This window comes from Andrographis paniculata, unplaced genomic scaffold (genome assembly GCF_009805555.1).
Source record: "Andrographis paniculata isolate CXL003 unplaced genomic scaffold, ASM980555v1 Contig59END, whole genome shotgun sequence".
Classification (NCBI taxonomy): Eukaryota; Viridiplantae; Streptophyta; class Magnoliopsida; order Lamiales; family Acanthaceae; genus Andrographis; species Andrographis paniculata.
Window position 1 is genome coordinate 4025339 of NW_026137594.1, and position 143511 is coordinate 4168849.

The following is a 143511-nucleotide window of genomic DNA, read 5'->3' on the forward strand; positions in this document are numbered from 1 at the left end:
CATCCCGCGCCTCACGCAATGGAGGGAGTATTATTTATTTATTGCTTAAAATGATTAATAGTCTAAATATTTTGGGTATTAATTATACGAGAAAATTTTGACCAAATTTATTTTTGAAATAAATATATTCTTAGGATTGACACGTGTATAGAGGTTGGGGCTGCTGCTAACTTAAAATCAGCAAGATACGGAGAAGATACGATTTTATAAAATAGACATTTGAAAAAAACACAAAATAATGGTTGTTTTTTTTTTTTTTTTTTTTTTTTTTTTTTTTTTTTTTTTTATGACATGGGACCACAGTCGCTATCCAAAAGTGCATACGGGGTAAATTTTCGGCCGAACCTAATATCCTTTAAACCAGGTCAGATTAAAAAGTCACACTAAGCGAATCATGTTTGGCAAGTGAAATAATGTTATGTTGTCGAACAACTGTGCTCTTAACTTTTTATTATATTATCGTTGAAAATATTTAGGTGATTGAATTGGACAGAAAAATATATTATTGAATATAAATATTTTCATTTTTTTTTTATTGACTCAACTAATTTATTAGAATATTATAAGTTTGAGAAGCAACACATAACGTATTCAATTAATTTATTTAATTAATTCATTTGATTGCTATATATATATATATATTTAATGTAATGAATGTTTGATTTTGACATTTGAATTTGAATGTTATACAAATAAAGTTATAATGGGATGGTTAATGACTTTTGTTTGTTTATGAAATTGAATAATTAAAGCGTGCCAACACGTATGAAAATTAAAAGAATTTGAACTATTAAATTTAAATAACACAATATTTATCACCTTTATGGATATTGGATATCTTCGACATTTATTTTTTATTATTATTTTTTATGACGTGAAATCGCGAGCCGCTTATCTTCAACATTTATTGATTATACAAAACTTTTGGGGTAAATTATATAACACTTCCTTGTGTTTTAGTAAAAATGTATAAACATGTGTTTTATTTATTTCGTGAAACCCCACTGTGTTAATGTAAAGTTTGCACGAAACACCCCAATTATTCAAAACTGATGTTCGGTTCTAAATAAAGACTTAAATTATGCAATTTTTATAAAAATAAAAAATGTAAAATATTTTAAATATTTTTTTTGAATAAAATAAATAAATAAATAATTGATCAATAATTTATTTTTATAATTTTTGTAAAAATCAGATAACAATTTGTCTTCAAAAAGTATAAAATAAAGAATTAATTATTTGTTTATTTTATTCAAAAAAATTATTTAACATATTTATATTTTTTATTTATAAAAAAATTTATGTAATTTAAGTCTTTATTTATAACAGAACATCAATTTTGGACAAAGAGAGTGTTTCCTGTGAACTTTGCATTAACACAAGGGAGTTTTATGCAATAAATAAAATATAGAGTGTTTTGTGCATTTTTACTAAAATTAAAGGGGCTGTTATATAATTTATCCAAACTTTTAAATTGAATTATTTGTTAACTATCATATTGTTACTCTCACACATTTTTTTGGCCTTAGGATATATTAGTAGTCTAACCCAAGAATTGGATGGGCCAAATCGAATAGCCCAAACTCAGACTATGAATGTATATTCTAATTTGATTAAGGTAGCCCAAGTTGATCCGGCCCAAGAGCCTAAGAGCCCATAAAAAATAAGATCCAGGGATCGAACAAACCAAGCCCAATACGGTGCGAATCCGACACGAAAATAGATTCGAAAATTTCCACAGCCCGGCACATGGAAATGAACTGGACCGTGCCTGAGCTCATCAGGTCAGGTCATGCCTTGCCCGGCCCAAAATTTTAAATTAATATGTAATATTTAAAATTGTTATATATATATATATATATTAATTAATGAAAAAAAAAAAACAAACAAACAAACAAAATCAAGGCATAGCTTGATGGTAAATTAAGGGATAAACAAATCCTACAATTTTTTTACTTTCTTGTTTGTTTGGAGGATTGGATTTAAAATCTACTATTCATCTCATTTTTTCTCAAAAAAAAAAAAAAAAAAAAAACAAATCAAACACATATTTTTTATTTTTTATATTATACTGAAAATTAATTTTACATTCAAAACATCGCATCATCAAAGCCTATTTATATCACATAATGCAATTATTCAAATTCAAAATTTTACTATTCAAATCCCATCTTAAAATTCAAACCCCAAACAAACATTCTTTCTTGTCCCAAACAAACATTCTTTCTTGTATTTTCTTTTATTGACTACCTTTAGTTTTAATCCATCCAGAAGATCTGTCTCACTAAATTTGATTGCTTCATATTATTTTATTTTTCTACAATTTAAAACTTTTATCTTTTTAAAATAATACAAGTTCATTTACAGTCTTAGTGTTTGCTTTTTGTTAATCGATTTGTAGTCGATTTCATTACATCAAATCAAGTCTGAACTTGTTAATCGCATTTGGCATCATCCGAATCCGACTGCACATTGATTTTTGTTGTGGGATTAGTCAAGATATTTTATCAAATAAGTCAGAGAATCCATTCACGTCAATTCTGACAAGTCCAAATTTAGTAGGTTGTCATCAACGAAATTTTCATCAACAAAATATATAAATATATACATATGCTCCTTCTGTTCGGCGGTAAGCTTCTCATTTGATTTTTGCAAGATAAATTAGTATTTTATAGATATATAATATAATAAAGTAGTTTAATATCTATTTTGTCATTGATATTAAAGTAAAAATAACGTAAAAAAGTAAAAAACATAGGTATTTTGGTATTTAATTAATAATTACATTTTAAAAAAATAAAATACAAAATTTTGACTTGGACATACTAAAATAACAAAATGAGAAGTTTATCCTTGAGAGAGGAAGTATGATTTATTTTATACTTCATTCATAATGTAAAAATATGCACATACTTTTCATCCAAACTCAGTGTTTTTTTTTTATTATTTTCGTCTGTCGCACTCAAAATACTTCTAATTTTTTTCAAAATTATTCATTTTTATTTTTTGTCCTTATAATGACAAAAATGTCAAAATTATTTTATACACATCTATTAATTAATAAAATACTTCATCAATAACCTCCTTGGTTGGAACACGGTGTTTTAGGCGATGTAGATTAGTATGTTATTAATAATAAGTTATGATATTATTTTTTTATTTTTTATATTAATAGTGTTGTTGGTATTTTGAATAATTTTTAGGATTATATCTCAATAAAATAAAATATATGCAATATGAATATTATTTTTTAGATAATAAAATTTTATGTAATACAAATAAATAAAAATATATTTATTTATTTATAATTAACTTAGAACTAATTTTTATAAAAAATAAAAAGTTTTAAATATAGATGAAAATATTTGTTTAAGAGATAAAAATAAAAAAAAAAATTGAATGAGCCCTAGTGTAAGAAGTTAAAAATTTAATTCATGTTTTTATTTATATTTATTAAATATATTTAGAATGAATAAATTTATTTAAAAATAGAAAATAGTCATCTTTTATGGAATTTAAAAAAAATTAAATTGTATATGTGGGACAAGAGAGGTACTATTATTCTTTAATCTATTAAAAAAAAAATTATTTTGACTTGAGATAGAAAGAATATACTTACAAAATATATAGTACTTTTTATATTTTTTAATTAAAAAGAAAAAAATTATTAAAGAAAAAAACAATTTTTAATGACAGCCCAACATATAAAAATTTGCATAAACTTTCGTAACAGAAAAGATATAAAAATATACCGTACAATATATAAAAGACAAAATAATACCAATATATATACATTATTTTGCACCGTGTGACACATTTATGATTTTTGCATGTATGTATATATATAACGTGAGAATCTGCAATCGCTACTTGACGTACGAGAAGGTGGGTAAACTTTCAACCAAATTTAATAGCCTACAAATAGGTTGCACAAGAGAAATGCACTAAGGGTGTCTTTGTTTGGGGGATTGGATTAGATTTTCACTATTTATCCCATTTTTTCTTTCTAAAGATATCAAATCAAACACCTATTTTTTATTTTTTATATTATACTAAAAATCAATTTTACATTCAAAACATCACATTAACACCTATTTATATCACGTCATACAACTATTCAAATTCAAAATTTTTACTATTCAAATTCCAACTCAAAATCCAAACCCCCAAACAAACACACCCTAAGTGACAGACAAGACCTGTCAACGTCGAGGTTCGCATGATTGCATATTGGAGATGCATAGAATGGTTATTGTGCTTAATGGAGTAAATTAGTGTGGTGCTATTTTTTTATTTTATTTTTCAATAAACACATTTATTTTTAATTTTTTAATATTACACGATCGAAAATTTACTCAGAACGCATTCGAAAAATAACGGCGAGAAATTATCATATTATAAAAAGAATTCGATTGATAAGTGTAAATGTAATGAATAAATCAATAGTAATATGACCAGTTTGAATTAATTTAAAAAATAAGCATAAATCAAAAGTAGAAGCATATTGATTTTATATTTGGATTAATCATTATAAAATAATTTTTTATAAATAACTGTTTTAATGTAATACAACTTTTAAGCTACTGAAATTACTGGTTAATATAATTGTATTTTTTATAAAATATTTATAATTTATTTTTAAATATATTAATTATATTTATTAGTTATTTATATTTTAAAATTTTAATTTAAGAATAATATATAAATTAAAAATAAAATTACAATCTAAAATATTTTTCAGCTTAAAAAACTCCTACTACTTCTGCACATAAGCTAATGCAAATAGGTACAAAATATTTTTATTAGAAGTAGAAGCTAAAAGCTCAAGTCAAAAGTCATTTCAAACGGAGCCTTAGTATTAAAACGGGATTATATATTATTATGATTGTTATTCAAATTTATTTTCACTTTTCTTTCTTTTTAGTTGTCATTAAAAAAAAAAAATTTAATAAAAAAATGACTTTTCTATTTTTTTTAACCTTTTAAAGTAAATTTTTTTATTTTTATCTATTTTTTTTAAAACTCGTATCCGATCAAATGAATACACAATTAAATGACGAAAAAAAATATTCCGTCCGTCCCAACTAATTTGTCTCATTTAGCTTAGGTACAGAGTTTTGAGTATTGTGTAATTAGTAAATAATTAAAGAATGTATTAGTGAAAATAATAATAATTTAATAGAAATAATTATATATTAAGATTAAAATAACTAAATAATTTAATTAAAATTATAAATTATAAATTTTAAAATATTATTAAAATGTATAATTATATTTTAAAAAAATAATAAATTATATAGAATAGACAAAAATAGAAAAAATAAAAAAATAAAATAAAACGAATAAAGTATTAATTTATTAATATTACCTTTATATTATATAAATATATAGTGTGTGATATGTGGATATAGTTATATTATGTCCTACTCAATATGTAACGAAGAGCTACGGTAAGCAACAAATGATCAATTCACGTAAAATATAGAAATAATGTCTTTATCATTATTCAATATTTGTAATAAAAAAAGATATATATATATATATACTATTTTTTAGTTCGTAAGAAATGACTTGATGGTGTATGAGTTGGATTTGTGACCGTAAAAGTATGGATTCAAACCCCGACCCTCAGGTCCACCTGCCACACGGCTGCATATTCCCACCCACGTCATCAATATTGTGTACTATTTGTCGCTCATATGTTGTTAGTAAATAGCAGCAATATACTCCCAGTTAATTATGTTGATACGAACACACCGACTAAAAAATAATAATATAATAGATGAAAAATAAAGTGAAATATTATAAAAATTTATATATTAATAAAATTAATTATGATATAATAATAATAATTATTATTATTATGTATTAAAATTAAAATAATTAATTAGTTCATTTACATAACGAATAAAAATAGAAAGTGTCACGAGATAGTAAGTCGGATAGACAGAATATCCTACAATTCTAATGAACTCAAGGTTTAATGAGAGGCGCGACGATATCATCCGAGCCGTCGGATGAGAGTACTGTTGTATGATGATCCGACGGTGGGGACGGCTCCTCAGTCATCTCCTCTTTAAACTTCCCCCAGAGGAGCGTGTAAAATCCAACTGTAATAATTATGGATCCTACCACACTACACAACACACACACACACCAAATTCCAATTATTCACCATTCTCTTGTCTTGTGTTGCAAAGACAAACAATAGATGCATTAATGAATTAATCACTAACCAGCCAAGATAGAGCTGATCTCCGAGGAAAATGACGCCGGCAACTGCGGCGATGGCGATCGACAGCGGCTTAAACAGGGATACGTACACAGGGCCCTTCACGTGCAAACCCCACATGTTAACCATGATCCCAACTCCAGTTCCAACTATACCCTACAAACATTTTAACCATATCCTTCAACTACTCATTAAATGAATCAGATTCACACAAGATATGATATGGTATGGTGTAATGTAAGTAATGTACCGAGAATAACACAGACACCAGGCGAATATCCGCAGGGATGATCCACGAGCTGAGATGGGGTTCGAAGACAATGCCAACAGGTAAGGCCAGACAGAAGGCCAATAAACTGAAGAAGAACACTACTATGAACTCTGCTGGATACTCCTTCACAACAATGGTCTGCACACAAACACAAACAAATCAGTAGTTATTTATGTCCACCATTTCTTGTCCAAAACAGAAAAAGAACTTATATGAAACAGAGTCCATGACTCAATTCAACGAGCTTTCTTGCATACGAATTGTCACAAGCCTAAGATAGATTATCTATAAATAATGGCAGCATCCCTTAAGGTGTCTTTCTTAGCATCAAGAATCATCTTACTAAACTACTTGAATTCGGCTAATGTTAATCTACAGATCAAGAAATTGTTAACTCTTCACAAAACATGTACAATGAAATCATCTACATATATATATGTGTGTGTGTGTCTGAGATGATAATTCACAACTAAACTAAACAAAAAGATAATTAACCTGGACTACGTACCAAAGGGTCGAGACTAAATTTGCAGCAGCAAGCAAGGCACCACCGAGGACCCAATCATACTGAGCACCAGATGTTGGATTAAAAATTCAATTGTGGGTTAAATGTAACTATTTGGGCTATCAGTAATTGTGGGTTAAATGTAACTATTTGGGCTATCAGTCTGATAGCCCAAATAGTTACATTTAACCCACAATTGAATTTTTAATCCAACAATCTCCCACTTGGTAAATGTACACTGAGCTCATGAATGTTTTGCTATCAGATCCTTAATGTATATTACCAACCTTATCTATAAGTCACGTCAATGCGGATCAAAGCGGTCGTCACTGACCGATCTCACATGAATTAAAATACACATAAACACTTACGTTATCAAGAAAAGATCTCATATAAGAGATATTACTTTGGCAACGTCAAATACTTGATCTTCACCGTCAAAACGCAGCATGCATTATTAATGAATTTATAATTTTCTTAGTTGCATGAATCATGACTTGGCATGAATAATAGACCAACTCACTCATACGGCGAAAAACACTGCTCATGAAGGACAGTTGTTTGAGAAGTGGGATAGGTCCAACGCCTAAGTCTAATTATCATTAAGAAAAGCACGCCGTAAAAGAGATCTGATTCTCCCTGCAGTTTCTGCTCCTCACCCGTCAAGGACAGAAAAGAAGCCGGCTCTCTGATCTTTGAAGACCAAACCTTTAATCACTCAATATTTGTATATGGCTTCATCAGGTATGCTTCCGCTTTAAGAATCGGGCATCTAAAATTCAACACCAGACATAATTGATGTTCTTAAGTCGGCCCTATCATGTGTAGATATAAGCACCGGGCCATTATACAGCACGATGACTAGAGCACCTGCAATGGACACTGAAGCTCCGATGATCTTTGCCTGACTACTTAAACTTCTCAGCTTCAACTTTTCCAGCCTAATCAGATTACCAGCATCAAACCAATTTTCAGATTCACAGTGTGTATATTATATACATAAGAGAGTGCTTAAATTGAGAATCAGGAAATTCAATAGAGGTGAAGCACTGCCTGAAGAGAATAGCAAGACAGAAGGAACAGACAGGAGTGAGATTGCTCATGGCAGATCCAAGAGTTGGACTGCTATACGCTATGCCCAAAAACATTAGGGATTGTCCTGTAAACCTGTAAATATATATGTGATTTTACTTCAATTTGCAGTATCCAGAGAAACAATCAACCGGAAATTACTACGCAGGGAAGCGAACATACCCTAGAAAGCCGATGGCAAAAAATTTGCCGAACAGAACGACGGTAAATCGAGGCAGCGGCGTATTCCTGCAGTAAGAACAGATTCGATTACTCGAATTTTGAGCGATAAAATTAACGGTGAAGGAAATCGATTGACACCTGCAATTTAGACAAGCGAGAGGGAGGAGGACGGCAGCTGCAATGGCGTAGGAATAGGCCATGTAAACGTGGTAGTTCAAACCCTTGGTGACGGCGGCTTTGTAGATGGTGGTGACGCCGACGTTGGTGCACTCCACCGCCGCCATAGCGGCGAACACCAGCAGCTCCCATAGCCAGTAGCGCCCTCCCTGCATCGGCATCCTTCAATCGCGAAACGGACGGATCACCGGAGCAAGTATATATATATTGGCGCTTCCCTCTGGCCCTGACATTGACATCGACATCTCAAAGACGATTGAATATGAAGACTAGCTACCGACAACAAATACTCGTTTTTCTCCCTCAATGAAATCACTAGTACTAAAACAAATACATCGTCTTCCCCCTCGTTAAACCATGTAGTTTACGTTTCAGCTCAAGGTACAACCGTAAGCTCAAGGTACAACAGTAAATATCATATCACGAATTTATATCGCATTATACAATTATTTCAATTCAAAATTGTTATTATTCAAGTCCAACTCAAAATAAAAATCCAAACAAACAAACCCTATTATAATAATATTATTTGTATTATTTGATGATAAAAATTATAATACTAAATAATTCAGCACATGATTCACTCTTTTCGATTTTATTATTTCTAATATTTTTTTTACTTTCAAAATATCAAATTAAACACATATTTTTTTATTTATTATATTACATTAAAATTAAAATTTACATTCAAAATATGACATTAATACATATTTATATCCCATCAAACAATTATTTCAATTTAAAATTTTACTATTCAAAACTAAAAATCAAAACCAAAATCTTACATATAAACACACTCTTGTGACATGAAATTTATAAATTCTCAAAACTTAAACACACTCTTGTGACATGAAATTTATAAATTCTCAAAACTTAAATAATAATAATAATAATAATAATAATAATAATATATTAATAAGTATATATTCTCTATGTCTCGTATAATTTGCGTCTATACCAGAATTTAGATAAATTATAATTAATAAATAATTAAAAAATATATTATAATAAAAATAATTATATATTTAATAAAAACAAATTATGTGACACAGATGAAATATTATTTAATATATATTTAAAATTTTATTATAATAATATCAGTAAAAATAAGAAAATTCAAATATAAATATAAAAATTATAAATATTTTAAAATTTTATATATTAAAAATAATACTGATAATTATATATATTTTTAAAATAAAAAAATAGACTTCCTCAAATAGTACGAAACAAAATTATCAATTTTAATTTTTTAAAGATCAAATAAAAATTAAATTTTCTATAATTTTAATTTATATTTATTTATTTCGATTTCAGTTTAATTAAAAAGGTTATTAATTTATATTTATTTTTTTTAGTTCTTTTTTTTTTATTTCAATTTTAAAAGAACATCAATTTTGATGTTATTTTATTTAAAAATGTGTTTTTTTTACAATAACTAAGTAAATTGTAACAAGATAAAAATAATTAATAAGTAATTAAACTAAATATTAAATTATTATTAAAAATTATTGATATGTTGAATTATAATATAATAAAAATTATAAATTTTAAAATATTATTATTATTAAAAAAATCAAAGAAGGAAATAATAATAACAATAATAATAATAATAATAATAATAATAATAATATAATATAGAATGTGTTCTTTTAACATTTTGTACACACGAATTTTTTTAAAAATATTAATATATTATACACATTTATTATTTTACGATTTATTACATAATTTTTCATATCTTATATAAAAATTTATCAATTTATATTATTTTACAAAACAAACACATTCATATTTATTTAGAACTAATAATAATCTAATGAAATTTATCAAAATTCATATAAATTAACAAGCAAAATTTACAAAAATCTTTATAAATTCTATATTTTTTCTAAATCCATTTAAATCTAAATTTTTTAAAATTCAAATAAATCCAATTAAAATTATAGTTGAATACATCCCGTAATTTATATCACATCAATTTTTTATATGTTTAAATAAAAGATAAATTTATCATATTTTATTTTTCTTTCTTTTTAAAAATATCAAATTAAACAATTATTTATTTATTTATTATTATTTTTTTTAATGCAGGATTGACTGAAAATGGGTGGGTTAGAGGGTGGGGTTGGAGCTCCTAACACCCCATTTTTATGGGATAACTACAGTGTTAGCAAGTATTTTGTGTATTTTTATTAGTTTTGAGGTGTTTGGTGTAATTTTATTTTTTAAAAAGTGATATATAATTTTATTTTTTGGAAATTGATACAAAATTTTATTTTTTTAAAATAATATATAATTTTATTTTTTAAAAGTGATATATATTGTTTTATTTGGAAAGTAATACTCCCTCCGTCCATCTTAAAGGTTTACATTTACTTTTTGTGTGTTATTTTTTAATATTAATTATTATATCAAAACATAATATAAATTAAGTAAACAAAGACAAAAATGCTTCTATTAATGTCTTATAATATAAATATAATGATATTTGTATACAAATTTATACAAATACAATGATATTTTTAATGTTAAGTACAATGATGCAAAAAGTAAACGTAAACTTTTAAAGCGGACGGAGGGAGTATATAATTTTATTTTTGTAAAAAATAATATATAATTTATTTTTTAGAAAGTGATATATAATTTTATAAATAAAATATGAATTATATATTTTTAGTGATAATGTAAAAATAAATTAAAATTATGGTGTAATTTATAAATATAAAAAGTAATATAAAAGTAAAATATATAGAAAATATATTTTTTTTAGAGTAAAAATTGAAGTTTGTGGTCAGAGTAAAATGATATAGACCAACTAAATGAAATAATGAATTGGAGATGACCTTATACTATAAATTTATTTTATATTTAAACCATCACATCAACGTCTATTTATATATCTTCAAATAACTATTCAAATTCACTTTTCACCATTAATAAATCCAAACACAAAATCCCAAAACCACAAACAAACACACCCTAATGTTTTTTTAACATGAATTTCAATATGTATTGGTAAAAATTTATAGTTTTTTATTTTTTATAAGGGCAAAAAGTAAATATAATTATTCTATAAAGAAACAACTAAAAAAATTACAATTAAGTAAGTATAAAAATAGATGGTAAATAAATTATTTTAATACAACATATTAATCAATTAATGTCCGATTTTGATCTTAAAAGTCAAAAGTATAAAAAAAATAATTTATAATGTAAAAATTCGTAATCTCGGCTGAGCCGGTGGCTACAATGTTGAATGCTGAATAGTTACCGTAAACAACACATAATATATTTTAATATAATACAAATAAAACACATTATATTGTTTCACACAACACTAACAATACTTGATTTCAATTCAGCCCATACTCTCATACAACACATGCTATAATTATGAACTAACAACACATGTCTTTATTACAAACAATACATGTCGTATATAATAAAGACGTCTGTTGTTTCTATATTTTACATATGATAATTTGAAAAATCAGCATGGTACTGATTTTCCAAATTCAACACCCTAACCTTTCCCTTCGACGGAACTTAATAACCTGCAAAACGAATCCATCCATAAGCCACCAAGAGTACAATCTATGTTATATTTGCATATACAATGATGAGATGATAGAAAATTACTTATGAACTATTATCATTTGAAAAGTTGTACCATTATTCTTTATAATTCAAAAATTACATAAAACGTTAAAAAAAGTATATATAATATTTTTAAATCGCTAAATGGATGATGCCGAATTTTCAAACTACGATTAATTTTGCCCCAAAATAATACCAATATGCATGCATTATTTTGCACGGCGTAACATACTAATGTATGCATATACGTACATATTCTAATGAACTCAACGTTTTATGAGAGGCGCGACGATATCATCCAAGCCGTCCGATGAGTCTGCCGCCGAATGATGATCCGACGGCGGGGACAGCTCCTCGACCATCTCCTCTTTCAGCTTCCCCCACATGAGTGTGTAAAATCCGACTGCAATAATTATGGATCCCATCACGCTACATAAACAAAAACACACCAATTTCCAATTATTCATCACTCTAATGGGTAAATAATCAGACTATTGTTACATTACTGAATTATTTCATCCAACAGCATATACATTATTGACACCATCAGATCAGTACTAAATAACAGATGCATGAATTAATCAATCAATTAAATAATTACCAGCCAAGATAGAGCTGATCTCCGAGGAAAATGACCCCGGCGACGGTGGCAATGGGGATCGCCAGAGGCTTAAACAGGGAGACGTAAACAGGGCCCTTAACGTGCAAACCCCACGCGTTAATCACGTACCCGATTCCAGTTCCAACTATACCCTACACACATTTCAACTTCCTTCAACTATCCATTGAATCAGATCAACACAATATGATATGATATGATATGATAGGATATGGTATATACTTAGGTGTGGCTGATATGTAATGTACCGAGTAGAGCACAGACACCAGGCGAATATCCGGAGGGATGATCCATGAGCTGAGATGGGGTTCGAAGGCAATGCCGACAGGCAAGGCTAGAGAGAAGCCAAAGAAACTGAAGAAGAACACTAATATGAACTCTGCCGGATACTCCTTCACAAAAATTGTCTGCACACAAATAAATCAGTAATTGTGTTTGAATCAGATCAACACAATATGATATGATATGATATGATAGGATATGGTATATACTTAGGTGTGGCTGATATGTAATGTACCGAGTAGAGCACAGACACCAGGCGAATATCCGGAGGGATGATCCATGAGCTGAGATGGGGTTCGAAGGCAATGCCGACAGGCAAGGCTAGAGAGAAGCCAAAGAAACTGAAGAAGAACACTAATATGAACTCTGCCGGATACTCCTTCACAAAAATTGTCTGCACACAAATAAATCAGTAATTGTGTTAACTATGATACGGAGTCCACGGCTCAACTCAATGTGCTTTCATGTATACAAATTGTCACTAGCCAAAGTAACTAACTGCTGGCCTGTAAGATAGATTATCTGTAAATAATGGTAGCATTCCTTAAGGTGTCTTTCCTAGCATCAAGAATTTGCTCAAATTCATATTTTTAAACCACTTGAATTCAGCTAATTATAATCTACGGATCAAGATATTAACATATCAGAAATCAAAATATATCATATATATATATATATGTCTGAGATGATAATTACAACTAAACCGAAGTAGATATGACCTGGAAAATGTACCAAATGGATGAGACTACATTTCCAGCAGCAAGCAAGGTACCACCGAGTATCCAATCATACTGAGCACCAGACATTACACGATCGGTAATTGATATTCTTAAGTCCTTATCATGTGCAGGTATAAGCATCGGGCCATTGTACAGCACGATGACTAGAGCACCTGCAATGGACATTGAAGCTCCAATGATCTTTGCCTGACTACTTAAACTTCTCAGCTTTAACTTCTCCATCCTAACCAGATTACCAGCATCAAACCAATTTTCAGATTCACAGATACAAGATACATGTGTATACATAATATGAGTTAAAATTAATCATTCAGCAGCCCATGAAAGCAAGAGAGTGCTTAAATTTAAATTGAGTAAGGAAATTGAATAGAAGTGAAGCACTGCCTGAAGAGAATAGCAAGACAGAAGGTACAGGCAAGATTGATATTGCCCATGGCGGATCCAAGAGTTGGACTGCTATACGCCATGCCCAAATACTTCAGGTATTGTTCTGTAAACCTGTACCGTGTAATTTACTTCAATTCATAGTCTCCAGCAAAACAATCAACCGGAAATTACTACGCAGGGAAGGGAACATGCCCTAGAAAACCGAGAATGAAGAATTTGCCGAGCAGGACGACGGTTAATGGAGGCAGCGGCGTATTCCTGCAGTAGAACAGAACACATTCGATTATTCAAATGCTCAGCGAAGAAATTAACGGGGAAGGAAATTGATTGATACCTGTGGCTGAGACAAGCGAGAGGTAGGAGGAAGGCAGCGGCGATGGCGTAGGTATACGCCATGTAAACGTGGTAGTTCAAACCCTTGGTGATGGCGGCTTTGTAGATAGTGGTGAGGCCGACAACGGCGCACTCCAGCGCTACCATAGCGGTGAAGATCAACAGTTCCCATAGCCAGTAACGTCTTCCCTGCATCGGCATCCTTTAATCCCGCTCCGACGTACGGACGATCGGAGCAAGTATATAATGGCGCATCCCTCTGGCCCCCCTGACATTAACATCTCAAGAGCAGTGAATATGGAAAAAAGCTACCGACAACAACTACAGTTTATTATCGTTTTCCCCTTCATTGATGGGAAATGTTTCAAGGCGTGGAGTAATCTGTGGAACAGGTTTGCCCACGTTTCCATCAAAATTCGTCCAGAGCGCCCACACACTGGACCAAATTAAATTTTGATGGAAAATATAGGGTGTTCTTCTTTAGCCATTAGTTTCCCAAACCTACTGTGGTCTGTGCATTAAGATTTTGACGCGAGATCAACCATAGCCAACATCTTCTGAGCATCTATATGTATAGGCACTGATCACTTTTTAACTTTTCCTCTTTTCATTTTAATAAACTCCCAATACCACAAAAGAAATCGAAACCTATCTTCCAAAGCCACTGTTCAAGGAAGGATAACGGCGAGGATCACCGGCGGCAGAGGCGGACTGCAAGAAAAGATTTAAGGGAAGAAGACGAGTAAAAACAAAATAACAAGGCGAAGAATAGGAAGAAGAAGAAAAAGAGAAGAGAACGAAGGCAAGGCTAGGGATTGTAGAAGATGTTTTTCAATTTTTTTATAATATTATTATAATTAAAAAATATATATTCTAAATTAAAATAATTATTATTAATAGTTTATCCGGAACAGATTTTTAAGTAACGGTTTCTCACGTTATAAAAAATATATATATAATAAATAAATAAATAAATAATTTTTAAATTCAAATCAAATCTATTAATCTAAAAAAATATATTTTTTAAAAGTTATAAAATAAAATAAAAGTCAAATTCAAATTAAAATTTTTTAAATTTATTCTAACAAAACACACTCATATATATATATGTCAAAATTAAACCCCACTCGAAAAATAAAATCTGAAATGAAAAAAATTTATATGAATTGATCTGATGATTCTAAATATAAAAATTAGGTTAAATTTCGAATTACGTGCATAAAATTATTATTATTTGTTCGGATCTCAAATGAGTTGAAACTAATTTAAGTCAACTTGAATCCGAATTGAAAAAATTCATATCATATTTTGATCTAGAATTTAAGTCAAATCTGGAGTTCGGATCAAGTTGCGAGTCAACCGTTTTTTTTGTTATCCCCGTGAGTTAACCAGCCACGAATGTACACCCTTATAGATATACACGTGTTTCGGTCCGGGAGTGCCCGAATTTTGATGGAAACATATGCATGTGCGTGGGCACTCCGGGACCAAGGTTCCCACAAGCTAGGAGTATATAAATACCACGTGTATTTTAAGTTAGGAAATATCCAGAAAGGCAAAAAGTGCGTATACACATGATGATGACAATTTCAGTCACTGAATCTCAAGTTTTCCTCTTCCTCCTCAGATTAGGCATTGCTCGAAGCAAATTTTGGTTGCAGTTTCCAGAATCTCTCTCAGGATCATCTCCATCAGCATCACCATCACCAAGCATTGAAGGGTTCAAATTTGAATCAGACAAATTATTCTTCCCTCTGGAAGGACTTGAGGCAGCAGCTGATGGATCAATCTCACGAGTTTGTTTTGCCTCATGATCACCAGCAGCACTTTCAGGAACATGATCAGATTCTTCTACGACCGCAATCTCAGTCTCCATTTGTTCATCGTCATCTTCTGTGCAAAATCCACCCCCGAACTGAAGATAATCCTTGGATGATTGCTTCTGATCAAGAGGATCCTCAATTTGGCATTCAATCTCATGATTGTCCGGGTAAAGTTTATTCCCATCATCCTTTTCAATGATGTCACTTTCAGTAGTTTCAGCCATTGCTTGTTCCACATATGGTTCATCAGCTGTTGTTGGACCTTCCTTCCGGCAAGTTTCAGTCTCCTTGCTGTCATTACTGTCAGATTCATCAGAAACAACGGTGTAATTTACACTGTTCCGAAGCCTCCCTGACTGTCGGTTAAATAAGAAATGAACAAAACAAAATAAGCCAGTGATTCCAAAACCAGTAACACAACTTCATAACACCCCAATAAGATCATAAACCATTAAGATAATATATATATGTATATATTGTGCATCAAAGGCAAACAAAATCAACTTACCCTTCTAACTTCATTAGCTTCTTCTGTTCTGTCAAGTTGTAATTCTTCATCTCTTTCACTGTTGCTTCCCTCATTGTAGCTGCTCTCGGAGCCGGAAGCAGGAGAATTCCTTTTCTTGCGCCATGTCCCACTTCTCTTTCCTCTGCCATGACCTCCCAGTCGTCTTCCTTCTACGCCTGATTCATTCACAGCTTTGTCAAGATGGCCATCTAAGTTTCTCGGCAAAGCCCTTCCTCCTCTTGATTTCTTAGCAGTTGGTTTCTTCACAGCATTCTTTTGCTCACTGGTTCCGGAAGTACCAAGAGCTGATGGACCTACTCCTGGTCGAACTGCTTCTTCCTCTTCGCTGTGCTTCACTTTTCTTTTCTTTCCGCCTCTAGATTTTGGCTGTCCCGTCCCCTCCATAAGCTCAGAAGATTTCACCCCCGTCATTCCTTTGACAGCCTTTTCTATTCTCTTGCTTCGAATCTTTGCAAATCTTTCGTTAAACGAGTAGAATGCTTCCATTCTCAATTGTGTCTATCATACCAGAACATCAAAAAGACATTGGGTCAGGAGTCTTCATGATATATATAATTGATACAAAAGCTGCACCCGAGTAAAAATTTGTAGGAGAGACAGGGAGAGTGAAGAGAAGAGAGATCAACCTCATGTTTGTTGTACTCTTTCAGAACAGGCAACAACAATTCATCAGCTTTCGCCGCACCCCACCCCAACTTCTCCCAGCACAATCTACAAGTTAGTTAACATTTGATCATGTCTTATGTTGTTTGTAATGCATGTGATAAACAGGGAAGTTATGCATTTCAAGAGAAATGTCCTCAAATTCATGCATTACTCTCTATATTCAATGCATTTTGTACACATAAACAAATATCAGTATCAAAGCTAATGCTTCAACACATTTTGGTGAGCAATCAAATTTTGACCATTTCACACCTAACTTACGCTTACAGAAACCAACAACATCAATTAAGCTGACTTCTATCGGATGGCTCAGTACTTCAGCTTCCTAGAACTCAAAAGGTCAACAGCCAAATCGTTATATACCTTCTCAACATGTTTCTCACTCTTTTTACCAGCACTTCATTTCATTCTAACTCCTACTCAAAGTTGCTTCCATTACTCGGTACATAAGCCATACCAGACAGTTTGACTATGCAATCCACTATACTCTACAGAACCACATGGAATCAATATTAAGATGGAAAAATGATAGAGCATTTGACTCACTTGCGAAGGACATGCAGATCTGGCTTTCCCCATGCAAATGGTTCTGTAGACTTGTCCACTTGAGGTGAAGCATATGCAGAAATCACAGCATCACTTGGAAACGTTGAGGGAATATGCCAATTTTTGCTCACGTTTCTCTGGACAACAGAAAATGTTCCAACATGCAGAGAAATTCAGACTCATTATTCATAACCTAATAAGAGGGAAACTGAAAGAACGTTTGATTACATGATTATCCATGAAATTTTGCTTTAGTCTTAAATTGTCGGCTCTCTCAGGAACATTCTGATTCAACGAACTCCCTTCTATCTCACTACTTGAGTTATTTATGTTATTCTCACTGCTTTTTGATCCTTTCCTCCTCGAGTTGCGTCCTGGTTCTGCATCTAATGTTCCAAGAATAGCAGGATCTGGTGATTCTATCCACTCCCGAAAATCACGAAGACCATCCTTCTCAGGAAATGCATTTACAACCTCAATTGCATTAACAATGCCAATGCCACTGTAACATGGACACTAAGTTAATAGATACCATATAAATTTGATCACTCAATCAAAACTACAAGAGCTCTCATTATGAAAAATAATGAAACCTACTTTATGTAGGATGAAGGGGAAGATAAGAAACTTCCGATAGGATTAGCAAATGAACTGAATGGAAGCATTACCTAACTCCTTCCGTGTAATCACTCCCAAGAAGCAGTGCCATGCGGATTAATTTCTCTCGATCTAACCCAAGCTCATTTTCAATATCCTAGAAACAAGATAAGTGTCAAAAACCAACATGACATCAAAACAGTGAATATTACAGAACAAAACAGTAGGCAGTCCTAGCTCAAGAGAGCTTTAACATTCCCGGAAATTATTAAATGATGTCAGTGTTGAAAGAGAAATCACAACCCATTAACCTTTAATTGAAAATAAGCAGAACTTCTATTATGAATTCTGAAATATTAGCTTATAAAAGTTGATATACAAAATCACCTTCATTAGATATGTTTCCACATATTTGCGATCATCAAAAATATTTTTGTACACACTTTGCGCCCCAAACAAGAATGCATCAGAGTCATCAGTGACCACACCATCAACAAGGTTTGACATCTCCATGAAAGCACATTGAGCTTCAGCTTCCATAGGTGCAATAATATATGGCAAGCCAAACATTTGAAGCAGCTCCTAAATAATATGAAAATGATCCATTAATCAAACGAGAAAATTGACAAGTAAACTGAAGTTTAATACTCAGGAAAGTATTATTTTAGGAAAATCATCCTGAAACTGCAGGTAAAATGAGCAGCCAAGGGTTAAAACAACCAGGATCTTAAATATCCATAATCATAGTGAAGATTGGCATCACAAGTTTAGCAATGAAACTACCAACTGATACAAAAACCTGCAACGCATCATCTCAACCAAAACCCTATAAATCCTTCGCACTTATTAAATTTTTTATTTAGGGAATTACACACTTTAGGAACGATCATATTTGGGAGATCGATTTTTGGGGGGCTAACAAAAATGCCAAATGAGGTGCCAATTATAGAATCGCAAGGCAGACAGAATACCTTATAAATTGACAGGAGTATCAAATGACAACACTAACTTTCAATAAATTGGAACCACTAATGATAATGGAAAGCCAAAAACCCCTCATTAAAAAACCAGAACAAGATATCTTCCCTTTGGTCTTAAAGAATTATGCTATGGTCTATAAAATGAACAGGGCTATATGACTTGTTTCTCTAATAAGTGAAACCGTAGATTTTTACACGCAGCTCAACAGGGTAGGTTCAGTGCTGTATGCATATTCAACAAGTGACAAAATTCATTTCAGTCAACATAATCTCTAACCGTAACACAATAAATAAGTTTCTTCAGCAAGTTATCATGGTATATGTTGGAGAACTTAACTAAAACCCATCCCACAGTGGAGAAACATACCTGGCACTCCGCAAACATTTCACCACTAACTGATTCTGCATTTCTCTCAAGTTTCCGTTGCTCAATTCCCAGATCTTCCCGCTCTTTACCAAGAAACAACATTTCTTCCTCCAGACGGTCCTTCATAATTTCATGCTCCTGAATATCATCAACGAGTGAATAGCTCCCAACTGGTTCATCCTTATCCGTTGAAACATAGCCATGCATTTCTTCCTTGGCCATTTCAGTTGCATGATCTGCATTAGTTACTAAGTCATCACAAGAAGCAACTCCAAACATTTTGGAATCGAAAGCACTGGAAAAATGTTCCTGAAAACATGCTTCAAGCAGTATCGAGCCAGAATCGATCACTTTCCCAAACAGTAAATTAAATTAGGAAGAACTCAACTGAGATCCAAATTTACCATGTGCCTTCTCACCTCTAGAAATATCCACTTGCTTAGCCAATGCTTTCCCGCTGTCATCTTCACTACCAAGGTCTTTTGCTTTCTTTCCTGTTATAGAAAGTAACGTCACTTCAGGCCGAGAATCTGATGTTGTAAGTATTTCTTCAGCCAAAGCTCCACTTCCACCAGCATCTTGATTCAAATTCTTCATATCTAAATTTCTTTTGTCAGGGCTTAAGCCCACAATTGGAGCAGAGTCTGCTTTTGAAAAGTTGGGTTTTAGGATGTTCGTTAAACCAAATGGTTGGCCTAGACCAGCTGCTGGGGCATTAACCACAGGCCCTTCTTTTCCTTCATAACCCGAACCCCAATCAGTATGCTCACTAACCATGTCTTGACCTCTGTCAGATAAGAAATTATCACAAACATCAGTCACAGAGCTGCACCCTTTCACATCCTCAAGACTCCTCCTAATTGCCTCCTGCAAATCAGCTTCCTCCTCCCGAGCACCCTTCGTTACTGTTTTATTGCTTTTGTCTGGCAATGCCAAAGACGCCTGAATATCTTGAAATCCTGCACCATGGTCAACATCAGCCGTATCATTCATGCCCCTTTCAAGTATACTTGATGTCCCTTTATTCATACCCTCTCCTTCCCACTCAAGATCTGAATCTCGATTTAAAGATTGTTTCACTGAAACTTCTTGCAGAGAAACCTCTGATACAGTTTGTCTGCTTCCATTCAAACAAGATGGAACTTCTATATTATCTAGAAATCCTTCCTTGCACTGAAATTCTTCCTCATCATTCATGTGCCCCTCTAATATATTTTCTGTAACATCTCCTTCTTCCCACTCAACATCTGAATCACTATGTGAAGATTGCTTCCCTGGGGCAGATTTATCAGCAGTGAAATCAATTACAGGGTCTCCAGAAACTAGACAAGCAAATAACTCATCGTCATCATCATTTGTTTGTTCACACTCCATCATATCGTCAAAAGAAATCTCAATGGAATTTCCATTCAGGATTGTAGGCTCCTTGGTCTTGACAACTCTATTATCATTTACATCAGCATTGTTATTGTTATCAGTAATTTCTCGAAGTTGAGTTGTGTCACATGAGTCATCTTCACCATTATCTACAGTTGCAACAGTGTTACTTTCACTCCTTTTCTCCAGATCTACTTCCTTCTCTTGATCATACTCTTTCATCAAATCTAAATTTCTCTGCAAATCCCGTGTCATGCGAATTCCCAATGCTCTTACCCTGCTGACCCGAAGTTGACCTCTATCATCTAGATATGTCTCCACATCATCAGGAAATGCCTTTCCAGTTCCAACATCAGCTGATCCAGCATTATTGCCAGAATTTTTGGATTGAATCACTTGGGTACTAGCTTCAGTAGACATATTCACTGCTGGTGGCCGATTTTCATCAGCTCCAACTTTCCCTTGTTCAATGGCTGTAAGGGTTCTGAAACCCAGAACAAATTAAATCACTTAACTTAGCAAGATTGTTTTATAATAATATATATATATGTATCAAACAGATGCTATACACAGCACAAAACCTCTACATTTAAGAAAATAATTATGACTTCATGACCAATTGAAACATAGATATGTTGTTACGCACTGCTTGTTTCCATTAAATGATGAGGAAAAAATGAACTCCCTATTGGCTTCAGAGGCAATTCGAGAAGTTTGCATGCCACCTATTCCCCTGCCTGCAGCAGTTTTTTGAACCACATCAATTTCACGGCGGAAGGCCACTGTTTTGAGATAAGCCTGTATTTGTAGCTCTGAAAACCTTTCTGGGGCCTGAATCAGTAAGTCAAAACTTAATCAAAATGCTGAGTTGTTAGCATAAAAATAGGCAATAATAAGAACAAGTGACAAATATGAGCTTCATTACAAAAGACAAGTGATTACATAGATGTGTGCATGTGTGTGTCCTAGTGGAATGATATATTAGACATATATAAATGAGTTACTTTCCGAAGATAATGAAAATAAACATAGTCACAAGCTCCCATATGCAATATGAAGCAATTTGTACCTTTTTCACCTTCTGATACTTTTGCCTGTTCTCGGCCATCAGTCTCTCTCTCATCTGCAAATAGGAGATTAGAAGGTAACATATGTAATGAACAGATTTAGGGAATACATTCGTCTCATCACATTCAGATGCAGAGTTTACATATTCATGTAACGAGATGTCATAACTATATAACAATGCTAATTGATTGCTTCCTAATAAATAAATAAATATCTAAATACAGGGACTAACACATAAACATATATACATTCCTATTCATAATTTTGACCATCAAGCTAGATCTTAGTAGCCAGTCATCCCCAGCTTCCCACAAATGTAATCAACTTGATCTTCATTTAATGGTTTGCTAAAATATCTCCCAAATGCTGCACTGCCTGCACATACTCTACAGAAATCAACCATCATTTAACCCTTCTTTTGAAATCAATCTCCATACTATTCATTTATATCTCAAACCCTACTTCACAGTAGGGTTCTGATGCCATGTAATATGAAAAAGGTTGGGAAATTAACTTCTCATCGCTATGCAAGAGGTTGCATGTCATATATACATAAGGTTTTTTAACTGTTAATCACGATAATTGAATATTTCCTAATAAATAAAAGCCAACTCCTGTATGCAAGCTAACTCCTAAATACAGGCTAACTTATATTGAAATTATTTACAATCTTATTTCATGAGTCATGACACAATGAATTTTGGAAAGTAACCGATAGTAAAAGAGCTAAAGACACCTGAACAAGGAGGTCAAGTTGCAACGATGGGGGTAGAGCAGCCAGGACAGCAGGATCAATTTTTCCTTGCATTTCTGGCTGTCACAAGAAATAAAACTTTAGAGACTGAAGGTAAGATGCTGATACTTATTTACAGTTTCTGATATATATAAGTTCGCATGTGTTACTAGTATAATTTCTTCATCTTCTTCATCATCCTCCTGTCCATCAGGAACAGCACCACCAGATGCTGACGCATCAAAAGCAGAAGCTTCACTCTCCTCTGCAGCAAGTGAGGCTGCCAACCTTAATCAATTCGTGTTGGAATCAATGAAGATTATAATCATTCCAACAATCGTATAAAAGAATAAATCATAGCACTCACATCTCATCTAGCTGTTCCTGACTGTAATTCACACCAGCATCATTTCCTTCCTCTGTGTTGTGCGCATTAGTTGATTCATCTATGATGGGCCTTTTCCCTTTAGCATCATTCTCCTGCCTCTGCTTCTCAAGGTTGGCTGCCAATTCTTTTGCCCTCATTGTCCTAAGCTATCATCAATAAGGTGAACATTACCCCACAAGGTGGCTAACATCGTAATTTTATTCTAGGCCGTCAAAGAAATTAACTACATAATCAAAAAGAAAGAAAGCGCTCAAAACAATCCTTCAGTTACATTACCACCAAAAAATTCGACTTCATGAACTATTAGAAAAACATAATCTTTTACCGCTAAGATATTCTTTAAGACAAGTGAACATAACAAGAAGCTACAAACAACTCACATGGTTTAGCAATAACTTCTCAGCGGTCTTTCGAATCTTAGCCTGGGCATTCTCGCGCTGCCGGCGGCGAGCAATGACTGTCCGCCGTTTAAGAGCCGGTGTGCCTCCATCAAACACGAAAACAGGCTTTGTCCTGAGATAGAGGAGCTTGCAAATTCTACGGAAGAATCCCAAAATGTGCGCGTTCCGGACCATCTCTCCCTTCTCATCTCGCATCGCCTTCATAAATTGTATCATCCATATACTTGCATCTACAATCAGTACAGACACAGAACAAATAGCTATAAATATAAATTAAGGAGAAGTGTACTATCGAATTAAGGTTTTGGCGGGTACCGATGGCGAGCTTTTTCCCGGCGAGGGTTTCGACGGAGACGCGGCGGCCGACGGGGGCCAGAAGCTCCCATAAACCATGGACTCCCATCCGAGATTACGCTTTGTACTTACTCGGCTCTCGCCTCAATTACGAAAGAAAACCGTGGTTGGGAGGATTGCCGCCATTAGGGTTTTAATAGCAGTGCAAGTGGTTGCCGGGCGATCTATTGGCGGTTTGGCTGCCTCTAAACGACGTCGTAGTCCTATTTAGCGTCACCTGTGCTCGCTGTAAGCGTCAACCCTCGTCGCATCGTCTCATTGGGTATTGCAGTTTACTTTACGTCGTTAGAGCAGTCGTTATAGTCTTTACATTTAAGCTATTATTTTTTATTTTTTTTTTCATTCACATTATATTTATTTTAATATTTAAATTATATTTTTTATCACCCATTATAATTAATTATTTTCACGTCATTATTTTTACTATTTTATAATATCTCCAATAATTTATTTATTTAAATATAATTTTATATTTTTATTATTTAATAATATTTTTTATGATATTATATTTTAATCTTATAATATTAATTTATATAAATTTTAATAATTTGAACTATATAATTTATTATTTTAAAATCTGAATAGAAAAAACTAAAGACAAAAAAAATTATAAAATATAATAGATAAAACGTTATAATTGGTTAATGAGTTTTAAATATATCTATAGATAATTTTTATTGAAATTGAAATTTAAAATTTTACGATATCAAAACAAAATAATACTTATTAATTTTTATTATTTTTGTTGAAGGTAACCAATTTTTAAAAAAGATAATAAATTTAGAATAATTGTATTTCTTATTAAATATAACGAGTATTATTATAGTAAAAATCAAGAAAATAATCACAAAGACAATGATGATGGTGACTGTAAGGGATGCTCTTATGGTCATTGCTATATTTATATAATGTAAATTAATAACTTTGTAAATTATAAAATTACTTTATTATTTTTTATATAAACAAAGTTGATATAGAAAATATGAATATTATTTTTGTAAATAATAAGAAGAGCAAAAATCTCATTCAATATCATAATTATCAATTTTAGTCTCACTCAAATAAAAATTTATCAATTTTAATTCTAAGATGGTTGACTGAGACTGAATACGGCTCGTGTTGGATTACTCAAAAGGTAGTTGGGCATCCCAGGCAGCCAACACGGCCGTATTGGGCTAAATACGGTTGTGTTGATTACCCTGCACTTCTGAACACGGCTGTGTTATTGCCCGTGGTGTGTTCCGAACACATTCATATTCTAAGTCATGTTCACGACTCTGCAGCCATGTTTTAAGTCATGTTCACGACCATATTTTCAATATAATCATATTATAAGTCATATTTATTATTATTTTCACTTTTTGGTTAAAATTATTTGATATATATTTATAATTCAGTAAAAATATTTTTTACAATGATTTTATAATATAAAAATAATCAATTTATAATATTTTAAAAAAATAATTAAAATATATATATATAATAATATATTAATATGTATTTTTAAAAGTTTTTTAGTAAAAATTTTAAAATATTTACAAAAATATTTTTTACAATTATCTCATAATATAAAAGATAATTCATTTTTAATATTTTTAAAAAATAATTAAAAATATATAAAAATAATATATTAATATATTTTTTTAATAATTATCCTTATATATATTTTTAAAAATTTATATTAAATAAAATATTTTAATGGCGACAACGTTCGGCTATCCATGTATTGATTGTGGGGGTCGTATGGTGGGTATATGGAAGTGACTGGACAACCGTTATATTATTATGGGTTTATCATGTCCTTCCTTAAGTCGAGGATTTTCCAGCTATTTATTGATGATGGTCCAGTGAACTTGTTATTATGGGGCCGTGATTATTCCGGCTGCTCACTTAGACGGATACAATGAGCCTATTATTATGGAGTCGAGGTTATTACGGCTGCTCACTTCAGCGGATATATATATGGATGTTCATTGTTGTCGAAGTTGATATCTTTGTTGCATCATTTCACTATTGGCATGACATGACAGGTATTTTATAATTGACGGGAATTAGACTTTATTTTAAAAAGGTATGAAATGACATATTTCACGTTAGTTCTTAAAATAGATTTAATTCTAGACTGCTTTTAAAAAAAATATTTGTTTTAGGTATGCATGGCACATCCGAGACAGAGGACTTCTCGGGAAGACTGGCTGAGTGAAGGAACTTACATCTATTGTATTATATGTAAATTTTTAACCGTAAAAACCTCCTGTGTTAAGAGCGTGTTTGTAAATATTCATAAATCAGATTTTATTATATAATAATGCGCTTTTATGGTTAATTTTAGCTTTAACACTGTATTGTGGGTCCCGAAGTAGGAGGTTACAACCTCACGATGCAGTGTGACGGTAGCATTTTCATTATGAGCCAATTGGGAGTGGTGTAACAATACATAATATATTTATATGTATGTGAAATAAATATTGTAGTTTTTAATGACGAATAAAGAATAAAACAATAGAATTGAAAAAAATCTTATGAAACACTGAATTATATAGTTTTTCAAAACTTCATTTCGAATCTAATAAGTTATTTCAAAAAATTAATTTATCAAACTTTTAAATTGGTTTTTTTTTACTTGTCAATCAGATATAAAATAAGCTAAAATGTTTTTTTTTTATTTATTAAGTATGTGGAATTATATTATAATTTAAAAATAATATTTTGTATTTAATTGTTGATTTTTTTATATAAAATATATAAAAATTATCTTAATGTGTGTATATTATATTTTTCTTATACTCTCTCAGTGTCATATTTATGTATCTGTTTATTTTTTATATGGAATTTTAAAAATATTAGTATTACATTGGAGTATGGTAAAAATAAAATATAAATGACTAAAATAATTTTATATCGTTTGATATAAAAGTAATGACATTCGTTGTAATATATTATAAGTTGTAAGAGTATTTGTAATGTTACGTAGATAATACAATTACTAAAAAAAATAAATACTTTGTTATGAAATAGATCAAAATAAAAAAATAATAATAATGTATTAAAGACGGATGAAGTAATATTTATGAATTATGAGGAACCGTTCTACTTAAAAATGTTAAATAAACATATGATATATGTGTAAAATTTCAATAGCTATTGTTTCAATTTATAAATAATGTAAAAAAAATTAAATAATAAATTAAATATATATTGTATTAGAATGTTTATTTATAAGATTTTTACTTATTTTACTATTTTAATTTTTTTTAAAAAAATAATAAATCAAATAATTATTTTTTATTTATTATAATATATTTTTACACAAATATTTAATTTTATATACAAATATCATATAAATATATCTATATATATATATATTAATTTCATATACAATACTTAATTTAATTCTAAATTTTACTGATAGGCAAAATTAAAATTTAAAATCAAAATATTGGATAAACACACATAAACAACTTACCCCATGTATATAGGAATTGTTGTTAGTCCGTTCGTCCCATCTCTATATATTAATTTTTTTTACACGGAATTTTAAAAATATTAATATTATATTAGAATAAAATAGAAATAAAAGTAAAAAGACTAAATTAATTATTATATAATATAAAGGTAACGATATTGGTGTAATATATTGTAAATTAGAAGGGTATTTGTAATATTACAATTACTAAAAAAGAAAATAAATATTTTGTTATAAGAAGAATCAAATGAAAAAATTGATAGATTGTTAAGTGACGATCGAAATATATAATTTTGAACTGAAACTATTTTATTATGCCTATAATATTCAATAATATCAAAATACTACTCCCTCAGTTCTAACACCGTACATTTTCTTTTTAATATGTACCAAACACAAACGCGCTGTAACATTTTCAAAATAGAAAATAATTAATTATTATATTTAATATTACCTACCTAAAAATCCCGTGCATTGCATCTTGTTTGGGATGAAGAAAGTATTTTTTTTTAAAAAAATAAAATTATTTAAATTAATTTGAAAGTATAATAAAGCAAACCCTTAATAAATAATAGGAAGGCAAGAAGTGGACACCTTCGATTCATTCATTCTGATTTCTATCTGTATCTGGTGGGCCCTTCTTTCTCCTCTTCTTCTTCTTCCTCTTACCCTTTCTCTTTTTCCTTTCCCCCATTACTATTATGTCTATATGCATCCATCTTAAATTTTTATATTTATTATTTGCATTTCATCCTCTTCGTTCCATTGCATCCTTGATCTAATCGACGCCCTATTCCTTTGTTTTGTTAATTTTTCAATTCTCATCTAGGTAAAGGTGTTTCTTATGTCGATTTGATGTCGATCCTTGCTCTGTGTTGAAGAGAGGGTTAATATTTATGGTCGAGGGTTTGTTTCGTTTTCAGGGATTCGAATTCTGTGGATATGTTTTATGCCTTTACCAATTCTAGATTCCTGGATGTTCATCGCTCTTTCTATTTGATAGGATTTTTCAAAAAAAATAAAAAAAAATAAATAAATTGATTTGTTGGATGTTGAATTTCTTCTTCTGTGTAATGTTAGGATCGATTCGATCGGGACTAAATTATGCTCGTTAAATGTGTAAGAAATTTGAACAAGAGAAGAATGTTGGATAAGAAAAGGTTAACACACACACACAGCACTGATGTTGGGAGTTTCAAAATTGGAAGTCAAAACAAGACTGCCATTGTTGAGTATAATCTTAATCTAATCTAATCGAAGAAATGTGTTTTGATTGAGAGTGTTTTGTTTTTGGACATAGTTTTCAACTTATTGTTCATTCGTGTTTGTAATTCTGTATGATTTCCAGATTCTTGTCACTGCATTACAACTTACAACATTAGCATTTGCTTGTGTCCCTACTCTTCTTCCTGGCATTTTAGGTCTGCATCATTCTAACACAACAATGTCTTCTCCGAGCAAGCGGCGAGATATGGATGTCATGAAACTGTGAGGATTACAAATGTTTGATTATTCAATCTTAATTATTCGATCAATGAGAATGAATTGTGTTCCATCTTGTGTTTGAATGAATTGTGTTAATCTGTAATGTTGTAGGATGATGAGTGACTATGCTGTGGAGACTATAAACGATGGAATCAACGAGCTAAATGTGGAATTTCACGGTCCAAAAGAAAGTAATGTCTACTCAATTTTAATTTCCTATTTGCGCCGTGTATATATATATATTTTTTCTCTGTTTACATGTTTCTTGGGTCGATTGATTGCAGGTCCTTATGAAGGTGGTGTTTGGAAAGTTCGTGTAGAGCTTCCGGATGCTTATCCTTACAAGTCTCCTTCCATCGGCTTTGTCAACAAAATCTTTCATCCCAATGTCGACGAGCTGTAAGTTATTTAGGACTTCTGTCCATTCTTTGTACAATTATTACATAATTATTGTCGCGGGGCGTTGAGGTTAGATTCGAATGTTGTAGGTCGGGTTCTGTGTGCTTGGATGTCATCAACCAGTCGTGGAGTCCGATGTTCGGTAATTACAACACATGATAATGCAATAAATATTATTATTGATCTCAATACAAGAAATATGTTCATACAACGTACCGTATAAGTTGCAAACATATAGTTTCAATTAACTCAGTATATGTTTTATGCTTATTGTCTGTCGTTTAAATACGAAATTTGCGCGCAGATCTTCTGAACGTATTCGAGGTATTCCTCCCGCAACTTCTGCTATATCCAAACCCGTCGGACCCGCTGAACGGGGACGCGGCGTCGTTAATGATGAAAGACAAGGCACAATACGACCAAAAAGTAAGAGGTGAGTCAAGAGACACACTTAACTTAAGACAACATAGAATCGACAAAAACCCGAAATCATGTTTGTTTCTTTTTTCTTTTTTTTTTTTAATTATATATTTTTCTTTTGTAAACAGAGTATTGCGAGCGGTATGCGAAGAAGAAAGTCGACAGTGCAGCGAACGAAAGCGACGAAGAAGAGAGCAATGACGAAGATTTCAGCGATGGTCGGAGCGATAGCGACGACGATGACGAAGTTGCAGGGCGTGCCGATCCGTAGGTGATCTTAGCTGTGTACCATGAATGGCTGGTCCTTTATTGTCTGTAAATTAGAAACTAGATTTTATCGAAACCTATGGTTTTTAATGTAAACATTTGAACAATCTGGATCAGTATTCCAAATCCTTCTTAATTATCAGTCACAGCCTTAACTATTATATCCCAAATTATCACAACTTCAGAGCTCAATGTGAGAATCTATACAGAATTCTCTCAATAGATAAATAAATTGATCTGATCTGATCTTTATTACAGAATTTCATGAATGCTTTTTCTTCACACACCTGCAAATTGCCTTTACATTATAAAGAAGAGATCCAATTATGTAAAGAAGCAATCTTTTTGGTCCCACAGATGTTGATGTATTGATAAAATAATCAATCTTGGAGGTTAAAGATTCCATCTTTTTCAGTAATTGTAGAAGAAAAGAGACGAGGCTACCAAGAATTCTTCCATAACTGATCAAGATCAAGCCGAAATTGATAATGTGGATAAACTTCAAATTTCATGGTCGGGAGATCAAATGAACGCAAATCTTCATCAAGAATCTAAATACTCAAAACAAAAACTGATTTTGAACTCAGAAATCGATTATATGAGAAAATAGGAAAGTACCTCAGGGTTTCGAATTCATCTGAATTTTCTTTCCCTTCCATAGCCGAAGCTTTAAATCAAGTGAGAGAATTTGGGGCTTCTTCCAAGATGAAGATGAAAAGTGGAATGAACAAATCTTACAACCACAAAATCAATAAAATACTCGTGAGTAGAGTCGACTCTTGTAAAAAATCAGCAACCATATCATTCAGATTTCTATAATTCATGGAAGAACGAAAGAAAAGATGTAAAGAATGGTATGCTAAAAATGAGAATCGTAAACTACAATACACTGCACATGAAGCAAGAAAGGATTTATCGACAACTTCCCTCACAACCACAAGTCTTGAAGAAACAAGGATTATTCACTGATTTGTGAACAGAATCGAACTCGAATCGACGCTGCTGCAATGTTAAACCGATGATTTCTCACGTAGCAGCGTCCTTCGATTGGGCGGCGGAATTGCTCGCCGGAAACGCAGCATACCGGGATGAGAAATCTCTCAAAACGACGTCGCCCTCGAGCTGTTCGTCTTCCCGAATACCTTCGTCAAAATTCAGAGAATAACTGAACGCATCGTACTGGAATTTCGACGGTTTGGACTTGCAAGCAGATTTGTTGAAGCGACGGATGAACGTCTTCCACTTCGGTCCGGCGGCGAGCTCCGACAGTTCCCTAATTTTCTTCAGCGCGTCGATACCTTTCACCCACCAGCTCGATCGAGCACTAAACTCTTGCTGTTCTTGTTGTTCTCCGCCTGTCGTTGAAATTCGCTCCCAATTATCGGATTCAAAACACGGAAAATTGAAGGAGAAGCAGCAACAATGGCTGGGGAATGCGATTTCTTGTAAATCGTCGCAGATTGCTGCGTCCTTCGGGCGCATTTCCGCGGCCATCGATCGAATTATGGATAACAGAATAAATGCAGCAAAACCGAAAAGAAAAGAAGATCAAGCGCGATTCCCGCCCCCCAAATCCGAATTTAGGGTTTGCGTCCTGATCATCAATCAAATACGCGAAAATTGCAAACCCTAATTCCCTCCGTCTCTCCCTCGCCAGTTCCTTGTCTGTATATATACATACACATACAATACAACACAATGGCGGACCGGATACCGGAAAAAGGCGGTCACCGGCGGTCTTCCGAACTGTAAACAACTGGATTGCACAGCTGGCGTTGTGGGGCCCTTTAGATGCAGTTTGCCAGGTGGCCTTGGTTAATGCAACGTTTAACGGTCAAAATCACTTCAGACCGCAGTAATTAAGGCTGTGTTTGTCTGTGGGTTACGGGTTTAGATTTATGAACATAAAAACGTTTGAATTTGAACTTATACGGAATAAACATATATTAATGTGATATTTTTTAATGTAAAATAAATTTGTAATATAATATAAAAATATAATTATTTAATTTAATTTTTTTTTAAAAAATAAAAATTTAAATAATAAAATTCTATATTAAAATTTATAAAAGAATACAACTTAAATTTCGAAAAATAATAATAATAATAATAATAATAATAATAATAATAATAATAATAATCGGCAACTAGATCCGCAACAAAGTCTAAGTATATTTATTTTGTGAAATAGTTTTAAAAAATATTTTTTAATCCATAAATTATAAAAAAAAAGTGTATAGATAATATATATATATATAATAGTATATTATTTTTTTTAAAAAAAACTTTGTGTGAATAAAACACAAAAAAAAACATCTAAGTGTTTTAGGGATTGTAAAAACAATTAAAATTATATGGAAATATTTTTTTATATAATATAAAAATACTAAAAAATGTAATTATATAAAAATTTAAAATTTAAAAATAACTACTCTTTCCGTTTCAAATAAGGTGCAATATTTGTTTTGGGCACGGATTTTTAGGTGGAAAATATTAGATATGATAATTTATGAATTAGGTGATGCAACGGAGAGAGAAATATATATTTTATTTTTTTTTTATTTGAGTGATGTGATGAGATAAAATGTGGAATATAGATTAAGTATAATTAATTATTTTCTATTTTAAAAATATTGTAGGGTGATTGAGACATAAAACAAAAAAAAAAAAATGTTGCTTTGGGACAGATAGAGTATTTTTTAATATTTGTATAGAGAGATTAAAATTAAATTATTATTTATTTATTTATTTTTATATGTCTATGTTGCCGGCCAGAGGGAGATTTCCACATTAGAAATCTAGCCATATGCCTAATACCGCTTTGTTTGGTTGTGTTTTTCTAATACTCGTTTCATCACTTTAATTAATTAATTTATTTATTTTTGTAATAAAAAAAATATTTTCATTTTTTCAAGTAAAAAAATATATTATATTTTTGTATTTATTATTATAAATAATAAAAAGTAATAATCGTTACATTCTTTTATTAAAATTCATACTCAAATATTTGAATAATTTATTATATTAAATAATTATTATAATTAAAATTATGAATCATTTAAGGATATAAAAAAACAAAACTAATCAAATATACTTGAGGGTATGTAGAAATAATTTTCATTATGAATTTTTGAAATGTATAACATTCAATTGAAAAATGCAGTTTTTTTTTTTTTTTCCGAGTATTGATATTTTATAAATGATAAAAAGTTAGATAATTAGTGTGATATTTTATATATAAAAAAATGTTATTAATAAAAAATATTAATTTTTTTTTTATAAATATGTGTACATAAAAAAAACATAGATTATTAGCATGTACATTTCATTCCAATAGCAACAATAGCTTATAATTGGTGAGTATTTACAGTATTTCTGCTTTGTTTAAATAAGAGTTTTGCGCAGGTTTTTGAAATTTTGAAAAATTTGAAAATAGTACAAAATTAGTATATAACATTTGATTTGATATTTTGTAAACAAAAAAAATATATTTGATCTAATATTTTTTAAACAATAAATAGGGTAAACTGTTTTTTAGTTTCGTAACTAAATCCCTTTATATTTTAATCCCGTAAGTGGAGCTTGTCGCAAACTAGTCCCATAAATGAAAAAATTTCGTTGTTTTAGTCCTCCGGCGCCGGAGACGCCCGCATGCCTCGCCGGATGTGACGTGTCCACCAGGTGTCCCGCCAGGTCAGCGACACCTGGCGGATACATGGATTTTTTTTTTTTTTTTTTAAATTGGACTAAATAAAAAAAATAAAAGAATACAAATAAAATTAAAAATAAGTTTTAAATTTTTTTTTAAAAAATGAAAAAATATTTAAAAAAATCCACGTGTCCGCCCGGTCAGCGACACCTAGCGGACACGTCACTTCCGGCGAACCACGCGGGTGTCTCCGGCGCCGGAGGACTAAAACAACGAAAATTTTTCACTTATGGGACTAGTTTGCGACAGGCTTTACTTACGAGACTAAAATGATAAGGGAGTCCAGTTACGGGACTAAAAAAACAGTTTAGCCAAATAAATAGTATCGAAAATTTGTAAGGTAAACAAAACATTTATTTTTGTTTCTTCAATAATTAGAGATAATTGATTGCACCAACTTTTATATTATCATATATTCATATAAATAAAAAGAATGATTAGATTCCATCAATAACACAAAGGTATGCAACTCATTCACTAATCACTATTTGAAGGCATCTTTATTTATTTATTGCTATTTTTTAATACAAGAATATCAATAATTGGTAGTTGGTAATTCAAATTATTTACTAAATTGCTGTTCAACACCTCCATTACTAATATATATATATATATATATATATATTATATCCTTTTTTAATAATTTTAATTTGTATTAATTGGTTACCATTAATACGTTATAATTACTTATTTTGTACTTGCTCCGTCCAATTTCTATTGTCCTAAAGTATATTTGCACGATTTTCTAGATGATTGTCTTTTTGTTATGAATGGACAAATTTGACCTTAATTGTATGGTAGAGATTAAAAGTAATAAATGAATAGAGGGTAAAAATGTAAAATTTGTGTTTAAAAAAGAAAATAGAACAATAGTTATTGGACGACCCAAATAAGAAAGTAGGACATTAGTTTGTGGACGGATGAAATATTAATTATAAATAAAATTGATTATTGTACTACATTATATTAATATATTCTACAAAATATAGTATAAAAAACTATAGAAACAATAATACATACATTTTAAAATAAATTTATAATAAGATATTTATAGAATAAATAAATTGAGCATGTATTACTATATTAAACCATTTTTGATTTTTTACATAATCCATCTATATATCACATTGGAGGAATTCATATTACAATATTTTATTTATTTATTTTTAATAAAATATTTCATATTTATCATTCATAATTAATGTATCATATTTGATTAAATTATAACTAATACAATTAATAGATTTTAAACAATGGATAGAATTATTATGATTATACTATAATATATATTTTTTTTATTTTAATATTTTTAGATGAAAATAATTGTTTGATTAAATATTTTATATCAAATATGGATATGAATAAAAAAAAGAAAAAAAAATGTATACAACATATTAAATATTTTATTGAGTAAAGTGTATATATTATAAATTGTGTTAATGTGTATATTATTTATATTTGTTATAATATTTGTGAAAAATATTGTCATTTAAAAATACTACGAACAAACCCTAAACTAATATTTAAATCAAAATCCAAATATAAAAAATAGAAAAACAAAATAATAATAATAATAAATAAACATGTCGAAATACATTTCTAAATATTTATAGTATAATATATTTATCTTTTAATTTTAGAAAGCATTTCGGTTTATTATTTTATATTATTTTTATCTTATATATATTGAAGTAAAAATAATTATTGAGTATTCTCTCTGTTTTTTTAAAGCACAAATTTAAGAGAAGGGTATAATATTTTATAAAATATATAAATTTTTGCAAGTGAAAAATAATTATAACAAAATAATTTAAAGGTAAAATATATATTTGGTCTTTTTTATTTATTAATATGTCAATTTTAGTTCTTTTATTTTTAAAATGACAATTTCAATCTCTTATTTATTAAGTTAGTTCAATTTTATATAATCACTACCACATGTTTAGCATAAAAAAAATTGAAGATTTTTATTTTTAATAAAAAGTTATAAGTAAAACATATATTACATTAAAATTCATCCTCAAAAGTTAAAAGTTTTTTTTTTTTCTTTTTTTTTTAATGTTGAAAGTAATGTATAATTTTCATAGGAAAATATCATTCTCATTTATTATTTATATTACTTTGTATTATTATTATTATTTTTTTAAAATAATTTCACACAAATATTTTTTTCATAAAAGTTCAAAACAAATTTAAACACCCAATTTAAAAACTATCCGTCTAAAACAATATAATTGTTAGTTAGTTGTTTATCTTAATTAAATTGTTAGAATAAGACAACAAAATACTTTCAAGATACTCCCTCCGTCCATCTTATTGAAAGGTGGCCATTTTTCATTTTCGTTTGTCCCAAAACAAGGTTACCATTTCCTAATTTAATAATTGTACTACCTACTTAACATAATAAATACCCTTCCAACTTACACTATATCACAGAAATGTCATTGCTTTTATATTACACAATATCAATAGGGGTATTTTCGTCTTTTTCACCACAATCCATTATAATACTAATATTAAAAAATCTACGTGTAGAAAGTAAACGACAATCTTGCACCAGGACGGAGGGAATATAAAATATAGTGATATATACATATTTTGTTAATAAATATTATAAAAAGAATAATTTTTGTAAAATTATTTTATAAGGACAATTTATTTGCATGACAAAGCATATAACTAATATATTTATTATTATTTTTTTTGAAAAAATGATAATTAAATACTAAATTTGAACTGTATTAATTCATAATAGATCGAAATGATTATTTTAAAGATTAAGAGACTAAAATTGATCCAAGTATAAATGAAAAAGATCAAAATCACCATTTTAATAATGTAAGAACTAAAATTGACATTGACGTAAATAAATACGACCAAAAAATATTTTACCATAATTTAAATTATCCAATTGATAATAAATTATTATAAATAAATTATACATGTTTATTTATATTATTATATATAGATATTAAAATTAAAATTAAAATTACATGCACGTAAATGATTAAAATTTTCACTAAACAACTATTAAAACATTAATAAGTAAAAATTAATAAAATAAATATAAAACTAAACTTTTAAATATTTTGAATAGAAATTAATCATTGAATTTTATATTTTAAAAGTATATATATTAGATACAAAAATAAATAAAAAAAATAAAATATAAGTATTAATAATATTTATAAAAATAATTATATTTAATTTAATTTATTTTTTATTTTTAATCTGAATTCCATAGACAATTGTGATTATTGTGTAGTAAAAAAAACTAAAAAAATATACTCAAAATATTTAAAACCAGCATTGCATGAATATGACACTATATTTTATTAGGCTATCTCCGACTCATAAATTTCATTAATACAGTTTTAATTTAAAATATGCAATTGCTGCATATTTTTATTTTAATTATAATTCTATTTTTTAAAAATATTATATTTTATATATTGTTTCAGACAATTTTTAATACTTATAATTCACATTAATTTTTTTAAAAAGTTAAAAATAAAAAACCAATATCCAAAAAATAAAATAATGCAATGCCAAAAATTAGTGTGATACTTGGTGACGCTGGTTGAAAATGACCTTGTTACGGATGTGCAGAACCATTTGGATGGCGAAAGCCCGATCATCTACATGTCCTAGAGTCAAATGCTTTTCATTTTGCTATCTTGATAGTGAATCCGTATGGCTTTCTATAAATAGTACAGATGCATATATATATAGTCAAACCCTAGGTATCCATTTTCAACCCAGCGCCGTTAATGGCGCAGGGTTAGCTTTTTTTGGCATGGGCGGAACGCCAATTTTCGTGTTACACTGTAGTATTTGGCGTTGTTTTATTTTTTTCTTTTAAAATTTTTGAAATTATAAATTTGATTTTTAAATTTAATTTTTATTTTTTAAAATTTTATTTTAAATTATAAAAATAAAAAATTAATTAAAAAATAATAGAAAAAATTGAATATTTGAAGAATAATAAAATGAAAATTAGAGTTATGGTTAGAGTTAAAAGTGGATAAATGGAATGGATGAGTTGGAGATGACTTTATGAAGCAACTTTGAGGACAACTCGAACCCACTGCATTTAATTGGGGAGAGGGGCTCCAACCCACCCCCAAATTCCCTCCATTTTTGCAGCACACTACAGTGTTACTCTATTTTTAGAGTGACGCTGTACACTCCATTTAATTTTTGGAGTGAAGTTTGTGTATTTTTGTTATTTTTTTGGGATATATTGTGTAATTTTATTATTATAGAAAATGATATGTAATTTTATTTTTTTGAAGAATTATGTATAATTTTATTTTTTTAAAAATAATATATAATTTTATTTTTTTTAAAAGTGATATAATTTTACCTTTCGATGATATATAATTATATAGTTTTTTAAAAATAATGTTTAATTATTTTGGTGTAATTTATAAATATAAAAGTTATATAAAATAATATAAAAGACGAATACATAGGGGATATACTTTTTAGAGTGAAAAATTAAAGTTTACGGTTGGAGTAAAATTACCTTAAGATCAACTGCCGTAGCTACTGCAAAAAATAAAAGAATGAGTTGGAGATGGTCTAAATTGTAATGCATACTTTTTTTAAAAAAAAAAAAATACTCTTTTTAGTCTGTTATGAGCTAAGGTCGCATCAAAAAAATAACAAAAATAATTATATTTAATATTAAGATAAATAAAAATTAAAAGTTTTATAATAAATTAAAATGTACAATTCTTAAGAAAAATAGCATAAATATAAAATATACAGAAATAACAATAGAGAGAGAGTAATTACGAGAATTGAAGTACATCATGTTGTTTGATCATTGACCTTTTGAATTGGATTGATGTTGTTGGTTTGCTTCCATTATTCCAAGCAGATATTTTCATGGCCAACACGCTCCCTCCACAGACAACGCCATCACAATATCTCCCATCAAATTCCGACTCTTGTTTGCCACATGTGATTCACCTAGTGTGACTCGTCGGATCTTTTTTACAAGCTATTAAATTCGGCCGAAGTTTTGTTGGATTATACTGTAAAGCAAACTTTTAGTACGCTTTTGTATCATTCAATTTCCTTATTAACTGGAATAAATAAATTGTTATTTCACATTGTGTTGCTTTTATTTATGTTTTATATATATTAGCATGTCCACTTATTTAATATTGTAGACAACATGGTGTGTGGAGATCACACAGAAGATCTTGTTGTCAGTTCTTTATTAAATATAAATGGGTTTCACAACTGAGATGGTTATGGACAAAACCATCGGTTTAAGTTGTAGTGTAAACTTGGAATTAGTTTGTCTTGACTATTAGTTTACACTAATGTGCTGCGTCACATTGAAAGGATCACAGTTGAGATATGTTCTTCTATTCTGACATTGAAGAACCAAGATCTCGGTAACTCTGTTAATTCTTAACCTTAGATGAAATAAATTAAATATATGGAATAAATGTTCGTTGCTTTAATTTACCATAAGTGAGAATCCTTAGTGATTCAATATGCTTCGTATTTTGGGCAACTACATTATTCGCATAGTAATTAATTTATTATCATTAAGGCACCATGTCCTGGACATCCAGGTTGATGACATCCCCTTAAGGAACTCAATAAGGATTATTGTATAAACCCTGCAGGTGGATTTAATCCGTACAATAATAAGTTTTGAGTGGTATTACTTAAGGAATTAAAAGATATTAATTAATTAAATTGTCAGAAGATTTAATTAATTAATGGATGTGGAACATCTTAAACATGGGGAATTAATTAAGTTTAATAGAAGCCCAGATTCAATTTGGGTTGGGCTGGGAGTGCAATATTAATTCTTTAATGGAATGAATTAATATTTTATGATTCGAATTATATTCAGGGCTGAATATAGAGATTTGGATCTATAAGGGAGCCCGAGCCCAACACCTTCTAAAGATCCCCGGTCTGGCCCAATTACCTGTTGGGAGACTTATTAATATGCGGTCTTTGTCAAACCCTAGGGATGTTTTTTAAAAAGGAGGCGAAAACCACAGGTGCAGGCCGTAAGCTCTAGGGTTTCACGAAGAGCAAAATTCGTCTCCCTCCGTTTGATAGATCGCCGCCCATCCGGTGTTCGAGCGGGGTTCGGGAACAGTCTGGAAGGTATCTAGCGGAATCAACCTGTTCGTGATTGCTGTTGGTGGTTCCAAAAAGGGTACATCTCTAGTTCATTCTTATAGGAGCATGCTTAGGATCGTTTTATACCATGTATGTACGCGTTGGCATCCAACAACGATCCGTGGGAATGAACAGCCCTCACCGGCGTGTTCCTACAATTGGTATCAAAGCAAGGTTTCGTGGATTGTTGGCTCTGCCAGAAAACGTGTAGTTGGTATTGTCTTTATCGTTTTCGCATGTAATGTATGGAATGAATATTTTTTTTGTGCGTGTATGTTGTTTCCCTTCGCAGCCCTTTTGGTTTTGTTGTAATCGTTTTTCCCACCAGATAATAAGTGTGGGTAGATAGGCGGTTTTGTATATAGATCCATGTATGTAGGGCTTTTCATGTTGTTTTGAGTTATACTGCGTAATTCTGAAAAAGACATGAAAAAGGAGGCGATTTGGAAGCAGTTCGCATAAGCAGAACAGCCACGAACGCAGTGGGGCAGCGAAGCAGAGGTGGCGCTGGAGGTAAGGGCGGACATGAGGCTTGTAGTGACGGCCAAGAAACAATTTTTGGTGATGGAAATTAGGTTTTCGGCTTTTGGGCCGAAAATCTAGGGTTTCCGTCGGCTGAACTGTTTTGGCCATAACTTTTGCCTCGGTTGTCCGTTTTCAGCCCATGATACCTTTTCGGAAACGGGAGGACGAGATCTACACGAATTACAGCTACGCTGTAACGGCGAATGCCGCAGCCAAATTCGATCGTCTTCACGAAGTTTTCGCGACTTCTTCCCGAGGCGGCCCGGTTCCAGTTTTTTCATCGCGTGAGAGGCCGATGTTTAGCATCTGTCCGCGCCCCTTTTAATCCTGTAATAGTTGTCTTAGGCTATTGGTTAGGGTTTTAAGGGCTGCGTGGGTGTGCTTTTAATTTTCTGCCTTTTATTGCTTTGTGGATGTATTTAAATTAATGCTTGCCAAAGTATTATGTGATATGCATGATTATGTGACAGGCATGATTTAAATTTACAAGCATGTTAGGAATCATGTACTAGATTTGCGGAATTAATTTTCTAGAAGCATGCTAGGGCTTACGTGATTTGCATGTTAGGAGCATGCTAGGAATTTAATTATTCTATGCATGCTGTCAAAACCTTAAAGTTTAAATGACTAAGTATTTAAGTTGAATTATTATTAATTTATGGGCCTCCATAATTGATCTTTAAGTAAAGTGTTTGTTATACGCGGGATCCATGGGGTCTCCTCCCTAACGGATATTAACATGCACAAGTTTACTAGATAAGATTTCAATTAAAGTGATTTAATTTTAAGTAAAGTGTGTGGCATACGTGGGATCCATGGGGTCTCCTCCCTAACGGATATGTCACTCATAAGTTTACTAGATAAATTAATTCGTGATAACTGTAGGAGATTATTTGCATTAAATATGACTGCCCTTCGGTTGCATATTAACTGTAAATAGTTGTCCTTGGCGTTAAATTATGGTCATTACTTAGATGTGGATTTTAAATATAACCCCCCAACGGGGTCCCTGTTTTAATTCACATGGCCAGTTCTAAAGTATCGGCAATTAATTTCATTCGTCATAAGGATAAGTTGATGAGATAATGAAATTATAGGCTAGCTGCCTGTTTGGTGAATGCATGTGTAAACGTCCGTCATAACATGGCTTGCATGTGCGATTTACTGAGCTGTCGTGATATGTATAACCTCGTGTTTTTTTTTGAGGTTTTCCCATGATTTTATGCTTATGTGTTAATGTGAATTACTGCTTACGTGTTTGCATGTTTCTGTTTGTTTATTTCAGTTATCAAAATGTCGTTCAATCCACTTATGACTGTTCTCAATCAAAACAAACTCGTTGGTCCGAATTATTTGGACTGGAAACGAAATCTGGACATTGTCCTTGCTGCGGATGACTATAAATTCGTCCTAAGCACCCCTGCTCCAGCAGACTTAACTGAGGAATCCACTGAAGAGGAAAGGGAGGCTCATCGGAAGTGGCATAGGGCTGATCAAATGAGCCGTTGCTACATATTGGCGTCAATAACCAATATGTTGCAATTGCAGGTTGAAAAGTTGCCTACTGCTGCTGACATGATGTTGAGCCTCAAGGAGCTCTTTGGTGAGACAGATAGGGCTGCTAGATTTGAGGCAATGAGGAAGATTATGACTTCCTCCATGCCAGAGGGAACTTCTGTGCGTGAGCATGTTCTCAAGATGATGGAAAATCTGAATGAGATAGAGCTGCTCGGGGGTCAAATCGATGCTGACACCAAGATCGATATGATCCTGCACTCACTCCCTAAGTCCTACGAGAATTTCCGTCTCAACACAATCCTGACCAAGAAGGACTATACTTTAGCCGAGCTTCTTGTGGATTTGGTTGCAGCGGAGGGACTCATGGGTAGGACTCCACAGGCGCTGTTTTCTGCGCAGTCTGGACCTTCTTCGTCGAAAGGCGGGAAGAAGAAAAAGCCTGCCAAGAAAAAGGGTGCTGCAAATAGTGGGAGCAAGTCGGTCGCGCCTTCTGGTGGCGTGAAGAAGCCAAAGGGGAAGTGCTTTAAATGCAGCAAGACAGGACATTGGAAAGCTGATTGTCCCCTTCTGAAGGGCAAAGATGGTACGTCTTCTACTTTGCTTGTTGAAACATGTTTCGCGGCTAGTTCTACCAGTATTTGGGTAGTAGATACAGGAGCCATTGATCATGTTTGTTGTACAATGCAGGGGTTCCTGCCACTAAGGCAGCTGAGTGAGGGCGAGATTATCATAAGCTTGGGAGATGCAACCAGAGTGGCAGCGGTTGCAGTGGGAGATGTGCATTTATCTTTTTCTGATTCAGTTTTAGTTTTAAAGAACGTTTTGTATGTGCCAAGTTTTAGAAAGAATTTAATTTCAGTTTCGAAACTTTTTGTGGATGGATATTCAGTTGTTTTTAATAAAAGCGTTTTTATTATGAGAAACAAAGTTGTTATCTGTTCTGGCACATTGGAAAACAATCTTTATACTATTACTAGTGCGCATCAAACTGAAACCAATACTCAAGTTCATGCATCTTCATCATTAAAAAGAAAACAATCTTCTAAATCGAATCAAACATATCTTTGGCACCTTAGATTGGGTCATGTCAACCTTAGGAGGATCCAAAGACTAGTGAGCAGTGGTTTCTTGGACTCTCTACAAGTGGAACCATTCTCAGTCTGCGAGTCCTGCTTGGAAGGCAAGATGACCTCCAGGTCTTTTAAGGCCAAGGGAAATAGGGCTAATGAAGTGTTAGAATTGATTCACTCTGATGTATGTGGGCCTATGTCAATTCAAGCTAGGGGTGGTTTTGAGTATTTTGTGACTTTCACAGATGACTACTCAAAATATGGATACATTTACTTGATGCGCCGCAAGTCTGAATGCTTTGACAAGTTCAGAGAATTCAAGGCAGAAGCGGAGAACCGTCAAGGTAAAAGTATCAAGTCATTACGGTCTGATCGTGGTGGCGAATACCTTAGCGCTGAATTTAGGCAATATTTGTTAGTGAATGGGATTACATCCCAGTTGACTGCGCCTGGTACTCCGCAACAGAATGGCGTGGCAGAGAGGAGGAATAGGACTCTTTTAGAAATGGTGAGGTCAATGATGAGTTATGCTTCTCTACCCATCTCGTTTTGGGGATATGCCTTGGAAACAGCAGCGTACATCCTGAATTATGTGCCTTCCAAATCAGTTCCTAAAACCCCAATAGAATTGTGGTCCGGGCGAAAGCCCAGCATGAACCACATTCGGATTTGGGGCTGTCCAGCACACGTGTTGGACAAGGAAGCTGATAAGTTGGCATCTAGGACGGAAGTACGGCTATTTGTAGGATACCCTAAAGGAACACGAGGGGGTTGTTTTTATAGTCCTAAAGACCAGAAGGTAGTGGTGAGCACCAATGCCAGGTTTTTAGAAGAAGACTATATGCATAAGCATAAGACCCCAAGTGAAATTATTCTTTACGAATTAAGGGGAGACAATCAAGTACCAAGTGTACAAGAAGATATACCACAACAAACTGCACAGCGTGTTGACCCTTATGTCACCACACATGAATTGCCTCGGCGTAGTGGGAGGGTAACTCGATTACCCAGTCGTTTCTTGTTAGTGGGAGAGTCCTCGGATTCAGTCCCCAGTGATGAACAAGAACCTGATCCCTGTACCTATAAAGAGGCAATCCAAGATGTTGATGCAGATTCTTGGCATAAGGCCATGGATTCAGAAATAGAATCCATGCATGCTATGGAGGTCTATGACCTCAAAGACCTTCCCAAAGGCAAGAAAGCCATTGGGAGCAAATGGGTCTTTAGGCGTAAGAGAGGACCTGACGGGAAGGTTACTACCTTCAAGGCACGGTTGGTTGCAAAAGGTTTTACCCAGAAAGAGGGCATCGATTATGATGAAACCTTTTCACCAGTAGCCATGCTAAAGTCAATCCGGATACTCTTATCCATAGCAAGTCACATGGACTATGAGGTTTGGCAAATGGATGTCAAGACAGCATTCCTTAACGGGAATCTGGATGAGGACATCTATATGCAGCAACCTGAGGGTTATGTGAAGAAAGGCCAAGAGCATCAAGTCTGGAAGCTAAAGAAGTCTCTTTATGGACTTAAACAAGCTTCCAGATCTTGGAATATTCGCTTTGATGAGGTGATCAAATCCTTTGGATTTGAGCAATGTCCAAGTGAAAGTTGTGTGTACAAGAGGTGCAACGGAAACGTAGTGGTATTCTTGATACTATACGTAGATGATATTCTTCTCATTGGAAACAATGTCAAGATATTATTAGACGTAAAGGTATGGCTTTCTGAACAGTTTCAAATGAAGGACATGGGAGATGCATCGTACATTCTTGGTATGAAGGTCACTCGTGATCGGAAGAAAAGAATGTTGTGCTTATCTCAAGCCGCCTACATTGATACTGTGCTTGCCCGTTTCAGCATGCAGAACTCTAAGAAAGGATTCTTACCTTTCAGACATGGAGTTGCTCTATCTCAGGATATGTGTCCTAAAACACAAAAGGAGATAGATGAGATGGCTAACATTCCTTATGCTTCGGCTGTAGGAAGTCTCATGTATGCCATGCTGTGCACGAGGCCTGATATCTGCTATGCTGTTGGCATGGCAGCTAGGTATCAGTCCAAACCTGGTCAAGGACACTGGATTGCGGTAAAACATATTCTCAAGTATCTGAAAAGAACTCGAGATTATAGTTTGGTTTACCAGTCTGACAATCTAGTTCCTTTGGGTTACACTGATTCAGATTTTCAAGGTGATCGAGATGAGAGAAAGTCAACCTCGGGTTATGCGTTTACCTTGGGAGGCGGAGCTATTTCATGGAGAAGCGTAAAGCAGAAATGCATCGCAGATTCTACCATGGAAGCCGAGTATGTTGCTGCTTCTGAAGCAGCAAAAGAGGCTGTATGGCTCAGGAGCTTCTTGTATGACTTAGGGGTGTCTGAGAGTATGCCTGAGCGTGTAATCATTTATTGTGATAACGCTGGTGCAGTGGCAAACTCAAAAGAACCTAGAGCTCATAAAGCAAGTAAACACATAGAAAGGAAGTACCACATCATACGAGACATCGTAAAGCGAGGAGACATAGCTGTCACTAAGATTGCATCGTTGGACAACTTGGCAGATCCCTTCACGAAGACTTTACCCATTAAGGTTTTCGAGAAACACGTAGAGGGCCTTGGTTTACGATACATTGCAGCTAGACTTTAGTATAAGTGGGAGAGCTTGTTTTTGCATTGTATACTAAAAGTTTAGCTTTAGTATAAGTGGGAGATTGTTGGATTATACTGTAAAGCAAACTTTTAGTACGCTTTTGTATCATTCAATTTCCTTATTAACTGGAATAAATAAATTGTTATTTCACATTGTGTTGCTTTTATTTATGTTTTATATATATTAGCATGTCCACTTATTTAATATTGTAGACAACATGGTGTGTGGAGATCACACAGAAGATCTTGTTGTCAGTTCTTTATTAAATATAAATGGGTTTCACAACTGAGATGGTTATGGACAAAACCATCGGTTTAAGTTGTAGTGTAAACTTGGAATTAGTTTGTCTTGACTATTAGTTTACACTAATGTGCTGCGTCACATTGAAAGGATCACAGTTGAGATATGTTCTTCTATTCTGACATTGAAGAACCAAGATCTCGGTAACTCTGTTAATTCTTAACCTTAGATGAAATAAATTAAATATATGGAATAAATGTTCGTTGCTTTAATTTACCATAAGTGAGAATCCTTAGTGATTCAATATGCTTCGTATTTTGGGCAACTACATTATTCGCATAGTAATTAATTTATTATCATTAAGGCACCATGTCCTGGACATCCAGGTTGATGACATCCCCTTAAGGAACTCAATAAGGATTATTGTATAAACCCTGCAGGTGGATTTAATCCGTACAATAATAAGTTTTGAGTGGTATTACTTAAGGAATTAAAAGATATTAATTAATTAAATTGTCAGAAGATTTAATTAATTAATGGATGTGGAACATCTTAAACATGGGGAATTAATTAAGTTTAATAGAAGCCCAGATTCAATTTGGGTTGGGCTGGGAGTGCAATATTAATTCTTTAATGAAATGAATTAATATTTTATGATTCGAATTATATTCAGGGCTGAATATAGAGATTTGGATCTATAAGGGAGCCCGAGCCCAACACCTTCTAAAGATCCCCGGTCTGGCCCAATTACCTGTTGGGAGACTTATTAATATGCGGTCTTTGTCAAACCCTAGGGATGTTTTTTAAAAAGGAGGCGAAAACCACAGGTGCAGGCCGTAAGCTCTAGGGTTTCACGAAGAGCAAAATTCGTCTCCCTCCGTTTGATAGATCGCCGCCCATCCGGTGTTCGAGCGGGGTTCGGGAACAGTCTGGAAGGTATCTAGCGGAATCAACCTGTTCGTGATTGCTGTTGGTGGTTCCAAAAAAGGGTACATCTCTAGTTCATTCTTATAGGAGCATGCTTAGGATCGTTTTATACCATGTATGTACGCGTTGGCATCCAACAACGATCCGTGGGAATGAACAGCCCTCACCGGCGTGTTCCTACAAGTTTACCAGTGTATACTTTCGGATAGCGATTGCAAATTCTCATTCATAATAAATAAATAAATAAATATCTCCCGTCAATGCTGGTGCATATATACATATATATAGTACTGCTGGGAATGGTCAGCACCATACTGATTTTTCATATCAATAAGCTTTATATATATAAACAGCACAACAAGTATATCATATCATGTGCTAAAATCAAGTGTTTATATATTGCATGAGACTATAACATGTGTTGTATTTCTACATATATAATATGCTCAATACTGTGTGCTATATGTAGTAATAATGTATGCTCACTGTATTTGTATTATATTAAAGATATACATTATACTCTTTGTATTTACAGTAAAATTATGCGCTGTGTAACAACACAATACACGATGATACAATGCTGAATTTCAAATTCAACCCTCACGGCATACATTACTAGTAGACTGTACACACTCTATTTGTTTGTTGCCTCCATACTGAATTCAATTGCTCTCTATTCTTCAGATGTTATTGTCTAGGGCAGAGGGAGGGACGCGCCATTTATATTTATACACTTTCTCTGCTCTGCTCGTCCATTAAAGGATGCCTTTGCCGACGCAGCTGCGAAGGCGCTACTGTCTATGGGAGCTGCTGGTGTTCACCGCTATGGTGACCGTGGAGTGCGCCAACGTCGGCGTCACCACCATCTACAAAGCCGCAGTCACCATGGGTTTGAACTACCACGTTTACATGGCCTATTCATACGCCATCGCCGCTGCCTTCCTCCTCCCTCTCGCTTCTCTCATCCACAGGTATATATTTATATATCAATCAATTTCCGAACCTGTTCATTTCCTCGCCGAACACGTGAATAATCGAATCTGTTAACACTGTTCTGCTCTACTGAAGGAATACGCCGCTGCCTCCATTAACCGTCGTCCTGCTCGGCAAATTTTTCATCCTCGGCTTTCTAGGGTTCGTATGTTCCCTTCCCTGCGTAGTAATTTCCGGTTGATTATTATTTGTTTCGAATTTCGATGGATACCGTAAATCGAAGTAAATTACACTGCACAGGTTTACAGGACAATACCTGATGTATTTAGGCATAGCGTATAGCAGTCCAACTCTCGGATCCGCCATGAGCAATCTCACTCCTGCCTGCACCTTCTGCCTTGCTATTCTCTTCAGGCAGTACTGCTTCACTTCTATTCAATTTTCTTATTCTCAATTTAAATTTAAGCACTCTCTTGCTTTCATGCGCTGCTGAATCCCTATCTCATATCTGTGAATCTGAAAACTGGTTTGATGCTGGTAATCTAATTAGGCTGGAAAAGCTAAAGCTGAGAAGTTTAAGTAGTCAGGCAAAGATCATCGGAGCTTCAGTATCCATTGCAGGTGCTCTAGTCGTCGTGCTCTACGATGGCCCAATGCTTATACCTGCGCCTGATAGGGACGACTTAAGAATTTCAATTATCGATCGTGTAATGTCTGGTGCTCAATACGATTGGGTGCTCGGCGGCAGCTTGCTTGCTGCTGGATACATAGTCGCATCCGTTTGGTACATTTTCCAGGTTACATATAATTGTATACTCTAAAGTTTCCTTGAGTTGAGTTGAGCCATGGACTCTGTATCATAGCTAACATAGTTACTGATTTATTTGTGTGCAGACCATTTTTGTGAAGGAGTACCCGGCATAGTTCATATTAGTGTTCTTCTACAGTTTCTTTGCCTTCTGTCTAGCCTTGCCTGTCGGCATTGCCTCCGAACCCCATCTCAGCTCGTGGATCATTCCTACAAATCTTCGCCTGGTGTCTGTGTTCCTATCGGTGCATATCAGCCACACTCATGCCAAAGTGTAGCTAAATAAAATATCTAATTAACTATAATATTTTTAACTATTAAATATTTTTGTAGTTAAAAACATATAATTCATAAACAAAAATTAATTTTGTTACTAAAGTTCTTTTGCTAGAAAATTCTATTTTCACCGCAAAAGAATTTTAGGTACAAAATCATATTTCATAGCTAAAATGATTGGGCTGAACAAATCATGCTTTGTTACTAAAATTCTTTTGTTATGAATTTTATTTTTATAGACAAAGAATTTTAAGTATATCTTTTTTCTTAAATTTTATTGCAAAAAATTTATCTTTCATTACGAAAGTTTAAATTTGTTGTCTAAAGATCTTTACTAACGTGGTATAGACAACAAAACTCATTTCACTCCAAAAATCTTTTTGTTACGAATTCATTATCTTTTGCTATGAAATATTTTGTAGCTAAGTTTCAACTTTTTCTTATTGTGCATATCATATCATATTATGTGGATTTGATTTATTCAATGGGTAGTTGAAGGAAGGTTTAATGTGTGTAGGGTATAGTTGGAACTGGATTTGGGATCATGGTTCACACATGGGGTTTGCACGTAAAGGGCCCTGTTTACGTAGCCCTGTTTAAGCCGCTGTCGATCGCCATTGCCGCCGCCGCAGGCGTCATTTTCCTCGGAGATCAGCTCTCTCTTGGCTGGTTATTAATTAATTCATCATTGACAGATAGATTAATTTATGCATCTGTTATTTTGGCTATTGAAACGCAAGAGAATGGTGAATAATTGGAACTTGGTGTGCTTGTGTAGTGTGATAGGATCCATAATTATTACAGTTGGATTTTACACACTCATGTGGGGGAAGATGAAAGAGGGGATGATCGAGGAGCTGTCTCCACCGTCGGATCATCGTTCAGCGGCAGACTCATCGGACGGCTCGGATGATATCGTCGCGCCTCTCATAAAACCTTGAATTCATTAGAATATGTACGTGCATAAGTTTGTTACATCGTGCAAAATAATACATGCATGGTATGGTGGTATTATTATTTTTTTTAATTTTTTGGATGACAAGGAAACCCGCAATCCCTATCCGAAAGTGCGCACTGAGTAAACCCCCGGCCGAACCTAATATCCTGCAAACCAGACCCGACGGAAAAGTCACACTAGGCGATCCATGTGTAACAGGTGATCTGAGGCGTCGGAGGTTTGAACCCATGACTTCACGGTCACAAGACCTGAGGTGTCCGATATAATTGTTTTCTTTATATAGCATCTATTATGCTAATTTTTATTTGTTGGCTGTCCTTAAAATATATTGTTGTTTTTCTAGTAAAAAAATTGGGAAGGATTACCGAGCCAATCAGTATAGATATAATACATATTTTTATTTCACATAACATGGTGTAAAATAAAGATATATCTTTTTATTTATATTTATAACTTATGCCGTATGATATTAAAATTAACTTATTTTATACTATATGCATTGTTAATCTATGTTTAAAATTCAGCACTATTATATTATATATTATCAATTTTTCAATTATAAAAGAGAATAATATCAATTACTATTATTAATAGATGTTAATATGGGCGTGTTTGATCGTGAGTTTTAGGGTGTGTTTCTTTTGGGTGTTTTGAGAGAATTTTTAATTCGAGGATGGATTTGATTTGAATTTTAGGATGGGTTCGAGTTTTTGTGTTTCAATTATGTGTAAGTTTTGTTTGAGTTTGAAGAGTTTTTGATGTGTATTGATTTAATGAGTAATAAATATAATAATATAAATATGTATTAAATTTAAAATTTTAAAATTATCAAATCATTATTTGAGTATGAATTTATATTGTATATATATATTTAAATTTTTATTTATTTTTATTATAAAAAATTTTATTTTCTACAAAATAATATATATATTGTATATATTTTATTAAATAGTAATTATTATAATTATCAAATAATTATTTTATATTAGTATTTGCGTGAAAGTGATTCCATAATTTTTAATCTATATATATTAAAAAGAAGTCAAAAGGTGTGACTGTGTGTATGCACAGTAAATGTACAGTAAATTTGGCTAAAATGGCCTCGGAGAAACATACTCTTAATTTTAAATAATAACATTAATAATTAAAATAACTTTTTATATCATATAAATAAATACTAATGTAATTCTTAATATAAAAATAATTTTAACAGCTAAGTTAACATTTTGGAGAGTGAACAAAGAAATTTTAGAAATAGTAAATTATATTCAAAATCCTCCAATCAAACAAAAGGCTTTCCTCGTTTACCCAAAATTTTTCAATACATTTTTTTTTTTTTTAAAAAAAAATAATATACTCTTAAGAATTTATACTCCCTAGAATCGACAGACTCGGGTTCGTGGAACGAAATAATCCCGTTAGTGCTAATAATCAGAATAATAATATATCTAAGAGGAATATAAAATAGTGCTAAAATATACTCTTTCTTTCCGTCCATTAAAATTAGCACATTTAGGTTTGGCATAGAGTTTGAAAAAAATTAATATTTTATTGAAAAAGTGATAAGTAGTTGAGGATATTTTTTAAAATTTAGTTAGAAATTAAAGTAAATAAAGAGAAAGAATGTAATAAAGTTAGCGGTATTCGTTGTAAATAAGTATTGAATGAAATATAATAATTAAATGTTGATTTGTTGACTTTACCAAAATTAGTAATGAGATAAATTTAACAGACGGACTAAAAAGGAAAGTGAATATAAATTTGGCATACGAAAGAAGTAATAAAACATCTAGCTGCTTATATCACAGTCTACTCCGCTCCAACTTCAAGCCTTCCGATGTTGCTGACGCCACAAATAGGAGTAATCTAAGGTTTCGTTAGCAATGTAATTTCACAAAGGGGCAAAAGAAACACAAAATTTAAAGGGAAAGAGAACCGGAAATACTCCAACAATCACAAAATAAAAAAGAACACAAATGATCGACACCATGCGATAGCTTCTCACTCCCATAGCCCTTGTACCCTCTCCCTCTCAGTTTTCCCAAAAAAAACTCATAACTCTAACACACACAGACACAGATACACATATGTATATATACATATGTATAGGCAACCCAGAAAGCAAATAAAGCCCCAAAAGTAGAAACTAACTTACCAATCGACCACCGAGGGAGAAGGATAAAGTTCAAGAATGGAGGATCCCAACAAATCTTATCGCATTTTCGTCGGAGCAGAAGAACAGACGGAAGAGAGAATGGATTTGTCCCTATGGATAAGATTAGGGAAGGATCCGATATTAGACGGATCATACCGGGTAGCACGATTTGGGTTGGATCGGGTCGGGTGAGTCGGGTCGAACCGGAAACAGGGTTGGATCGGGTCGGGTGAGTTGGGTCGAACCGGAAACACACCCCAACAATCTCTCCATTGTTTCTAATCGATCATCACAGTTGCGTTGGAGGGCATAACAGGAGTAAAGAATATGCTAACATCATCGCTTTTTTATATGTGCAACTTACCACAAAGATATAACACATAAAACATATAAAAATTACAAAGTAAACATATATGCGAACATATTTAAACAACACAAAGTTGTAGCATATCAATAAACAACACCAAGTTGTAACATATTAATAAACAACACCAAATTGTAGCATATTCATATATTTCTAAGGTTAACACATAACCATACAATCAAAACCAATACCAACAAAAGGATGTGATATAGAGTTACTAATCGAAAACAAATTTCTTAAGGGCAATATCAGGTAACAACTCAGTTTCCCACATAGGGTCAATAGTAGCCAAACTATTTTTTACCATAAACACATTACCCACTACCTCATTTTATGTCGCCACATTTGCTTCATCACATTGTTAGGTTTTAAAGTTTTCTTTTGAATGTGCACGTTGATTTATAATATGATTCTTTTTTCCACAATTATAGTACTTCATATTCTTACTGTTCCACTTGCCCTTATTCTTTTTATTGTTAAAATTTTATGTGACTTATCCCTAGATAACAAGACCTCATCAAATGCTTATTTTTCTTTCCTATTAACTTGCATGTTTAGTTCCTTACATTTTAATCCATTCATAATTGTTTTAAGCGTTATACTATCTCTATCATACTTAATAGCAGATTTGACATCATAAAAGAATTTATGAATGACATTCGAAAACATAATAGGGGTATATTCATCAATATTCTTGTCTCCTATTTGTTTAATATCTTGAACAAATTTAGTAAATCATCAAGATTCTCATAAATTGATTTCGATAATTCAAGTTTAAATCTGAAGAATTTTTCAAGTAGAAATAATTTATTCGGCAAAGACCTTTCCATATAAATTTCTTCAGTTTTTTCCAAAGTTCTTTTGCATAATTATATTTTCCACTTTTCTAATCATAGAGTCAGGTAAATTCAATATTATCAACGAATATGCATGTTCATCTATCTCAACTTTTTTTATCTTCAGTCAACAAACGATTAAAATCACCATCAATGATTTTGGTAACATTTTGTGTTACTAAAATACTTTTCAACACAAAGTCACACAATTGCTACAAAAAATGTCATAAAATTCATTAACTATCAATGATCGGCTACTATCTCGCTTTTGGAGCAGCTAGTTACGTGATAGCAGTGTCAACCCATATAAAATATTCACAGAATTTAATTACAAATTATCCTATAACTATTTAACAAATAAAAAATAAGGGTTAGTCTTTTGTTACCAAATGCAAGACAAAACTTAAATTATGATTTTTCAAACCCGTGTTCACCAAAGCTCTGATACTACTATTAAGAATATATACTCTATAGGATCGATGACTCGGGGTTCCTACAACCAAATAATCTCACTAAAAGTATTAATAGGTTAGTGCCAATAATCAAAATAATAATAGAAGGATGAAGTTTGAAATGAAGTATCCCAACAAATCTTATTGCGTTTTCGTCAGAACAGGCGGAAGAGAGAATGAGTTTGTCGCTAGGGATAAAACTAAGAATGGATCCGATATTAAACAGATCATACCGGGTAGCACGATTTGGGTTGAATTGGGTCGGGTGAGTCGGTCGTACCAAAAACACACCCTAATATATACTACACAATTATTATTTTTATATTACCTATCTAATTCTTTATAAAATATTATTTCAAATAAAAAACACAAAACAAACGCGCCGCAATTCTTGTGCCCAATCCTTTTACACGGTGAACGGTGAATTAATGAACTATTAATATAAATCATAATGTGATGGTTTACAAATAATTTAATTTGTATGACCAAAATATATTTTTCTATTTCTACAATCATCATTTTCACTAATTTATTTAAAAAAAAAAAATCAGAGAAAAAAAATAAAATAATTCGAGTGTAAATTCCCCGGTGCAAAAAGAGGTAGAAACGTTAAGAAAATACAGGCTATACGTATCATACATAGTAAACCATTCCTACCTCCAACGTGGAGGCCTGAGGAAAGCTCGATGCGTACGACGGCGCCCTCGAGTTCCGCCGGAGAAAATCATACCCGCTATTTATAGCCACCCGTTTCATAAGATTCGACCCGGCTTTTGCCTTCACGTAGCAATGAGCCAATATGAACGCAATCCCGCCCTCCCTCGCCTCCATCAGCTCCCGCAGCTCCGCCCGTTGCTCGCCGCTCATCCGCGGGCTTTCCGGAAGGACAAATCTTACGCGTTTCCTCGGAGCCTCCGGCGAGCTTTGGTCGCCGTCGTAAATTCGTAGCCCGTTTGTGGAGGTCGACGTCGTCCCGACGACCGCCATTTTCTCATCATGATCGGGGCTGCTGGTGATGGTGGAGTGTGGAACGGGGCATCGAATGAACTCCGCAATGCTGCAGATGAGGTTCCTTTCGAATTCGACGTCGTCCATGGCTGTGTCCCGGTAACCGTACCGCGCGATGCACCGGTAGACTCGGAATTCCTTCGGGCCAACTCTCCCGACTAAGAATCTCTCGTCGGGTCGCACATGGGGCACCGGGACGTGCTTGATGCAGAACAGAATCAGAACCTGGTGGAACGCCGGGAGGTTCGTCGCGAAGTGGGTGAAGATCGACGGGACGCCGGAGACAAGCTCCGTGTGTATGAGGCCAATGCCGCGGACGCGGACGATCCCGAGGTCGGGTGTCAAGTTTAGGAGCCAATTGATCGACACCTTGTTGTGGAACTCGAACTCGTACTTTTTCTGGGTGCCGTAATGCCAGGTGTACATTATAAGGAGGAATACGAACGAGAGCGCAACGGGGACCCACGCTCCCTCGCGGAACTTGATCAAAGAGGCCGAGAAGTAGAGCGCTTCGATGGACCCGAAGAAGAATATGAAGGAAATGGCCAATAGGATGCTCTTGTTCCAACATAAAACGATGACGAGCGACATGAGCGAAGTCGTCACCAACATGACCGTTATCACCACGAGACCTAGAAAAAAATATCGAAACATAAGTCACCGGTCGAGACATAGCTAAGCTTGTTGAATTAGAAATTCAATTGTTAGTTAAATGTAACTCTTTGGGCTTTAAACCTAGACTCAACGTCAACTACTTTTTATATCTGATCGTGAAAATAACGGAAAAAATCCTAGAAGTTTTCTCAGAAGAGATTGTGTGATAGGCTTGAAGAATACAAAACTCTCAATTAATTGCAGATCAGATCAACTGCGCTAATAGAATCAGGTTAGATTTAACTTTATTTTATTATCTCAAATTATTTCGACACGACAGATCATGAACTCGACTTAACAACACGAACGAGGAAACTTACCGGATGCGTTGCTAATGTGTTTCGTGTCCCTAAACCCGATCGTAACAGCCAAGCAGAGAATCATCAAAGTCCAGTTGATTTCAGGTATGTAAATCTGGCCGCATATTTTCGAGGACGTGTGTATTATTTTGACTCTCGGGAAGCAACTCATTGCGCAGCATTGCTTGATTATAGAGAACGTCCCGGTGATGATCGATTGGCTTCCTACGACTGCTGCAAGAACAGCTATCGCAAGAACCGGCCATCGCAGTTTTTCTGCAAGAGTTTTTCCTTAACTCAATAAAAAAGCCTCGCAGAACAAAAGTAAATTCGAAAAAGGATTTGCGCGATTACCAGGTACAGATTCGTAGAATCCAATCCGGTAATCATTCTCAATCACGTGATGTTTCGATAGATACGCAGCTTGTCCCATGTAGGCGAGGATCAGAGATGGATAGACCACACAGGTAAATGCTATCTACAAAAAATGCAGTAGATGTGAATATCCGCAAGTTCGATCAAACTATGAAAATGAATACTAAAGTTCGTTTTTTTACCTTAATGGAGAGCTGCGAAAAGTGTCCAAGATCGGCGAACATAGCCTCCGAGCCTGAAAACATTTTTGAACATTTCGGGAATGTAAGGACAGAACAATTTACGAAAAAAATCATCACACTGTAAGATTATAACCTGTTATGCACAACAAGATCCCGCCCAACGACTTCCAGCCTCGTTCCTGCGTCTTGTTCAAGAATTTATACATGTAATAAGGCGAAAGCGCCTTGTAAACGTGCGGGTTCCAGTGCAATACATTGTACAGTCCGATGGCACTGATGCAGAACAGCCAAGTTATCACTATAGGCGCAAACAGAAACCCGATCCGGTGCGTTCCAAAACGCTGCAGATAAAATAAGAAAACCAGTATCGCGCATGCAACCGGGACTTGTACATCTGATGCAGAACGATATAACAAAGTCAAACCAGCAAGATTCATACAACAATGTAAATCGAACATTAGTTACAAAAATAAAAATATCACCATAGCCATATATTACATTTCACCGTTCGTATAAATGAATAAAAAACACTTTACAGAGGTACAATGTTATCCACAAGAACTAAACTTATTGTATAAGCACCAAAGCAAGTTGCATATATCACAACATGTTAGGGAAGACAGCGACCTTACTTTATATGCATAAACTTTGTCCTAATAAAAAACATTTGATTTTTTATTAAGATGCCGAACTTACACTCTTTGGGAATCAACAGCAATCTCAGCTAATATTCTACTTGGCGTTGTTAACAATATATTAACAACGGCATGAATCCTTAAAAATCGAACAAGAGATATAAAGACAATGATATATAGACAAACACAATGGCCTGCAAGAAACTTAATGAATGATACTTCAATTCAGCATATTCAAACATATACACAAAAAAAACAAAAAAAAAAAAAAAAAACTCAAGAAATCCATTAAGACATTTAAAGAACTTACATTCTTGATGATGCCTCGACACGACGAGTTCCAACCCCGACACTGCAGAAAACACTGCACAACACAAAATAAAAACACACAAACAATCAAAATCCACAGCACAAAAACCAACACGGGCTGCAAGAAACCTCACCAGAGATTGCGGGTGTAAGCACGCCGTCTCCGATCACCATACAAGTCCCGATCAATGTCAAAGTGAGCAGCATCCTCTGCAGAAAGCCATGGCTTTCAAGCAATGATCTTAGCTTGAAACCAAGGCCCTTATTGCCCGATGCAATCCCATCCTTGTTGTATTCGAAAAGCTCCTCATCAGCAAGCTGGCCATTCGGGAGGGTGCTAACACGGGCGTGTCGGCACAGCAGAGAATACAGAGCAAAAGTCCCTCCTTCGCCATTGTCATCTGCTCTAAGCACTATGAACACGTATTTAAAAAGTGGGATCAAAGTCAAGGTCCAGAAAACAAACGACAAAACTCCAAAGATTTCCTCATTGGTCTCCGAATGCTGAATGTCCTCCGCAAAAGTGCTCTTGTAAACATAAAGAGGGGAAGTGCTTAAATCGCCATAGACGACCCCCAAGCTCTGATAAGCCAGCGTCAATACAGTCCTCCATGACTCCTTCTGCACCAGAAACAAACCCAACACAATTACACAGATTGCATTAAAATAAAGAAAGAATACACACACATATATATATATATATGTAATTAATCAAAAGCTCTTACCCTTAAACGACTGTCGGGGATACCGCCTTCACTATCCATTCCCTGACTCTTCAAAAACACAGTGAAACCATTTCTTGTCGATATCTAAACTACTGCAAAGTGACAATCTGAACAGGAAAACCCATAAAGATTTAAAGCCCCTCTTGAAAATAGGCCTGAGAAAATGACAAGATGGTAAACAGGAGGCTGAACCACCGAAGAACAAAAATGGTGGGAAATGGGAATTAGGGAATACAGAGAATATTTCCTGCCTGCCTGGTGAATTCAATATAATATCAGAATATTCTCACTAATCCCACCACACAAAAACACACACAAAGGGTGTGTGTATAAATATAAAATAAAATTGCTATGTAGTTAAAGAAACAGGATGAAGAAAATCCACCTCGGTGGATTAAATTAATGGATTGAGAGAGAGAGAGAGAGAGGTGAAGAGAATCGATTTCAGTGAAAGTCAGAAAGAAGCATTTTATGTGAAAATATTAGGTTAAGAAGAGTTGGATGAACAGAATAAAAAAAGAACGGGCGGCAATGAAGTTCTTTTCATACAATACTATCTGTCTTCTTTCTTTGCGGATTTGCAGATTGTTCTGTGCGTACTGAGTTGACTCGTTGAGTTCACTCGGATGGCTTACCGAGTTAATTTGGGGCAATGGTAAGGAAAACCATTAGGAACCAATCAATTAGTTTGCAATAGAAACACAAGCCACGTCATCAGTGAGTATATTATTAGGTTGCTACTTCAAATTTCTACCAACGTCTTTTTTATGGAGCTTGTCGGCATACTTAAAAAAGACTTTCTCGATTAGTAATTACATTTGCCCTAAATATTTACCAATTATGCGGCCTTCGGAAAATAACAATTACTCTTTTTGCTTCCTGTATAATAAATATTCTCTCTTGCCCACAAATTAATATTTTATTTTTTATTTGAAAAGTTTAATACTTATTGTCTTCTTTTTTATTATTTTATTTTTTCTTTTTTTTTTTCTGTATACAAAATAAATGACAAATTTGTGGACTCATAACAAAAAAAATAATAATAATTTAATTGTCTAAAAAAAAGCATATAAATATCAAATAAGGACAAGAAAAGATAAATTAAGAGAATAATTTTATCTTAATAAATAATAGGTAAAAATTGTTTTTTAGTCTCGTAATTGAATTCATTTATTATTTTAGTCTTGCAGGTGGAGCCTGTCGCAAACTAATCCCACAAGTGAAATTTTATTTTGTGTTTTAGTCCCCGGCACCTGAGACGCCGTATGGCTCGCCGGAGGCCACGTATCGCTGACGTAGCGGATACGTGGATTTTATTTTTTTTTCTTCATTTTTGTTTAAATTCTTTTTAAAATATATTTTTAATTTTATTTGTATTTTTTTAATTTTTTTATTTGGTGCAATTTAAAAAAATTTTAAAAATGAAAAAAAAATCCACGTGTCCTAGACACGTGGCTTCCTGCGAGCCATGGGGGCATATCCGGCGCCGGATGACTAAAACAATGGAAAATTTTCACTTATAAGACTAGTTTGCGACATGTTTCACTTTTGAGACTAAAATGATAAGGGGGTCCAATTACGGGACTAAAAAAACAGTTTACCCTAAATAATACTCCCTCTGTCCCAGATACCGTGTCTGCTACACTGTAGACACGGTATTTTAGGAGATGTGTAATTAATAGATAATTAAGAATGTATTAGTGAAAATAATTATCATATAATATAAATAATTATAAATTAAGATTAAGATAACTAATTAGTTTAATTAAAATTAAAAAAAAAATTATAAAATTTAAAATGAGATTAAAGTATGTAATTATTTTCCAAAAAAGGAAAGTGACATGGTACGTGAGACGGACAGAAACGGCAACGTGGACATGGTATCTGGGACTGAGGGAGTAATAATTTTTAATTTTTTTTTAGGAAAAAAATCAATTTTGGTCCCAATATAACAAAAAATTATCAACTTTGGTTACAATATAAAAAATTCATCAATTTTAATCACATTATAAACAATTTCAATCAATTTTAGTCCCGTTATAAATATTTTCAATCAATTTTGGTCTAACCGTTAAAAAATTAACGGAAATTACTGACGTGGACATGATGGAAATGGCGTGGCGGCTGACTTGGAAACTACATGGCCATATTGTTACATAACTATGTATAATTCAATGTATAATTATACATGACCTGTTGTTACACGACCATGTACATTAATACACGGCCATATAACAACATGGTCATGTATATTTCAGTGTATAATATACATGACCATGTACATTAATACATGATCATATAAGAAGATGATCATGTATATTTCAGTGTATAATTATACATGACCATGTATAATTTTACACGGGCCGTGTACATTTGTGTTTTAGTTTAAAATTTTATTTTTTTGTTATATTTTTTTTTAAAAAAAATATTTTGAATTTAAAATAGTTAATATAGTTAAAATGGACAGAATAAATAGTAATCATAATATAATTAAAATTTATCAATTTTAATTCAAATATACAAATTTATAAGATATATTCTTTTGAAAGATGTTGTCTAAAATTCTATTACTCATTAAAAAAATTTTTCTTACAAACATCCAATTACACAACTATTTTTTAATTTTGTATATTATAGTAGTATTAAAAATTAATTTATTATTTCAATACAATAATTGGATGTTTGTAAGAAATTTTTTTTGGTAAATAATAGAATTTTAGACAAAATCTTTAAAAAAACATAGTTGATAAATGTTTATATTTGAATTAAAATTGATACATTTTAATTATTTTGCGATTATTATTGATTTTTTTTTCATTTTAACTTTATCAACTATTCTAAATTCAAAACAAAAATTAAAAAAATATAACAAAAAAATAAAATTTTAAACCAAAACAGAAAGATAGTATAGAATTATACATGGCTGTGTAACAACATGGTCATGTATAATTATACATTAAAATATACATGACCATGTTGTTATATGACTATGTATCAATATACCCCGTGTAACAACGTGACCATGTATAATTATACACTGAAATATACATGGTCGTGTATAATTGTACATGGCCGTGTAGTTTTCAAGTCAGCCGCCACGTCACTTTTGTCATGTCCACGTCAACAATTTCCGTTAATTTTTTAACGATAGGACCAAAATTGATTTAAATTATTTATAACGGGACTAAAATTGATTGAAGTTATTTATAACAAGATTAAAATTGATGAATTTTTTATATTAAGACCAAAATTGATAAATTTTTGTTATATTTGGACCAAAATTGATTTTTTCTCCTTTTTTTGTAACTTTTTTTTTTTTTTTAAATCAAAATTTTAATAAAAATTTGATAATACCATTCTTTCTTCTTTTACTTTTTACCTATCTTATTTTATATTAAAATATCATTTTTTATATTATTATTATTTTCATATTCAAACAAAATTACATAATTAACTGAGATAAGGAGAATACTAATTTTGATGTCATATAAAGATCTAAACATATATATGGATTGTGTATTAGGTATGGTTACTCATTTAAATTAACTAATTCAAAATTAGTCTAACGTGAGACTTATTTTCCCTGTCACGCAATACTTACACAATACCAACTTACCAAATATAGCGACTAAAATATAGAAAAAGTCTAAGCACGCGACGTTAAATAAACAATACTCGTGGAATAATAATGGCCAATCTAGAAGCAAATCAACATCATGTAGGTCACCACCATAAGATATTAATCGATTGACTCATCCAAACTTTTGCATATAAAAATTACAACAACTGTTCAATAATATGACACACAGCGCTTCAGCTACTTGGTTAGGCGTCTGCACGGTGCTATGCTATTGATAATTTATGTGAGAATATATTTCATCTTCTCTATAGTCATTCCCAATATTTTTATAATAAAAATGAATATAATTATAAAAACAGAGAGACAAAAGCCGCAAAATCAAAATCAGTGAGATTGAATGAAGAGATTATAATATTATCTCGTCGCCTATCTTCACCGTTCAATTAAAAAATAATGTAACAGATTAGAACTAATTCAAGCACTGAGTATTAACTGCACAAGCTTTTCAAGTATTAATTCATATAAATGTTCTTTTATGCATTAAAAATAAATAAATAAAGGGAATAACATACCAAGTGGAGATTGGTAGAATTGGGAACAATCCAAAAATAATCCATCAAAAAGGTTCAAATGATGGTGGTCCAATATACACACAATTGTGTATAGATAGAGATGCCCAACTTTTTGACTTGAATGTGTTGTCCTGCACCACACACTTTTTAGACCACTTAATTTAAATTGATACAAAATTAATGCTATAATAATAATAATAATAATAATAATAATAATAATAATAATTTGCACTCCCTGACTAAGCTAAACTACAACCAAAATTTCTTATACTACTTTTCCATGTAGCTTTCACAATTATGCACAAAGTTAGGCACATTTAATGCTATAATCCATAGTGTGCTTCAATGGAAACTCAATGTGATACAAACATTATTGATTGCACATTTAAATCATGGAGATGTCATATCAGTAGTTACTTAATGCAGAAAAGATGTAAAGACAGTGCAATTTGTATATATAGAGAAAATATAGAAAATTATTGAATATATATATTATCATGAATGAATAAATATCACAGAAGACAAAGCTTATGTTGTGCATATTAGATACGTGTGGAAGAAATATAGTGCTGTGGAGTGGTCCACTTCATATCTGACAAATGTTTTGCTTTCAAATTTGGATGTTTAGTGCCAGAGAGATTAATATACATACATGCAAATGTGTGTCTATCTAAGTTTTCTAAGTCTCACTGCCAAATTTCGAAATTAGGATAGACCTGATCGACAGCCAATCTTATCACCAAAAATATAATGATTTTTAAGAGGTAATAAAAAAAAAAAGCAGTTCTACTGAAAAGATCATAAGATAGTTGTAATGGTTCCCTACACATGTTTAATTAGGCAGCAACTAAGCAAGAATAGTTAGAATCATCAGGTTCAATTTTTTTGCAGGTGCAAAAATGGAGAATTTAAGACAAGAAAATGGATAAGGAAGCACTCACTAGATTATCGGTATCTGACCAGCCGTATTCTATGTACACAAGATAGATCCCTCCCGAGGAATAGTGGTGACACGAAGGACGGCTTGCTTGCTCAAAGGTGAGAGCATTGATTGGCACAAATGCTCCCAAGAAGCTACAATGAGTTCTTCAGAAGAAGGCTTTGGGTCTGCAGCATTGTGAATTTTATCCAATAAATCAATGATGCTGTCATTGAAAACTTTGGAGATGTCTGCAGAAGCCATAATTGCAATCTTACAAAGGGCCCTTCTAGGGTTCTTCATGGATTTTACTACTAGGGATATCAAATCACTCCTGCCCATTAGAATTTTGAGACTAGGTTACGAAATTCATAAAATGCTGGCACAAAGAGTGTGATCATGCTTGACTTAAAGGAAAGATCAAGGACGTGTAAGCACTTACAACATGCCAACAATGGCATCCTTGTGATATACAGACAATCTGCGAACATCATTCAGAGCATCACACACTGAAAGCCAATCTTTGGCGCCAAGCCTCCACAAGTGTCTAAAAGAAAATACAAGTAATGAGCAAAAATTTTGCATATTAAAAGTGATTCACTAATTAAATTTGCAAAGACTACCAATTCACATTGAGGTTCACCATGAAAAAGCTTAGCAAAAAACTTCTTTGGAAATAACAGCAAAATGACCATACCTTTATACATTCCTCCACGTCTTCCACATCTGCCAATTTATCTGATTCTATGTACTCTGTTTCTAAATTTATGATTTCAACTTGAGAGTTCTCTATTGTATCTCTCTCAATGGAAAGGTCAACCAAACATCCAATCTTTTCCTTACTCTTTTCTTTTGTGTTTTCGTAAGTGCTTTCAACAAGGGGTTTGATATAGTTTCCACTTTTAACAAGGCCAGGAATATTATGAACATCTCTGAGAGCTATCTCAGACATTCTGGAAACTATAGGCACCTGAAAACAAGAAAATTCAAAATCAAAAGTCTGTAACATTCAACAAAACTAAACCGCAATAAACTTCTTTGTATATAGCCATTGTAGCTGCTAGCTAAATGTGTACCTAAATTTGTTGAAGATCTCAATCTGAGATCTTATTTGGTTCGATAGTCCACCTACGAGAATCACCTTTGGTTTTCGGCCGTTGGATCTGTCCAAATGATGTTCATCAGTCTCTACCAAAGTAGCTGTGGCCCAGCAGCTAGTGATTTGTCAATCTAATAATTTTACATAAAAGTGCAGATCATGAAAAACAAATGACACTTCTATATACCCAGTGAAGCACATTGCAGTTTGCAACTAGGAAAAAACTTACTAGCTACAACTCTAGATATCAGCTGATCTCTATTGATATAAGCCATTTTCTATATTGATGAACACCTTCGTCTCCAGTATACTCCCACATGAAACCTAGAGCTAAATGAATCGTTTCTATCAGAACAGGGAGGATCAATAGATTCTTTATTCTCTATTCCTCTTTTACTTTTGTTTCCACAATCGTTCCAATGATGTCAGTGGAATCAAATATCTATATCTATATCTATATAGATATAGATATCCCAATTCTTAAGAGCTACTTAGCTTAAAGCTGAACAAAGAAAAAACATTTATATCAATCTAGTCAAGCTGAAGCATGCATGGAGTGGAAAAAATGTATGACCAATGTGCCAAATCTAATAAACCCAATCACCAGAAAATATCATACTCATGATGCTAAATGAGTGTCAAAATTGTGCACAGATGAGCGTATCTACTTCACCAATACTAGCCATTCTTCCAAATCTATTCAAATAATTACGGATCAGTCAAATACAAACTTAAGAAGATCACATAATCAAACAAACAACACAAATTAACCTAATCATGGACAAATACATTTCGAACAGACAAAAAATCACCAATCTAACGACTGACAATTATGATATAGAAAAAAAGAACAAAAAAGGCAATAAAATCAAGTAGAACAAACTAAAATGTAGTAAAAAACAGTCAAACACACATTCAACTCAAAACTCAAACACAAATGCATTAAGATCTCACAATCCTCCAACCTCAGCACCTCCATTCACAATGGATCACCGAAATCAAATCCACTTGAAACGTCTCAAAGGCCCTAGCGAAACAGAGAAATCACCTCCACACGATGCACCGGAGTAATCAAGGAAGAATGCCACGAGATAACTCTGACTACAATAACAGCGACCTGCGTCTGCAGTTTGCGAGACACACGCACTTACACACTCTTTCTCTCTACATATATACATTATACACATTTGGGCCTAGCCTGACCGACGGGCAGAATGGACTGCGTATTTTAGCTGCCCGAAGCAGGCCAGCAGGCGGCAAGTGGAGTTATACTCGCACATGACCGGAGGGCAGAGATGAAATTACAACAATATCCCAACTGGCTCCAGAAACGTCAACAGTGCCACCGTCGGTTTCTTCCCTCGATGAAGAGCAATTTTAATATATTTAATGCAAATTAAAGGGGAAAATATGAGAAAATAATAATAATAATAATAATAATAATCATTGAGAGTCGATGCGTTCAAATTTTGAGCTGACTTCACCAGAGCGGACACTAGTTTTGAAATTGACGTTGCAGCAAATTATTCTTAAATCAATTACTTAATTGAAATAGTTTATCAATTTACTTTGTTAAATGTATGGGTAAAAATATGAAGCCAAAGTAAGAGAAATAAATCATTCTATAACACATTACACATTCTATTTTATTTTATTATTATTATTGTTATTTTTTTTTATGACGTGGTAACCGCAGCTGCTACCCAGTTTTGTTTACACTCAAATTTTTGAAATTTTAGAATTTTACAAAATTTTAAATATAATAAAACGTTTGGTATTTTATGTGATCTTTTTATTATATAAAATAAATACTTAATTTAATATTTTTTTGAAAAAATATTATTAATGAACAATATTAGGTCAGAGTTTGAACCCATAACTTATGAACATGTTAGACTCGTGTAACTTGTATAGTTTTAGTCAAGTCAAAATGAACACATGATTTCCTAAGGTGTGAGAGTAAAGTAGTAATGGGCTATCAATTTGAATGTGAGCAGACCACTTCATTGTATACTCCTCTGGGCTTTAGATCAAAATATTATAAATTGGAAGTTACAATTTTTATTTCTGAATTGTTGTTTAGGGTTCAAATGATCGATATTTTCAGGTCTTGCATGTCATACATAATTCGTTTAATATGACTTATTTTGTTGAACTTAGTTTGCAGATTATTAGGTTCGGTCGAAAATTTACTCAGAGTGCACTAATCGAATAGCAACTGAATTGGTACTGACTGTGCAGTGTCAACAAAATAGATATAAGAACTGAATTTAAAGTTCAAAATGTAGATAGGTATTTCAATCAATTTTTTCGTTTATTTATTTGTAGTAGAAATTTTATAATCTATAAATATTCATATTATATATATTTTATTGAAATATAATAATAAAAATATTTATAAATAAATTTTATGGACATAATAGGTAGGACGGAGAGAATAATAAATAAATTGAGAGTTAAAAATTTTGAAAGTTCATTTCATATTGTTAAAATCTAAAATCTCATAGTGCAATAAATTGAGTCATTCTTCTAGTCGAAGGAGAGTGTTCTATTTTATTTGAGGAATTTTCATAGTAAGATTACACCATATTTTGAGTAGAAAAATTTGAAAGGATTTTTGTCTAATACATTGAGTGTAAATCTGATCGAAGCTTTTAAAGATTTGAACCCGAAATGATATTCTGAAAAAAGTTTATGTTGTCTACTATGTCAACAAACTAATGAGTGTTTGTTTGGTGCAAAAAATTTCAAAGAAAGTTGAAAGAGAAAAATGTGAAGCTATCTACGCTTTCGTTCCGTCTCAGAACATATCCAATGGAGGTTAAGCTTATGCATGCTTATCTTGACGAATGAAGATGTATGTGTATGTGGTAGAAAATCTCATACTTTACATTGTGTGTCTGACGTCATAAAGCTGTAAACAAGCTGAACAGAGCCGAGCTTGTCATGTTTGAGTTCGGCTCGTTAAGGACTCGAGTTCGGCTCGTGTTCGTTCGTTAAGATATATTAGCTGAAATTTTTGTTTGAACTCGGCTGGTTTAACAATTTTTTTGTTCGTATTTGGCTTGACTCGGCTCGTCAAGAGAAATTTTATTTTATTTATTTAATTTTAAAAATTAAATAAATAAAATAAAATTTCTCTTGACAAATTAAATTTAGTTAATAATTATTATAATTTTTATTAATAACTTTGAATAAAAAATAGAATGAAATATAATATTTATAAAAATATATACTTATTATATATAAAATTATTAATTTAATTTTTTAATAAATACTATCGAACGTTCGCGAACAAGCTCGAGCTCGTTCGTGAACATAACGAGCCAAAATTTATGTCTGTGTTCGGCTCGTTTATCTTAACGAACGAACTCTTAGTGAGCTCAAACGAGCCGAACCGAGCCGAGCTTGCAAACTGATCGTTTGTTTTACAGCTCTATGGGAGACTTGTGGAGTTTGTGCGAGGAGTTTTTGTATTTTGTTTCTACTTACTCGTTACGGAACTTACTTGGATCGGTACCTCGTAGGTCGGTTGAGGGTTGAATTGGGCCAACAAATGTTGGTGTTGTGTTTGTTTTGTTTATTTCTGCATGGACGTTTCTATGATCTGTTCGTTGTTCAATTCTCTTACCGACAACATCATTTAAAAGTGTTCAAAATTTGAGTTTAAGATGTAAAAATGCATTCGGTGAGACCGTCAATAATTTTAATATGTTTAGATTTTTTTTTTTTTTTTAATAATTTATACTATAACCATAAGATTATATATAAATAAATAATACAAGAAATTTAGAATAATAATAAATTATTGATAGAAGCAATGTGTTTGTTCACTTATTTTTTACATGAAATAATTTTTCATAAATATTATTAAAAAAATATAATATAATAATATTAATATATATAATATCTACTTTATCCAAAAACAGAAAAATTAATAATTTAATACAAAATATTATTTTTTATCACACTGATACAATTTTTTATATATAACATTAAAAAAAAAAAAGAAAAAAACACATAAAAACAACTGAAAATAAACAAACTCATATATATATTAGTGAAAGTTAAATAAACTTGATATATGATCCTTCCTCCATCCATTAAATTCATGCCACTAGTATTTAATTTTTTTTAACTTCATAATTCGTCATCAAATTTATGCCACTAGTATAATTATTATTATTATTTTTAACTTCATAATTCATTTATAGTAAGTCGTTTATAATTTTAGTAACAATGATAATTAATTTTTTTTAATTATTCATTATATCATATATTTTTTTAATCAATTGTTTAATATGTACATTATTTTCGTATTAAAATATTATTTTATAAAAATATTTAATTTAAGTCAATTCCTTATAAACAAGCAAACAAACGTAGATACATTATTCACCACATTTCACGTACGTAAGAAGGTTTTTCTGAAAAAAAAACACTCGCCGTATTTATATAGAGATTATTTATTTTTTAATTAAAATATAAGATCTCGATTTTAGGCAGAGCTAGTAATAATAAAATAACTTTACGAAGCAGCTAGAAAATCCATGCATATATATATATCACTTAATCTTTAAGAAGACCAGATCGTAGCACACCAACCCATGTGCTCTTGCTGCTCCCCGACGGCGGCGGCCGCCGCCGTGAACATGTCGGGGAAGTACCGCCGGCCATCTTCCTGCTCGGAATAGTCATTATTGCTCGGGAAATAGGAATCACCGCTGTCGAGATCAAGCTGAGGGCCGGCGGCGTCTTCGTCTACCACGCCGCTACTGTTGCTGCCGGTGCTCAGGCGGTCCTCGACCTTCCCGATAAATTGCAGGCACGGCGGCGCCGCCGCCGGGAGTGGATCAGGAGAATTAGTATTCTGCTGATCCGATTGATCTCCACGTGGTTCTTTGGGTTGCAACTTCTCCGTCAAGGAAAGGAGCTGTCATTTTAACACACGTATATGCATATATATATATATATATCAGTAATAACTATTGGTTTCTGTGAAATATCACAAACTCAAGATAATTTAGTTGTCCAACTCAATTAAAAATTTATCTAGGCTATGTTTCTTTTGGAAAATTTTGATTTGAATTTGATATTAAAATAATGTATAATATGATATTTTGTAAGAGAAAGAAAAAATATATTTTTTGCAAGAGTCCAAATATTAAAAATTTAGGTTTTGGAGGCAAAAAGAAACAAACCCTAGATATTGATTATATACTCACTCATTCCCACTTAAATTGTTGGTTTTGGTTAGATACAGAATTTTAGGTGTTAAGTAATTAGTAAATAATTAAAAAATATATTGGTAAAAAATAATTAGGACTTAATAAAAATAATTATAGATTAAAATTAAGATAGCTAAATAGTTTAATTAAAATAAAAAAAATTGAATAATGAATTTTAAAATATGATTAAAGTTTATAATCATATTTTCAAACAAGAAAATAATAAATTATGTTGGACAAACATAAATAAAAAGAGTGGACAAATTAAATGAAGTATAATTTAAATCATAAATCTATAAGTAGCATGTGACAACAAAATTTGGTGAATTATAAGTTTGTGTTCACGTAGTAGTGTTAAGCTAACAAGGAAAATGAGTGAATCCAAGCAAGCTATATATAATTAATTGAGTAGTGAGTGAATCGATCGATCAGGTGGGGTTTATGCTTTATAGAAGGATAGATGCTATTTTGCTTGACTGAAGCAAGAATAAAATTGAAGAACTGAATTGAAGGCGACAGGATGAGTTATTTTATACATATCGCCATGGCTGGGAACGAATCTTAGGTGGAGGTCCCGGACCCGGCACGTCCCGACCGTCGTCATGAAGGACGGGGCAGGTGTGTGTTCATAAGAACACCATGGAAATAGTTAGCAGATTAAAGCAATAAATCTCACCTACTTTCTCTGATCCTCATAGTCTCTGTTTCTGATAAATTAAATGTAATTTAAAAGAGACGATCAGATATGGTTACGTACCTCGGCTCTGAGCTTGTCGTTTTCCTTGTGAATGGAGTCGAAGTTAGAGCGGAGAGATTCGTAGGAGGTTCTGAGCTGATCGTAGTCCCGTTCGAGTTGCTTGGTCTTCCACCGTGCGCGACGGTTCTGGAACCACACCGCTACCTGCCTCGGCTGCAAGCCGAGCTCCTTAGCCAGCTGCGTTTTGCGCTCCGGCTCCAGCTTGTTCTCCGCCTCGAAACTCTTCTCCAGCAAGTGCACCTTCAATTTTGTGAGGTAAATCAGAAAAAGTGTGCATTATCTCTGTTTCCAAACTCAACATCAGTTGATTCAACCTTGGAGATGAATTTATGATTAGGATCGGTTTTTGGAGACGAAATAGAGAAGTCAAATTAATGGATCGAACCTGCTCGGAAGTGAGGCGGCGTTTCTTCTCCGGCAACTGCTCATCGAAATATTCCTCGTCGTACAGTTCCTCCGGAGCACTGAAAAAAGGTCGTTTCGTGGAGGTTTCCTCCATGTGCATCGCCGATCTTGCTCCTAAACCAAATTCAATTCTTAGTTACTAAGATAGTTGAATTTCCTTCAATTCCTCACTCGATCGAAACAAAAATTCAGGAAGAAGTAGAAAACCAGCTAGGATTGAATATATACAATACCTCGAAAACTGGAGTTTCCACTTCCGAGGAACAGCATATTGCTGTGGCAAGATGCATCGAAGAAAAATCGACCGGATTCCATTTCCTTTCTCCGATCTCCGACTAGAGATCGATCGATCGATCGATCGATAAAATCAATACCGAAAACCACAAGCAGCTACGTATGTATAATCTTCAGTCTTCACTCGATCGAATTAACGGATATAAACACCTCTCTTTATATTACACAATTTTATTGCTGAACTGCTATTAATAAAGCTTGTGATTAGAATAACATTAGCTTATGACGGAAGAAGCTCGAGCACCATAGCAACCTCGCCGGCGTTCCCAACGGACAGATGCAAAATCCCATCATGCGCTGCACGACTCCTCCCAGCTCCGGCGGTGAATTAAAAACACAATTCCGAGGTACAAAAGAAGGCTGATTGATGAAGAAACTAAATCGGAGGATTCAGAAACCTTCGAGGTCGAAGGAAGGAAGGAAGGAAGGAGAAAACTGTTGGTTAATTCATAGCGCTCACCAGTTGAGATGCTTCTGCTTCACTGATTGATCCTCGCATCTAACGTCGATCTCAGCGGGGCCGAGGGCTTTTATAGGGAAATTCTGTCGGCTGAAATGACTATTTTGCCCAAGTGGACTTGGGAATATTGGGTGCTGGATGGAAATGATTGGTCTGGGCTGATTTGGAAATTCGAGAGGATTATTTTAATTGGGCGTGGCTAACCTGCGCCGGGGGTGCGTTGGCGCGAATCTGGGCCGTCCTAAAGCTGTTACTTGTGGAAGATGCCCCGTTCCCATTCTCTACGGTCGGGAATTTGTCGGGTGCGGTACAATTACACGCTGTAACTTTCGGTCAACGGTTGAAAAATAGATTTAACCATTTCAACCCTGTGTTAAATATGGTTCCGTAATTGCGTGGAAATGGATTTATGACCCTGAAGTCCTCTTTGTATGAATCGATTTTGAACAACACGTTCTGACAGGGAAAGCCTTATATCTTGAAGTTAATTCCTCAAGTTGATGATAAAATCTACGCACGTTCCAGTAGACATTATGCGCTTGTTACACAACAACCCCTTAGGGGGAAGGGCAAAACAAAGGGGACAACGAGTAGGAGAAATGGAGGTTTACCCGACCCCGTACATCTGTAACCTTACAATTGTGTTCTGGAAATCGATCCGGGGCAAGTGTTCGGATCTATTATGACATAGTCGAAGTCCAGGGTTCAAATATCTATAGCTTCCGTGTCACCTATCACACGTAATTCATCAATTATAATTTGCATATTGGATCTAGTTTACAAAATATTAGGTTCGACCAGGGTTTATTCAATACACTACTTTCGTCTCACATTTGGTGTGTTGGTTACTGTAGACACGAGAATTTATGATAAGTATAATTATTACATAATTAAGAATGTATTAGTGAATAATATTAACCTATAATATAAATAATTATAGATTAAGATTAAGATAACTAAATTAGTTTAATTAAAATTAAAAAAAATAAATTTAAAAATTTAAAATGAGATTAAGATGCTTAATCATTTTCCAAAAAAGAAAGTGACATGAGATGTGAGACGAACAAAAACGGCAACATGGACATGGTAGGTGGGACGGAGGGAGTATATATTTTGACAACTATCATTTCAAAATGTGCGATCCTTGTGGAACCGATCTCGTAGGGTTGTACGTTTGTCCCCAGGCACGTTGCAGGCCTGTAACATTATCGTAAAACATATGGCGCCAGGGCTTTCCGAAGGGAGAGCTATAGCATGGGCCAGCAACACGCATGTATTACATATAGCAATCGAGCTTTGCTCCGGGAAAAACTGTAAGTCGGGATTGCTAAAACAACCTACACCATAGGTTGCGACGTGGCTGGAACAAACGCAAAATTATATAGCCATTGTGGGGGCTGCTCATTGCCCCTCGGCATCCTCGATGCCCCCTGAGCCGAATAATTCTCTCATTTAAGCTGCGTCAGTATAATTTTCAAATTGTCAATGTCCACGATCTTCGGGTATGTCAGTTTCTTATAGTAGGCCATTTCTTTGGTTGGAATTTTGTTAATTTGTGTTTAATTTTTTTAAAATATTGTATTTCAAATCGGGAGTAAGTGTTTTGTGTTCTTGTCATATTTTTTCGGTCAATTGTAGATTGTGGTGAATGGTGAGTTTCCTTCTGGCACAATTGAAATATTGTTTAGGATCTATTTCAAATATAAAATGTCACGTGTTATTTATGTCAGGTTTGGATGTGTTGATTTGATGAACGAATTTAATTTTTATTGGGGGAATTAACTTTTGGTAATTCAATCCAGAGAAATGAAGGTGGGATATTTTGAATAGCAATTTCGGAAGTTTTTTAGTAATGAAAATGAGTGAAACCCTGTAACTGATAAATGAATTTATTTGCAAGTAAATTCTATTATGTTTTTGGGCCTATGCTGCATGTTCATGACCGTAATTTTGACATTTTTATATTACTCCCCCTATTCAATTTGAAAGTATACATTTAATTTTAACGTTTAGTTTAAAAATAATAATATTTTAATTAAGTGGATAGTTAAAGTAGTATAAAAATAATTTTGTCTTTTTCTTTTTGGTGTAAAAATAATAATGTGATGGTAAAGTAAGAATATTTGTAGAAAAAATAAAGCATTTTTGAAATTGTTACTTTGTAATTGGACAACCCCAAAAAAATATGTATTTTTTGAATAGACGAAAGGAGTAACTATTATCTATCGACAAAGATGTCATTTAGCAGGTTGAAATCAAAGTCTATGGGCCGGTTAGATCTTGACCTAAGGTATTTGTGTCTATAATGCAAGTGTGGGACCATTGCGGCCATCCGAGTTGTCGGTCCAACGAATGAAACACAAGGAAAACTATCTTGTAATTATCGAGTTGGAAACTGTGATTTTTTCCGTTGGCTTGATTCTGTTAGCACTCGTGTTGGGGAGTGGGCAACGATGGGGATGAAATTAAATACTCGGAGGTTCAATCTACTGCGTTTGAGACGGAGCTCCTCAAAGAAACAAAAATGATTGCAGATGAAGCGTCTCAATTAAAAACAACTGTGGAAGAACTACGTTGTGAAATAAAAGCCCTGCGAGCTACAATGAAGTACATCAAACTTGTCATGATTTCTGTTGTTGTGCTAAACATACCCAAGATCTGGTTTTAATCAGTTGATATATGCTCAAGTCATGTTCATAATGGTCCGTCTCCTCTCGTCTCGTCTTGTCTTGTCTTGTCTTACCTTGCCTTGCCTTATCTTGCCTTGTCTATCTGTTACTGGTAGTTGTGTAGTAGCATGAAGAAGATTGTTTGTTTTGCAACTTTAATGCAATTTTCTATTTTGTAATACAAATATTCGTAATGGTCCATGTACCATCCCGTAATGCAATAGGATGTATGCATGAAGAATAGATAAATTTGCTTGGAATTTAGCCAATCAATTATGCAACTATAATGCAATATGTTTGTTTATGATAACATTTTACATGCCATAATATGGAATTCATCCAATCAATTTTGTCATAATAATAATACACATTGTTGATATACCTTGAATTAAATTTGCTGCTTCGCCGAGGTTTTATGGAGTAGTTTTCATAGTAGAAAATCACTTATACCATACAAAAACAACATGCAATACAAATCTACTAGCCGTGCCATGCCAATTTATCCCATCCCTAAACAAGCGAAAAAAAATAGTTCAACCTAACAATACTTTTCATATCCTAAGCACGAAACAAAACAACCTTACACTACTTCATTGATCATAGACACAAAAGATAGCGAAACACATAATATTTCCGATCCGAGTCACAAAATGTGGAGAATAAAAGGCATAAGTGAGCCCAATATAAAGTGGTTCTATACTAACAAAATACATGTTATCAAATTAGTCCGGCTACGTTGTCCACCGGTCTGAAATGTACATCACAATAATTTAGAACCAATCAAATCTAATTATCGGAAAAAATTAATAAATTTATTCCAAAAATACGATAAGATACCGACAATTTTTAGGTTGCATATACAATAAGATCCAAAATTAGTCCAGAATGAAAGAGATTTAGCGGAGAGGGAGGGGTTGAGTGTGCAATATTTTATTAATTACGAGTAGGTTGTATATAGTTTTAGGACTATAATTTTGAGAACCTCAAGGGGTTTTATGGTATTTTGTCAACATATAATTATATAAATGTGTATTAAATTAATGTATAAAATTAGTAAGGGTATGATTTAAGTATTAAATGGTGTTATATATATATATTTATTTATTTATAATATATAAAAATTTATTTTTTAAAAAATAAAATGTATATTATTGTATATATTTTATTAAATAACAATTATTAAATTAATCAAATGATCAATTTGCTGCTGTTTTGAATGCTTGTACAAATCTTCTAGTAAATTGTGTTTTTTAATTTTCTTTTAAAAAAATCGATAAAAGGATCACTTGGACGCCTGTCCTTACTCTAGCCATGCAGAAATTGTCAAATAGGTTTTATTTTGCGCCCAAAACGAATTGTATAATACTCCGTATCACTTTACCATGTCCATGATTTTATTTATGTCCGTCTCATATCTTATGTCATTTTTTTTTTTTGAAAAATAATTATTCATCTTAATTTTATTTTAAATTTTTTAATTTAATTAAATTAATTAGTTATCTTAATCTTAATTTATAATAATTTATATTATAAAATAATTATTTTTACTAATATATTTTTAATTATCTATTAATTATACTTATCCTAAATTCTCGTATCTACAGTGACCAAGACACCCAATGTGGGACGGAGTTAATAATATTTTGTGAAAAATAATATATATTTAATATTATATATATATATATTATCTTTTAGAAAAGAAAAATAATTGCTATCCATGCTTCTATATATATATATATACGAGCCATATATATTTTCCATTAGGGTGAAAATTTGTATTACCATTGACCAGTGTGTTGCACTTATAGTTCAATTTTAAATTTCATGATCCAACACCTCTTTACAGTGATTTGCAGGGAACCACACCACCGTGGGTCCCACAGAGAATCGATCTTTTTTTTTTTTTTAATAAAAAAAGTAGTGTTTTCCTAGGTGGATCATATGGTATATTTTTTTAAAAAAATAAAATAAAATAAAACAGTAAATCCAATTCACAATATTATTATTATTATTATTATTATTATTATTATCTTGAATTGACAACTCACACCAAAAAAAATTAAAAGTGGGAATGTCACTGCCCACATAGAATTGTGTATTGAAATAATTGGTGCATGGATTAATTAATCAAATCATAATTATATATATATATATATATATATATTCGTCTTTGAACATCTAATTTTGATAATTAGTTTTTATCACCACCCCTTACACAATTGACGTTACGGCCGAAGCTGAGAAAACCAAAAACATACTCCTTGATATAAATTTCATCTAATCATTGACATTCCAACATTAATATATATTTTATTTTTTTACTATTTTATTGAAAAAAATATTCCAAACAAGACAGACCCAAAAAAACTATAGGGAATATATATGTTATTAATTTTTTTAATTAGTTATTTTGAGGAAAATGAAATTTCAAACTTCAAAAAATAAAAAAGATTATTAGTTGGATATTATTTAATTTCATGATATCGGGTTTGTTTGATTTTAATTTGAGTTCGAGTTTTTATTTGAATTTAATATTTTATAAGAATAAATAATATATTTTTATTAAAAATCGGATGGATTGAATAATGATAAAATTGATTTAAAATTCTAACAAAAACACACCCATTATTATGTACATTGGTGTATATAATAAATAAATAAATTTATAGTGGTATTAGCGATAAATTAATCATTCCAATCAAGAAATATTAAATTAAATTCCTCTTTACAAAATTCCATGAATTCACACTATTTTCATGGTCCACTTTCCATGTATTGCCAGTTGTAAGTAACTCACTAATCTCATTTCTATATTTGCCCTAAATTAAAATTTAGATTAGCCTATTTTAAAAATAATTTAAAATAAATAAAAAAATTGATTGATTGATTGATTTATCATAACTGATAATTTGTTTTTAAAAATATATAAATAAACCTAAAGATATATTAATGGAATCAAGGAACACCTAGCTAGCCTATCCAGTTCCCCTGTCTTTTCCCCAACATTAATAAATAATTTTACCAGGAAAAAAAATAATAATAATAATTTTCACCTATAAATTGCATAATATCCATGGAGTATATATATATATATAGATTCTTTTTCTTTTATTTTTTCAAATTCAAATTATTATTATTTACTTTACATATTTTTTAATAAAATAAATATTTTATTTCACAGAGCATCACATAAAAATATTAAACAAAAATTTAAATCAACATTCATTGACCATTGTTAACGTAATTATAACAATAGTTTCATTAACAATAATTGTCTATTGTTATCTTTTTATTTACTTGAAACAAGTGAACGACACAATATACGGGAAAAAAAAAAATAGTAGTTTGCAGAGTATTATGTTCGACCAGGAGTTTACTTAATGCACATTTTCGGATAGTAACTATGTTTCTCATGTTATTAAAAAAAAATTTGTTATGTTTTTTTTTTTTGATAAAAAAAATGTTATGTATTTATTTGTCTTCTCGAAAATATAATATATTTAATAATAAAGAAATGAAATTGAACATATCCTTAGTTCACCATACTTTGATCTTCATATATATATATATATATATATTGGAACAGTGATGACATTATTGCTTTCGAAAGCAAAGTTTATCTTATTTTATTTTTATTAGTAGTATTATATTTATTACATGACAAGGTTTGTGATGAATACGTATGAAAACAAATACTTAATTGATTAATAAATTGGCTACAAGTTTCCGAATTTATTTTTAATTTATTTGTTAAATGTGTTTGGATATATACATAAATAGCTATCAATTCATGGCCATATATATGTAATTGTGACACACTAGGAAGACTGATATATCAATTGATTTAATTGTTTTTAATAAATTTGAGTGTTGCATAAGCAATATTGTGTGGAGCCAAGACTGACAAATCATTCCTCTATCTAATTTATTATTATGATTTAATTTTTATACAATTAACAATATATATATATATATATATAATTCCAATATTTTGTAACTCTAATTAACTAAAATGAAGGAAAAAAAATATATTTGGTGACTAAAAAAGAAAAACGTTGTCGAAAGATTGAGAAAAAATTCACAGGAAAAATATTTTCTAAAAAATAATAGAATTATAGAACGGAGGTTAATGTGTGATTGAAATGGATGAGAAACTGATCTTGTCGTGTGCAACTAATCTGCATAACACAAAAATATAATTAATATTACAAATAAAAATAAATCCATTTTTAATTTTAATTTTATTATTAAATATAAACTAATATATGAATTACCTAAAAATAAATAATACAAAAATATCTGTAAACACAAAATTATATGAGTTTATTTATACACAGTACAAAATAAAAATAAAATAAAATAGTATAAATAAATTATACGTTAATACAATGCATCATCATCTTCAGATTATGTGGCACTCCAATATTTTGCAGGAAAAAAATTAGTGAAATTTCATTATTTATTAATTACGAGTATAAATAAAAATTTAAAAAATATTACATAAAAAATTATAAAATAATGAGACTTATCCTCGTTTTATACATCTTAGGATTAAAAAATATAATTACATAGTTTTAATTTTATTCATTATCAATATAATTATTTATAGAAATAATAAAAATTATATTTCAAAATTATTACATTTTCATTACTTTTAAATAGAAGTATAAATAAAAATAAAAATATATTATAATTTACTTTAATCATAAAATTAAACCAATTATTTTATTATCTTAAAAAATATATTAATTAAAATTTTATTAAATATAATATACTTAATAGAATTTAATACATATTTATTTTATTAAAAAATAAATTATTAAAAAAATAAAAAATAATAACAAAAAGTATTGGTGAAGTGAACCTCATACTGATCTCTTTTATATATATAGATAATAATAATAATTTTTAACTTTGATAAATATATTTATTAATTATAATTTCATAAATTATATCAATTATAACTATATCAATTAATATAATTATTTAATATCAATTATAATGAAAATTTTGGAAAATTTTATTGTCCATTAATTAGGGGTATAAATAAAGATTAAGAAAATATTAAATTAATTTTAAATTTTTTAAGAATTAAAAAATAAAAAAAATTATAGAATTATGAAACTTATTTACGTTTTTATATATATATTAAGATTACAAAATATAATTACCGATAGTTTTAATTTTATTGATTATTAATATAATTATTTTAATAATAAAAATAAATAAAATTACATTCCAAAGTTATTATATTTTCAATAGCCTTAATTATTACATTTGGTCAGATGCTCAAATGAGGGACGGCTACTCATTGTTTGGGGATTTCATTAAGTATGATACCGCATATCAAACAAACGAGCTACAGGTCACTGGGTAAACATAGAACATTTTTCTCTACATGTAGTCAGAATTTCATTTTTCATTATTCAGAATTTTATCTTTTATATATCAGCATCTTGATACACTATACATAACATCTGGTAAGTTATTTTTCATATATCAGATTATAACAATATTGCAAGATTTGATGCTTTCGTGTGATTTAATAATCATCACCAAACATCTATATTTGGGGCAACGTTATTGTATAAGGAAAAACAGGATTCATTCAAATGGATTTTCAATATCTTCTTAAAGTGTATGGACGGTCAAGTACTAAGAATTGTTTTTATGAATCAAGATTTCGCTATGCCCAAAGCAGTAAGAGATACAATGCCAACAATATATCATGCTCTGTGCACATAGCATATTGTACAAAATGCAAAGAAAAATCTCAATGCTCTTTACATTACAATTTATGTTGGATATAACACAGGTAAATGATGAATTTGAGAATTGAAGATGTCAATTACAACTATTCTATATACTTTGCATACATAGGTTTGTTGAAATATTTCAACATATTCTCTACAAGGTACAAGACGAAAATTAATTAGACCTTCGGTGGGAATATATGTTGCATATATGTTTTTCCAAATGGTCTCATAAGTGGTCATTAAGCATTCATTAATTGAGACAACAATGATTTTCAACTTGTATAAGACAATATTTTATTGCAGGAAAGAGAATAACACAACTGAGTGAATCACTTAACTTCTCAGTGAAAAGGTTTGAAAATATAATCTACAACCCTTATACTTTATGTAACTAAACATGCTTCTTTAGTTGATTCACTGCTGGCATGACTCGACTAATATGTTGATTTTAACTTTGATACATGTTAACAAATGACAATAAATATGTTGAACAAATTCTTACAACCAGACCGTATATTGTTTAGGTTTTCATCAATTTGAAAGGGTTGTGAAGAATCATAAAGAAAAACAAGAACAACGGGATTTCTTTGCACATGATAGACAATTAGTTGCAAATCATATGTTCAATCAATTGATGAAATCTGCAGCATTATTCTACACCCCAAATGTCTTTCAATGGTTTCAAGAGCAACACCAAATATCCTTTGAAATCATAACACAATATTTAGATAAAAATACAACATATCTCGTATATAATATGAAGAAGACAAGTGACTATCATTTTGTTCACATCAATATTCAAGAGTCTTCAATTGAGTGCACATGCAACATGTGGAAAAATAGTGGAATATTATATTATCATTCAATGTGCACAATGGATCTATTAATAGCAACAAGTTGTGCATTGTTATAAACATCCCAAACAAATACATATTAAATAGATGAAGAAATGATGTTAGGAAGAATTTACAACATAATCACACAAACGTAACATCTGATCATAAGGAAATGAATTTTTCAGAAAAATATAAATCATTGTGTCATTGTTCATAAGTTCCACAAAGTTAATAGCATCACAATTCATTTTTAATTAAATTCAATTAATTGTTTTATAGCACAATTACATGCTCAAATATGTATGGATGAATGATGTCATATGAAAACAACAATTACGTCTCTTATATATTTTATTTTTATTTAATTGTATTTGATATCAAATTAACCAATTGTTCATGATATAAGAGAAGTACAAAACAAAATCACTATAGACAATTTAATTTTGAAGTTAAGAGACAATTCAAAAAGTAAATTAAACATGGATACTTCGTTCATTTTTACTCAAAATATATATATATATATATATATTACTATATAATTTACCAATATTTTAATAAAAATATTAGTAATTTTATTTTATCAAAGACCTAACATAAAAAAACTACATTTCAAATTCTTAAAACTACAAAATGAACACTATCCATGGATAATGCAAAACTCTTTCTGTAACACCCCAAGTTGGCTCATACTGGAAATGTTACCACCACACTGCATCATGAGGTCGTCACCTCCTACTTCGGGTCCCACAATACAGTGTTAAAGCTAAAATTAATCATAAAAGCGTATTATTATATAACAAAATTTGATTTATGAATATTTACAAAACACACTCCTAAACAAGAGGTTTTTCCGATTAAAGATTTACATATAATACAATAGATGTAATAAGTTCACTCACTCAGCCCGTCTTTCTATATCCCGAGACGTCCCCTGTCCCGGAGGTGTCATGCATACGTTAAACAAATATTTTTCCTTAAAAGCAATCTAGAATTAAATCTATTTTGAGAACTAACATGAAATATGTCATTTCATACCTTTTAAAATAAAGTCTAATCCCCGTCAATAATAAAATACGTATTATGTCATGCCAATAGTGAAATGATGCAACAAAGATATCAAACTCGACCACAATGCACACCCACACATATATATACATCCGCCGAAGTGAGCAACCGGAATAACTTCGACTCCATAAATAATAGGCTCACTGCATCTATCTAAGTGAGCAGCCAGAATAACCTCGGCCCCGTAATAACAAGCTCACTAGACCATCATAAAAAAATAGCCGGAAAATCCTCGGCTTAAGGAATGACTTGATAAACCCATAATAATATAACGGTCATCCGGTCACTTCCATATATCCACCATACGACTCCCACAATCAATATATGGATAGCCGAACGTTGTCGTCATTAACCACAAGACGCCCCATAGTCTGTGATAGCGAAGATAGGACCCCCACTGACTAGCCCTATCCCGTGTAATGTAGTAGAATCCGTGCAACCTGGAATCACCCAAGGTAAACCCGGAAACTCTACTTCTCCTCGCGCGCCCTAACGGGATCACGTTTGGAGTTTGGCATATGATCCTAAACTACGGGTAGACCTCACTAGTAGCTACTCCAATGAGTGAAACAACACCGAACACGAATGATTAGACCAAATACGTCTCAACTACAATGAGTCTAATCCCTGAATGACCGTGCGACTAAGTCACCCAGTTGTCCAACTACTATCATCCACTATCGCCAAAGTGTTACAGTACATCGGAGTCGAATATCCGAAACCCAGATGATGCCCTCGCCTAGCACTACCGCACACGGCGAATAAACGATAGATCCATAAAATATATCGTGCAATATGTGTGCAGCATGTCAAATAAGTGAATTTACCGAAAAGAGCTGGTGAGACAGTTCACCTCTCCTCCTTTTCATAAATTCACACATACGATCAAATATGTATATCAAATATCATAAAATGCGAAGTCTCACACATGCATACACACATATATATAGATATACATGCACTCACAAGATAATTCACATAATATTACATTAGCGTATTAATCAAAATCGTATGCAACATGTATTCCTAATTTCTTAAAATTAGATTTAATTCCTTAGTGTTTACCTCTTATCGACACTTCCTAACTTTTTCAATCCCACCCAAAGCTCCTCTAACGTACATATGCCCCATACTCAAATCAGATGAACTATATGTTTATTCATATGAGCTATCTGCTTATTCAAAAGCTAATTTCTGTAATTTGTTTGTTGGGTTTCAAACTTTTATATTTAGTAGAATACGAGATTCTAGCTATAAAACTCTTATACCTTATAATATTTATATTGTTCGATTATTAAATAAAAATACTTAAAGATATAAATAAACAAGTGAATGCACTACCGTTTTCAATTCGGCTCGGATCGATACGAAATTCTCAAAATATAACGCTAGGACTACGAATAAGCTATCAGCTAAAGAAATTAGTTGATTAAATAACTAAATAGTCAGTTATGAATTTTTGAAGAATTGCTAATGTAATATCCCAATGTCGAAACTTATAATTAAATTCTACGTATAACAAGGAATACAATACCGAAGTCAGAATCAAAATCAGACGACTAATTTTTTTTTTTTTTTCTTCTCTTTTCTTCTTCTCTGCCTTTAAGGATAAGTATGTTTGCTTGTATGTATATATATATATATATATTTTATTAAATTATTATATATATGTTATATTATATTATTATTATTATTATTATTAATAAGTATTATTTTCATCATCATCACCTTTATTATTATTATTATATTATTATTATATATATATTATATTTTATATTTATTATAATTATAATTAATATATAAAATAAGAATAAAATTTGTTTTAAAATATTAATTTTTTGATCTTAAAATATTATAAAAAAAAATTGCTATAATAATAGGGGCATTACACTTTTCTTTTTACTTAATACATTTCGCTTCATTTTATGTCATATCAGTTTAATAATAGAAGTCGTTTTCAAATTCTTAAAATTTCATTATTTACCATATCCATAAATTTATTATTTTATATTATAAAATTTTATGTAGTAGTTTTTTTGAAAAAAAAAATTATTTTATACTATAATTTCTACATTTAATAAAATAACTTTTTAATATAAATCATATAATATTCACTTAAATAAAATATAAATTAATTATTATTATTATAGCATATCATTTTATAAAAATGAATTATTTTATTATATAAAAATAAAATATTGATTATGTTATATCATTAAAATATTATTAAAAAATTATTATATTAAATACTAGCATTATACAAGTGCCATGCACATTTTTATCCTGCATATGATATATTCTTATAAAAGAGGTATATAGCATTGAAAAAATATTTTTGTTATATTATAAAAATTATATACGGTATTTTATATGTATATATATAGACGTAAAATCTTAAGATTGTATTGGAAAAAAAAAAAAAAAAAAGAGAGAGAGGGAGAGAGAAACTAAATAAAAAATTGAGATGGTGTTTGTGAATTAATAAATTAATTAATTAATTAAAAGATAAATAAAAAAAATTGAGATGGAGTTTGTGAATTCAAAAATAAATAAATAAAATTAAAAGATAAAAAACATGCCCTACAAAGGAATAGTTAGTCCCATAAAGCAGATCCCGGGACCTCAAGGTCCTCAACGGTAGATGCAGGTTAACGCTTTTATACATATACAGTGCAGGAGCCGCTTTACTCGCTACTGCATCCTGATTCGGATTGATAAAGAAGAGACAAAAACCACACATGTTCTCACTTTCTTATTTGCTAAGGTCTAAGGTAAATAATAAAAATATATTCTTTTTGTACAGATGTTTATAGTATTTTCTTTATATAAAATCTAAAAATAATAAATGTAAAAAATAAAAATATAATATTATGAAATATTTATTTTAAAGTTAATAAAAATATTGAAATAAACAGAAAAGATAATGATAAATTGCTTAGGTCATCTTTAACCGGACAACTCCATTTATGCATTTATAACTCTAAAAATACAGTTGCTACACTAATTTAACTTGAATCTACAATTCTATTTTCAACTCCAAAAAGAATATTCTCTAAATATTTTTTAAATATTCTATTTTATATATTATTTTAAGCAACTTTTTATATTAAAAAAATATAAATATACACAATTAAAATATAAAAAATTTACAGATTGGTCTTTATAGAGACCAATTTACAATTTGTAAAAATTAAAAAAAATATAAAAAACACCATAAATGCCGTTGCTACAGAAAAATAGTATTGCATTATAACAAACACAAAAATGAGGACAGGAATGGAGTTGAGTTGGAGAAGCATATCTCCAAATACAGAGCTACAACGCCAATGGAGAATGCCTTATTGATTGTTAGAGTAAAATTATAAAATTGTAAACGAATAATAATAATAATAAGTAAAAACTATATAAATTTAAGAGACAATTAAAAAAAATTAATAATAATTAAAGAGAGTACATGTATTTTTAAAATAATAATAATATATGAACACCTCGTGGTAGGGGTAGTAACGATTCGGGTATTTGCAAATATACAGGTATTTACCATTCGAATTGAACTGAACAAATACCAAAAATTATGAATCATATCCGAATCGAAAATTTTGATTAACCAAAAATATTTACAATATTTGCAAATAATTTAAATCGAACCGAACAAATATCAAATATACAATATTTGTATTCGAATCAAATTTGTTCAATTAACCGGAAATTTGATTCAATTTATTTAACTGTCGGATGCGATTTCTTAGTGCACCCCTCTACCTTTCGGCCTCACTATATATGTCTGCATCTATATTGTGGTTGCTAGGGTAGTGTAGGGTTGGATAATGGGCATTGGCTTTTTGTGTTGTTCTTTTGGTAGTGGAAGTTATACGTACATACGCACACATAAGTCACAACCCCCAATTTCTCATATCGCTTTCTCTTCCAACCACTACTCCACTCCACTCTGCGCCCACATTTCCTTCGCAATCCATTCTATTTATTTATGATATACATAAATATAAATGTGATAATATTTATTTTAAAATTATAAATATTATTAATTTATATTTAAAAAAAATCAATTTAATAAATTAATTTTATAAACTAATTTAATATCGTTACCTTAAATATTGTGTACTAATGAAATAGTTCAATTGTTCGAAAACAAATAGAGTATTTCAAAGCAAATAAACTTAACCATAAAATAATTTAGGGTGTGTTTTTTTAAGGGGGTTTGGGGAAAATTTGGGTTTGAGTTTGGTTCTTATTTGAATTTTGAGGTGAGTTTGAATTTTGATGTTTCTTTTGTAGTTAAGTTTGGTTGGAGTGCGGGGAGTTTTGATATGATTGATTTGATGAGTATAAATATAATAATATAAATGTGTATTAATTTGTATAATTTAATTATAACTTTATATTATATCTATATATATATTTTTAAATTTTTATTTATTTATATTAAAAAATTTATTTTCTTCGAATGACATATATATATTGTATATATTTTATTAAATTATACATATATTATAAAAAATTTAATATACATTTCTAATTTATAATTTAAATTTAAAAAAGAAAAAAAAAAAAAAAAAAAGGAAGACAGGAGCATGTCAGCTCCTGATATATGTATATATATTACCCATTTAAGTGATAATACTTTATTAATTTTTTCTTTGAATAAAAACTTAGAGTATTTAATGTAATATTTTAAATATATAATAAATGAGATTTTTTTTATAAAAAATAGATTTTAATATAAGGTAATAGTGATTGCTATATTTTACTTCCCAAATCTCTATTCAAATGTCTCATTTTTTATTCTTTTTTTTTTTTTTTTTTTGTTTTTCTCTCTCATTTCAATTGACATATTTAGTAAAATTTACTAAAGTTATTCGTACTTAACAAATATAAATATCAATTTAATTAATTTAATAACATATAATATAATATATCACATATGACTTACTTAAAACTCCTTTATTTTTATATTTTTTCTCAATAAATAAATAAGTTTATCTACATTTAAAACTTTTTTTTATGTAATTAGTTTTATCTTAATTATAAATAAATAAATAAATAAATATATTTTTTTGTTTATTTGCCTTATTTAAAACTTTATTCTCCAAAATGATATTTATAATACATATATCTTATTGAGATATAATATTTAAAATATTTTAACACATATTTAAAATATAGTTTAATTATATATATTAAAACTACCAATAATATTACTCATTTAAAAATATACTAAAATAATATCGTCATTTTATATTATTAACTAATTAAATTCTTTTCCTTAAATTTATTACAAAACATATAAAAACTTCCCATTATTGTTCTCATTAGCGTAGTAATCATGCTATTGCACGACTTGTTATTAATTCCTATTTAATGCAAATTAAAATATATTAAATGCAAATTTGCAATTCAAAATATTAAATAAATAAATATTTAATATTGGACCAGGCCCCAAAAACATTTGAAAAGGAATGGAACGGACCCAAACAACATCCAAGTCTAATGGGCCGGGCCCATATTTAAAAATGCTTTTGCCAACTAGGCATTTGGATTTCATCAATTTTTTGGTAGCTTGTATTTAAATACTCCCTCCGTCCAAATACAATAGTCTTATTTAATATTTTTGTCAATCTCAAAACAATAGTCTCATTTTCATAAATAATCATATCACTATAAAACTACTCTTATTTTTTCATTATTATTACACAAGTGTCACTACTTTTTACACTAATACACTCACAAGGACAAAAAAGTCTTTTACCGTACTTTTTATCCACTACTAATATAATATTAATATTTTTTTAGTAGCAATTGTGTAATAATAATGAAAAAGTAGGAATAGTTTTATGGTGATATGATTATTTATCGAAATGACTATTGTTTTGGTACGGACAAAAATGGTAAACAAGACTATTGTATTGGAGCGGAGAGAGTATTATAAAATATATTTTTAATAAATAACAAAAAGTATAGAATTTCGGATTATTTCGAAATTTTCGATTTGATTTTGATTTTTTAATTCAGATTTCGATTATTTTAGATCAATTCGGATTGGATTTTGCCAAAAAACTAGATTTTCGAATCGATTCGGATTAGCAATATCCCGAACCGAAAATCCGAATACTAAACCTATCCTATCCTCCGAAATGTATTAATTGAGAAGCATGCTCAAAATTTGTGTTGAATGAACACTTATATATTGCATATAAAATGTCACACTCAATAATTATTTTTTTTAAAAAAAAAACCTGAAATAATTATAAAATTTAATTTTTATATTGGAGACTTGGACTAAAGTCCCTGTCAGTAAAATTCACTTGTAAATCAGTCCCTCTTGAAAATTAATTAGTCTGCAGTCCCTACTTTATAGATTAGGTTTATTATAGCTCCCTAATTTATTTTTTCTCTTAATTCACCGTTGTAAACATAACAAGTACTCGAAATAGATTAATAAATACTTCTAATGTTGAAATATATACCTACATTACTTCCCGCTCTACCATCGTTATAATTTTATATACTTCTAGTTAAATATCGAGTACTTTTTTTTTTGCGAATTAAAAAAAAAAAATAGTAAAATAAAGACAGTTACTTACGATTTAACAGGAGTTTAGACAGAAAAACCTCCCATAACTCTCATCATCCCGATTTTAAACCCTACATCTTCCATTTTCAAGTGAACCAGTGTTCTCCAACGCTCGGTGATCAAGTATCGAACGATCGGTGCAAAAATATTGAAGAAAACAACTGACCCACTCTCATCCCCAAAGACAAGCTCAAAAAAGTAAGACCTTTTTCGATTTTTTATTTTGTCTAACATTAGTATTTTATATCGTAGTTTGTTCGATTGTTTGGGGTATAAGTCTTAGTCCAATATTTGTATGCCTCGATCGGTTCGGTGTTGAGGAGCCCTAGGTGAGCGGTGTAGTTGTGTTTGTTAATTGGGTTTGAAATTGTTCATATGTTTGCCTACGTAGACCGAGTTGGGTTTTTATTTTGACACCAATTTTGGGTGATTTTATTTGTTTAATTTGTGATTTTAGTTAATTTTATAGATATACATTTTGTTTAGTTACCTCAAGTTGCATAATTTAATATTTTTTTGTTTGTTTGATTGATCGATAATTACTTATATTTGTGGGTTGGTAAATGCGATTATGTTAGGTACCCCGAATTGCATTTTTTCAGGTTTAGTTTGATAAGTAATAGACTTTTAAGGGACTACTGTGTACTCGTAATCTATTGTTACATACTCCTGATAGATTCTGACAAACTTTAAAATAAATTCAAGATTTGGATAATGTGTATTAATGATATTTATTTACAGATTGGATAAAGATTACATATCGGTTATCTATCGGTTTGTAGTACTGATTGGTCTGTATGTTCTCCGAGTGTTACATCCATGCGAATCCGGTAGTATCGGCAGCAAGTTTGATAATATGAAGAGCTATCGCGGTAAAATTACGACCAAAATACTAAAAGGTCCACCGACCAACCGTAGATTTCAATGAACAACACATGGTAAGTGAATGTTGTAATGAATTTGGATGGATATGGGATTTATTTGAGTTTTGTTATTTGTGCTTGATTTGAGTAGTGTGTTATTTCGATTGAATTGTTGGTTGAATTGTTTAATATGCCTCATGTTCAATGATATTATATTAAGATCTATTGAGGGATTAAATTATAGGTTAAATTTGGTGAAACTTAAAGTTTGGAGTAATGCTATAAATTGTGTCGTATGATTAATTCTTCGCATGGTTAAAATTGCAATAATGCACATATTGTACCTCAACAACAGATTGATGTACCTGTCTAACTAGATCGAAATACCTTCAAAAAGCATATATATATATGCTCATATACATGTTATTCATTAATTATGAAGGTTATCCTTGTATGAAGACAACAATAAACCAAAAAGTTATGCATATTGCTTTTAAATTAGAATTAACTAATTCATTACAAGACCTTGCAATGATTGAAGTGATGCTTGCAATGAACAGAAGTGCATATATGGATACCTAACTACATTAGTGGTACACCTAAGAAAGAAAATTATATACATGTACTGCGAAAGTTTATGCCCTCATCACATTGATACATACTTCTTGTCAAACACGACAGACCTCGGTTATTTAATGATATACCTATATTAAGCTAGAAAATACCCCAAGTTAAGTTATTTATGTCTGGGGGGTCTAATACTTCATATCTCGAACATTAAGTAAAGTATAACATTATCTTTAACAATATTCGAACATGGGATGTATTCATCTTTAACATAGTCAATTATACCAATTTAGAAAATTAAAAAGTTGTTTATAAAAATTAACAACATGATCCATATAGGTGAATAATAGGCTATGGCGTTAGTTAGTTGTGTTGTTGGTAAGAGTAGTACTTAGTTATGATGCATATGCAATGGTTTTACAAATTAATAATAATGAGTATTAATAATTGGAGAGTACTCTCTCCAATTAAATTCACAATAATAGATTTCAAACACTATGGGAGCGACATTATATTACAACATCTCATTCATTCACACATGTTAGCATCAACGGGTACCTCAGTCGTTTACCAATATACTCCGGAATTAGTATCTCATATGCTCCTATAACTAGTATCTATGCCTGGACACTTGTGCTTGGAAAACAAGCGGTTCTCAATTCAAAATATTCAATTTTTGTCTGTAAACAGGGATAAATTCATCATTATAATATTTTCGTAAATTCTGTAACTGTATGTAAAGCTAAATAACACATATTTATTATGGATGACTGAACAAGTATTAAATAACTTAGATTTAAATTATGTTTTTTTGTTACTCATACATATTTTGTAGTCTTTCCATTGAAAAGTATGGTATGAGCTGTCAAATATAAACGTACAATACTTAAATTTTTCCAACAATGCTAGGAGATGAAGTACTCTCACCGAGTTTGTGCCCCTCAGGGGATCAACTGAAATCAATCACATTCACGAATACCTTCTACTACAAAGAAAATACCTAAGCAATTATCATTTATACCTTGAATGTCGGTGTGTGTACCCAAAGCGCATACTTACATACCTGCATCAAATACGAACATACCTTGTCACAGATCTTGTGTACCTATAATACTGGTATTATATGCTTCAGTAACGAGTATATATACTTTGATAACATGTGCTTGGAAAACAGACACTTTTTGTTCAAATTATTCACTTGTTGTCGGTAACCAAGGATGAATTCATCGTGATAGTATTTTCGCGGCACCTTAAATTGTTTGAAAAGATAAATAATATATATTTACTATAGATGACTAAATAAGTCAGAAATAACTTCGTTATATTGTGTGGCATATGTACAATTATAGTCCAACCTCCACTTGTAGATGGCTAAACAAGTCATAAATAACTAAGTTAAATTATATTGGTTGTTAAGAGTAAATAATTTCTGCCAGGAATTGAAAATCTTTGGACCAGTTACATAGTAATCTACATCGTAACACACACACAACAACAACATTCAAGTGAAAGCGCGAGTTGTAATCTACTACTAGGACTTCAAGTGTTTTTTGTGTAATAGGACAAACATATTTTTTCTAAAATATTTTGACCCATAACATAATAATCTAAATTTTCACACTCATAAACTCAAATATCAATCAATCAGAAGCTTTTAACAAAATAGTAACTCAGTTGAGTAGGAAAGTACTCCAATAGAGCTCCGATGTACCTCTGTTAAATTTTCAGAAACCTTTATTGTCAACAAGTCATATATAAAAATACTATCTCACATACTCATAATTTCTGTTCATCTACCATAATACATCAAATTTACAAAAGAGCTTCAATGCAACAATTCTCTTATTGTTGTATATTTATATACAACATTATATTATGTTTAGCACGCTAAAAGTAATTACAATGAGAGGATTGATGGACATTCTTTCAAAATAAAAAAAAAAAATTACACATTTAAATATTACAACAATTGTGTCTGGCTTTAACCAACTATCACGGACCAAATTGAGTACTTCTGCAGCTGCAATTAAGATATCAGCGTCTTGATTTGTTCTGAGTTTTTGGTAAATGGATGAAGAATAGTCACTTTAGCACGATGCTTCTGCCCATAAATAGATAAAATATTAATGTTCAGCAACTTAGGAAAAAATATGTGATTATATAATAAATTGTACAATTAGAGTACATGAATATAATATTTTACACACTAATCTAAACCTACTGGACTATAATAAATTATAATTATATATACCATATATAATCAATACTTGAAGAAGTAAGGCTGTAGGCAATCCAACAATGTTATTTTACCCATCACTATAACATTGTTTTCTATAATATCAACACCAAACTACAATAGATTATAAATGCACAAAAATAACTAGTGATGACAATATTGAGGATATATTTTTGATTGAAACTCCAAAATAGTGCATATTCATGAAAAGTGAAATTATAACTCAATACTTTGAACAAAAAATTATTAAATTCTCTTACACTAATACATGTAACTTTTTGAGACATTTTATCGAACATGTGAAGTGCATTAAACATTTACCTTACTACTATTAACATAATGTGTTTTCCAAATGGGAGATAGGAAAAAAGATGAAAAATGCATCAGGGTTGAGATTTGGTATTCATTCACCACACATAATATATCTACAATCAATCAAGAACAGATGTTCTAACCTTTCGAAAACAATAAGGTGGGTCTTCTTCGAAGAGAAATGGATTGTTGTCCAATGGCCGTAACAAATTGGGATAGATGGGTCTTTGTGTTTGTCGGAATCTAGGCCAGTGATCTGTAATTACAATTTCACGTTCACCGGATTATGGGCGAGTAGATTCCCCTTCCAATTTTGTGCGAAATTAACGAGAGATTACAATAGGAAAAAGTGTGAAGACGAAATGAAATAGAAAATGAAGGATTGTTGCGCTAGTAAGATTTATCACAAAATAATCACCTCATAAAAACATAAACTACCCATTTTAAAATAGAGGTCCTAACCTTTGTAAAATTCCGACGTCGCTCTTCGCCGGAGAAGAAGGGCTCGCAGTGGCACGAAAATATCAAACAAGAAAAAAAAATGGTTCTTCGCGATTGTTGGCCTATGGGCAACGCGGCTACGGTGGTGATTTTTGATCCAATGATTCTGGACTAACATGTTTTACTCCCAATTCCGCGCGAAGAATAACCAACGTGTGAAAGGGATTTGAGAGCTAAATCAGAAATAAAGAAATGATAGGGAGTGAAGAACGAGTGAAATGAAAAAGTAGGGACTGCAGAATAAGAATTTAGTAATAGGGACTGATTATTAATAAATTAGACAAAATAGGGATTTAAAGCCAATTGTGCCTTTTTATATTGTCATAGATTTATAATAAAATAAATAAAACCGTTCAATACATAGACAAAACACTAGCTCTCATAAATATATTATAACTAAATAAAACCGTTCAATACATATTTAATTTATCCGAAAATATTTTTCACCTGATTAATTTATTTTTATATTTACAAAATTATCTATATTTTATATTAACATTAATTAATAGAATATTTTATTAAGGAAGTTCCTGTGGAACTCATATGAACGTGTATTTGATTATTTCATTGTGATTTAAAGTTAATATTAATTTTTATTTTTATTTAAATAATATTTTTTATTTGATATTTTATAAAAATATATATATATTTTTATTAAAAAATATATGAATTTAAAATTATAAAAGAACATATGATATCATATATATATTTATATATATAGCACAAGGGCGTGTACTCTCATAATTTTGAAATTTTTTTATTTTTTAAATAAAAAAAATAGATAATTAGTTAAAATTTGTTAGGATAACAACTAATCTAACAAAATCCAAATTTATCGGGATAATAAATAACAAAGAGATGTATAAAATTAATATTTTGTATTTCTATATATACCTAGAGATTAAGCCAAAATCGTCCTAACAAAAATTATTATGAAATTGTTGTCAACATTTCGCAAGTTCGTAAAAACGGTGATCCCGCTTATTGACCGTCAGATTAATCAGAAATTTTCAAAAAGTGTTAGTAATTCGCTACTTTTTCAAATATTGGGATTATTCGACCTGACAAAGTTTTCAAGTTTGTTTTTTATCTTTATTTTTCTTAAATATGTGATTTTTGTTGGTTGATTTAACGATGATTGAGCATGTATATATGTATTCTTAAAAATTCTTATATTTTATTTCATTATTGTGAATTTTCTACGGACAACGCGTGATTTTTTATTTTTTTTACTTTGGAAGGGTTTTCACATAATTATTTTTTTCTATTTTATTTACGTATATAATTTGTTATCGTTCGAAGGAAGTGAATGATTTTCGACGTGAAAAAATATCATTATCTCTTTTATATATTATTTATGTATATAATTTTTTATCCTTCCTTATATAGTGAAAATTTTATAATAAATTTATTTTCTTTGACTTATAAATTTTAAATTATACGAAAATTTTCACTAATCAATTTTTTTTATCCATATTATAAAAAGAAAAAGGAAAGAAGGAGAAAGAAGAAAAAAAAATCAAGTATAGTATTTTTTTGTCTTTTATTTATTTATTTTATTTTATTATGTATAATAATATTATTAAATTAATTTTAATTTTCTACTAATCGATTCTTTTTTATTCTTATTATATTTATTTACAAATTTATTTAGTTTCGAGTATAATGATCTAATACTTCATTGATATTTTATATGTATTTTTTAAAATTATCTATTGTGTTATTCTTATTTTCTACTAATATAAAATATTTTTCATTCTTATTATGTATGTACTTACTATTTTATTTAGTTTCTAAGTATAATGTTCTAATACTCCATTATTATTGTATATGAATTTTTTAAAATTATCTATTGTATTATTCTTATTTTCTACTAATATAATATTTTTCATTCTTATTGAATATTTATTTTTTTCTAATTGATTTGATTTCAATTATTATATTATAGTATATTTTTAATATTTTATATTATGTTTTAAGTTTGTAATTTTCTGATTTGAAAGAATATTTATAGAAACCATAAAGAAAATTATGGTAAATTTTAATATACATATATATAAAAATATTTTTAGTTATTACTTTTATTCTTATTATCTATTTATTTTTTAATTATACATTGTGTTATTTTTATTTGCTACTAATCAATCTTTTATTCATTATTATTCAATACATATTATTTAATTAATTTGATTTTGAATATTATATTAACATAATTTTTTTCCCAATTTATAAAATTACTATATTTTAATTTTAGTACTTTCATTTTTATTTTGTATGTATGCTTTTATTTGTTTTTTTGTTATTTTTACTTTTTACTAATCAATTCTATTTATTGTTATTCTATACTTATTTTTTCTAATTAATTTGGTTTAGAATATTAGTACTATTTTAATATCGTTCTTTTTTGTTGAAAATTGAAATTATATTCAAATTTCGAGTCTTTGTTTTTATCTAATATGATTTTTTAATAAATAGTTTTAATCAAACTTATATTTGACTTCATTAATAAGTATGAATTTTGTAATTTATAATTTTTATTACTTAATACAATGCAATATTTATTTTTACTTTTGTTAGTCTATTTGTTTTGTTTTTGTTTTTTGTCTTTTTCTTATCAATAATATGAATTTATTTCAAAAATTTATTGTAATATTTCATTTAATAACATTGTAAATAAATATTTTAAATCTAATTTAGGTTTGAATTTAAAATGGTATATAAATTTTATTTGATTTATGATTTACTTAATATTATTTGTTTGATTTTCTTTTCATTACTATATATATTTTTTAGTATGTTGTTTGAACATTGTTTTCAACTGAAGACTAGAACGAACTTCTTTCAAATTTATTTTGATTTTTAATTTAAGAGTGATTATGAATAATTATTTTTTATCTATATTATGTTTGGGTTTAAATTGAAATATATTTATGAAATTTTGATTCGTTTACTTAATATTCTTTATTTGGTTTTAGTTACCATATTTTTGTTTATAGTTTATTTTTTATATAAATTAATTTTTGTTATCTTCATACAAAGTTTTACTGTCAAAATAAAATTTATTATTTAAAATATAAAATTAAATTAATATCACAATTTCTATAATTACCCGTGCATAGCACGGATAATAGGCTAATTCCTAATATATATGACATATTAGTGGGATCCACACAACCTCACTATTCATATTTAGTGGTATATATTCATATTTTTATAAGCAATTTTAAAATTATAATTTAGTTGAAAATTATGTCGATAAAAATTTAAGATATCTGAACTAAACAAAAGTCTAATTTTATTAATTTGCTACTGTCATTTTAATATAATTAAATTATAAAAGACTTTCTCCGATCAAAATAATTATGTCACATTTTTTATCTGTCAAACTTATGCATAATTTATTTATAATAAAAATTTATCCATTCACAATTTTTATCCTTATTTAAACAAATAATGATCAAATTTTTCACCATTTTTTCACTTACTCCACTATAATATCCTCAATTTATTTTTTTAGTTATCTTATATTTTGCATTAAAAGACAATTATCTAAAAAAACTATGCAAATATACTCTAAAACAATAGAAAATTGACGGAAAAAGTATTATTTAAAGACGTCTAATTAATTAAGAAAATCAAATATAATTTAATTATATATTATATTTTTGGTGGGACCCACCATCTAAAAATTTAAAAAAAGAAAAGAAAAAACCCACGCGAAGATACGTGGTGATACAAAATCAACGCTAAATATATATATATATATATTAGATTAGATTATATCATTCATATATACATACCGATATTAATATACACAACGCACACATTTATATATTATCCATGTATAAATATCATTATATACTTCATCCGTTTCAAAAGAGACGTCTTATTGGGTGATGACACGAAAATTAAAAAATAATATTCCCTTCGTCCATAAATTAATGTCTCACTTTCCTATTTGGGACGTCCAATAACTATTGTCCTATTTTTTTTTAAATACAAATTTTACATTTTTACTCTTCATTCATTTATTATTTTTAATCTCTACCATACAATTAAGGGCAAATTTGTCAATTCATAACAAAAAGACAATCACCTAAAAAACCGTGCAAATATACTTTAGGAAAATAGAAATTTGACGGATGTAGTAGTATTTAATTGAAAGTTGTATAAAGTAAAATGTAAAAGACTAAAATGCCCTTACTTTTTGAAGGATTTTAAAAAGTTGATTAGAGTAATAATTATTGGTAGTTTAGAAAAGTAGGAATAATTTTGTTATAAAGTGAGGACTATAGTTACTAAATAAGAAAACAAGACAATTGTTTTGGAACGGACAAAAATGAAAAAACAAGACAATTGTTTTGGAACGGACAAAAATGAAAAAACAAGACAACTCTTTTGAGATGGAGGAAGTATTATATATGTAATACTCTTTTCATCCTACCTCAAACCACTTCAAATAGGCATTTTGAGTTTTGTAGTAGATAAAAAATAATATTTTATCAGTTAGTGGAAGTACGTAAGAAGTTTTGTTTTTTTTTTTTTGACTTTATATATAAAATATTTGTATGTGTGTAATGGTATGTTTATAATTTATAAATGTATGTTGTGTGTAAATTAATATCTGTATGTATATATTTATGATATAATACGTATACATATATATTATTCCCTCCGACCGTCAAATTTATTTTTTTTTCTTTTTTAGTTTGTCTATTAAATTTATCTCATTATTATTTTTTAAAAAATTAACAAATAAACATTTAACTATTATATTTTATTCAATACTTATTTACAACAAATGTTATCACTTTTGTTACATTCTCTCTAGGGATGTCAATGGGCAGGTTCAGGATGGATTATGCATGTCCCGAGACCCGCACCATTAGAAATATTAGGCCCCAAGACCCGCCCGGCGCCGCCCCGCTTGAGTCCGGCCCTAGGACCTGGCGCTGCCAACCCGAAAAGTTTGTTTTCTCAGAAAAATAATAATAATTTATTTGAATAATTTAATACTAAAAAAGTAAACGTTGAAGCACAAAAAAAAAAAAAAAAAAAAAAAATTAATTACAAAAATAAAAATAATCAAATGTTTATGGTGACTCACGTTAATAGGGGTCGACTACAGGCGAGGCGACGCCAGTAGTTACAATTGTGAAGAGAATTGAGGAAGAAAAATTGGTTGTGTACAACAACCTTAACCGCATAAGCCTGAGCTGGGCTTTAGAATTTTAAATAAATATGTAATATAATATTCACTTCGTCCTATAACAAAGTATTTATTTTTTATTTTAGTCTGTCCTGTATCTTTTTTTATTTTTAGTAATTGTACTATCTATCTAACATTACAAATACCCTTACAACTTACAATATATTACACAAATTTCATTGCTTTTATATCACACAATATTAATAAGGTTATTTTAGTCATTTTTACATTATTCTTACTATATCCCAATATAATACTAATATTTATAAAACTCCGTGCAAAAAACAAACGGATATATAGTTATGGGATGGTGGGAATATATATTACTCCCTCCGTCCACTTACAATATTTACATTTACTTTTGGCGCAGTGTTTAAGAAATAATAGTATTTTAATTATAGTGAATAGTTAAAAGTAGTGTAATGACATTTTTGCCCTTACTTTTTTGTGTAAAAGTAACGATGTGATGTAAAGTAGGAGTATTTGTGAAAAAAAAAAGTAAGGTATTTAATGAAATATTAACTTTGTAATTGGACGACCCAAAATAAAAATATATAAATATTGTAAGTGGACGGATGGAGTATTATGTAATGATTGTTATAATATCCGAGTTCGGATGTGTGACAAGTTTTTAATATAATCCTAAACCCGCCTTGAATTCGGCCGAGTTTAAAATCTAAAATTCACAACCCCCGAAGCATATTTTTATACTCGAATTCGCCCCATTAAAAACAGGTCCGGGGCTAACCCTACCCCCAATTTGACATCTCTAATTCTCTCTCTTTTTTTTATTTATTTATTTTTTTTAATTATAACTAAATTTTTTAAAATATTTATCAACTATATTTTTACTTTTAGGGTGTGGTTGTTTGGATGATTGGATTTAAATTCAACTATTCATCCCATTTTTTTCCCAAAAAAATATCAAATCAAACACATATTTTTTATTTTTTATATTATACTAAAAATCAATTTTACATTCAAAAAATCACATCAACACCTATTTATATCACATTATGCAACTATTCAAATTCAAAATTTTTATTATTCAAATTCCAATCCAAAATCCAAATCCCGAACAAACACACCCTTATCATCTTATCAACATAATATTTAATTTTTTTAATCTCCGGGCGGAGTCAAATGCATTAATTTTAATGGCCTGAGAAAATTGATGTATGAATTGATATATATGAAGAGAGAAAGACGAGATAGAGAGATGGGGACGGAGTATGCTTTTCATTAATCTCACAGTTTCTATGACAATGTCTATTTATAGGCAAATCAAATTCACACATTAGGCTAAGAAGCATCTACAATATACCTACGTGTGCGCTGCACAATGAACTTGTAATGGCTACGTGTGCAATAACTAGGATATTTTTAATGATTATATAATAAAATTTTCGGTTTTCACATTTATATATAAATATATTCCGTCTCATAAATAAGTATTCATTTACTTTTTGCATATAGTTTTAAAAATATTAGTATTATATTAGGATATAGTAAAAATAAAGTAGAAATAACAAATAACTTTATTAGTATGTGTGATATAAAGTTAATCGCATTTGTATAATATATTGTAAGTTGTAAGGGTATTTATAATGTTAGGTACATAATACAGTTACTAAAAAAGGAAATAGATACTTTGTTATGGAACGAATTAAAATAGAAAAATGAATACTTTGTTATGGGACGGAAGAAATAATATATTACAACTATATTATGATTATACAAATATTGATTTCGTTCATTGGATGAAATAATTATTTTTTTTTTATGTGTTATAAAGAATTGTATAAAAAAATATAAAATGCATTACTTTATTTGTCCCTTAATAATTTATTCATTTTTTAATTTTGGTATATTTCATAACAAAATATTTATTTTCTTTTTTTTAGTAACTGTACTATTTATCTGGATTTGTCTCTTTTGATAAGTTTGGAAAAAGTTTAGTTTGGGTGTGATATTAAAATAATGTATGATGAGATATTTTGTGAGAGAAAAAAAAATTTCGGGAAACGCAGAGTCTAAATAGTAGAAACCTAGAATTTTTGGTGTAAAGAAACACATCCCTAATGTTACAAATACCCTTCTAATTTACAATATATATATACACAAATGTCATTACCTTTATATTATACAATACTAATAATGTTAGTTTAGTCTTTTTATTTTTTGTTTTACTACATCTCAATATAAATATTAATATTTGTAAAATTTTATAAAAAAACAAATTGATAGATAGATATGAAAGGAACACAGTATTTTAGATTAAATATTTGACTTTTGTAATGATTTTTTTATTTTTTATAACAGAGTATTTTGACTTTTGTATAAAATATTGTGTTTATTATTATTATGCTTTTGAAATCAATTGAAAATTAGCGCCAATGAACACAGCGATTATTGACTACATAATTTTTTATTTTAGATTTTAAGTGAATTTTTATATCTCTTTTCATGTCTGTTCACTTTGTATTTGTTAATAAATATATATTTTATATTAGATATGTAAAATTATATTGTAATATAAAATAAATAAATATTTTATATTAAATTATTATTTTTTTAAGTTAATAAAATATATTATATTAATATATTTATACATTATATTTTTCTAATAATATTTTATAGAGAATCGTTAATTTAGAAACACTATGTGAATAAACTCATTGTATATTAATAAACATTTTATTAAAAAAAATGCCACATAATAAATTTTATATTAATTATTTGATTGATATGAAAAATATTTTTACAATATATTTACCAACATAATAAATTATTTATCCAATATTATTGTGTATACAAACCGTACAACATGTGCCACCACTAGTATCCTATGAAATATACTCCTAGAAGCACAAATTGGTGAGTTATCCCATGATTCTTTTGTTAAATTGAATGCATTTAATTTTAATTTTTTATTTATTTATTGCACATTGTTTTTAATATACGTAATATTTATTTTATTGTAAAATGTCGCAAATATGTATATTTAAAAACACATTATCTATTTTCTATCGATCAATTTTTGCTGATTTAAATAATCCCCTTTATTCAAATATTTTCTTCTATTGGTGTTTAGTGAGTTATGATTTTCACACATTTTTATCAACTTTGACTGAATCCCTTCCCTTTTTTGCACATTACTTTTTACAGTGTATCTTTACCAAATATGGGCTGTTCTTATCTACATTTTTCACCCCTTTGGTTTGCACCCTTCAAAGGGGAAATACAGTAAAAAGGAAATAGTGAAGAAGAAAGATTAGAAAAGGAATTTACAAAAATAGAAGCCAGCCATGTGAACTTTTTAGGCCGTGTTTGTTTGATTTTTGGTTTTTTGCAATTATTTATGAATTTTTTTCCCTAAAAAATAATTTAAATATATATTTTTACTACACTCAAAATATATATATTTTTTAAAATATCATATAAAATACATACTTATATCACATTTGTTGATATATATTTGCATATATATATATATATATTTAATTGTATATATTTGTCTATATAATGTGGCATAATTCATGTATAGATATATGGTTGTAACTTGAATTTTTAATTAAAAAAATTAAATTCTTTAATTATTATAGCATGATATCAGAATTATAATTTCTCTTCGTAAAATCAACTCAATCGCTGCTTGCAATATCTCTTAATTCTAATAATTTTTTGAATCACTATCAACACTGTTGAACTCGCTGCCTCAAGACTGGCCGACCACCAAAATATTGTGGCAAGCGGCAGTGCATAGGGACCACCTACGTGCAAAAAAACTTCATGCAATCGGATAAGTCAACGGTGCATGGCGTGCGCCCAGTTGTTGTTACTTAAGATATTTTGATGGCGATTTTGAAATTTAATTTTCGTCTTAATGATATAATTTGTTTTTCAATTTGGATAGTTTTTCCTATTTGGTTATCTCTATCTGTTTCGATTTAATTCAATTATCTATTGGTTGTTTATGTTTCTGTGATTATATTTTATTTTGGATGTTCAAATATCGATAAATATTATTTTGTCTAGGGATAATTATAGTTTTGCGGGCACACTCGCTGAAAAATTTTCTGATAGGTAGAAAGTTGTGGCGGGTTATTAAGAGCGATGTAGTTGCTCCGGTTCGTCTTCTTTGTGCTGCAGAAATTGCCCTTGATCCCAAAGTTGTGAAAGCATAAATTGAGAAATTGGGATATTGAGAAATAAGAATAATTATTTTCTTACTTGGTTACACTGTATATCCACTCTAGTTATACAAATTCGGTTTGTTTTATTTGAAACCGCTAAGGCGGCTTGGGAATTCCTGGAATTTATTTTCGCGTTACTAGTTTGACACATTACTATCAATTCTGGAGTACTCCTCATGGTATGAAACATAAATTGGGACAATTTATCAATGACTTTTTTTCAAGTGCAACCTATTTAACATCGTTTGAATCAGGTTTAGAATAATCCTAATCATTTGTGCCTTATTTTGATCTTAATGGCCTCTGTTCTGAATATAAATAAGTTTGTGCCTCCCTGTTACATCAGCATCTGCTTCCTACATTGGATGGCGCTATTTAATAGATTTTCTTTTTAAGAAACTCATCTTCACCTTGATAAGACTACTTAGGTTGTTTCTGCACTAGCCGTCACCCACCGATACACTAGCCAAGGTCGTCAAATCAAGTGCAAGCGATGTCAGACCTATGGTCATGACTTTTGTTATTGTCCTAAAGCGGAGTGTCATTATTATCATACTTTTAGGACATACTACATAGCATTATTCCTCTTCATTTGTCTCGATTTGGTGGAACTATCTCCCAAATCTCGATATTCTTGTAGATTCTCCAGTTTGGTACCTCATTTATCATAACTTCTGCCAAACCTAAGTCTGCACCTATTACTATTCAAGACTTGGAAGCCTTCATCAAACAAGTTTTTTCTTCAATATTGTGATGTTTTCCACACCAAGCAAAATCTCTTGGTAATTTGATTCTGCATGTAGTAATCATATGACATTTGGTATAAACCTTATGCTATCTCTATCCCTTGTTATCTTCCGACTTTCAATCCTTATTGTCAATGGTACACACGTATTTATCTATACAGGTTTTGTATTCACATACTTTTTATCACTCTCTAATACCTATTGCATTTCCCAACTAACCATGAATTTAATTTATGTTGATCAGTTAGTTGATTAGGGTCTTACCATGATATTTTCCTCTTTCGGTGTGCAGATTTAGAGTTTGCGAATCGAGAGGCCTCTTGAGATGGGAAAACGAGCCGCTTATTTAAGCTTGAGTAACTTCACTTTCCTCGTCCCTATATTTACACTACTACTACTTCTACGTCATCTTGTCTCCAATGACATCTTCGTGTAGGTCATACATCCTCCAATAAACTTATGTCTTTAATTAGTATGAGCCTTTTGGGTTCTATTAATTTTGATCATTTGATTGTATGTATTGCTTCATGGGAAACAAGTTGCTTTGTCGTTTTGTCATAGTACCTTTGTAGTAGACAAACTATTTTTATTGATTCACTTTGACATTTGAGGACTTTTCTATGCTCTCTCTACAAATGATATTCGTTACTTATTGCTTTTTAGCGATGTCTATTTTCATTTTACATGAATATATTTTAGGCGAGATGTTTCAACTATCCTTTTTTTATACACAAATCGCTCAAATGATTCACACTAGATTTTCTTGCACCATTCAAATTCTTCACAGAGATAACTCCCTTGAGTATATAGATTCTCCATTTCTCTGTTTTCTCTCTAATCAAGATATATTTGTCCAACGCTCTTGCCTATACAATTTCCGACAAAAGGGTCGTGCTGAACGCAAACACTATCATATACTTGATAGTGTTCATGCCCTTATGTTATCTCCATCTTGTCCGGATTATTTTTGGATGAAGTTGTACTTACTGTTGTCTACAACAAAAATCACATATCTTATTCTATTAGTAATGCTAGTCATTTGGAAAAATTGCTCAATCAATATCCTAATTAAGTCTCATTTGTCATTTTGGTTATATCAGTTTTGTTTTTCTTCCTCCTTATGAACATACTAAGTTAGAATCTTGTATGCATCTGTGTTGTTTCTTTGGGTATGAGATAAAATATAAAGGTTATCATTGTTGAGGTCTTTTCCCCAATCGGTTACACGTGAGATAAAATATAAAGGTTATCATTGTTGAGGTCTTTTCCCCAATCGGTTACACGTATTTCTCATCATATCATATTTTGAGAACATACTAAGTTTGTTTCAATGTCTAAATTTCAATTTAACTTTGATCGTATATGTTCTTTCTTTACCTTATCCTTATCCTCATTGTTTCCTTCCAATGATGTGATCGCTTCAAACTCCTAAAGTTGTCCTTGTTGCGCCTTTTGAATTGACACTAATTCTCGAGTTTGATATAGCACAACTACCTGACCATGACACTGATCCTTCATTTGAACCTGATAATGATCTTCAGCGTTCCACTTGAATCAATCATGCTTAAACTAATTTACTTTATTATCATTGTTACTCTACCAGTTTGTCACACCATGAACTTAGATCCTTCCGTAAGGGTGGACCCTTTGTGGTAGCAGTCTATGTTTGAGAAGTTACATATTTTGGAAAAAACTCATGCTTAGGATATAGTTGATCCTTCACCTAGGAAGAAACTTGTTGGATGTAAGTGGATTTGGATCAAAACTCACTCTAATGAATCTGTCGAATAGTACAAGGCCCGTTTGGTAGCTAAAGGTTACATACAAGAGTATGGTATTGGTTATGAGGAGAATTTTGCCCTGGTTGTGCATTTCACATATGTTTGTTGTCTATTGGCTATTGCTATTGTTCGTCGGTGGTCACTTCTCCAGCTAGATGTCAAGAATGCATTTTTTGCATGGTGATCTGTTCAAGGATATTTATATGTCTCTACCCCCTGATTTTCCTCAATCCTCTAAGGTATGTAAACTTCATCATGCCTTCTATTGTTTGAAACGAGAACCCTACGTGTGGTTTGCAAAATTTAGCTTAACTTAGCTCTATTTTGGCTTTTCTTCCAGCTATCACGATTTTTCCCTATTCATTCGTATCGTTTCATCTGGCATTACTATTTTTCTACTCTATGTGGATTACATAATCATTATAGTCATTGATTCCAAAATTACTCCTACACCTTTTTAAATTCTAATTGTCACATTATTTAATGGATAACATCCCTCTTGATAATTCTACTTTGTATCGTCAACTTGTGGGAATTTTGATCTACCTGATTGTTACTTACCCCAGTATTGTCTATGTCGTTTATGTCATCAATCAATTTTTGTATGCTCTTCAGACGACTCATTATGCTATTGTTCTACAGATCCTTTGGTACATCAAGAGGACTCCCCTACATGGCCTTCATTATTCGACTCACTCGTCATTAATCGTTGATCGACTACTAACTTCTATATTTATTTTTTTTGGTGATTCTCTTATTTTTTGTCATTGCAAGAAACAAGTTCTTGTCTCCCAATCCAACGTTGAATTAAAGTATTATGCTCTTCTCGACCCTACTCCAGAGTTTATATGGCTTCATTAGTTGTTGGCTAATCTTGATGTGCTTCAATCCTCAACTACTATTGTTCTTTGCGACATTCAAAGTGTTATGAAGGTTTTGAGCAATGATATTTTTTATGAGCATACGAAAGCACATTGAAATTGTCTATCATCTTATTCGCTATCACGTTGCTCACAATATTATTTCATTATCTTCCACTGTTTCTAACAATAATACGACAACTTTATCAAGTTCCTCATTTCAAGCCGTTTTGAATAATTGAACTAGCTAAGTTGATTTCTAAAACCTCATTTTAAGTTTGAAGAAGATGTTGATATATATTTGCACATATATTTAATTGTACATATTTATTATATAGTTGGGCCCAAAGTTCATCATGTATACACTATTGTAACTTTAATTTTTAATTGAAAATATTAGTTTATTTTAGTTATTCTAACAATAACAAATAATTATTTAAATCTATAACCTATTGGTCAAAACAAAAATTTAAAACTCAAACTCCAAATAAATACACCTTTTAATATTTTCAATAAATCATAGAACTAATTACTAATATATATATATATATATGTGTGAAAAGATTAATGCTAAAATGTTGTTTTATAGTAAATTAAATTTTCTTTAAAATATTGGGTGTATTTTGGTGGGTGATTTTCTTCTCCTTTTTTATATTTAATATATTTTTAAATTAAAAATGTTACCTTTAATATCTATAATGAACTAAAAGAAAATTAATAATAAATTCACAACACTAACATGAATTTTTTTTTTTTTTTCTGAAAAGAACAAACTCAAAACAAAACAAACAAAAGAATTTGAGTGAACTGTTTTTTTAATCTCGTAACTTGACCACTTTATCATTTTAGTCCTGTAAGTGGAGTCTGTCGCAAACTAGTCCCATAAATAAAATTTTTTTGATGTTTTAGTCCTCCGGCGCCGGAGACGCCCGCGTGGCTCGCCGGAGGTGACGTGTCAGCCAGGTGTCCCGTCAGGTCAGCAATACCTGGCGGACATGTGGATTTATTTTTTTTTTTCATTTTTTTAATTGGACCAAATAAAAAAATAAAAAAAATACAAATAAAATTTAAAATAAATTAAAAATAAGTTTTTAAAAAAATTTAAAAAATAAAAAATAAATAAAAATCCACGCACTACAAGAAAAAATTATTTTTGTAACAAAACTTTTTTTGTCTTTAAATCTACTTTTTCCGTGTTACTAATGACGTTAGAGACGGAATTAGGAATGCAATTACGTTAGCTACGTGAACTTTAGGGACGAAATTCCGCTACAAATATATCATCTTTTTGTAGTGACGTGTCCGCCAGGTCAGCGACACCTGGCGAACACGTCACCTCCCGCGGGCCACGAGACAGGCTCCACTTACGGGACTAAAATAATAAGGGGTTCAGTTACGGGACTAAAAAAACAGTTTACCCAAAGAATTTTGAATTTTGACTAATATATTAATTGAATTCAAAGAGGACGAGACAAATCGACCACTTCATATTAATTCACTAACCATATTATAGAATCTGTAACAAAAAAAAAAAAAAGGTAATAAATTGTAAAGATGATTATTTAGGTAATATTTGATTAATAAGAAAATATTATCTTATCCATACTAATATAATTGGATCATTATATATATTTTTGAATATGAGTTTATTAACGTTAAAATACCTTACAAGTGGAAAATTGAATAAGATATAGTATATAATGTCACGAGCAAGTGTATAAAAGGGATAAGAAGAAACATATATAGTATAATATTAATTATTTTTATTGCACACACCATTTAATGTTAATGGATTTTTTTGAGAAGAAGAATGGATAATTTCAAATCTGAATCTTCTCTTAATTATAATTATTTTACAGCTATTTTAAATTTAATCCTACCTTATAATTACCTCAAACTTAGAATTATCTTCGGATAAAAAGTGCCGTTAGTAAAGGTAATAATTTCTAATTAATATATGTAAATACACATAATCACACACAATTAAATAAAAAATTATATTCTCTCTATACCCACTCATAAATTACTTAATTATTTAATTAATATTGTATTTTAACTACATTTTTACTCTAAAAATTACATTTTTTGTAAATTAGTATAATAATATTTATATAAATAAATATAAATTTAAAAATATACTTAATATGTAACATGTCCATATTTACTTAAAATAATAAAATGTGAAGGTCTGGTCGTGTAGGAATTTGATTTGTGACCGACGCCTCAGGTCAGGTTATCTGCCACACATGATCCGCCTAGTATAACTTTTCCGTCGGGCCTGATTTAAAGGTAGTATTATTTATTAATTAGAAGATATTAATATTGTTTTAACTTTTATTCAATTATATTTTAAATATTGCTCTCTAGTTTTATGAATTTATTTATTTTTTATATAATACTATTGTTTTGCATTTCTACAATTATATTCTTAGATCATGTATTGATAAACATTTTTTTTTTTACAATTAAAATCTCCGTAATCTTATTGTTACAGCATTATAGATACTGTTATTTTTTTATTTTTTTTTAATTATATATAGGAAATTCATATAATTTTAAATTAAATGATTAAAAAATAAGAAAGGAAAATGTTCCCCTCACAAATCTGTTAGTGTTGTCCTGTAATCTGTTGAGATTTGTTACAGCATTATATATACTGTGTGTGTATATATATATATATATAGACCTGATAATAAACTATGCCTGTGTATATATATGTTCGTTCTCCTAAAACTTCATTCTCTTCCTCACTTCTCCTTCGTCTCTAAAATAGAAGTGTTTTTTATTTCTGAAATCTCCTCATCAACTATCGAAGCTTCAGCTCTGTGACTGCGGTGTATTGACGACGAAAATTAATTTGAAGGTATATGCATTAGTTCACCTGTGCATATACATATATATATATATGTGTGTGTGTGTGTGTATGAGCCTACTAGATGAGTTGCTTTCTTCATTTTCGAATCTGAACGTGGTTTTGATTTGGTGTTCTTCTGTCGGTCGCTGGATCTCCGTCGCTCCTCTGCTGCTATGTTTGTTCTTCCGAAGAGCTTTTTCGATTTGTGGTTTTGCTGAAAGGATGTTGCAAGGACAGGATCTCGCCCGCACTATCGTCGGAATTGTCGGTTAGTGCTTCGTGCATTATTTGTGGCGGTTTTGCTGCGCGTTTTGTGTGACATGAAGAATTCGTTTAGAATTGTATCGGCTTTGCAGATTCGTTTGAGTTTTCACTTATCATCCGTACACTGGAAGGACGTTTCACCTTTTTGTTTATTTCTTATGTATTTGCTTTCTGAATTTTATTTTATTTTTTTATTTGGCTATGTTTGATGGTTGAGTATATGTTATTTAGTGTGTTTTCACTATTTGATTACTGTTTTCATTCTCAGGATTTTTGTGTTAACGTTTTTGCTTAAGGATTTACTGATGAATTTTTTAAAAATAACACTGTATAACTGTATATGTTGATAATCTTCAGATTGTTCTCGTTTTGTGATGTTTTGTTCTCTGTTTAATACTAATAAGTTGCTTATAAATGATTCTAGTATCAATTTCTTATATTTTGATTTGTTTAGTAGTATCTGTTAGCCCATGCACGCCAATAATTGTATGTTTAGGTATTCAAATGGCTGTTTGTGGCACACTGATTATAAACACTTGCGATTATAAAACAGATGAGATATGCATTTAGCATTTTGGATATTGAAATTGTCAATTTGAATATATGCTACTCATGCAATTTTTCTCGGTTGAGTTTTTCTGTTTATTCACAATTCAACAGGAAATGTTATCTCCGGGCTACTCTTTCTCTCTCCATGGTAACATATATTCAATTTATAAAAAATATTTCTATTATCATACTTTTGTATCGGAATCAATTTGCACTGACTATGAATCTGTAGCCCTACATTTTGGAGAATACTAAAAAAGAAAGACTCGGAGCAGTTCCACCCATACCCGTACATCGCCTGTGTGATGAACTGTCTCTTTTGGATCTTCTATGGTTTGCCGATAGTTCATCCTGACAGCACTCTTGTGATAACCATCAATGGCGCTGGTCTTTTTCTGGAGCTATGCTACCTCCTAATTTTCTTCATCTACACCAATAAGAAGAACAGGGTAAGTAATCGAATTCCTTGATTTTTACACGAGAGGGTATCGATATTATTCACGATTCAGTATTTGATCGATGATCAATAATGTTTGAGATTAATAGAAAATTACTGTTTACATCTCTTATTAGGGAATCATAATCCTCTTCCTGCTCGCTGAGTTTCTCCTCCTTGGCATCGTTGCGGTTATCACACTCTTATGCTTCCACACCCACACCAGAAGGTCAATGTTCGTCGGTATCATCTGCGTGGTGTTTGGTATCATTATGTACGGCTCCCCACTTTCCATCCTGGTAACCCTCTCTCTCTCTCTATCTATCTACTCTCTCTCTCTTGTTCAAGAATGTTCGCAAATTCAATTCTTAATAATCCAAGTGAAAAATGCTTTTAATTTGTAATTTAATCCATCAGAGAAGAGTGTTGAAGACCAAAAGCGCCGAGTACTTGCCCGGTTGGCTCTGCCTGGCTGGTTTCACCAACGGCACTGTCTGGTTTGCTTATGCTAATCTCAAATCTTTTGACCCCTACATTGCTGTAAGAACCCTTTCTCCTCAAATTCATTTCCATAATAATAATCATAATTCTAGCTTCTCTTTTCAAGAATTTGTTGTTGTTGGTGTACTGTAGACTGCCAATGGCATTGGCGCTCTCTTGGGCTTCATCCAGCTCTCCGTCCTTGCTTACTACACTTGGATCTACCCCAAATTCCACAAGACCCAAATTGACGTCAAGCCCGGCGCCGCCGCCGCCGCCGCCGAAGTCCAGCTCCAAAACACCGCCGGCAACCGCCCACAAGTTTAATAATTTCTTTATGATTTCTTTCTTTACCATATGCATCTTCTATTTTCAAGATACATTTTCTCTTTTATGAACCATTATTATTCATATCAAATGGCTATGCATACTACAAGCAAGTTATTATTATTATCATCATTATCACGTGAATCTAAATGTTTATTTTTGTAAGGAAACATATTCCAGCCCAATAATTAAAGGCCCGGTCCAAGAATCAAATCAAATCAAAAGTTAAAACACACACCCAACCTCAATCAAAGATATCATCAATCTTATCCACATTGTGAGGTTGACTCGAAACACCAACCCTCGATTCGATTCTATTCTTCAAATACTCAAATCGATCTCATGCCCTGTTTTCTTCTTCACCAGATTTCTCTTATCTTCCCTCCCAACTCCCCCTAAACTCTATTCTCCCTCTCCCAAGCTACATTCTATTTCATTTTTATTTTATTTCATTTTCCAATGTTGTCCATATCCTGTGACTAAAAATCCCTTTCCCCTCCCTCCCAAATCCTCTCCCCAAAATGGCAGTCGTCAGCTGTTGCCACCACCACCACCACCACCCCTTTTCAAAACTTACCCCAATCAAGAAATTCCCAACCCATAAATCCATCATCAATATTTCATCTTCTCCTCACACCTCCACTCACCACCCACCCCCATTGTCCCTCTCACAAAAATCTGCTTCCGATCAACAGGTTTGTTCAAAGTTTCTTGAATTACATATTCGCTGCATATAAGGGAATTTGAAATTGAATATAATGTCTTGATGTTTTTTTTTTTTTTTTTTCCATCAGAGGGATTGGCTTTCCTCCCTCAAGAACAGCACTCTTTCTCTTGCGCTGGCCGTCGGATTACTCACCGGAATTCCTACTTCAGAATATTCCGGCCCGGCAAATGCTGCTGCTGTACCTATTTCCCCAATATTGCCAGATATCTCAGTCTTGATTTCAGGGCCTCCAATTAAGGATCCTGGGGCATTGCTGAGGTATGCTTTGCCTATAGATAACAAAGCTATAAGGGATGTGCAGAAGCCACTTGAGGAAATTTCTGATAGCCTCAAGATTTCTGGTGGGAAAGGCCTTGAATCCGTCGAAAGAGTTAGGACATTTACATTTACATTTACATTTTCATGGCCGAAGATTCAATCTTGATTGTGTGTGTTTTTATTTATCACTATAAATGAGGGTTTGATCATTTCCCCCTTTTCTTTTGTGGTGTAGAATGTCAGGCAGGCTTCCAGGGCTCTCAAGGAAGGAAGAACAGCTATAGTAAAAGGGCTGGCTAAGTCGAAAGTCGACGATGGGGTTGCATTGCTTAACAAGCTTGAAGTAGGAATGGATGAGCTTCAGAAGATCGCCGAGAGCCGCGACCGTGAGGCAGTTGTGCCGAAGCAGAAGGAGCTGCTTAATTATGTTGGAGGGTAAGTTGAGTGTTTTAAGCCTTGTTTTTGCTTAGTTATGATATTTGTTGCTATGCTTTATTGAATTGTTGTATGTGATTTCACTAGAGATTAGTAGTAATCTTCGAATATTGCTGCCATTCAGAACAGATTGTGTAGTTTAGATCAGCTGCATTGGTACGATACTTGTGATATAATCACCACCATTGATTAGGAAAGATTGAGTGTTTTTGCTTAGCATTCATAGTTTTAGGTATTTTTATTCTGAGAAATGGAATCGTGAAAGTATTAAGAATGATATTTTGTGTGTTTTGATTGACTTTTATTGTTTCAGGTATATTTTTTGAATAATATTTTTGTGAAATCGTGTAAGTATAAAACACCCATTGTCTATGGCCTGAACTAGGATTAGAGCTTGTTTATATATTAAGTGAGTTTGGGCTCGGTTCAATGAAAGTTTGAAAATGAGGTACTCGGCTCGGATAACAGGTCTAAGTAGACTAGAGAAAACAGGGGACTCGAAAATTTTGAAAAAAAAAAGAACACATAGCCTTGCTAAAGTATGCTAGTTTTGTCTCATATTTATGCCCTTTGTTGGTGATTGACTGCATGCAGCTGAGATCTTCGTGGGGCATTCGGTTTCTGCAGTGTCGAAGAGGATATGGTGGACGGGTTTCCCTACGAAGTTCCGGAAGAATACAAGAACCTGCCGTTGCTCAAGGGCCGAGCTACGGTGGACATGAAGGTCAAGGTTAAGGACAATCCCAACTTGGAAGAGTGCGTCTTCCGGATTGTTCTGGACGGGTACAATGCCCCCGTCACGGCTGGGAATTTTGTGGATTTAGTACAGAGGCATTTCTACGACGGGATGGAGATCCAGAGAGGCAAGTCGAGGGTGATTTTGGTTGTTTCGGTTTTTAGTTTTATTTATTGGCTCTTACATGTGTTATGTTTCTTGTGCAGCGGACGGTTTTGTTGTCCAAACGGGTGATCCTGAAGGCCCGGCCGAGGGGTTTATCGATCCGAGCACTGAGAAAACTCGGACGATCCCTTTGGAGATTATGGTTGTTGGAGAGAAAGCGCCATTATACGGGGAAACGCTGGAAGTAAGCTGTTCGAGTATCTTGGTTATGTTGTTATGTTAGAAACTCGGTTGTCGGGTAATGACTTTGTTGTTTGGACAGGAGCTTGGCCTGTATAAGGCTCAGACAAAGCTGCCGTTTAATGCATTCGGAACGATGGCCATGGCCCGGGATGTGAGAATCTAAGCTTTTGTTTACTTACTATGTTGTTTCGGATGAATGTTTGATCGAGAGCCTGTTATTTTTGTTGTTGTAGGAATTTGAGGACAACTCGGCATCGAGTCAGGTGTTTTGGCTGTTGAAAGAGAGCGAGCTGACTCCAAGCAACGCAAACATATTGGACGGTCGATATGCAGTTTTCGGTTACGTTACTGAAAACGAAGATTTCTTGGCGGACCTAAAGGTTGGAGACATCGTGGAGTCGATACAAGTTGTAGCAGGTTTGGATAATCTTGTTAATCCGAGCTACAAGATTGCTGCTTAGCTTCGACCGTTGGGTCGGGCTTTCCAATTCTTTGTGTTTCGAGTGACTTTTTAGATGGATATGTTATGTATGAACCGAAGAAAAGCGACGGTACATTTTATTTGATAAATATTTCGAGTTCGCAGACGGGAAAGAGGACGAGCAAAAGGGCAGGGGATGGATTTAAAGATCTAACGATATTGCGGCGCTAACTCTCCATCCTTAACAATGTAATTCTGTGCAGGGAAATCTTCACCTTTGAAGTACCTGCGAAGCATGTCCTCGACTCCGGCTGAGTAGCGCAGCTGGGCGTCGATGGTGGTTCCGGATATGTGAGGGGTCATAGCTTGGTTTGGCATGTATCGCCATGGGTGGTCCTTCGGGGCCGGCTGTGGGTACCAAACATCTCCGCTGTATCCTGACGGTGAGGATTGCTCGGTTTATGCAATTAATTATGTGTTTTTTTGTGAATATTGTGATTGATAGACGATGGGTTACCTGCAATGTGGCCGCTGTTGCAAGCGTCGACGACTGCTTGAGTGTCCATGATCGCGCCTCTGGCGTTGTTCACGATTAGAACTCCTTTCTTCAGTTTCGCGATCTTTTCCTTGTTGAACAAGCCCCTGTAAAATTGAGATTATAGACATGAATCGATTGACGGGAAATTAGGAAGTTTAGTGGTTGGGGGCGTACTTTGTTTTTTCAGTTAGAGGTGTGTTGATGACAATTACGTCACACTTTGGGAGCATTGCGTCGAGATCTTCCTCGTACTTGGCTCCAATTTGGCTCTCCAGCTCGGGGTCGATCTTGAGGCGGTCATGGTAGAGTAGATTGCAGTTGAATGGCTTCAATCTCTGGAGGAGTAGTCGACCAATTCGTCCTGCTCCGACTGTGCCGACTGTCTTGCCTTCGAGGTCGTATGCTCGGTGAGCAATGGCGGCGACATTCCATTCGCCGTTAATGACTTGATGGTAACCAGGCAAGAAGTTCCGGACTAGGATGAGGATCCTCATGAGTTCATCTTCAGCAACTGATACAACATTGCTGCCTGTGACCTCTGCCACTGTTAATCCAGCATCTGCTGCAGCTTTGAGATCGATGTGGTCCGAGCCTATGCCTGCGGTGAGCAATAATTGTAGGTTTTTGGCCTTTTTGATCCTTTCTGCTGTGACGTAGGCCGGGTGGAATGGAGTGGTTATCAGCACATGGAGATCAGGTATGTGTTTCTCAAGCTCTGCAGATGATAATAATAATAATAATTCGAAGAGATGGAGGAATTAATGCTGTTGTGGAGGACTAAGAATGGATAGATTTAGATCATTGGCATTGAATTTGAAATCTTACCACATTCTGGTCCTTCTTTGTCTGGCGTAACGATGTACTGATGACCCTGCGATTCCAGCCATTGACGAATGCCCAAGCTGTTCTCGACACAGCCTAAGAAATTGGGGTTCAGTGAAGCGTATTCATTTGCGTTGTAGAAGACACCGACGATCTTTTTGCTGCCTGGGGAAGCCTGAGGAAATGGAATGTGTGTGATTTCGCAATTTGCTAGTGTCAATCAATCTCATGAATATCCATTTCTACTTTTCCAAAGTCTTTTTGTCGAAATAATCATATCCATTTTTTATGAAATCGAATAGAAATATCTTTGCACTATTGTTTTAACTTTTAAGTTTTGAGTCGATACGTTCTAGAATCACCTGTAAGTTTTGGGCTGGGATAATTGAAATATGAATCTAATCCACTCATTGGATAGAAAAACTAGTCGATCTCCGACGTCCATTAATATACGGCTAAGATGACTCATAGTAATACGACAAAAATGTCGCAGTGCTTTCTAACGCACTTTCTAGAACAGTGAGGAGATTTATGCTTTCTTCGATGAAAATCGTTGTCAAGTGCAATTAAACTGTTGCAGGAAGAAGAAAATCGAGAAATGAACAATTAAAAAAAAAAAAAATTGCGATTCAAGTGAAACCACGCTCACCTCACCCGAGCCAAGTTCATCACAAACAAAAGATCCGTGGCGCAAATCAAGCGGTAAACAATCGAAAGCACAAAGATGAGATCGCCAAATCAATCAAAGGCAGGAAAAAATCCAAAACAAATGAACACTTATACTAACCACAAAAAAAAAAAAAAAAAAAAAAAACGCTTACGTGAAGAGTTCTGGCTTGAACTGGAGAATTCCCCAAGGAAGCAACAGCACGAACAGCGGACGAAGCAGCACGCTTCATTGACATCTGGAATTACTCAACCTTGCGCTAAAAAAAAGAAAAAAAGACAAAACAACGAAGAAATCAACCAAATATTAACACCGGAAAACAAATCAAAGTCAAAAAAAATCGAAATTGGAGAGAACTGCGAACCTTGTGATGGAGAGAGACAAGTGAGTGAGAATCAGCGTGAGTCTGCTGCCTGCTTTTATAGGGAAAAGACGTAACGCAGACGCACCTTCGTGAACTTTACACTAATCCATTTTTGGAACGGTATTATTTTTATTTTTTAATAATAATAAAACAAACAGATATGAGTATTGGAACTTATATACGTATAATACCTTTATTGTGTGTAGGTGGAATTAAAAGTTAATTTCTATACCACTACTATTATTTATTAATAATTATTTTCTAATTATATTATTATGTTTAATATCTATTTCAAGTTTTTGTCTCTATTTTACAACTTTATTTTGGAAATTTGGAGCTGTTATCGATAATATTAATCTCAAAAATATTTATTTTATAGTTCGTTTAGTGTGATTTTTTTGTTGGACCTGATTTGCAGGGTATTAGATTCGAGATTTACTAGTATGCACTTTCGAACAATGAATGTAAATTCTCAAATCATAAAAAAAAAATAAAAAAAAAAAAAAAAAACACTCCAACTCTCATTAATGAGGTGGATCCTACTTATTAAATGAGGCTCACAACTAATAATATAAGTATAAAATATAATTATATTTTAATTTATTTTAACAATAATTTAATTTTTTATTGAATAAAATTTTACTTTATATAAAATAATGCTCACTCAATCTCATTTCATTATGTCTTTTTCTTTTTACACAATTAATTTAAAAATATTGTATATTAAAAAGTTAAACTGTATTTAATTTAATTGATGATATAGTTATAATAGAGCGAAATATATTTATTTACTTAATATTCTAATATTCTTTGAGTAAAATAAATAGTAAATAATTTTGATATAAATTATTATTTGTATTTAGACAAATAACTTATATAATTATTTTTAATAATATTATTTTTTAAAAAAATAAATTATTTATAACAAATAATTATTATTACTTGAAATATACTTTTTTTTTAAAAAAAAAAGTGTTTAATTTTATTTATCCAAAAAAATTTATTATTCACCCATTAATTTTTTCTCTTAAAAATATCAAATCTTATATGATATTTAAAAATAATTTTATACTTCTCTCGTCTCATTGAAAGGCCACTTTCTATTTTTATTCGTGTCATTACAATGTTATTATTTTCTATTTTAATAACTTTTACACAAATATAAAATAACAAATACCTTCATTTTTATATTTTATTACAAAATGTTCCTTCTATATTTTTACACAAATAACAAAATTAAAACAAGTTTAATACCCCATTATTAATATCTACCAACCCATCTAAATATCTAATACCAACCCACCTCACCCGCAATTGTTACTCTCGCAGTCATCTTGGCTTCGATTAGGTTTTGTAACTCTCGCGATTCTCTTCTCCGTCGCCTCCTTCCTTTTCGGCTTTGATTCACCGGTGATGTCGTTTACACTTTGTAGATGTGTTTTCTGAATTGTTTAGCGACTTTTGATGATTTCTCTGAATCAGCCGTCCTAGATGCCTTTTTCGTTCTTGATTTCTCTTGATCTACTATTGTGGACACTAATACCATGGTGCTCCATGGATTCGCCCCTCATTCGGAGTTGGAAGTTGATTCCAGCATTGCCCTTGTTTGAGCCAGGCAATCGCTGTTTCGGATACCTTCTTCGTCGACCCAGGGTAAGATCGAAGCGGCTCCATTGAGTTGCTCTTTTACCCGTGGAGTTTTAATCGATATGCTTTGTATACAAGGCCGTCTAGGACTTTTTCGGGGCCTGAGCAAAAAAAAAAAATTATAGGCCCTATAAATATATGATTAAATGTATACTTAAAATGATATTACCGACGTTGGTTTCAGTTGAATAAGAGGTTGAAGACAGCAATTTGACGGTGTCGATTCGAAAGAAGAAGATAAAAGAACATATTCGATAAATGTTTATATTTGAATTAAAAATAATAAATTTTAATTATATTATGATTACTATTTATTTTGTTTATTTTAACTATATCAACTATTTTAAATTCAAAATATTTTTTAAAAAAAAATATATAACAAAAAAATAAAATTTTAGACTAAAACAGAAATGTACACGGCCGTGTAAAATTATACATGACCCTGTAACAATATGGTTATGTATAATTAATTATACACTGAAATATACATGGTCATGTAACAATATGACCGTGTAGTTTCCAGGTCAGCTGTCATGTCACATCCGTTGTGTCCACGTCAGTAATTTCCGTTAATTTTTTAACAGTGAGACAAAAATTGATTGAAATTATTTATAGTTTGACCAAAATTGATTGAAATTATTTATAATGGGATCAAAATTGATGAGTTTTTTTATATTTGAACCAAAATTGATAAATTTTTGTTATATTAGAACCAAAATTGATGTTTTCCCTAATAATAATAATAATAAATACCAAAAAAAATTGAGTTTGTTTTTTTTCTAAACATTAAATATATTTGTTTAAAAAAATTAATATATTACACACTCATTATTTTTATATTATTTTACATAATTTTCTATAATTTACATTATTATTATTATTATTATTTTTCAAACCTAAACATAAAACAAACAACCCTAAACATCAATTATTCACACGTCGATTCAGGTCAACTAATGTGTTCTAACCGATGGCCATCAAGATATATATATGCTCTTTATGTAATAATAGGATATTAGAATATTGCTTTAATTATTTATTTATTTATTTAATGGATAAGGTAGACTAATAATATTTTCTATTTATTGGATATATTCATTGGCCTATGGGTCCAAATCTAATTCTTGTGTCCAATTATAATTAATACTATGACTCTGAATGTTTATTTTTTTTGTTTTACTCCTGTGTTCGATTTGAGTTTAAATTTATATTTAAATATTTTTTTATGTGATTGATAAAAAGAATAATACATTTTGAGAATTACTAAATTTTTATTTGAAAGAAAGAAAAAAAAAAAAAACAAGAAAAAAAAAACAATTTGCAATTTTTTATTTAAATTTACAATTTAAATAATACTTCAATTAGTAGGATCATGTAACTCGTATCATGTACGAGTGATTATGTAATATAATATTTAAATAAATCAATTATAAATAATAAATCATATTTTATCAATAACGTATGCTGCATATATGCAAATTTTATATATAAAAATAGTCAAAATTAATTTATAAAAAATTGCTATGAACATATTTTTAGTACCTTGATGTTTATATATTGTTACCATTGTCATGACAATATAGGGGTGAAAATACGATAGATCAGACTATACTTTGGCTAAATAAGTCTGATCTGTTCAAACAATATTTGGCTTAATCTTAGCCTATAAACTTGAAAAAAAATAAATTAAGAGGGTGTTTAGAAAACAGCGTTTTGAATAGCTTTTAGTTTATTGAATAGTTTTAGTTGTTTGATCAGTTAAAAAGTTAATTTAGGTGTTTGGTAAATTAGTTTTTTTAAAGAGCTTTTTGGACCCAAAAAACTAATTTCTAAAAAGCTTGTCTACCCAGCGTGTTGAGAGAGCTTTTTTATTTTAATTTTAGTTATTTCTTATTTATCCTTAAAACTTAATTACTCCCTCCGTCCCGCTGCAAGTTTGTCATTGGCTTTTTGCATGTTAATATTTGAATATTAATTATTATATCAAGACGTAGTATAAATCGAGAAAAAAAGACAAGAATATGTTTATTAGTCTCATATAATACCAATACAACGACTTTTTAGAGTAAATTATTCAAATATAAGGATATTTTTAATGTCACGTATAATGACGCAAAAACCAAATGGCAACCTTGCTGCGGGACGAAGAGAGTATTTATTTTATACATATAAATATATTTTTATAGCAGTATTTATTAATTATTTTTAATATATTTAATTTATTAAATTATATTTTTATTTTTGTAAATTTAAAATAATTACTATTATTACTTATTATATATAAATTATTTTATTTATAAAATATATAAATTTTTAAAACTAAATTAAATAGAAAAAACAAAGGTTATTAATTTATTTTTATATATTAAAACAATAATTAACATAATAAAAATATATATGAGAAAAATTTATTATTTTATATTTTACATAATTTTACTAAAAAATTATTATTTTTTAGTAAAAATAATTTTTTCAGATCTAAATAATGAAAATAAAAATAAATATTTTTATAATTTTCAATAATTAATAACAAAAATTCTTATAAATTTCAAATCAAAATGAACAAAATTAAATATTTTAAAAAATAACATATCAGCTATTTGATATTTTTATAAATATATTTTAAAAATAACAAAATTAAATATTTTAATAGTATAAACAGCTAATGTAAAACAGTTGTTCTTTAATACAAACCGCTAATTGAATCGGCTAGTCAAACCAGCTAATTGAATCAGCTAACTGCTAGTAAATCAACTAACAGTTAAAAGTTATCGGCTAATTGTCAACTTTTTAAAAGTTTGACTTACATAATATTTGTATTTATTTATTTGTAAATTTAGTATTAGAAATTTAAAAATAAAATAAAATACATACAATTATGTAATATATATAAGTTAAAAAAATTCTATTTTTTAAATTAATTTATAATTAAAATTATTTAATAAATATTATTATTAGATAGATTTAGAAAATTATTCTTAATATATAATAATGAAAAAAATATTTTTATAAAACAATAATAATAATAATAAATAGGTCGGTATGTTAATTAAAAAATAATAATTTAATTTTAAGTCAATTATATTTAAATAAAAAAAATTTAAAAAAAAAATTTGACCTTATCTTTTTATTAAATAGATCAGACCAAGAATAAACTTTGGATACGCTAGACCGTAAATCCTTGACAGACTGGTCTGCCATATTTCCATCCCATTGATAAAATAAACATTATATTTGTGATTATTTTTCAAATATGAAATCAAATTTTAAAATTAATTATTTCTTTAAAAAAAAAAAGAGTGAAAATAGAACAATTGAATGGAAAAGGAGAAAAAAAAAAAAGGTTCTTTCACTCAACTCAACGCTATTTCTTAATTATAATTCTCAAATAATAATAATAAATAATATAAAGTACTTTTATAAAAGTCAAAAAGTAAAAAAAAAGAGTTTAATTACTAAAAATTTTAAAAAATTAAAATATTCAACTTAAAATATATATTTTATATTTTTGAAACAATTTCTCGTATCATACACCAAAAATTAATTTATTTAAAAACGTTGGGTGAACGAACATTCCACTAAATATTGACAAATATAAGTTTCAATACTAAAACATAAATACTTCCTCCGTCTCATAACTATGTATCCGTTTACTTTTTGCACGGAGTTTTAGAAATATTAGTATTATATTGGGATGTAGTAGAAATAAAGTGTAAATGACTAAAATAACCTTATTAGTATTGTGTGATATAAATGTAATGACATTTGTGTAATATATTGTAAGTTGTAAGAATATTTGTAATGTTAGGTAAATAATACAGTTACTAAAAAAATGAAATGAATATGTCGTTATAAATATATTGTATAATGAAAAATCAATTTATAAAGGTAAAAAATCAATTTATAAAGGTAAAAAATCAATTTTGGTCTCAATATAATTAAAATTTATCAATTTTGTTTCTAATATAAAAAATTCATCAATTTTAGTGTCATTATAAACCATTTTAATCAATTTTGGTTTCATTATAAATAATTTCAATCAATTTTGGTTCAAACATTAAAAATTTAACGGAAATTGCTGACATTGACATAACGGGTGATATGACAGCTGATCTGAAAACTACACAACCATGTACAATTATACACGACAATGTATATTTCAGTGTATAATTATACATTGCCGTGTAACAACATGACCATGTATAATTCTACACGGCCGTATATATTTCTGTTTTGGTTTAAAATTTTATTTTTTTTGTTATTTTTTAAAAAAATATATATTTTGAATTTAGAATAGTTTATATAATTAAAATGAAAAAAAAATTAATAATAATCATAATACAATTAAAATGTATCAATTTTAATTCAAATATAAATATTTATGGAGTATGTTTTTTTTTGGAAGAATTATCTAAAATTCTACTGTTTACTAATTTTTTTTATATATTATACAACTTTTTTTATTTTTATATATTATAATATTAAAAATTAATTTTACATTTCAATATAATTTTAATAATATATTAATATATATATATATTTAATAATCACCGTTGTATTTATATTTCAAAATTTATTGTAAATTTTTTAAAATAATTTAATTTATAATTCTAAAAATATAAAATATAAAATAATTATTTCAAAATAATATTTTAAAAATTTTATTATGTGGAATCCTTCTATAATTCGGTCGATCATAGCCATCCGTTCTGTCATCAACAAGATAAATAAAAATGAAATAACTGTAACCTTGTCTGCTCGTCACTCCGGCGAAGAATCACTCATACTCCTCCCTCCGTTGACACCAATTCGCAGGAACTCGAATTCTGCAAATTATGGAGAGCGAACGAACTAAACGACCCACATCCCTTTCCCCAGATTCGATTTCACATCCACAGAACATAACAGCTCCGGGCGACCACATCTCCCTCTCACCGCCGGAGGGTTCTCCGGGAAAATCACCGGCTGAAAGTTACTCCTCGCTGCATCACTCCAAACACAGCAGCGGCCACATCTCCCTCTCTCCCACTCTGGGTTCGAAGCGAAACTCGCCTGCGCGCTCTTCGGTTGAATCCGATCGGACATCGATCAATCTCAGCCACGGATCCTCGCCGGAGTACGAGGCGCCACGATCGGCCGAGAGGATTCGGCCGGCGGTGGTGAGCAAGGATGTGTTCATGGAACCTAAGGAGAACGTGGTTGTAATAGAGGAGCCTATGGCGGTTGTGAACCGGGTTGTATTGGAGGAGCCCAAGGCGAAGAAGGGGGAGGCTACCAAGGGCTATTCGGGCGGCGGAGAGGCGGAAGTTGGAGGACGGCGAAAGTTTAAACCATCGCTATCGATATTGAGGAGAGCTAAAAGAGAGAAGATGGTGAAACAAGCTGGTTTGGGATTTAGGGTTTTTGGATCCCTCTTTTGCTTAGTTTCGCTTTCAGTGATGGCAGCTAATCGGAACCAAGGCTGGGCTCTCGATTCATTCTACCGTTACAAAGAATTTAGGTAGAACTGTTCAATTCTTCATCTATAAATCTTCAATTTCTTGATGGTTCCAAGTTTAAGATACAATTCCAAATTCTGTTGTGAGCTACTCTGCTATAGCTTTTATAATTTCAAATGGGGATTGGCAGGTATTGTATGTCAGTGAATGTGATCGGATTTGTATACTCTGGAGCTCAGGCTTTTGAATTATCATATAATTTGGCCACCGGAAAGTATGCTGCGCATCAGCATCACCTGCTCCGGCACTACCTCGATTTTGCGTTTGATCAGGCAAGTTCGTCTCTGTTTTCAGGATATTCAAGTGTGTATAAGTTTAGATTCAGTAAATGTTTCATGTTATGGTGAAAGGCACATTTTCTGTTTTCATCCAATTCCCATAATAATGGCTAAGTGACTCTTGATTGCTCGGGATGTGCTATGATGCATCTTTTTGTTATGTTGTCTTTGTTGATTTATTGATCATCAAGAATTTTAATCCAACATTGCAGACAAACCAGAGATCTATTAAGTCATTATTAGATAGTTTGGAAATGCTAGACGATATTTAAGTCTTTAAGACACATCGTGAAAGGCACTTTTAAGTTTTTTGGTCGACATCCGGTATTAATTGCTAAGTGATATGTTGCTATGATGCATCTTTTTTAGAGTGCAATGTTGTTGTCTTAATAATCATCAAGAACTTTGATCCATTATTGCAAGACTCATGAGTCGTCAGTTAAGGCATTAGCGTATTAGATCATTGGAAGATATGTTTGGTAGTGTTTATACCTGACTGGTAAGAATCTTTCATTGATTAATTTCATCTGTTCATGTTGCCTAAAAGAGTTGCAGCGTAATGCATTTCGGGCAATATTTTGATGATTATTTCATCAAGTATTTATCTGCTCTGCTTTGGCACTTTAAAGATTATCAATAGAAAAATCAAAGTAGAGAAGTTTCACTCCCTTTAGATGTAGCCCATAAATATATATATATATATATATTTGTATCTTCTTGCACACACCATGCCTCCCTCTATATCCTTTAGTTATCTTGGAATGGAAATGAGTGGATTTTACTTGTGGTGACAGATAATTGCCTATCTTCTCATATCAGCCTCATCATCAGCCACCATTCGGGTTGAGGACTGGCAATCTAACTGGGGCAACGACAAGTTCCCGGGTATGGCTACCACTTCCGTATCAATTTCTTTCCTTGCTTTTGTGGCCTTTGCAGCAAGCTCTCTTGTATCTGGCTATGTACTCTGCACATCTAAGTCTTTGTAGTTAGGGATCTCTTGAATGCCATTTTGTCTGTGATGCCTATCTATACCTTGTCAACACCTGAGAGCTTCTTCATGGAGTTGTAAAATCTGTATATATATATATATATATATTTGTGTGTGTGCGTGGAGATTGTCTGTAACTGTAAGAAATACAGGTGATACAAGAAATCCATGTTATTAGTTTGGATGAGTGACTAATAAATACTGTGGTAAGTTACATTTTTGTCCCTATAATTGCTCTTCTTTAAAATATATATATATAATATTCCCTTTGTCCACGTGTTTTGTCCATGTTGACGTTTTAGTTCATTCCGCATCTCATGTCTCACTTCTTTTTTGTTAAAGGATTATATATTTTAGTTATCTTAATAGGGGTTATAATGATTTATATTGTATTGTAATTATTTTTATTAATATATTTTTTAATTATTTATTAATTACTTCCTTTGTAAATCAATTACTCCATTTGTTCGTCATATTTAGTTACACTTCATTTGTAATTTACAAATGAAGTGTAACTAAATATAAAGGATAGAGAGAGTATATTCTTTCGAAATTTTCCTATTTACAATGTACCCGCCACTAGAAGTTAAATGGAGGGAGTAATAAAAAATCTTGAGTTCCTATTTTCGGATGGAACTTGTTAGTTAAATTTTGGTCTTTCATTTTTATTTTATTTGATTTTTTTGAATTTTTGTCTCTTGTTATTTACTAATTTTCAATTTTAACCCACACAAGCACATACTTCAATGGGGATTGAACCCGCTTGAGCTAGACTCTCTTCGCTTGTTTATTCATTGTTACTTATTCATTATATGATATCCTAAAGTCTAATTTGGATAGCCCCACGTGCTGTTGGCCCAGACCCAGATGGCCCATCAGACTGTCTGACCCGGCCCATAATCCATGGGCCTGGCATACGGGCCAAATCAGCAGACTTGAATTTTAATTGGATCTGTATATGCATTGAATATGATTTTTTGTACTTAAAAGAAAGTGGGAAAACAATGAGGATTGAGGGACAAAAATTAACATAAACATGCATCTGCTAATCTATGGTGCTCTTCCTTGTTGTAAGTCTTTAATGTGCTAGCCTCAGAAGTCACATACATGCATGTATATATATATTGAAAGATAAAAGAGAGGATACAATGTGGCCGTTATTTTTATCTTATTTTGCATGTTAATTAATTTATATTTGTACTCCATAATTATGTGTTAATCCTTTTGATGTACGAAGAACCATGCCTCAACCTCTTTGTTTGGAGTCTAAACACCAACAATAATAATCAGATCTTGATAGTTCCAACATCTTTTGTGGAGTCATTCTCTCAAGCTCACTTTGTCGCATTGATGCAAAAGTATTCCTGTTTTGTGGGTCTGAAGCCATAGGATGATAGCCTTCAGCTATATGAGCCTGTGAGCGAACTCTCGTGTACAGCCTCAGTGCTGCAACGCAGTCTTCATATGGTTCTTGAATTCCAGTTTGAATGTCATATCTGTATGTGAAGGATATTGATAAGAACATATGAGGATCGTTTAAAGTAAACATCAAGCTTCTATATATAGATATGTTATTGGAATTTTGCTCGGGTTATAAGTTATATAAGAATGAAAGCTACTGACCCTAGGTATGCCTTTGTTAAGTACTTCAGTGAGTTTCTGAGTTTGCTTGTTTTCATCAATGGAGGGTACGTTGCTGTATCTCTGTCAAAGAAATTATAAGTCTAACAAGATAGCTGATGAACTCATTCTATCGACATACATTTGAGATTTTTTTTTTTTTCATGAAAAAACGTACATTGTGACACAGTTTTGTCTGAACCAAACAGCTTACCTGATCAATATGGAAGGATAATCCACTTCCAAGCATTTCAACTCATAATCTAATCCATGGCCAACTAGGATCTGAGCTTTTCCACCTCTTGATCGAATTTGTTGCATTGGTTCACCATTGCATAATAACTCTTGAATCTTTCTCTGAGCTTGCCTAAGTGGCATTGCATCCCTTAGAAATTCTTGCCGAATGCCCGTTGTGTCATACCTAACACATTGAGAAAGTTCAAGTCTATTTGATACTTTCTGATTGATATAACCACACATAGTCTTAGCTGAAACATCATACCTGTAATTTGTGACCGGAATGAGTGGCTTGATGTAAGTTTGAAATATTATCTTTTCATGCTCATCAATGAGGCAGACTCTTGCGCAGAGATCCATGGTGCCATCTGTGCCACCGCCAACCATTTTGCAAGAAAGCGAAACCACTTTGGTCTTGCTATTGTCAGTCCTTAACTCATCTTTAATGCGCAAGCTAGCCATTTGAGATAGAAGTCCCTAAGACAGTCAAAAATAGTTTATACATGCATTGTGTAATGAGGAGAATCTAAAGCATTCTGGTTCAAGTTTTTAAGTGCTTTTTACATTACTTCCGCGAGAATATTGGCATCTCTCCTTATGAACTTGTCGAGCATGGTGGCTATTAAGAATAGTTAAACAAAATCTGCATCCTCTTTCCCTGAATATCCTTTCACATTCAGCCTTTGGCAGTGGCCCTGGTAGAGGAATTCACCATATTTCATGATCTCAAACTTAACTGATGCATTGCGAACAAAACTAATCAAGGTTAACAAATACCTATCAAATGCTCCCTAAGAGACTCGAAGGAGCGACAATGCTTTTGACAAATCCCACATTTAGGTTCGTGATTTGAGTGATACGATATTCTCATATGCTCGACTAGATGTTCCATTTTGTTGAACTGTCTGTAGCATGCTGCACACTTGTTCCTGATCATCAAAATAGTGATATTGTTGTATCGAATGTATCAACTTTGTATTTGGAAATGGCTATCATTTAACTGAATAAAAGTATACCTCAGTGTCTCTGAAGTCTCGCATCTGCTGCCATCCATGATCCACAGATTATAGTCTTACCAAAGTTGAGCCTAACTTCAGAACTTGGGAGAGTTAGAAAGAAATGTAAATCTGTAGGTATTTATACTTGCTGTAGGAATCTCTCTCTCTCTCTCTCTCTCTCTCTCTCTCTCTCTCTCTCTCTCTCTCTCTCTTGCTCATACTTAGGTTTGAAAGATTCCTTACATGATTTTAGGTATCTTGAAAATTTATAAACTAGAATCACCAACTGGTTATTAGTGCTACACATTCATTGCAATCCAAATACTGCAGGGCACATATTTGAGCCAAGAGACTGTTTCTCATGCTTCTTATTATTATTTATATTGAGGTTAGGCATTGAAGAAATCTATAAGTTCTTTGTTTTTGTCAATTTAATATGGGAAACAATTAACAAGATGTCCATGAATATTTATATATGAAGTGCCCAACATTCTTTTTACGGAAATGTTTAAATGCATATCAATCTTGGAGTCATGTTCATGTTTGCAATGAGACTACATATGAGATTGCAGTATTTTATAATTATTTTTTATGTGTATGTGGGGGGAAGGGTTCTTGGAGAAGTGTTGGAATTCTACAATATCAGTATTCTTTCAGCCAGCTGATACCAGGTAAAAGGAGAAATCTAGGATTGAGGAGTTTGACTTGGGAATCTTTTGACTGAAGTAGGGGTCAATACCTTTAGACACCCTTTGGGAAAGACAGCATTTTACTATTCGTATCATCTTCCTTTTTGGAACCTTTTTTAATTAGATGAAGGTAGAGAGAACCTTTGTGCATCCTCAGTCTCGAATCTTTACCTCAATGAAGACTGGGGTCATAATTAATCATAAACATTCGTTTGGTATTTTGATCATTACTAAACTGCATTTTTCATTCTTCAGCTGAAGTGCACATATTGACATGGCTTTCTTTGTTTCAGTTGATTCTATGTGCAATAGTTTCACTCCTATTAAGTTGCATTATTCATCTTCGTGTACACATATCGCAACCTAGTCTCATTGCACTGAATCATGTGAATATTCGAGGAGAAAAGGAGAGACCTGAGGTTCACAAAATGTAAATCTTATTTAGTGTATCTTTTTTGCTCCAACCCCTAAAAAAGAAAATGAAAAGCATATGATTCTTCAGATTTCAAAATGGTCAAAAAGAGAAGCTTCCATTTTTTGGACAACTACATGCACTCGGAGGAACCTAAATTTTTTTGCAAGCTGTCTAATTGCACCATTGTCTGTATATTCCATGGATACAGGGCAGTATTCTTTAGTTACATTCAATATCATAGAGTATATGCTTTAGCAGATATGCTTATGTGAAGATTGAGCATGCATTTATTTTCATTATAATCGATGCTTCTCTACCCTATGGTTGTGTTTGTTTGGGGGATTTTAAAAATATCTACTGTTCTTTGGAAAATTTCCCCCAAAATAATAATCGATGACTCTCTAAGGCGCATACGAATATTTTTTAAGTTTTATTTTTTCTTAATAAATTTTTTGTCCCTACTTCCTTCTACATTATCAATTTAGAAACCTTGCTTGATCTATCTGTCTTGTAGGATCAAGACAGAATTGGCCAGGTAAGCAATCAATGTGGCCATATTTTTAACCTTGTTGCCTTTTCATCATACTACACGCTTTTGATATTTCACCTTCAAGCCATTAGTCAAACCGAATAATTATTTTATCACCATCTGAACGATGACGATGCTCTCAAGTGAATACTAATACAACAGTACATGCTAGCATGAAATCCTTGTCTTTTTACTGTCTGACTGGGGTATTAATATTTACGAGCGCTAGTCCAATGACAAAAATATCGCACTAACTAACGCTAGACACATGTAGTTGCATTGGCGCTTAGCTTGTTGCTATCATATAATATCTTCTGCTGCAAATATAGAAGTTCTCGGCAACTTGTTTCTATATAGAAGCATTAAATAAACCTGCATTTATATCTATATTTATCTTAGTGTGATAACTCAAAATAGTGTAGATCAATTAGCATTCCCTTCACTTTTGCATAGATGAGCTTTTTAAAGCTACACAAAATAAAATAAACAGATTGTTTGAATAAAGACAGACAAGTGTCTCCTTTATTAATGAGAAATAATTTGATTAGCAACCACCTGATTGAGATAGTAGGAATTATCCTGAATAAAATGACAAATAATTAGACGTATCAACAATAATGAAACTTGCCGAAAGTGTAGCCATCATCAGTTTATAATTTGTCTTAACAATAATGAATAGTGAAGCTTGTAGCATCTCTGATTCTCCTATGGTAATTGCTGACATAAACTAGCTACGCGGCTGTTAATTATTTGATAAATCGAGGATTTAGCACACTGTTTTCTTCGATGACTATCTCTTGTATTCTCTGCTTATGGTTCTGATCCTTTAAAACTGATGTTTATTCTACTTTCTGCTGAATATATTAAGCATTTTGGGAAGAGACAGATTGAAACAATAATCAGTGATAGATTCAATCATGGAGCTGTTGTGATGTTAGGAAGATTTTTGTCATGTAATAAGACACACACAGACAAACCATATTATTTTTCATCTTCTTGTTAGTTTAGAGTCAACTAAGCTATTGAACAATATGCGTGTGTTCATATATGTTCATTTGGTGTAAGAATTATTAGAACCCTCACCTACAATATTCTGAGCAACCACCATGCAAGAAGAGGTGGTTTGGGGACACCTTTTGTATGTAAAATTAATAGTACAATGATTCTATTATTGTATTATATTCTGTGTATGGGTGTGATAAGTCCACTTTCTTTTTTTTTTTTTTCTTGTTTGTTTGCCAGTATTTGGTGCCAATGATTAATTAATTCTGTATTTTAAAAGGAAGTAGTATTATATATTCATTGTTATCATTATTGCTGTTGATAATTAACAAAAAGGGTTGGGTTGGGAGCCTTACTTTAGCTTTGGATTTGGATTTGAATTTGAATTTGATTGGTGAACTTTGTGTTCCTAAATTTATGATAAATCTCTACAGGATTAGATCTTGATTTCAGGTGAGAGGAAGTGAGGTGTAAATTTAACTTTATGGATGGATGCCTGCAAATTATTAAAAAGTTTCTTCAGGAATCACTATCACTATTGGTGATAAAAGATGATTGATTTGATTGAGCATCCTTGTGGTGGGAAAAATATAGGTTGTGTTTTTTTAGGTTTGGACTGGCAAGGAATTTTGTTTTTTTTTTTTTTAAAAATATATATATATATATAATGTTCAATAATATTTGATGAGAAATATATTTTTGAAAATGTGTAAATCCAAGTAATAAAAATTAAATATAAACTCTAAAAGAAATATACTCAACATGGGTTCTTTTTATGTCTCGGATCCAATTTTGGTATAATTTATCATAAAATTTTCCTTTTAAAGTATACCATTTTATTATATTATTAATTTATTTTTCATATAAGATATTATATTCAATAATGTAAAATAGTTATTTTTCATTCCAAATGAAAATATTTTTTTATTATTATTATTAAAACTCCTCGGAATTCAAAAAAAAAAAAATTGTAAATATATTAAGCAGGTGTTATAATAATAATTAATTCTTGGGAGTATATGTGTATAAAAAAAATATTGATGGCTTTGCAAACAATCATGGCCTTTGCTTAGTATGAAAATTAGCTATGCTTCTTTCCTTTCCCATATTCACTTGACATTGACCTTGCTTAATATTGTGTCAATCAAGATAATACAAAATAATTTAACTTCAATTAATATACACACATGTTCGAATCAGTATTGCAAATCCAAATTTAAATATGTTTAAATCAATATGATTTAATTGATTTTTACATGTCCCTCTTATTGTAGTTTCACCCAAATTTCTTAATTAATATATATATATTTTTTCCTCTAAATTAAGAACTGCAGATCTTCTTGCTCAAGGTTTCAAATGTTTTGGTACTATTAATTATGAAATTAAATACCTTTTAAAAAGACTAGTATAAAAATAAATTTAAAATTTAAAATATTATATTAAAAAATTAAATTAAAGAGAGACTATAGAAAGTAAAATGCAGAATAAATGTAGAAAGAAAATTGTTTTGGTACTATTAATTATGAAATTAAATATCTTTAAAGTTTTGGTCTCAATTCCAACCTTTAAACAAACAAACAAGTCAAAATTATAGAATAATAGGAGTAGTATCTATCATTTTCTTGATGAAAATGGACAATTGAAGAATAAATAAAAATTATAGAAAGAACATAGGTTCTATCTCTTTAAATTGAACAAGATATTCACCTGAATGTATGTAATTTTTTATTTAATATATTGCTAAAAAAGAAAAAAGAAATTCTCATTCAAAATATAATATGAAATACTATTATAGTTCGAATTTTTACCATCTACATTGTGGCCACTTACTAGTATGTAATCCAGAAAAATAAGGAACAATTATTAATTAAATTTAGGTTGCGAACGGGGATGGTCCTGGACCTGGACCTGGACTATAAGAAGGCCGGGCCCTTGCAAGATCGGAAGCCCTGGCTGCCATGGCTTCAATGGCGCGCGATGATGTTCGTTCAAGTGGACTGTCTCTGTCCGCCATACTTTGATGGTCTAGCAAATAGCCAAATAGCTATAAACCATCAGATCACAACACAGCACAGCAGGCGTATGATTATGAAGAAGAAGAAGTGAAGAAGGTTTTGGGGGCGGTTGCTATGGCGGAAGATCACAAGTCGTCCTCATGCTTCAACATTCTAACTTCTCTGCCCCCCACCTACACTTAACTCAACACTATCCATTCGTTCATTCGTCTACCTACGTCTACGTTTGTCATTTCTCGAATCCTTCAAATAATTTGATTCTCAGCCATTCCTTTACTTTTTTTTCTATATTTGATTCGATTCCACTCGAACCTCCAATAGATTAATCATCCGATCGATTCTGCTCCTCCTACCCCAAACCTACGCCTACCCCTACCCCTACCCCTCCCCCTCCCTTCCTCTTTCTGTCTTTTCTGCCAATTTCACCTCTGCCATTTCTCTGCATATACATATATATATATATATATATATTTAGGCGTGTCGGAGCATTTGAATAAGGAAATTCGAGGGCGGGGACCTGGCCGGAGATATTAAAGCATTCCTCGTGAAAGCGAAGGCTCTCAGAGCCAATTTGAGGTATGATCTTTTGTTTTTGCCGTTCCTTGTTCTGTAACTTTGAAACGATTTTGTGCGTCGCCGTTTTGAATGAGGCGGAGATTTTTCAATGTGGCTATGGTTATTGTATAAGAAATTTGGTGTTCGTCTTGCAATAGGTTTGTTTAGAGTTTCGTTCGTTCGTTCGTTCGTTCGAGTTTGTTTCCTGCAATGGCGATTATGTTGTTTTGTTCTCTTTCGTTTCCAAATGCAATTTCGTAAGGTTTTTCCATGTCCAGGCAATAGCAAGAGCACATCCAATTCCAAGGCTGTGTTGAGTTGATTCTAACCTTGAATTCCGATGCCTGAATTCATCATGGATGGATCCAAATCCAAATCCAATGGTGAGATTTTTTCCAAGGATCATGAACAACAGCATTACATCTTCTCCGATAGGTCTCCTAGAAGTCCATTGAGCACACACAGCGCACCTCCTTTGAGCACCGAGGCCAACTCTCTCGATCTAGCCATTGATGGAGCAGTCGACACCTCAATCGACCAGCTGTACAACAACATATGTGAGATGCAGAGCTCCGATCAGTCTCAATCCAGGCGCAGCTTTCTGTCCTATGGCGAAGAGTCGCGCATCGATTCTGAACTAAGGTTCCTTGTTGGAGGAGATTACGATAATCTAATGGAGGTTAAGAAGGAAGTTGTCTCTGAGCATGGCAATGGAGAAGATAACCACAAACTTGAATATGCCAGTGATGTTGTTGTTAATCCTTCAAGCAATAAGTCCATGTCCCCGGCGCAGGCGAGAAAGTTTTCTACGAGTTTGAAAAGCAAAACATTCGGCGGGAGGCCACCAAATGGAAAGCAAACCATCAAGGGTACGAAGAAGCTGAACACCATTTCCTCAATGAAGATTGAGAAAAGTCCTCCACTTGCAGGTGCTAAAATGCAGAATGGAGGGGATGACAATCACGGCGAAACAGGGTATCTCGGGCCGTATCTACTGAAGCAGGCGAGGGACATAATAGTGTCGGGGGATAACTATCAGAAGGCTCTCGAACTGGCTCTCCGGGCAATGAAATCCTTCGAGGTTTCCTCAAGTGAAAAGTCGAGTTTAGATTACGTTATGTGTCTGCACATTGTGGCCGCGCTTTACAGCCGTTTAGGGCGATACGCCGACGCCATCCCCATTTTGGAAAGATCGATCGATATTCCAGTGATGGATTTGGGCCACAATCACGCTCTTGCAAAGTTTGCAGGTTGCATGCAGTTGGGGGATACATATGCGATGCTCGGGCAGATCGAGAATTCGTTGCTGTTCTACACTGCGGGTTTGGAGATCCAGCGACAAGTGTTGGGAGAAAACGATCCTCGATTTGGCGAAACTTGCAGATATTTGGCTGAAACTCATGTTCAAGCAATACAGTTTGATGAAGCAGAGAAGCTCTGTTTAATGGCTCTTGATATCCATAAAAAGAACGGCATGTCGGCTTCTCCCGAGGAAGCTGCAGACCGAAGACTTCTCGGGCTGATCTGTGATTCGAAAGGGGAATATGAGAGGGCGCTCGAGCATTATGTTCTCGCCAGCATGGCAATGGCTGCCAACGGGCAGAACGAAGATGTCGCCGCCATAGACTGCAACATTGGCGACGCGTATTTATCCTTGGCACGCTACGACGAGGCGATTTTCGCGTATCAGAAAGCTCTAAACATGTTTAAGTCGTGCAAAGGAGAGAATCATCCCTCGGTTGCTTCGGTTTACGTTCGATTGGCGGATTTGTACAACAAGATAGGGAAGTTCAGCGAGTCGAAATCCTACTGTGAAAACGCTCTTCGAATTTACAACAAGCCGAGCCCCGGAAGCCTTCCAGAGGAGATTGCTAGTGGGTTGGTCGATATTTCAGCTATATACGAGTCGATGAATGACCCGGACCACGCGTTGCAGATGCTTCAAAAGGCGGTAAAAGTGTATGGCAATGCACCAGGACAAGTGAGCATAATTGCAGGGATTGAGGCTCAAATGGGAGTCTTGCACTACATTTTGGGAGATTATTCGGAGTCTTATAAGTCTCTGAAGAATGCGACAACGAGGTTTAGATCGACGGGAGAGAAGAAATCGGCTCTTTTCGGGATTGCCCTTAATCAGATGGGGCTTTCTTGTGTGCAGCTGTTGATGATAAATGAGGCTGCTGATCTGTTTGAAGAAGCAAGAACCATTCTTGAGGGCGAATGTGGACCATACCATGCAGATACATTAGGGGTTTACAGCAATCTTGCAGGAACATATGATGCAATGGGCAGGTCAGTGTTTTGGTGTTTTTGCTGTTATAAGTTCGATTGAGTTTGTGATGATCATCATACATATTATATAGCGAGTGTGAATATGCAGGACTGGTGATGCAGTGGAGATATTGGAATATGTAGTGGAGATGAGGGAGGAGAAGTTGGGAACTGCAAATCCAGAGGTGGAAGATGAGAAGAGGAGGCTGAGTGTGCTGTTGAAGGAGACAGGAATGGTGAGGACAAGAAAATCAAGGTCATTGGAGAAGCTGCTTGTCAATAATAATAATCATAATCATGACAAGTTTAGGACTTATGTTGATGATGAGGTTGAGGAGTAGGGTTCTTGAATATACATACCATATTATTTTACTTATTTGTTCTTATTATTCTTTTTGTGATTTTCTTTTGACTAGTTTGTTGGATTGGTTGTGGTTTTGTTTTCTATGGAAAGAGATTATTAATAATAAGGTGGAGAGAGAGAGAGAGAAGAGTGGGTAATTAGGCAATTCATCATATGTATGCACATAATGTGTAAAGTGAGGAATTTGAATGAGCTTTGGGTGGGTGTCAAGTGTCAATTGTGTGTGTTGTGTTGTATTGTGATGTGATGTTCCTTTGTCAACTACTATTGTGTTTTTTTTTTTTTGTTGTGTACAATGTTAATGTAATGTAATGTGGCAGTGTTTTTCATTTAGTTTATTGAAGGGGAAGATGAAATTTCTTTTTTTTTTTTTTTTTTTTTTTTTTACGACGTGGAAAGCCGTAGTCGCTACCGAAAGTGCACACTGGACAAACCCCCGGATAAATCTAATACTCTGTAGATTAGGCTCGGCGAAAAAGTCGCATTAGGACCATGTGTGGCAGGTGACCTCCCGGATGAATCTAATACTCTGTAAATTAGGCCAAACGAAAAAGTCACATTAGGACCATGTGTGGCCGGTGACCTAAGGCGTCGGAGCTTTGAACCCATAACCTCATGGTCAAGGCCGTCCCTGGCCCGGACGAAAGGAGCGACCGCTCAGGCCCAAGCTAAATTAGGACCCATTATTTATTTATGTTATATATAAATTATTTATATACAAATATTATTTGACATTAGTGTATTGGTATAAAAGCATGGCTTTATGGTTAAGTTTTTTTATAGGTTCAAATCCAAGTACCTTCAAAATTTAAAAATATTTTTTTATGCATTAAAAAGAATTAGACAAAGTTAATATTAATAGTATTATTGATATTTTGCATATAAAAATATTATGAAATTTATTTTATTTAATTATTTATATTTTATTATAGATAAAAAATATATTATTTATACGGCCCTAATTTTTGTTTTAAGATTGTTAATATTAATACTATTATTGATATTTTATCTAAAAATTCTAAAAAAATTATTTTATTTAATAATTTATATTCTATTATAGGTAAAAAAAAAATCGGAGTAGATCATTTATATATATTTAAGGGTTTTTTATTTTTGTTTTAATTTATTTTTTTTGCACTAAAAAGATAATAAATATTAAATAAAATTATTATTATTATTATTAGACAAAATTATCAATAACGCCTTTATAATTTCGAAATTCAGTGTAAATCCTCTATATACTTTAAAAATGGCATGAACCCTCATACTCTATATTTTTTTGGTGTTGAGAAGATGACTTTTCATCTATATTTTTTGTACGGCGGAGTTTCATATAGCGTTTGTTAAAATATAAGGGAGTCTTACGTAATTTTTGAAATTTATGCTAGAAAAAATATTTTTTAAATTTATATTTTATTATAGGTAAAAAATATTATATATATATATATTTAAGGGCCCCTAATTTTTATTTCGTCCCGGGCCCTTCGAAAGTTAGAAACGACCCTGCTCACAGTCACAAGTTCAACCCCTGCACCACCGGCATTGCGGGACGTCTTTTTCCTTTGTTGTTGGAACGACCCTTTTGATTATAATAATTCATGTTTTACAGAGGTTATACTATATGGGTTTGGAATGGAATTATATATACACTGATGTCATGTGATGGGACACTGGGCTTGTAATTAAATTGGAAATGCTTCGTATTAATATCCACTATGTCGTCTAAGCATATGCTTTTTCTTTTAATATATATATTTTATTGAAAAATGGAAATATTAATTATTACACCTAATTTAAAAAGTGCAAGCATAATTTTCCATGATATATAAGATTTTATATTAGGTGATGGTGTGTAAAAATGAAATAACATTGAGTTGCTTTGAATGATTTTTTTTTTTTTTTAATTGAAAAATAGTTTCACTTTTAAATTATACATTGAGAGAACAAAACACAAACAAAAGCACATTTTTCCCTTTTTCGAAAATCTACTTTAAAATAATCCAAATTTTTTCCAAAACTAGCCAGATAATATACTTTAAAATAATCCAATTTTTTCCAAAACTAGCCAGTTTTTATTAGCCCAACTAAAAAAATACTTAAAATTTTACATCCAATTAACAACTACTTTCTATTGCAAGAGAATCGTAATTTAAAAATACGAAAAAAAAATAATTTAAAACTAGCCAGATTTAAGTATTGTGTAAACTAATCTAACTACAGAGCTTAGCCTATAAAAATTATCCAGCCCAATTAAATGGGCCTCAATCCTTTTAAGTAATGCACTGATAAAGCCCTATATAAAAGGGTGTATTTGTTTGAGGTTCGAATTTTGAGTTGGAATTTAAATAGTAAAAGTTTTGAATTTGAATAGTTGTATGATGTGATATAAATAGGTATTGATGTGATATTTTGAATGTAAAATTGATTTTTAGTATAATATAAAAAATAAAAAATAAGTGTTTGATTTGATATTTTTGAGAATAAAAAATAGGATGAATATTGTAAATCTAATCCAATCACCCAAACAAACACAACCCAAATTGGCGCAAGTTGATCATATGAATATATAATATTTTCCATAGAAGACAACGCGCCACGGCCTCTACAGTATTAAATATTCAAATGAACTCTATTTATATAATTTTTTATGTTATTTATTACAAATATAATTGAAGGTATTATAGTAATTAAAAGTAAAAGATAAAAAAAAAAAAAAAACTTCGAAATATTCATTGTAAAAAAAAAAAAAATCATTATAAAAATTTAAAAATCAAATATTAAATTTAAAATAATATAGTTTATATTTTTTACACAAATTCTCTATACCACAAAAAAAAAAAATTCATTTCATCTAAAAAAAAATTGGGTGAATAGAGCCGATGTAACAAAATTATTAATATTTATTATAAATAAATATTGAATTGAGAATAATAATTAAATATTAATATTATTTTTAATTTTCTAATTATAATAATAAAATACATTTGACTAAACAAAGGTACAAATAAATTTGATGGACAAAAGATATAATTATTTATTTAAATTTTTACTATTAAAAAAATAAAAAATTTTAAAATTTTAAAAAATCTTTACAGAGCTTAACTTTGCACTACAGCAATCTCTCGCTCACTACAAATTTGGCATGCTTTGTAATGCTATGTAGTGTATTGTCGTGATCCAACGCCACACCACATGCATAAATAATCCTACTATCGTATCACTTTAGTAGCTCAACCCTCAAAAGTAAATACACATTCGTAGCTAGAGCTAGCAATTAGTCGATTCGTGTATGGTTGAATACTTTAAACGGGTTAAATTACATAACTCTAACCCGATCCGTTTATGATCATATCGAGTTCGTGTTAACCCGTTTATTATCGTGTCGGATTCGGGTTGACTCATGTTGACCCGTATACATAATTAAGTCGAATTTCTTGATTCAAATTAAATAATTTTTTGTTATGGTGTTGTGTTATGTTGGTTTTTATTGATTTGAGCGTAAATTAGGTTGAATTATTTAAAATTGAACTTAGTTTAAATTAATTTATGAGAAAATTATTAAATTATGATTATTTTACATATATAATAAATATATTAATCAATATTAATATATTATAATCGGGTTGTCGTGTTGGGTTCGAGTTGAGAGCCTCAACCCTAACCCGACCAGTTTACTATGGTGTCGTGTTCGTGTCAACCCGTATACATAATCGGATTAAAATATTTGACCAAAACCCAATTATTTCGTATCGAATTGTTGTATCGGATCAGTTTTTGTCAACTCTTTTCACAGCAATTCTTACGTAACAAAATCAGTGACAATATTCAACAAAATCATGCTTGCTTCACCATGAGATTTTACGATCACCTTCAAAATTTGAGTTTAATTTATAATATCATCATCATCATATGGCAACTAAATATTACTGTATTTCACATTTTTGCCCATTTTCAACCGTTTTCACACACATATAGTGAACTGGAAATTAAAATTAAAATTAACAGCAGTAATTATTATAGAGGATTGAATGCGTGACAGGGTACATACCTGGAAGTGTTTTAAAAGCGCGGGAAACCTTTAGCGTTGGCGGAAAAACCCTACGATGTCTCGCCGGTACGGTAGGTACGATTTCTTCTTATCTTCATCCTTCGTCGCTCTGTTTCGTATATACAACACTTCATGCGCCGATGCGGCGGCGGCGGCGGCGTTCGTCCCCTTCGTTTTTTCTAAGGCTTCGATTTGTAGTGATTTTTCTCTGCGGAGTTTTGGAGTCAGAATCGCGAAACCGTCTTTCCCCTCACTGTTGCTTCTTCGAAGAAAATCGCAAATATTCCACCGCCTCAACACCGATCCGGTGGAATTGCTGTTTTTACATCTGCTAGAAGGCGGTTTGTCAGCTGCTTTCGGCTGCAAAACTCTGTACGTCGCACCTGGTGACGTATTCTCCAGATAGTCGGCGTCGTCGGACGAAGAAGGCGATTGAGGATTATCTCCTTCGCAGCTGTGAAGCTCGCGATCTTCCATAAGGAGTTTCCGCAATGGAACCGTAATGTTCGGATCGAGTCGCTTGTTACTGCTGAATCCTCCGTCGTCTTTCCGCGACGGATCACGGTTGAAAACTGGAAAAACAGATCCAATTCGGCCTTCATAGAAGGATTCCGCGGATAAAACATCCTTGTCATCTTCCCGCACTAACGCAAACTCGAAATCATCGCCATCGTCGCCTCCGCGGTTTGATTCCTCCTCCTCCGCCGCCACTTTGGTGGCTACTTCCGCTAATCGGTTGGATGAGTAACTGCTGAAGCTGGGGCACTTGTCTTCATCTCCTTCACAGTTCTCCATTGTTTCACCTCACTCTCCTTCTGCAATCTCTGCTTCAATGTGTGTATATATATATATATATATATGTAGACTACAGTAGCGAATTGAGACTTGAGAAGCAAATAAACAGAGGAATTGAACGGTAGAGATGATGAGGGGCAGGGATGGGTAGATTCGTCTTTTCCCTCGTGGCCTCTAAATTCCAATTAAAATTATAATATAGAAAATTCTGACCATAATAATTTATGAAAAGAAATTTGTTAGTTGGAAATTTTCTTCATAAATTGATAAACAAATATTTCTGACATGTACCCTCTGCCAAACTTGAGATTTTATTTCCATTAATTACTGAATTTTTTTTTTTTACATTTTTTGTATTTAATATTCACTTAGTATTTGACTTGAGCTAATTTACAATTAATAATTAATTATATTAGTATCTGATTATATATTTAATTAAGATTAAACTTCACAAAACATATAATAATTCGTGAGGAATGGATGACTTCACCAACACGATTGATATCTGCTAACCAATTTAACATTTAAAACAATTTTCAGGTTTTCTCTACAATAATTTTTTATTTAAATAAAATATATCTACACCCAAAAAAAAATTCTCGAATGCGTGCAATGTCTTAGCAACGTGTAAGAATATTACTGATACATTAGTCGGGACAGAACCTCAAGCCAAATTTTTTATGATTTTTTTAATATTAAAAATATTAATTTTTATGTATTTATATATAATTTCTATGGTGTAAATTATTTAAATTTATATATAATTATGTTATTATTATTTATTTAAATTTATTAGCTAAATATTAAGCCCTCCATCCCATTTCAAATTATTATTTTTTTTTACCATTTTGTCCGTCCTATTTTAAAATATGTTTTTTCTATTTTTAAAAAATAGACATACACTAATATTTAAATAAATTTAATTTTTACTTAAATTACACATATATCATTATATAATATAATTACTTTATAGACAAAGTCAACGACAAAAATATTAAAATTTCTTATTCACTTTCACTGACCAATAAAATATAAATGTGTTTACTTGTCAGGTTTTACACCTGACTTTACTATTCCAATTTTTTTTTCTTTAACAAATATCAAATAAAACACTCAATTTTTTATTTATTTTATTACACTAAAATATAATTTTATATTCAAAACATCACATCACCACATATTTATATTACATCAAACAACTATTTCAATTCAAAATTTTACTATTTAAAATCAAATTTCAAAACTAAAACATCACAAGTAAAGACTCTTAGTCTACTATGAAATCCAAAATTATCCATTTGAAATGAATAGGAAGGAGTATATAAATTATAAAAATATTATTGTACATATAATTAATTTATACGTAAAGTCCAAATATAAAAATATTATAATTATTTTACGTACTTTCATTAACTAATACTTCATCCGTCCCAACTATTGTGTCCACGTTAACGTAGACACGGACGGAAATTTAGAATTATATAATTAGTAAATAATTAATAATATATTAGTAAAAATAATTATTATATAATAGAAATAATTATAAATTAAAATTAAAATAACTAATTAAAATTTTTAAAAATATATAAATTAAAAAATCTAAAATGATTAAATTGTATAATTTTGAGACGGAGGGAATAGTAAATATTTGAATTGAAATGGAGTGAATATAATACTGTAATTCTTGTTTATTCTTTTCATAGTTGTCAGTTAACTATATTTATTATTAATTTTGATAAAATGATAAAAATTTTGTTGTATTTTTTGTGAATTTCTTACAAATTTTTTACTATTATTATAATTATTTTTTTTACCCAAAAAAATATAAGATTTGATTATTTCTTAAATTTTATCATTTGAACTATATAATAAATTAGAAAATAATATTTTATTTGTCTCACTTTAAGGTATAATTGTGATGTTTTACAGTAGTAAATTAAGAAATAATACTTCTTTCATCTCATAACAAATGATATCATTTTCATTATAGATTGTCCATAACAAATAACATCTTTCTATATTTGGTAGAACCTTATTGATTTAAAATATACTTAATAAATATAAATCATTTTTATTAATAATATATAATAACATACATCATATAGAACCAATTCAAAACTCCTTTATTTATACTCCCTTCGTTCTTTATCTATTTATCCGTTTGTTTTTTGTACGGAGTTCTATGAATATTAATATTATATTGGGATATAGTATGAATAAAATAAAATAAATTAAAAAAAACTTGATTAGTATTGTGTGATATAAATGTAATGATATTTGTGTAATATATTATAAGTTGTAAGAATATTTTTAATGTTAATAGAAAATACAGTTACTATATATAAAAATAATAATAATTTTTTATGAGACGAACCAAAATAGAAAAATGGATAGATTGTTAAAAACGAATGGAGTATTTTTTTTTCAATAAACAATATTTATATTTATATTTAAAACTCTTCATATTTTTATAAAAGTAGTTCATATTAATCATAAGTATATAAATATTTTATTTATTTATTTGTATTATATAAAATTTTATTATGATATCTATATTTCTTATATTTTTATTGAGATGTAATTTTAAAAATATTTAAATACATATTCTAATTTTTTTAATCATATATTAAATATTATTTTAAAACTATTAATGCACCCATTATAAAAATAATAATAAAATAATACGATAACTTACTAATATTAACTAACTGAATATCATCAAATTAAATATTGTATCCCTGATCAAATGTATCATTTCTTATGATACAGAGGGAGTAATATTTTATTAGTTGTAGAAGCATGTAACAAGTTTTGATATTTTTTCACTTTAACTTATGTATAAAATAATTGTATATATGATAATATTTTTATAGTTTATGTAAAAATTAAAGATTTTTTTGTATTAATGTATGATTACTTTATTAAAGCAAAAAAAAAAAAATAATACTTTTGAATGAGACATACGAAAATAGTAAAAAATTTTACTTTAAGTTGGTTGATATTGGACATATGTAAAATAATTTTGACATTTTGTACTTTATATATAAATCAATTGTATGCATAACAATATATTTATAATTTATATAAAAATTTAAAATAATTTATTTAGATATCTTTTAGCGAGAGGGATCAAAACTGTAAAAAATTACTTTCACTTGCAATGGAGAAATACTAAAATGATATTACATTAAACTATTATTTAAATAGAATTTTAAAAATAACCCTTAATCTCAAATCAATTTAAAAACATAATAAAAAAATCCTATATTTATAGATAGAGAAAGTATTTTTTTCATCTCAATTCAAAATATCATTTATATTATATTTGTATCTCATTCAAAGATATTTATTTTTTGTTTTAGTAATAATAATTATATATTAACACAAAAATATTTTTAACTTTTATCAAAATTATAAATATATTATTATACATATAATTAATTTATATATAAAATTAAAAGACAAAAATATCATAACTTCTTATATATTTTCATTAATCATTAAAATATTATTATTTTTAATTTATTATAGAACCATAAAAGAGTAATTTGGAATGAAGTTTAGAGAGTATTTAACTAAATACTTATATTTTAAGTATACATATCTGTAGCCCACGTTCTCCGCGAATGGGCTTATTTCAAGGATTGGGCGATGGGCCCATTTCAATTGAACATATAGGCCTTAAGGCCCAATTAAGAATATTCATAAGAAATATATAAATTTTAATTTCTAAAATGAAAAGAAAAATATGAAAATGATAATAATAATAATGAAAGCATAATAATAATAATAATAAT

At 31.2% G+C, this 143511-nt stretch overlaps 15 protein-coding genes and 3 long non-coding RNA genes across 40 annotated transcripts; 6 read left to right on the forward strand and 12 right to left on the reverse strand.

Moving 5' to 3' along the window:
- Positions 1 to 5866: 5866 nt before the first annotated feature.
- LOC127258230 (WAT1-related protein At5g40240-like) lies at positions 5867 to 8749 on the reverse strand. The gene is made up of 9 exons (XM_051285005.1): positions 8401 to 8749; positions 8263 to 8328; positions 8062 to 8175; positions 7800 to 7949; positions 7524 to 7548; positions 6999 to 7070; positions 6483 to 6641; positions 6237 to 6388; positions 5867 to 6136 (listed from the first exon to the last, which is right to left on the reverse strand). Exons 1-9 carry the CDS (start codon positions 8598 to 8600, stop codon positions 5974 to 5976), a joined length of 1101 nt encoding a protein of 366 aa, XP_051140962.1. The 5' UTR covers positions 8601 to 8749; the 3' UTR covers positions 5867 to 5973.
- A 2927-nt stretch (positions 8750 to 11676) lies between these two features.
- On the reverse strand, positions 11677 to 15219 carry LOC127258229 (WAT1-related protein At5g40240-like). Of its 5 annotated transcripts, none has more exons than XM_051285001.1 (9): positions 14402 to 15218; positions 14260 to 14325; positions 14065 to 14178; positions 13660 to 13903; positions 13176 to 13334; positions 12907 to 13065; positions 12641 to 12792; positions 12292 to 12442; positions 11677 to 11996 (listed from the first exon to the last, which is right to left on the reverse strand). In XM_051285001.1, exons 1-8 carry the CDS (start codon positions 14599 to 14601, stop codon positions 12334 to 12336), a joined length of 1203 nt encoding a protein of 400 aa, XP_051140958.1. In that variant the 5' UTR covers positions 14602 to 15218; the 3' UTR covers positions 11677 to 11996; positions 12292 to 12333. The 5 variants fall into 5 exon arrangements, with proteins under 5 accessions (XP_051140958.1, XP_051140957.1, XP_051140960.1 ...); XM_051285000.1 differs by having other exon boundaries at positions 11680 to 11996; positions 12292 to 12468; positions 14402 to 15214; XM_051285003.1 differs by lacking the exon at positions 13176 to 13334 and having other exon boundaries at positions 11680 to 11996; positions 12292 to 12468; positions 14402 to 15215.
- Positions 15220 to 15684: 465 nt separating this feature from the next.
- On the reverse strand, positions 15685 to 24475 carry LOC127257905 (DNA repair protein UVH3). Of its 7 annotated transcripts, none has more exons than XM_051284439.1 (16): positions 24191 to 24474; positions 23855 to 24105; positions 23454 to 23620; positions 23257 to 23374; positions 23090 to 23167; positions 22355 to 22408; positions 21932 to 22116; positions 20313 to 21769; positions 19909 to 20144; positions 18949 to 19143; positions 18633 to 18718; positions 18193 to 18466; positions 17965 to 18101; positions 17379 to 17463; positions 16732 to 17250; positions 15685 to 16579 (listed from the first exon to the last, which is right to left on the reverse strand). In XM_051284439.1, exons 1-16 carry the CDS (start codon positions 24276 to 24278, stop codon positions 16004 to 16006), a joined length of 4506 nt encoding a protein of 1501 aa, XP_051140396.1. In that variant the 5' UTR covers positions 24279 to 24474; the 3' UTR covers positions 15685 to 16003. The 7 variants fall into 7 exon arrangements, with proteins under 7 accessions (XP_051140396.1, XP_051140397.1, XP_051140402.1 ...); XM_051284440.1 differs by having other exon boundaries at positions 20328 to 21769; positions 24191 to 24473; XM_051284444.1 differs by having other exon boundaries at positions 16386 to 16523; positions 24191 to 24475.
- A 3800-nt stretch (positions 24476 to 28275) lies between these two features.
- LOC127258504 (ubiquitin-conjugating enzyme E2 4-like) lies at positions 28276 to 30408 on the forward strand. Of its 4 annotated transcripts, none has more exons than XM_051285361.1 (7): positions 28276 to 28325; positions 29117 to 29183; positions 29292 to 29371; positions 29465 to 29579; positions 29669 to 29721; positions 29884 to 30012; positions 30128 to 30408. In XM_051285361.1, exons 2-7 carry the CDS (start codon positions 29140 to 29142, stop codon positions 30268 to 30270), a joined length of 564 nt encoding a protein of 187 aa, XP_051141318.1. In that variant the 5' UTR covers positions 28276 to 28325; positions 29117 to 29139; the 3' UTR covers positions 30271 to 30408. The 4 variants fall into 4 exon arrangements, with proteins under 4 accessions (XP_051141318.1, XP_051141317.1, XP_051141315.1 ...); XM_051285360.1 differs by lacking the exon at positions 28276 to 28325 and adding an exon at positions 28332 to 28524 and having other exon boundaries at positions 29044 to 29183; XM_051285358.1 differs by lacking the exon at positions 28276 to 28325 and adding an exon at positions 28332 to 28524.
- LOC127258505 (uncharacterized) lies at positions 30405 to 31927 on the reverse strand. Of its 3 annotated transcripts, none has more exons than XM_051285364.1 (2): positions 30885 to 31927; positions 30405 to 30553 (listed from the first exon to the last, which is right to left on the reverse strand). In XM_051285364.1, exon 1 carries the CDS (start codon positions 31758 to 31760, stop codon positions 31293 to 31295), a length of 468 nt encoding a protein of 155 aa, XP_051141321.1. In that variant the 5' UTR covers positions 31761 to 31927; the 3' UTR covers positions 30405 to 30553; positions 30885 to 31292. The 3 variants fall into 3 exon arrangements, with proteins under 3 accessions (XP_051141321.1, XP_051141319.1, XP_051141320.1); XM_051285362.1 differs by having other exon boundaries at positions 30503 to 30727; XM_051285363.1 differs by having other exon boundaries at positions 30503 to 30804.
- Positions 31928 to 47804: 15877 nt separating this feature from the next.
- LOC127258361 (WAT1-related protein At5g40240-like) lies at positions 47805 to 50349 on the forward strand. Of its 2 annotated transcripts, XM_051285168.1 has the most exons (8): positions 47805 to 48035; positions 48133 to 48198; positions 48298 to 48411; positions 48548 to 48807; positions 48892 to 49050; positions 49599 to 49750; positions 49860 to 50036; positions 50125 to 50349. In XM_051285168.1, the coding sequence occupies exons 1-6, from the start codon at positions 47827 to 47829 to the stop codon at positions 49679 to 49681; spliced, it is 891 nt and encodes a 296-aa protein (XP_051141125.1). In that variant the 5' UTR covers positions 47805 to 47826; the 3' UTR covers positions 49682 to 49750; positions 49860 to 50036; positions 50125 to 50349. The 2 variants fall into 2 exon arrangements, with proteins under 2 accessions (XP_051141125.1, XP_051141126.1); XM_051285169.1 differs by lacking the exons at positions 49599 to 49750; positions 49860 to 50036; positions 50125 to 50349 and having other exon boundaries at positions 48548 to 48794; positions 48892 to 49039.
- A 1344-nt stretch (positions 50350 to 51693) lies between these two features.
- LOC127258325 (uncharacterized) lies at positions 51694 to 52414 on the reverse strand. Its single transcript, XR_007840286.1, has 2 exons — positions 52195 to 52414; positions 51694 to 51882 (listed from the first exon to the last, which is right to left on the reverse strand). It is a non-coding gene; the product is annotated as an uncharacterized LOC127258325 (long non-coding RNA).
- A 1969-nt stretch (positions 52415 to 54383) lies between these two features.
- LOC127258301 (potassium transporter 8-like) lies at positions 54384 to 58633 on the reverse strand. Its single transcript, XM_051285099.1, has 8 exons — positions 58034 to 58633; positions 57443 to 57929; positions 57310 to 57363; positions 56498 to 56758; positions 56365 to 56417; positions 56162 to 56285; positions 55829 to 56083; positions 54384 to 55486 (listed from the first exon to the last, which is right to left on the reverse strand). Exons 1-8 carry the CDS (start codon positions 58070 to 58072, stop codon positions 54480 to 54482), a joined length of 2280 nt encoding a protein of 759 aa, XP_051141056.1. The 5' UTR covers positions 58073 to 58633; the 3' UTR covers positions 54384 to 54479.
- A 3496-nt stretch (positions 58634 to 62129) lies between these two features.
- LOC127257862 (uncharacterized) lies at positions 62130 to 65519 on the reverse strand. Of its 6 annotated transcripts, XR_007840167.1 has the most exons (7): positions 65169 to 65514; positions 64181 to 64267; positions 63802 to 64074; positions 63547 to 63651; positions 63383 to 63438; positions 63127 to 63292; positions 62130 to 62316 (listed from the first exon to the last, which is right to left on the reverse strand). It is a non-coding gene; the product is annotated as an uncharacterized LOC127257862 (long non-coding RNA). The 6 variants fall into 6 exon arrangements; XR_007840170.1 differs by having other exon boundaries at positions 62130 to 62328; positions 63127 to 63438; positions 65169 to 65519; XR_007840171.1 differs by having other exon boundaries at positions 63127 to 63438; positions 65252 to 65515.
- A 3027-nt stretch (positions 65520 to 68546) lies between these two features.
- Positions 68547 to 71385, reverse strand: LOC127258451 (homeobox-leucine zipper protein HAT5). The gene is made up of 4 exons (XM_051285293.1): positions 70827 to 71385; positions 70574 to 70707; positions 70189 to 70428; positions 68547 to 69136 (listed from the first exon to the last, which is right to left on the reverse strand). Exons 1-4 carry the CDS (start codon positions 70906 to 70908, stop codon positions 68780 to 68782), a joined length of 813 nt encoding a protein of 270 aa, XP_051141250.1. The 5' UTR covers positions 70909 to 71385; the 3' UTR covers positions 68547 to 68779.
- Positions 71386 to 91561: 20176 nt separating this feature from the next.
- LOC127258463 (uncharacterized) lies at positions 91562 to 92914 on the reverse strand. Its single transcript, XR_007840314.1, has 3 exons — positions 92706 to 92914; positions 92387 to 92499; positions 91562 to 91796 (listed from the first exon to the last, which is right to left on the reverse strand). It is a non-coding gene; the product is annotated as an uncharacterized LOC127258463 (long non-coding RNA).
- Positions 92915 to 108244: 15330 nt separating this feature from the next.
- LOC127257959 (bidirectional sugar transporter SWEET6b-like) lies at positions 108245 to 110525 on the forward strand. The gene is made up of 7 exons (XM_051284562.1): positions 108245 to 108399; positions 108582 to 108658; positions 109315 to 109351; positions 109436 to 109652; positions 109777 to 109938; positions 110057 to 110179; positions 110273 to 110525. Exons 2-7 carry the CDS (start codon positions 108613 to 108615, stop codon positions 110444 to 110446), a joined length of 759 nt encoding a protein of 252 aa, XP_051140519.1. The 5' UTR covers positions 108245 to 108399; positions 108582 to 108612; the 3' UTR covers positions 110447 to 110525.
- Positions 110526 to 110767: 242 nt separating this feature from the next.
- Positions 110768 to 113537, forward strand: LOC127257957 (peptidyl-prolyl cis-trans isomerase CYP38, chloroplastic). Its single transcript, XM_051284559.1, has 7 exons — positions 110768 to 111141; positions 111241 to 111543; positions 111667 to 111866; positions 112494 to 112729; positions 112809 to 112951; positions 113030 to 113101; positions 113184 to 113537. Exons 1-7 carry the CDS (start codon positions 110968 to 110970, stop codon positions 113409 to 113411), a joined length of 1356 nt encoding a protein of 451 aa, XP_051140516.1. The 5' UTR covers positions 110768 to 110967; the 3' UTR covers positions 113412 to 113537.
- LOC127257958 (formate dehydrogenase, mitochondrial) lies at positions 113475 to 115908 on the reverse strand. Its single transcript, XM_051284560.1, has 6 exons — positions 115763 to 115908; positions 115553 to 115657; positions 114735 to 114906; positions 114084 to 114624; positions 113889 to 114013; positions 113475 to 113808 (listed from the first exon to the last, which is right to left on the reverse strand). The coding sequence occupies exons 2-6, from the start codon at positions 115634 to 115636 to the stop codon at positions 113582 to 113584; spliced, it is 1149 nt and encodes a 382-aa protein (XP_051140517.1). The 5' UTR covers positions 115637 to 115657; positions 115763 to 115908; the 3' UTR covers positions 113475 to 113581.
- A 6218-nt stretch (positions 115909 to 122126) lies between these two features.
- On the forward strand, positions 122127 to 124390 carry LOC127258414 (CASP-like protein 4A1). Its single transcript, XM_051285249.1, has 3 exons — positions 122127 to 122909; positions 123038 to 123179; positions 123980 to 124390. The coding sequence occupies exons 1-3, from the start codon at positions 122245 to 122247 to the stop codon at positions 124172 to 124174; spliced, it is 1002 nt and encodes a 333-aa protein (XP_051141206.1). The 5' UTR covers positions 122127 to 122244; the 3' UTR covers positions 124175 to 124390.
- Positions 124391 to 124547: 157 nt separating this feature from the next.
- On the reverse strand, positions 124548 to 127131 carry LOC127258413 (RNA exonuclease 4-like). 2 transcript variants are annotated; one of them, XM_051285248.1, is made up of 7 exons: positions 127050 to 127131; positions 126811 to 126962; positions 126598 to 126728; positions 126299 to 126510; positions 126011 to 126217; positions 125800 to 125880; positions 124548 to 125672 (listed from the first exon to the last, which is right to left on the reverse strand). In XM_051285248.1, exons 1-7 carry the CDS (start codon positions 127085 to 127087, stop codon positions 125423 to 125425), a joined length of 1071 nt encoding a protein of 356 aa, XP_051141205.1. In that variant the 5' UTR covers positions 127088 to 127131; the 3' UTR covers positions 124548 to 125422. The 2 variants fall into 2 exon arrangements, with proteins under 2 accessions (XP_051141205.1, XP_051141204.1); XM_051285247.1 differs by having other exon boundaries at positions 126011 to 126510.
- Positions 127132 to 131451: 4320 nt separating this feature from the next.
- LOC127258575 (protein KINESIN LIGHT CHAIN-RELATED 2-like) lies at positions 131452 to 135212 on the forward strand. Its single transcript, XM_051285471.1, has 3 exons — positions 131452 to 132257; positions 132515 to 134528; positions 134617 to 135212. Exons 2-3 carry the CDS (start codon positions 132577 to 132579, stop codon positions 134846 to 134848), a joined length of 2184 nt encoding a protein of 727 aa, XP_051141428.1. The 5' UTR covers positions 131452 to 132257; positions 132515 to 132576; the 3' UTR covers positions 134849 to 135212.
- A 3581-nt stretch (positions 135213 to 138793) lies between these two features.
- Positions 138794 to 139732, reverse strand: LOC127258440 (uncharacterized). The gene has a single exon (XM_051285280.1). It carries the CDS (start codon positions 139712 to 139714, stop codon positions 138950 to 138952), a length of 765 nt encoding a protein of 254 aa, XP_051141237.1. The 5' UTR covers positions 139715 to 139732; the 3' UTR covers positions 138794 to 138949.
- Positions 139733 to 143511: the final 3779 nt, after the last annotated feature.

Coding starts and splice junctions, on each gene's coding strand:
- LOC127258230 (XM_051285005.1), bottom strand. CDS start 8,600: ATGCCGATGCAGGGAGGGCGCTACTGGCTATGGGAGCTGCTGGTGTTC. Junction 7,950..8,061: donor TGTCTTGCTATTCTCTTCAG/GCAGTGCTTCAC, acceptor TAATCTGATTAG/GCTGGAAAAGTTGAAGCTGA. Junction 6,137..6,236: donor GATCAGCTCTATCTTGGCTG/GTTAGTGATTAA, acceptor TGTGTTGTGTAG/TGTGGTAGGATCCATAATTA.
- LOC127258414 (XM_051285249.1), top strand. CDS start 122,245: ATGGAGAGCGAACGAACTAAACGACCCACATCCCTTTCCCCAGATTCG. Junction 122,910..123,037: donor TACCGTTACAAAGAATTTAG/GTAGAACTGTTC, acceptor GGGGATTGGCAG/GTATTGTATGTCAGTGAATG. Junction 123,180..123,979: donor TCGATTTTGCGTTTGATCAG/GCAAGTTCGTCT, acceptor TTGTGGTGACAG/ATAATTGCCTATCTTCTCAT.
- LOC127258301 (XM_051285099.1), bottom strand. CDS start 58,072: ATGGATAGTGAAGGCGGTATCCCCGACAGTCGTTTAAGG. Junction 56,418..56,497: donor GATCTTGTTGTGCATAACAG/GTTATAATCTTA, acceptor AAATGTTTTCAG/GCTCGGAGGCTATGTTCGCC. Junction 56,084..56,161: donor ATTCTACGAATCTGTACCTG/GTAATCGCGCAA, acceptor AAACTCTTGCAG/AAAAACTGCGATGGCCGGTT.
- LOC127258505 (XM_051285364.1), bottom strand. CDS start 31,760: ATGGCCGCGGAAATGCGCCCGAAGGACGCAGCAATCTGCGACGATTTA.
- LOC127257905 (XM_051284439.1), bottom strand. CDS start 24,278: ATGGGAGTCCATGGTTTATGGGAGCTTCTGGCCCCCGTCGGCCGCCGC. Junction 23,375..23,453: donor CAGGAACAGCTAGATGAGAT/GTGAGTGCTATG, acceptor GAATTGATTAAG/GTTGGCAGCCTCACTTGCTG. Junction 21,770..21,931: donor TCATTTAATGGAAACAAGCA/GTGCGTAACAAC, acceptor TCTGGGTTTCAG/AACCCTTACAGCCATTGAAC.
- LOC127257957 (XM_051284559.1), top strand. CDS start 110,968: ATGGCAGTCGTCAGCTGTTGCCACCACCACCACCACCACCCCTTTTCA. Junction 111,544..111,666: donor GCCTTGAATCCGTCGAAAGA/GTTAGGACATTT, acceptor TTTGTGGTGTAG/AATGTCAGGCAGGCTTCCAG. Junction 112,952..113,029: donor TATACGGGGAAACGCTGGAA/GTAAGCTGTTCG, acceptor TTGTTTGGACAG/GAGCTTGGCCTGTATAAGGC.
- LOC127257959 (XM_051284562.1), top strand. CDS start 108,613: ATGTTGCAAGGACAGGATCTCGCCCGCACTATCGTCGGAATTGTCG. Junction 109,653..109,776: donor ACACCAATAAGAAGAACAGG/GTAAGTAATCGA, acceptor ATCTCTTATTAG/GGAATCATAATCCTCTTCCT. Junction 110,180..110,272: donor CTTTTGACCCCTACATTGCT/GTAAGAACCCTT, acceptor GGTGTACTGTAG/ACTGCCAATGGCATTGGCGC.
- LOC127257958 (XM_051284560.1), bottom strand. CDS start 115,636: ATGTCAATGAAGCGTGCTGCTTCGTCCGCTGTTCGTGCTGTTGCTTCC. Junction 114,907..115,552: donor TTCAAGCCAGAACTCTTCAC/GTAAGCGTTTTT, acceptor CCATTTCCTCAG/GCTTCCCCAGGCAGCAAAAA. Junction 114,625..114,734: donor CAAAGAAGGACCAGAATGTG/GTAAGATTTCAA, acceptor TATCATCTGCAG/AGCTTGAGAAACACATACCT.
- LOC127258504 (XM_051285361.1), top strand. CDS start 29,140: ATGTCTTCTCCGAGCAAGCGGCGAGATATGGATGTCATGAAACT. Junction 29,372..29,464: donor ATTTCACGGTCCAAAAGAAA/GTAATGTCTACT, acceptor GATTGATTGCAG/GTCCTTATGAAGGTGGTGTT. Junction 29,722..29,883: donor GTCGTGGAGTCCGATGTTCG/GTAATTACAACA, acceptor ATTTGCGCGCAG/ATCTTCTGAACGTATTCGAG.
- LOC127258575 (XM_051285471.1), top strand. CDS start 132,577: ATGCCTGAATTCATCATGGATGGATCCAAATCCAAATCCAATGGTGAG. Junction 134,529..134,616: donor ACATATGATGCAATGGGCAG/GTCAGTGTTTTG, acceptor GTGAATATGCAG/GACTGGTGATGCAGTGGAGA.
- LOC127258413 (XM_051285247.1), bottom strand. CDS start 127,087: ATGGATGGCAGCAGATGCGAGACTTCAGAGACACTGAG. Junction 126,511..126,597: donor AATATTCTCGCGGAAGTAAT/GTAAAAAGCACT, acceptor TGACTGTCTTAG/GGACTTCTATCTCAAATGGC. Junction 125,881..126,010: donor TATCCTTCCATATTGATCAG/GTAAGCTGTTTG, acceptor TTTCTTTGACAG/AGATACAGCAACGTACCCTC.
- LOC127258361 (XM_051285168.1), top strand. CDS start 47,827: ATGCCTTTGCCGACGCAGCTGCGAAGGCGCTACTGTCTATGGGAGCTG. Junction 48,036..48,132: donor CTCGCTTCTCTCATCCACAG/GTATATATTTAT, acceptor GCTCTACTGAAG/GAATACGCCGCTGCCTCCAT. Junction 48,199..48,297: donor TTCATCCTCGGCTTTCTAGG/GTTCGTATGTTC, acceptor TACACTGCACAG/GTTTACAGGACAATACCTGA.
- LOC127258229 (XM_051285000.1), bottom strand. CDS start 14,601: ATGCCGATGCAGGGAAGACGTTACTGGCTATGGGAACTGTTGATCTTC. Junction 14,179..14,259: donor TTCATTCTCGGTTTTCTAGG/GCATGTTCCCTT, acceptor TACACGGTACAG/GTTTACAGAACAATACCTGA. Junction 13,335..13,659: donor CCATTTGGTACATTTTCCAG/GTCATATCTACT, acceptor ATTTGTGTGCAG/ACAATTTTTGTGAAGGAGTA.
- LOC127258451 (XM_051285293.1), bottom strand. CDS start 70,908: ATGGAATCCGGTCGATTTTTCTTCGATGCATCTTGCCACAGCAATATG. Junction 70,429..70,573: donor GCCGCCTCACTTCCGAGCAG/GTTCGATCCATT, acceptor ACAAAATTGAAG/GTGCACTTGCTGGAGAAGAG. Junction 69,137..70,188: donor ACGACAAGCTCAGAGCCGAG/GTACGTAACCAT, acceptor TTAAAATGACAG/CTCCTTTCCTTGACGGAGAA.
- LOC127258440 (XM_051285280.1), bottom strand. CDS start 139,714: ATGGAGAACTGTGAAGGAGATGAAGACAAGTGCCCCAGCTTCAGCAGT.